General features: G+C 40.6%; 1 protein-coding gene across 1 annotated transcript; it reads left to right on the top strand.

Moving 5' to 3' along the window:
- The first annotated feature begins 36,532 nt into the window (after positions 1–36,532).
- Positions 36,533–98,645, top strand: zgc:171775 (STKc_p38 domain-containing protein). Its single transcript, XM_034172187.1, has 12 exons — positions 36,533–36,732; positions 47,447–47,576; positions 53,020–53,078; positions 53,376–53,487; positions 64,571–64,600; positions 64,685–64,732; positions 68,819–68,933; positions 69,060–69,131; positions 71,417–71,496; positions 91,791–91,869; positions 96,807–96,980; positions 97,755–98,645. The coding sequence occupies exons 1-12, from the start codon at positions 36,599–36,601 to the stop codon at positions 97,814–97,816; spliced, it is 1,095 nt and encodes a 364-aa protein (XP_034028078.1). The 5' UTR covers positions 36,533–36,598; the 3' UTR covers positions 97,817–98,645.
- The last annotated feature ends 33,560 nt before the right edge of the window (positions 98,646–132,205 follow it).

Here is a 132,205-nt window from a genome sequence, read left to right as displayed (position 1 = left end):
TTGATCCTTTGAAGAAAAATCTTTCATTTTAGTAAATATGGTAAATGTAGAGCTGTGTTTATATTAAGTCGAATAATCGCAGATTTTTCACACACACAAGGAAAACAGCTTCACACGCCTTACAGCGTTATGTAGTTTTATTTTGAAACTGAAATACAGTTTTGTTCTTAGTTGTAGCTGACTTGACACTTGTCTGTTGCTTTGTGCGGTGACTTGCGCCACATATTCTGTAATTTATTGCAGCGGGCAAATGTCAGGGTATAAACGGGCGCAACGAGCAAATTAACACTTTTGTCACACGTCAAAATGTATTATTCATTTTAAAATGTGTGTCTTAACATTCCTTTTGCATAACCGGCGCGTGCTATGTGCTATTTCGTCTTTGCACACTGAATTTCGTGTATATTTTACAGTTGTTGCAAAAGCTTCTGTCGTGGCTGCAATGATTTTGATTTTCAGTTGTGCACAAAAGCATGAGAACAAAATCTGTGATTCACTTGTTCAGAATGAACATGAACAAAGACGTCTCACTTTGTGTCGGACCTGACGCGTGACTGCCCTCTGCTGGCTGCATCACACAAGTGCAGGTTACTGCACAAACCCTGAACATTTATTTACTTTACTGTAATTGTAAAAACAAAACAATCACGTTCATCATTCACAATTTCCAAAACATCTGTACATGTCTTTTTATATGACAGATGAAAATGGTTCTGTGTGCACAGCTTTCAGTTATATTACTGCTTGATTGTATCCACAGTACTGCACATTCAGAGGAGCGTTTTTGATTTAACACCTGAAATAAATTTAAATAGATTTTAAAAAAAAAATGGTGTTTGATGTAGACGACAAAGAAATGTATATCTCTTTCTAGATGGAGTTACTGTGAAGCAATAAATCCAATAAAATGAAAACAATATTTTAAAGCATTTTGTGAAAACAAAAATCATATTTAAGAAGACTTGAGGTTGTAATTGCTGTCATATGCAGTGTTGTATAAAGTACCGGAAAATCACACTTAAGTAAAAGTACAGATACCCATTAAAAAAATGACTTTGGTAGAAGTTCAAGTCACCGACTGAAATGCTACTCAAGTAAAAGTCTTAAAGTATCTAGTATTTATTGTACTTAAGTATGACAAGTAACTTACAACTAAATGTACTCAAGTATTAAAGTAAAAGTACAAGTAAATGTTAATAATCAAAAACGGACTGATTTTTTATATTACAAAGTTTATCTAGGCTTGTAAATGACTGGTAGTATTAGTCAAAATACTGAAAATTGTGCACACACAAAAACACTTCAGAAACAAGGTTTCAAAACCTAAATAAACGAGAGTAGGCTACTCACTAGGTGTTCACAGGAAACAGTTTTTTATAGTTTTTCATTGTTACATGGTTTTATCTTTCTGTTGTGTTTGTTTCATTAGGTTGTTTTTGTCTTTCTCTAAAATTGTATTGTAACATTTATTAGTCTATTAGTATTTGACTATTATTGTCTATTATGTAGACTATTATTGTTTTTGCTATTATTAACATATGAATAAAATACATTTAAAAAATTACAATTTGACTCTTTTACGACAACGAACTCTGAGCCATTAATTATACAGAAAACAAATCAACACAAACGTGTGCTGCGAACATAGAAAACACCATAGACATGCTAACGCGTTAGCATCGGTCCCGTTTTTAAGTTATAAAATACATCTATCAACTGTTTCAGAAGACCATAACAGGTCAGTTTAACATAAAAATATTAAATATTACTCACAGACATATGCTCTTCAGGGTTTTAGCGGGGGAAAAACAATGACTCCACGAATCGCGAATCACTGCTTCGATTGGTTCAAGGTTCAAAGCAAAGCCGTGCTGCAGAAAAGTTGATTACAGACCCGCTGCAGGTCTGTAATCAATGTACAGAAATGATCATTTTCCTGACAAACACCCCCAAGTGTGCAACTGCAAAAAAAGCCTTCCGGACATGCCTCATGACAAATCGGCCTGACTTCGTTGCAGTCACTTGTAATCAGTGGTGTCTCTGGGTGAAAACATGACTTTTTTCGCATACATGTCAACCCCTTTGAGGGTCCACCTGTATAACAAGTGAGAAAATCCATAAAGTCAACACAAAATCCTTATAACCTCCAAATCGCACCAAAATCAGTTTTATTACAGTACACACAACCGCATAGCGGTATCACATAACTGGGTTTTTGTCCACATATTATGAGTTGCCACAATGACATTAAAGTCAGGATCAGTAGTATTTCCATTAGTATTTTTTACATAAACAAGAACTGTGTGTCACTAATGGAAATACATTAAAAAATATATATAATATAATGAGAAAAAAACCATAGCTCAGAACATCAAGTGTATCGAAAATTGCCTCGCCAGTGCTGATGTTGCAGACGGGCACGTCCATGATCCTCGACTTCGCCCCTGTGTTTATTAGGGATGAGTATCGATAAGATTTTATCGATAGATATCATTATTAATTCCGCTTATCGTTCCGATTCCTTATCAATTCCCATATCTATACCTCTTGTGATTTTTTTGTGTACTAAAAACAGGCTTTACAGGTTTTCTATGTCAGCAGGTTAAAGAGCTTTCTCTTATCGTGCACGCGCTCTGTGGAGCGGTCTTCCTACGACCGTGAGGCAGTTGGAGTCTGTGGACATTTTTAATTAAGTCAAGCCTTAAAGCCCATTTTTAATTCTCTTTCTTATGACTAGTTTTTATTTTTTATCTGTTTTAATATTTTACTTCTGTTTTTAATTATGTATTTGAATTTTTTTAATTTTTATTTGTTTATTTTAATTATTTTATGTTGAACTGTTCTATGTGAGGTGCCTTGAGACGGCTTTTTGTTGTGATTTGGCGCTTTATCAGCCCATTAAATTGAAATTGATTTGAACAACATTTTATTGAGTCTTAAAGTAAATAAATATGAAATTGGACACTGGATCCTTAAACTTTGGACATAATAAACTCTACATGGTGGATCCTTGATCTCTGGACATAAATAGGAATAAACAAAATCTGTAGTTTTTGTGAAAAGCATTTCCCTTCAGACATTTTGGCATGAATATCTTTCCATATATCTGAGCTGAGCTCTTATAGCTGCTGTGCTGCACGTCAGCATCATTTTAATTCATAAAGAACACAGACGTCTCATTTTGGGAAGAAAAAAACGTTTTAGTCTATTGTAATTTATTTTCTGTATTACAGCATTTGGAAAGAGGTGTCATTTTATTTAAAGCGGAAATTTGAAGTTATTAATTCTGATTGGACTCTGTCTCAGCAGAGAGCCACACAGCTGCGCGGCTCCAAACGCACGGAACGGAGGACGATTCTCATTTCTTGACTGCAACAAGATGAGTTCCAGTTAGTGACTTTAATCCACACAAAAGCGACTCACGATATTTTAATGGCTTTGAGAGGAGTTAAGAAGCAGACTTGCCGTTTCTGAGAAGCATTGCTTCAATGACTCACACATCAAAGTGGAGTCGCGCTGCAGAAACGGTTGATTACAAACCCGCTGCAGACCAAACCCTGAATATCCGTAAGACTTTATTTGTATGTCCGTATGACTCTGAAACTCGGAAAAATCCGTACAATTTACGGACAATCTGTATAGGTTGACATGTATGTTTTCATGTGTTTCTTTTTTTTTTGTAACGAGTAACAGCATGGCATATAGAAAATGTATCGGAGTAGAAGTATGCAATTAAGGTCGGAAATGTAGGGAAGTAAAAGTGAAAGTAAGCTGAACTGAAAAAGCTCAAGTAAAGTACAAAGTCTCCCAAAACGTACTTAAGTACAGTAGTGAAGTATTTTTACTTCGTTACTATACAACACTGGTCAAAGGTACATCAACAAAGTGTTGAGCAAATAGTGTGAATACTTATGTACATGTGATTTCTTAGAATTTTTATTTTTTAATACATTTGCAAAAAAATTGAAAAAAAAGCTTTTCATGTTGTCATTATGGGGTGTTGTGAGAGTAGAATTTTGAGGGGGAAAATTAATTTGCTCCATTTTGGAATAAGGCTGTAACATAACAAAATATGGAAAAGTGAGTGCTGTGTGTACTTTCTGGATGTACTGCATCATAACTTTGAATGAACATGATGATTTATGAGCGAGCAGATGATAAAGCTGATTTTGTTTTGCGGCTGGCTGAACTGTACCAATCCTTTCTCAATACCTTTGCCAAGGCCCAATAGTCATTTTTAGTTGTATGTCTACCTGTAGTGGTGTGTGGGTTTCAACAATGTAACTCAAAGAATTTTAATCCAATTTGGCCCAAACGGAATTACTGAGGTTCTACCAAGGACAAAGTGAACTGATTTTGAGTCAGACTGGTTGAAAGTGAAGGTCACAGTCCAAGTTTAAAATTGTGGCCCAGCAGTTATAAATAGAGAATATTTAAACCAGAATGGTAAATTCAAGAATTTGGTCAAAGATATACCAGTAACCACTGTTATATAAACATGGAATCAGATAACCCTTGTTTTGGCCACATGACTTTTAACCTTGAGTGACTTTGAACAGTCAAACTCAAGGTTAGAACTGTTTAATGCAAACTGTTTGGTGGTAATGTGGATTAAACATGGGAGAAAAATTGGCTGTTAGGGCCCTGTCCGACTGGGGAGAGGATTAATTGCGCATGAATTGAGTATACAAAGTAAGGCCGTTTGTTGTCGTCCGCAACAAAAATGGCCACAAATGACAAATGTCCCAGTATGAATTACGGATATATTAATAACATATAGCGAATATATGATGAACAATCACGGTTGTATAACGCATGTGTTGAGGAAACGGATCAGACGCATTGCGATTATCACGGCAGTATTATGGGTGTATTATGATGCATCGTGCACGAAGTTAAATCTGTTATAAACACAGGAATAAATAGTGTAACAGCTGCAGACAAGAAGGAAAAAACACGCAACTGTTTTATCAAGCCTTGACAATGTAAACAAGTCAAATAATTACCTTTTTAGATGGCTCAAAATGCTTTCTGCAGCTGAGCTCGAACGGCTTCCTCTGTGATGCAGGAGGTGATTAGAGCCATTTTCAACAGGCAATTTGCAGAATAAAATGATTAATCCGCCATGAAATAATTATTTTATATAGGCAGCATCCAGCACAGAGCGCGTGGCAGCCGGTAGAACAAAGAACAGCATCCAGCTGTGAACACAGCGCATCTGATTTGCATCCACCGCAAATCAGATGCAAAGCAGACATAATAAAAACGCTTTATTCGTTGCCAATCTGTATGCAGTCACTACAACTTATTTTAGTTTGTGATGTGGACATGATGGGCACGCAAAATATCCGTTTTACACACTGTCCCAGTCCACTGCCAAGCTGCAAATCCCTGTCAGTTGCGGATATCAGCAGATGATGGCGAATATACAGCGCACAGATTGACTGTATTGTGTATGTATTGAGTATGTAAGGTGGATGTCATCCGCAGCCAAAATTTTGTGCAGCTCAAAAATTGTGGTAAAGGAAAAACGTGCCTCCGCAGATAAGTGCGGACGTGTGCGGGTGTCGGCCGACTCATACAAGCATGTTTCACGCATATTGCGGATGTTAAGCAAATATGAGCCAATTTTTTTGCGTAATCCATACACAAATCCTTCTAAACGCCAGTGGGACAGGGCCCTTAGTCATGGATAAAGTGGTTCAATTTTGGACAGAACTGATGAAATGTCAAGGCTACACAGAACCAGATATGTTTGATGTTTATGAATCTACACTCAACAAAAATATAAACGCAACACTTTTGGTTTTGCTCCCATTTTGTATGAGATGAACTCAAAGATCTAAAACTTTTTCCACATACACAATATCACCATTTCCCTCAAATATTGTTCACAAACCAGTCTAAATCTGTGATAGTGAGCACTTCTCCTTTGCTGAGATAATCCATCCCACCTCACAGGTGTGCCATATCAAGATGCTGATTAGACACTATGATTAGTGCACAGGTGTGCCTTAGACTGCCCACAATAAAAGGCCACTCTGAAAGGTGCAGTTTTATCACACAGCATAATGCCACAGATGTCGCAAGATTTGAGGGAGCGTGCAATTGGCATGCTGACAGCAGGAATGTCAACCAGAGCTGTTGCTCGTGTATTGAATGTTCATTTCTCTACCATAAGCCGTCTCCAAAGGCGTTTCAGAGAATTTGGCAGTACATCCAACCAGCCTCACAACCGCAGACCACGTGTAACCACACCAGCCCAGGACCTCCACATCCAGCATGTTCACCTCCAAGATCGTCTGAGTCCAGCCACTCGGACAGCTGCTGGAACAATCGGTTTGCATAACCAAAGAATTTCTGCACAAACTGTCAGAAACTGTCTCAGGGAAGCTCATCTGCATGCTCGTCGTCCTCATCGGGGTCTCGACCTGACTCCAGTTCGTCGTCGTAACCGATTTGAGTGGGCAAATGCTCACATTCGCTGGTGTTTGGCACGTTGGAGAGGTGTTCTCTTCACGGATGAATCCCGGTTCACACTGTCCAGGGCAGATGGCAGACAGCGTGTGTGGCGTCGTGTGGGTGAGCGGTTTTCTGATGTCAATGTTGTGGATCGAGTGGCCCATGGTGGCGGTGGGGTTATGGTATGGGCAGGCGTCTGTTATGGACGAAGAACACAGGTGCATTTTATTGATGGCATTTTGAATGCACAGAGATACCGTGATGAGATCCTGAGGCCCATTGTTGTGCCATACATCCAAGAACATCACCTCATGTTGCAGCAGGATAATGCACGGCCCCATGTTGCAAGGATCTGTACACAATTCTTGGAAGCTGAAAATGTCCCAGTTCTTGTATGGCCGGCATACTCACCAGACATGTCACCCATTGAGCATGTTTGGGATGCTCTGGACCGGCGTATACGACAGCGTGTACCAGTTCCTGCCAATATCCAGCAACTTCGCACAGCCATTGAAGAGGAGTGGACCAACATTCCACAGGCCACAATTGACAACCTGATCAACTCTATGCGAAGGAGATGTGTTGCACTGCATGAGGCAAATGGTGGTCACACCAGATACTGACTGGTATCCCCCCCAATAAAACAAAACTGCACCCTTTCAGAGTGGCCTTTTATTGTGGGCAGTCTAAGGCACACCTGTGCACTAATCATGGTGTCTAATCAGCATCTTGATATGGCACACCTGTGAGGTGGGATGGATTATCTCAGAAAAGGAGAAGTGCTCACTATCACAGATTTAGACTGGTTTGTGAACAATATTTGAGGGAAATGGTGATATGTGTATGTGGAAAAAGTTTTAGATCTTTGAGTTCATCTCATACAAAATGGGAGCAAAACCAAAAGTGTTGCGTTTATATTTTTGTTGAGTGTATAAGAAGCTTTTGAATGACTGTGTGACAAACTTTTCACTTGCTAGTGTTACACTCTCTAAGTGATTCTAGTCTGTCTCAGAGGTAAAATACAGGTGTGTGTGCATGTCTGCATGTGTGTTTTAAATTTCAACCTAAGTTGGGTTTATTGAGTGAGTGCTTGATTTAAAAATCATATTTTCATCAACAGTCATCAAAAATGGCTTAATTCCAAAAACTATAAGAGATGCGGCAACTTTTTTAATTCATAATTTCTTATTATCTCATGTACACATTGGTATTAATGCCACATTAAAGAATATACTTAATGTCAAGCAGTCATTGGATAAATTTATCACCCCGCCCCACCCCACCCAAAATAAAGACATAAATTTCAATGAGCCCATAACTTCTTGGGCAAATACAAAATTTTGTGTATCATTATGCTGAAAATAAAAGTGCTGACCATCTTGTGACTGAACTATGATGATACATCCATTTTCTATACTCCCTTACTCCAATTTAGGGTCATGGGGGGCTGGAGCCTATCCCAGCAGCCATAGGGCATGAGGCGGCATGCACCCTAGACAAAATGCTAGTTTGTCGCAGGGCCACATATAGACAAATAAACACACATCTGCACGCACACCTACAGACAGTTTAAAATATCCAGTTTGCCTAACCTGCATGTGGGAGGAGCACCTGGAGGGAACCAACCCAAACACGGGGAAAACATGCACATTCCACACAAAAATGCCACAGTGGAGAAGCGAACCCACAACCTTCTTGCTGTGAGGCAACAGTGCTAACCACTAAGCCACTGTGCTGCCAACTATGATGATGTTAATGAAATTTAAAAAAAACTGTGGCAACCAACCCCAGTCTCCCCTACAGCAAATCAATCAAATGATGTGTTTTGTTGGAAAAATCTCATACAGTCAACAAATGTTGTCTTTCTGCACTAGATAGGAAAGAGGAAATCAAGTTACTGAGGAGAAGGAGGATTTCTACTTTAAATTTTAATTTCATGACAAAGATGTTCATGTTTCAGGTCAGTGTGTATTACAGGTGCGGCCACCAGGGGCAGCAGTGAGCAGGGGGCGTGTCCTCCTGTGTGCTCTACCTTTGCACACCTGACAGATCGAAGCAAACAGCACTTTTTTCTGACTGAACTCCGTGTTGGAACCTTAAAGAGACGAACCTGATGGCGTCAGGCGAGAGATTATCCCACCATAGGCGGTTTTCACACAGTGGACATTCAGAAAACAACGTGGGACGTCCCGCTGAGGTACACCGCGCTGCGGCCGGTGGGCTCCGGAGCTTACGGGACAGTGTGGTGAGTGTGGCCGGGGAGGGGCCCCGGGCTCCGGCACTGTGCTTTAACATGAACTGAAGGCGTCACCTGGAATCTAAAAAAGAAGAAAAACGTCTTCTACTCTTTTTGTTCCTTTTTAAAAGCAAACTACAACACCTCTTAAAAAAAATTAAAGGGGCCACTTTTAATTTTTTTTCTTAAACAAATGCCATATTTAAAAGTTTCTTATTGCAACATTAAATCAAAATTTCTGTGTGTCATCTGATCATAGGTAATAGTGCAGCGGATAATAGAATTAGGTCAGGCACAGTACATAATTCAAGAGGTAGCTTGTTCCACAGTCTGGGGCCAGCTACCGCAAAAGCATGATCACCCCAGCGTTTGTATCTTGACCTCGGAGCATCTAAGTAAAGATGTCCTTTAATGCCTTTAATGTCCTACTGTAAGTGCGCAAAGTTAAAATTTCAGACAAGTAGGGAGGTGCAAGGCCATAAATAGCTTTAAAAACAAACACTAAAATCTTAAAATCAATTCTAAAATGAACTGGAAGCCAGTGGAGTGAGTACAGGACGGGCGTAATATGCTCCCGTCTAAAAGTGTTTGTTAAAGACGAGCAGAAGCATTCTGCACCAATTGGAGACGTGCAAGAGAAGACTGATTAATACCAGAATAAAGTGCATTACAATAATCAAGTCTGGAGCTGATAAAAGCATGAACCCCCGTCTCAAGATCACGTCTACTGAGGAAGTGCTTTATTTTAGCCAAAAGATGAAGCTGGAAAAAACTTGCTTTGACAGCAGAGTTTATCTGTTGATCAAACCTCAAACAGCTGTCAAATATCACTCCCAAATCCTTGACAGCTGGTTTTACATAATTAGCCAGAGCACCAAAATTTGGTGTTACCACATTTGGTATGACAGAGCGCTCAAACACTGTGATCTCAGTTTTACCATCATTCAGGTAAAGGAAGTTTTGGGACAGCCACTGCTTTACATCATGAATACAATTAAAATGATGACAAAGCATCACTCCCATTGGTCCTCATAGGCAGATAGATTTGCAGATCATTTTTCAAGGATGTGATTGTCTTCTAAAAATGACTGTAACTGTATAAATACAAGCTTTTCTAAAACCTTAGACAGAAATGGCAGATGAGACACAGGTCTAAAATTAGATACAACTGACGAGTCCAGGTGAGGTTTTTTAAGAAGGGGTTGAACCACAGCATGTTTAAAAGCAGCTGGAACAGACCCTGATCTAAGACAAGCATTGATAAAAGTTAGGAGAACCGCCCCAACAGTATTAAAAACCTCCTTCTACACCTTAGCTGGAACAACATCTAAAGGACAACTTGTAGGTTTTATGTGTTTCACAACTTCACCAAGAGATGCAAAAGAAATGGGCTCAAACTACTCGAGCACAGTAGAATGTGCACAAGTAACAGACAACTCAACATTACAGTTCTGATCAGCGTTCTGTCTGACTGTGAACTTTGTCAATAAAAAACTGAAGAAATTCCTCACAGGTTGTGGTTGTAGCATCCATCAGAACAGAGGTGTGTGGATTTACAACTGAGTTTATAGTTTGAAATAACACATTGGGACAATGGCAATTACTAAAAATAATATGAGACAGATATTGTGCTTTTGCCTCCTTCACAGCCTTCTGATAGTCAGACTGTCCCTCAGAATACCCAGAGACACCTGTAGTTTGTCCTTTTTCCATTTTCTCTCCGCCCGTCTGCAGCGTTGCCTGAGGGCACAGGTCGTGGCATTTAACCAGGGGTCGGATTTTGATTTCCTGGATTTGCAGCGCATCGGTGCAACAGAGTCCAAAATTACTGTGCATGTGGAGTGGAAAGAAGAGAGGATGTTATCTGTGTTATGTGTCGACGCGGATTGAGGAGCGAACCTGCGTCAGACAGAACCCAGCGCTAAAAATAACCAGAAAGCGGTTCCAACAACAAAAACAATTTATTTTTCACCTGTGCCTAAATAAAATGTACAAAACCAAAACCAACGTCCTTCTGGAGGAGTGACTGCTGGCACGCTCTCCAGCGCCCGCAAGGAGAGAAGTCCGGCGCTCCTGGACCCACTACCACCAGACAAACACCCCCCAGGTGGACACGACAAACTGACTCTCTGTGAAGCAAAGAAGATGTGAGGTAAGTCAGCAGTTACAATATCTTTCAAAAGACACACGCTATCAGCAACACATTCAGGTCTGTACTTTTTATCTTTATGCAAATGAGCAGCTTCTCACAACAAGTGGAGGATCACTTATCCTGCACGCCACAGCAGTGAGAAGCAAACTGCACAACTCTCATCACAATTCCAGTATACTATGTAACAAAACACCAAGTTACTATCAACAATTAGTCAAATACTTAATTACCTTTAATGTGTGCTGACAGCATGTGTCCTCACCCTTCCTTGCTTCACGGGCTTGATGTGTCAAACCCAGGCACGGTCCTCAGCGTCTCACAAACGAACATCACAAGGTTGAGTTCCCGGCAGTTCTGCTTGAATCACACATGCTTTAAAAGCAGAACGCCATCCAATTATCTGCTTCAGCTGAAAGTCTTTAAGGTTGCATGTGAGCACCAGTCACAGGTGCTTCACATGATGTTGATGAGGGTGAGGATTCTTCAGCCAGCACCTTCTCCACAGACAAATCAGTTTCCATGCCACCTGAGGAGCAAAGAAAAGAAAAGAACACCAAAACATCCAGCCACACCCCCCCAACACACAACAATCTGGGAGTAATGGAGAAACCAGTCCATTCATGGCATAAAACTGAGAGTCCATGAAGGCAGCAGCAAAGTCCCCCGCCGTCGAGGAGGTGACCAAACGGCGACAAGAGACAGGAACAAGTGGCTTACTAGCAGATGGAGGAGCAATAAATTCAAAAATAACAGGAAAGTGATCTGAAATAGCAATGTCTGATATGTCCTGAAGGGAAACTGAGAGCCAATAAGAAATGACCACGTCCAAGGTATGTCCAAGATTATGTGTTGATCCATCCACAACTTGTGTTAGACCAAAAGAGTTCAGGAGGCTTTTATAATCATCAGCCAGCTGATTAGAAGGACAACAGATATGAATATTAAAATCACCACAGACTAAAAGTTTGTCATATTTTGGGATAAAATCTGCCAGAAACTCAGAAAACTCCTGAATAAAATCCTTATTAAATTTTGGTGGACTGTAAACAACAGCACAGAGCACAGGACAGTCAAACTCCATCACAAACAACTGAAGTTCAAAAGTGAAGTAGACATTAGCAGATAAAAATCGGCATTTAAAGCTGTCTTTAAAAACCATGGCCACACCACCACCTCAACCTGATGCTCGTGGGGAGCTGAAAAACGAGCAGTCGGGGGGGAGGAGCTGTGAAAAGGCGCTATTTTCACCTGGTTTCAGCCAGGTCTCCGTTAACAGGAGAAAATCCAGAGCACGACTGGAGAAAAAGTCATTCAAAATGAAAGTCTTACTTGTGAGTGACCTTGTGTTGACGAGCACCACACGGACTGAGCGCACCTCAGTCTGCTGGAAGACACGACTGAGCGGGCGCAGATTCTCCTGCATGCAGCCCCGTCTGCAGCTCCTCACAGGACAGTGACACAGTAGTGGAGACCCGGCACCCCGGACAAGCGGCCGGAGCCACCGATAGCTAAAAGTCAGGGAACGCTGCATGTCGTAGCCATCATATGGTGTGAAGAATCCAGCCATGAAATTCCCAGGAGCGTGTTTGCAGGAAGCAGCCAGGCACACTCTGAGCCAAACATGGACTCCTCCTCTCTTCCCGCGTCCCCTGTGGCACAGACGCCGAGGCAACACGACAAGCGGCCAGCGCAGAAAGTCCAGTACGGACGCTAAGACAGGGGGGGGGTAGCGGCGTCCCTGGCCGTCCGCCAGAGCTAAAAACAGCGAGATTCTCCAGCGAAGCCCGAACGCCAATAAGAGTCAGGCGATCATACACCAGGAGCAGTGACACAGTCCATACAACAAAATGCAAAAACAATAAAAAAAGGACAAAAAAAAACAACAAAAGAAGTGAGTGCAGACAGCAGGCCACACACAATGGCGCCATCTTGCATCCATAATCCCAATTCCCATTTTCCTCATACTTTCTGATGTGTTTCGTCACCTTGTGTTCCTTTGGTTCCTTTGGATTGCATGTGTCTCTGTTGTTCCTGTCCACCCTGTTTCATGCACCTGTTGTTCATTAGTTCTTTTTGCTTTTAAGCCATTCGTTAGTTTGCCAGTCAATTAACGTTGTCGTTCATTTGAAGTTATGATGTGTTCTCATGTGCTCTTTGTATGTACCTTGTGTCATTGTCGCATTTTGTTTTCAGCCGTCAGTAGTTTGTCTTCTCCTTTGCACCTCCAGTTTTACCTCTGTCCTGTATTTTGGTTTGGACTTTTTGGTATTCATACCTTGTTTTTTTGTTTGTTTGTTTTATTTTTATTAATTTTATTTTTTTGGATTATCTACACTTGGATTATTAAAACAGTGAGGATTTTTGTACTCACACCTCTGTGTCCTGCTACCTGCTTACTGGGGTTGTATTTGAGTCTGACTCTGCCCAAAACATAAAAATCATGTTTCTCTCTGTAGTTGCTCACTTGACTTGTGAGTTACTCATGTGACACACCTATGGGATATTACATAGGTAAAATTAAGTTGCTATTTCAATTGACGTGATAAATCAAAGATAACCACCATGCAGCGAGTTCACTACATGGTAGCTTTTGATTTGGTGAGGAACAAAAAGACACCAATTACTGTTTTTGAGTTACTGCTTGCACAAATCTGACTGGGATGGACTAATTCACGTTTCACATTCAACACAGAGTGTGTGAGTCATTAATGGAGCTAAGACTTGAGCATAGGGGAATTATTGACTTCTCACACAAGTACTTGAAGACTGATCACTAAACTTCCAGTTTCAGAACAATGTGCTTCACCACCTGCACTATTACCGCAAAAGAAAAATACTTTCTTCCCATAACAGTCTATACCCAAACTATTTTACATTCATTGTTTGAATCCATTATCTATACCATTTGACTCTGCCTCAATGAACTGAAAATAAAGAGAAGAACAGTGCATGCACTCCATGATTAACGGTCAGGCTCTTTCTGACATTATGACATTGTAAGTAAACAAGATATTTGAAATATACGTTAACAAAGCAATATCAGTGAAAAAAACAGGTTGATTATAGCCAGAACATCCTTGGTCCTAACTGCTTTCTTTACATTACATATACACTACACTATTATGCTCTTTTAAGTTCATTTTATACTTATATGTTTTGAGTTAACTGCTTTAAAAATAGCTGCAATCAAAAGGTATACATAACATTAACTACAAATTTGCAAGCTGTAATAACTTTTTATTATTTTTGAGTATATAAACAAAAAACAAAACCAAACAAACAAACCAAGTCAATCAATTACATCAGTTTTGTAGGGATGTCTTAATCCAATCCAATGCAAAGACGAGTATCAGGCCCAATCAAGGCATTTTTTTATTGAATGGAATCTATTAATTCTCACGCTAGTCTGCATTCCATCATCAGTACATTTCATAAGCAGCATGTCAACAGGGCAAATATAATAGTCACCAATGTACTCAACATTTGCTGCTAGTGATGGCAAAATGGGGCCTCATGAAGCATTTGCTGTTCATTTCTGAGCCCACCAGATGGCAGTCTCTTAAAAAAGGAAAGGATTCAAAACGTATTTGACTTCAATGTACACTGAACCCTGCTTTTACAGGTTTTTTTTACAACCGCTATGAACCATTTGTCAGACCTTAAACACTTTTTAAAACTGTTAACGTACATCACACCTAAACACAATTCCCCAAACGGGTTTTCATTCTCAAATTCACGCAGTGTAAATAAACACAAACACACACTTCCGAAATACAATACACTAACACAGTTCACCAAATCTACCAAAGCACTGACACACGTTGTCGTCCAACAGAAACATTTAGTCAGTCACAACACAGTGTCATAAAGAACACTGACAACTGACGAAATAACACGAACTGAATCACTTTGCATGTGTCAAATCTACTATTTTTTTCCTTTTTCTTTTACAATCAACAGATTATTGTATTGATCATGCATGTAAATTAATGTTTGTGATGATGTTCTTCATTTTTCATTTGTTGGGCATGAATTTTTGTTCCCTTTTTTGTACAACACAGCACAAAAAGTGAACTACCCATGTCAGAGCAGCTTTGCAGAAAGTTTATGAAGACAAAAGACAATACAGTTTCTTACAACCGCTATGACCCATTTGTCAGAACCTTAAACACTTTTTTAAAACTGTTAACGCACATCACACCTCAAACATACAATTTACCCAAACAGGTAATTTAATGTTCAAATTCACGCAGTGTAAATAAACACAGACACACACTTCCAAAATACAATAATACACTAACACAGTTCACCAAATCTACCAAAGCACTGACACACATTGTGTTCCAACAGAAACATTTAGTCAATCACAGCACAGTGTCATAAAAAAACATTGACAACTGATGGAATAACACAAACTGAATCACTTTGCATGTGTCAAATCTACTTTTTTCCTTTTTTGATCATACATGTAAATTAATGTTTGTAATGATTTTTTGAATTCTTCATTTTTCATTTGTTGGTCATGAATTTTGTTCCCTTTTTTTTTGTATAACACTCAGCACAAAAAGTGAACGACCCATGTCAGAAAAGCTTTGCAGAATGTTTATAAAGGAAGAAGACAGCAAATGACAGGATTTGCAGTAAACACTTTACTGTGTTGCAAATGAAAATGACTTACAGCACAGTAAAGAGGGAAAAAAAAAATCAGCATTTAACTGTCATTCATTACTGTATTGTCAAATCCACAAAAGAAAAAAGGAGTAGAAGAAATCAAGAGGAAGACAAAAAAAGGTAATCTGCTCGGTCGTCAGCACTGGGTCACATATTTTCATCGACATCACATGATGTCTTCTCTGACCAGGCTTCTTGGGAAGTATCTTTTTGCATGCCTAATCCAGCCCTGGCAGTTGTCAGCTGTGACGTCCTGGCATGCAGCAGCCATTGCATCCAGGAGGGACATTTGGTAATGTGGATGGTGATCAAATACCTTCCAGCTCCAGGCTGAAAAAAACACCTCCATTGGGTTGAGGAAAGGGGAGTAAGGGGCAAGGAAAAAGGACATCATCCTGGGATGGCATCAAACCAAGCTGTGACTGCATGTGCATGGTGGAATGCGACATTGTCCCAGGTGATCACATATGTTAGCAAGTTACCCCCCAACTCACCCTGTCCCCTTTCCCCCTCAGAGACCAGTCTATCATACAGCTCTTCTAAAAACTGGAGAAGGCGTTCTGTGTTGTAGGGGCCAATTTGACTTTTATGTAGGAGCACATCATTGTTAGATATTGCTGCACACATGGTGATGTTGGCTCCTCTCCGGCCTGGCACAGCAACCGTGACTCTTTTACCAATGATGTTTCCGCTCCGCCTACGTTTTTTGGCCAAATTGAAGCCAGCCTCATCAATGTATATTATGTTATGTGGGACTTGATTGGTCTCCAACTCCATGACTCTCTGTAAGCAATCAAACAAGATGGATGTAAATGATTTAGAGTACTTTAGGTTACTGCAAAACACACAATTAGCACATTGTATTTTGGATTTACAGTAATACCCTACCCGGACATATTGGTGACGGTGTTCTTTGATGCGAACACTGGTTCTTTCAAAAGAAACTTTATAAAGTTGCTTCATCACGACTCTGTGTTCAGCCAAAGTCTGAGAAACAGATGTACGGCTGATTGCTCTGATGTTTTCAAAGACAAGATTGTCTTGTAAAATATTGGCCCAAACTTCTTTCAGTTTTATTTTATTGTTAGCAATCACCATGATGACAATGGCAAGCTCCTGTTCTTCATTTAGAAGCCTGCCCCTGCCCCCTGAAGGACATAAACTTTGAACCCTTAGAAGAACAAAGTTATATATTACTGCCGGGGCCAGAAGAATACAGTTACTGTAATTCATGTTACACTGTTCAGTAGGAAAGGCCCTTAAACAATACAGTGAAAACTGTAATCTGAGATTTGGCTGCACACGTTCTCCAGCCTCTCTATGTGACATCCCATGGTTGATGACACGGTCAATGATGGTAGCTTGTATTTCATCTGTCACCCTATCTCTGGCCCTTCTTTGAGCTCCACCACACATTCTAACTCCCCCACTACCTCTACCTCTAGGCATTTTTCTCCCTTGTTTTTTGCAAGTCCTCCACCTTGTCCCTTGTCTTGTCTGTTGTTCTTTTCCCTCACAAGATCCACCTATAAATATAGGTGATGTGATTGGTGATGTGATTGAAAAAAGCCCAGCACCTGAGCTGGGTGAGACGGGAAAAACTGTGATCAATGTAGTCTTCAATCCATTCGTTTTGAACATGAGGTTTTCTGTTTTGACAAACTGCATGAAAGTAATTGAAAATTCACCAGTTAACACTTACTGTTTTGGTCATGCTTGAGCTTGTGTGTAAAAGGAGTTCAAACTAATGTTAAATGTGTAAAATGTGTGTATTTTGTGTCAAAAGAAGAAGAATTGTGTACACTGTATAGCCCACACAGGCTGATGTTGTGGTAACTGTGTGAATAGTTTTGAAAAAGCGTTAAATTTCATAGCGGTTGTAAAAAAAATTGTAAAGGTCAAACAGGCTACCAGCGGACGTAGGAAAAAAAATCAAATGCTTTGTGATACCTTATTTTGTCATCACTATTCACTGCTACTGCACAAGGAGAACCATGGCACATTTCAGAAGCATCTCAGAAACACATGCAAGATCTCATTCACGTAAAATGTGCATCATCTTTTCTGACAGATGACGTACGTAGAACACTTGTGACCACCCGGTGAAGGAATGCGTTCCACATTAATACATGATTTTTTTATCGCCATCCTGTCTTATGTTTTCCTTTGTTAACAAGCAATGTATAGGCCCATAGCCGAGGGAGGGAGAGGATCGGGGGACAGGACCCCCCATGCACACACACACACACGTACACGCACACACACACACACATTTTTCTGAGTGCAGACACATTTTAAAACATTCTAATACATAATAGTACTGACTATAATTGTTGTGTGGGCCGCTGAAGAGGAGGTACTGCTGGCCCACCACCACCAGAGGGCGCCCTGTCTGGAGTGCGGGCTCCAGGCACCAGAGGGCGCTGCCGCCTTACAGGAGCAGCCGGGGTGACAGCTGTCACTTATCACCTACAACAGCTGTCACCAATCATCTGATCTGCAGTGGTATATCAGCAGGACGACATCTCCACCTCTTTGCCGAGATATCGCTCTACCTAGAAGGTAACGTACTCAGCTGACTGTGTTTTTGACAGTAACCCTTTATTACTTTTGTGTGTTGAATAGCAGACATTCTTCCAACGAGAGGTGGAGGTGGTTTTCTCTCCATACGGATTGCTGGGTGCGAACGCACCCACATTTAACTGTTTTTGTTCCTCGCCAGCAGTACCAGATCTGACACGCGGAGGCAGTGGCCACCTGGGAGTTCGGGACTTGGCGGCTCCAGTATTCCCGGGGTTCGGTGGCGGAGGAAATCGTGTGGTTCCGGTTCTGCTTTGGACAGACGTCTCTTATCTTCAAGCCTGCCCACGTGACACATTCTTGTGAATTGATCTCTTTGTCTATTGTTGTGATCCGTTGTGTTTGTTGTGCCTATTCACAACAGTAAAGTGTTGTTATTTGACTTCCTCCATTGTCTGTTCATTTGCGCCCCCTGTTGTGGGTCCGTGTTCCTACACTTTCACAACAATAATAAACAATGAGGTTTTTAACAACAATCATCACTCTTCAACCATCCAAGTATGTAAATCAACATGAGGTTCCACTTTAACTACTGTAATGCTGCACAAAGTAGAATTAATAAGAACCAAATAAAAAATTCATTAACTAACTTATTAAAATAAAAATAAAAACATTAAAGCCTAATTTATGCTTCTCTGTCTCTGCAGCTCCCTCGTGACGCAAACCCTCTGAAAAATGTAGTCAACAGGGTCGCAAGAAATGTGCTGAGAAAAAAAAAAAAAGGCAAATTAACTGCCAAAGATTTGAGAAGAATCAAACATGAAGCTACCCTGGAACCCATGATCCTCAGGTGCATAGGGAGAAGGACACTAAGGATGAAGCATGGAGCTAGCAGGTAGGAGGTGAAGAGGGAGGCCAAAGAGGAGGTTTATGGATGTGCTGAAGGAGGGTAACAGAAGCAGCCAAAAGAAGAAGTGGAAGCTTTCATATTCCAGATCTACAACCTACCTGGAGTGTCCAGAAGTACAAAGTGTTCAGTGCTCAGAGACATGGCCAAGGTAAGGAAGCCTGAAACAAGACCACCACTAAACAAGACACATACATTGATTGAAATGTCGATTAGGCCAAGAAATATCTGAAGACAGATTTTTCAAAGGTTCTGTTGACTGATGAGATGAGAGTGACTCTTGATGGACCAGATGGATGGATCCATAATTGGATCAGTAACAGAGCACAGAGATCCACTTCAACTCAGAAGCGAGCAAGGTGGCGGCGGGGTAGTGGTACGGGCAGGTATTACTAAAGATGAGCTAGTTGGACCTTTTCAGGTCGATCATGGACGCAAAATCAACTCCCAAACTTACTGCCAGTTTTTTATAAAACACTTTCTTCAAGCAATGCTACAGGAAAAAGTCTTCTTTCAAGAAGGCCATGATTTAGGACAATGCACTGAAGTACTCCACTGTGTGGGTAGTCAGTAAAGGACTTGAAGATGACAGAATAATGACATGGCCCCCCTTCCTCACATGACCTAATCTCTATTGAGAACTTGTGGGTGTTGTGTGGGCCGCTGAAGAGGAGGTACTGCTGGCCCACCACCAGAAGGCGCCCTGCCTGAAGTGCGGGCTTCAAGCACGAGAGGGCGCTGCCGCCTCAGGAACAAGCCGTGGTGACAGCTGTCACCCATCATCCGTGACAGCTGTCACTAATCATCACATCTGGTATAAAAGCAGGAAGACACCTCCACCAAACTGCCGAGATATCATCTTCATCTGGAGGTAATACTCTCAGCCTTTTTGTGAGATTTATAAATCTGTTATTGTGAGTGTTTGCAGGAGAACCGGTCGTTTTTGTGGAGGCTGTGCAAGACGGCGCTCCTTTTCATCTGAGACCGCTGCAACGTGTTGAGTGAGAGGTTGAGGTGGCATTCCCACCATTGTTACTGGGTGTTCACACACCCACCCTTTGACTGTCTTTTGCTTTCTGCCAGCAGTACCAGATCCGACACGCCGGGAAGGTGGCCACCTGGGGACTCCGGGACTTGGCGGCTCCAGTATTCCTCGGGTTCAGGTGGCGGTGGAAATCGTGTGGTTCCGGTTCGTTTCCAGACGGGCGTCTCCTATCGTCGAGCCTGCCCACACGACACCTTTATTAATTGACTGTTGCACATTCTGAATCTGCTGTGTTTGGTTGTGACATTCACAACAGTAAAGTGTTATAATTTGTCTCCTTCCATTGTCCGTTCATTTACGCCCCCTGTTGTGGGTCCGTGTCACTACACTTTCCCAACAGTGGGCCCTTCTTAAACGGGAGATTTACAGTGAAGGACAACAGTCCGCCTCTCTGAACAGTGTCCTGGGAGGCTGTGGTTGCTGCTGCACAAAAAGTTGATCGCCGGCCACATCAAGAAACTGACAGACTCCATGAATGGAAGGTTTATGACTGTTACTGAAAAGAACAGTATATTGGACCACTGATTTTTTTTTATGTCAAAAATGTTTATTTTTCACACTTTAACAGATGAAAATAAACAAGTGAGATGGAAAAAGTTAAATTTTCATTTAGTTGCATAATAATTCTGCAAAGTAATAATTGCCCAAAAAATTGTGCACAAATAGATATTCTCCTCAAAAAGCCAAAACCTCACTTTTACTTTCTGAAATATTCAGGTTTAAAAGTTTATTAAGATTTTGGACTGACTGAGAGAACTGTAGTTGTTCAATAATAAAATTAATCCTCAAAAATACAACTTGCCTAACTGTGTGCACAATGATTATGCAAAACTGGGAAAGAACATGTCCCTGTTTGTATGTCTGAGTGATGCCAATGGTGGCTTTGAAGAACCTTTATACACAGAGGGATATTTTAAAGCTTTTCTTTAATGTTTTTGAGTTCACAGTGTGGTATCTGGTATTTATCAGATGAGTGTTGATCACTTTCCCTAGATCATTTAAAAATAATTTGAAAACTTGATTTTGTACAACAGTCTCTCTGCTCCTTGTCTGAAGAAATAATGTAAACTAGCGTGTTGCCTGTGGGGATCCACGGGCTCTAGATTGGGTTGTGTTTATAAAATAGGTAGCTGACATTTTTCAAGGGTGGAATAAATTAAGCAGTGAGTTGGAATGTCGTGTCAGTCCAGAATGTTTTTAGAACCTTAGACCTCAGCAAATTTTAGAAGGGGAGCTCAACCCTTTTATTTCCTGTTAATTATGTAATTTTTAATGTTAATTTACTGTCTTAATGTATTTATGGATTGTTTAGGTTGTTGTTATCATATACACACTATTATTATTATCACTATTATTGTTATTATTTTATTTTATTATTACTTCTATTTTGACATCTGATTTTTAATGGCCCACAATGGAAATATGTGTTTTCACTTTCTTGTGTCAACCATGTATTTTTTAACATATTGACAATTATATGCACTCACACTCACGCTTTTAATATAAAAATCACTTACTGCCCCCCTGTTGGAAAGGCATGTGAGTCCACAATGTAATTAGCAACATGAGGTAATATTCGTAAATTCTCCAAAATTATTGGTTAACTGATGTCAATCAAGATCTTGTACAGTTGGAAGGTTATCAATTGTTTCAGGTAAAGCGCAGAAGAGAAGAGGCGGGGGTGTGGCATTATATGTAAGGTCTGATTACAACTGTAAATTAGTTCACAATATGTCATTCACAGTTGATAATATCATGGAAATGTGTTACGGTTAAAATTACATCCATAAATTCAAAAAATACGGTTGTTAGTTGTTTATACAGAGCTCCCAGAGCAAATATTGATACTTTTGAAGAAGTAATTATGGGAATGTACAACAAAATAAATAAGAATTCACATTTATTTATCTGTGGTGATTTTAATATCGATTTTCTAAATCCTCACAATCATCCACAAACCACTTCATTTATAAATTCTTTATATTGTTTGGGAGTATTTCCGACCATCATTCATCCAAGTAGAATAACTGTGAATTCAACAATCCTTATTGACAATATTTTAACTAATGTCATATCTGGTAATGTCAGTGCGGGATTGCTGGTAAATGATATTAGTGATCACCTGCCAGTATTTACTGTTTTTGCATCACATGATCGAGTGTTTCAAAAGGATTGTAATAGATTGAGTAGAAATGTCACACCAATAACTGTTGATAATTTAAGGGTGGATTTATATGCCAGAATTGGAATGATGTTTAGTGTGATGATGTTGATGATCTTATGATGGTTTTATTTCTATCATTTCTAAGTTATACGATAAACACTGTCCTCTTGTTAACAGATATATACTAACCGATATAGCAATAAACCATGGATACCAAGGGTCTTCAGAGGGCATGTAAAAAGAAGAACTTACTGTATAAACAATTTATAAAATCGAGATCAAAGGAAGCTGAAAGTAAATATAAAATATATAAGAATAAATTAATTCATATTATGAGATTTAGTAAGAAAAGATATTATAGTGACTTACTTGTTAAAAATAATATAAAAAATACATGGAATATTTTAAATGAAGTAATAAAAAAGAACAAAAATGGTAGAGATTATCCTTCTTTTTTCTTTCCAATAATACTGTGATAGAAGATAATGAGACCATTGCTGACCATTTTAATGAATATTTTGTCAATGTAGGTAAAATCTTGCCAGTAATATTGATTCATTGAGCGTTAAATCTTTTGAAAATAAGATAACATTTAATAAATCTGTGTCAATGTTTGTTGGTGGAACAAATGAAAAAGAAATAATTGATCTGGTGCAGAATTCTAAAAGTAAGAAATCAAAGGACTTCAATAATTTGGATATGGCTTTGTTGAAAAAAATCATTGATTGTATAGTAAAACCTTTCACTTATATTTGTAATATATCATTAAGTTTTGGTAAATTTCCTTCACAGATGAAGATAGCCAAAGTAATACCTTGTTTAAACTGGTGACAAACACACTTTTTCAAATTACAGACCTATCTCACTTTTACCCCCCAATTTTCTAAAATACTAGAAAAAAATTTTGGTAAAAAGACTGGATAATTACTTACTAAAGCAAGAGATACTCTGTGAAGAACAATATGGATTTAGAAAATCTAGGACTACTTCACATCCATTGATGGATTTCGTGGAAAATATAGCGACTGCAGTCGATAACAAGCAATATACAGTAGGTATTTTTTTTGATTTACAGAAAGCGTTTGACACTGTCAATCATGAAATATTGCTAACTAAATTACAGAAATATGGAATCAGAGGATTAGCATATGACTGGATAAATAGTTATTTACATGGTCGGTATCAGTATGTTCAATACAATAACATTGATTCCGAACTTCGGGAAATTACGTGTGGGGTGCCCCAGGGTTCAGTGTTAGGTCCTTTGTTATTTATTTTATATATAAATGATATATGTTATGTGTCACGGGTACTGAGGTGTGTTCTTTTTGCAGATGACACAACTGTATTTTGCAGTGGTGATAATCTTGAACAGCTTCTGGACACGGTGGTAAACGAACTGGATAAATTCAAAGCTTGGTTTGATGCTAATAAATTGTCACTTCATCTTGGGAAAACCAAATGTATGATTTTTGGAAATAAACTTGTGCCTAAATGTAAAAGTGTAACCATTAACAATATGGAAATACAGATAGTAACTGAGAACAAATTTCTAGGTGTTATAATTGACAATAAACTCAGCTGGAAACCTCATATAAATTATATAAAATTTAAAATGTCAAAATCTATCGCTATCATGTACAGGGTCAAGGACATATTGTCCCAGGATGGGCTACTCAGATTATATCATTCTTTAATTGTACCATATATGACATATTGTATCGAACTCTGGGGTAACACTTACAAATCAAATACCAATCATGTATTTCTTTTACAAAAACATGCCATCAGAATCATCTGTAATAAACCTTATCTTGAGCCAACACATTCTCTGTTTATGACTTTAAATTTACTGAAATTTAGAGATTTAGTGGATTATATCACCATACAAACTTTGTACAAAGCTAATAACCAGGCCTTGCCACTTTATGTCCAGAGCCTGTTCAAGATCAGGAAATCTGAATACAGTTTACGAGGATGTATGGTTTTTAAGAAGCCTCCCGTACGTACTAATGTCAAGGGTTTTTGTGTTTCAGTTAAAGGGGTGAAGATTTGGAACAAATGTCCTGTGGAAATTAGATTATGTAGTTCTTTAGTCTGTTTTAAGAAACATTATAAGAAATTAATAATTTCTGGATATAAAGAAAATCATAATTAAAAAAAAAAAAAAAAAAAAGATGTATACATTTGTGGATGTATGTATTTAATTTGCTTATTTGTATATATAGGAGTGTGAGCATAAGTGTAATTATATGTTGGACTTGGACTTTTGGGATGGGGTATGAGGGGTGGGTAATTTATAAGCTTTGCTTGTTCCCACCCCCTTTTCATGCACACGGTGTTAAATTTGATCTTGTTTTTTTTTATTTGTTTGATATGTTGTCTTTATGCTGCTGTGTTGTTGCTGAAATAAATAACCTGTTTAGTCCTATCAGTGTTCAGTTGTGGTGCTGTTCATCCTTGACCCAAAATACATAAGCATGCAAAACAGCAAATGTCAGCTGTGCTGTTTGTCCCTGAGCAAAACTGCAAGCATGCATAGCTGCTGTAAGCAGGTGGTTTTAATTTGACAAACAAAGACAGTGACTAAAGGCATTAAAACCACTAAACATTTCACTCATAGTAAGTGCAACATGAGACTTATTTAAAGTGACAAAGCCAATTGAGCTACAAAAACCCAATAAATCAATCATGCTAACAACACTGTAAAACTAACATAAATGGCAATAACAACATTTAAAACCTCAAAACCCTGAACTCCCATGGTGCATTGCAGCACAGTATCCATTGTTGATTGGTTAGCTAAAATTAGCCAAGTTCTCCAAAAATATATGTCTTATTAATTTTCCATTTTCGCAACATTCATCTTTGACCCAAAATACATACCCTAAGCATGCCAAATGGAAAATGTCAGCTCTCCCTGGTTTTTGCATGATTGAAGCCATACACGCGCGCACACACACACACACACACACACACACACACACACACACACACACACACACACACACACACACACACACCCACACATAGAAGCCATTTGGCTATTATAATATAGATAGTAAGAACTGTTTTAAAAGTGCAGGTCCACTTCATGCATAATGGCAGGTCAGGTGGGAGCAACCATGGGTCCACACTGGTGACCCTCTAGGTCCAACCTCATCTCCAGGAAGTCACCGTCAATCTGTCACAGGTGGACCTGATCCAATCCACGGACCCCGGCGGTAAAGGTTTCTCAGGACAGAGGACCAAAGTTGGCTGTGGTTTTTATTACGTGCAAAGTAATTGTGAAAAGCTGTTGAAGCATAGTGAAAGGGAGCATCCTTTGAACTTCCATGATGATGATGATCATGATGTCCAACGGAAAAGTTCAGCGAACGCCGTCAGAGAGAACTGCTGTAGAATGAACGCGGTGACAAAGAGGCAGCTGTGTCTGCACAGCAGAGTGCCAGCAGGTGAACAAGGCATTTGACATTTGTCTCACACACATTCCTGTGCCAGCTGACAAAAGTGTGTGCATATGGGTGTATGTGTGCACACAATGGACCAAAGCTCCTGCTCCCATTCTGGGGAGCAAATGTCTGTGATTCATCATATATACTGCTGGATATGAGGTTATAGTTCATTCTTTCAACAATCATTTTGAATTTCAGCATATTTTCAGACTCATTCATGCTTAATAAATGAATGAATGTGACATAAATGTGTAAGAAGACACAACATGTGTGATGGCTGTTTATCAGAAGACCACAAAGTTTCCACTTCAAACTGATGACATTAGAATAAAAAAAAAATTTAAAAAAAACAGAAAAACAACTTGAACTCACCAGTTTAGTCAGCAAAGTGAGTCAATGCGCGGTCCCGATCCATTCTGCAAAGTCGAGCTTCAGGTCCAGAAGCACACAAAGAAGCAGAACCGTCCCGAACACACAGTCTGAGCCAAAGCTGCGCACTTTTGGGGAAAAGTTACACACACAGTCCGTGTAAGTAAAGGGTGCACGGGTTGGCGTATGTGAGTATGTGTTTGTGTGGGCGTGGGTGTGACTCCCCAAAAGAACAAACGCAGCCTGTCTGTGTGTGTGTGTGTGTGTGTGTTGTGTGTGTGTGTGTGTGTGTGTGTGGGTGTGTGTGTGTGTGTGTGTGTGTGTGTGTGTGTGTGTGTCGGTGGACAGCGCACAGGACAAGCGTTCCCTTCTGAAGGGTTTGAACAGGACAGCGGCGTCAAGTCAGACACAAAAAACAGGACGCCTGATGGTGCTTCCTTCAAAATAAAATTCAAGCATTATGAAGTAAGAACGAGTTTGACTATCAATATGTAAACCTGGATTAGGTTCGAGTGCCTGTTGTCTCCTTGGGCAAGACACTGGCAATCATGTCAAGAAAGAAGGGAGCTGTCTCCATTAATTATGGGGTGCAAAATCTGAAATAGATATGTTGCAGTGAAAAGGCCCCCGCAGTACCTCATCTCAGTAACTCCACCAAATTGACACATACACATATATGGGTACTTGATCAAACATTCTGCCACTGAATCTTACAGGTAGCCAACAACCGGCCTGGCTATGAATTGGGCCAGATACTGGCCTCTGTCTCCTAGCCTGTGATTGGATGGCAGCTGAGATGCTGATTTTTTATCACGTTGATGTGGCACGGGCACTGCTCTCCTATTGGTCGTTTAGGAGTGGGAATTCCCACTCCAAAATGGAGGCCAGTATCTGGCCCAATTCAGGGCCGGTTGTCAGGCTATCTTACAGGCAGCCATTCTTCATCAGAACAAGTTGAGAGCACAAAAGTTCACCATTGCATGTAGTGGATTTTTTTTTAAATTTTTATTCTGCACCAGCACAAGAAGAGGAGAAGACTTCATTTGCATTGTCTCAATTCGCCCAGCTGCAAAGCGGCATAAACCTTTGCTGGAGAAGCAAACTGTGATGAACTGGGGTCCCATCTAGGAGGAGTCATACACTCTCACCCACTTCACACTAAAAAATCCAGACAAAATCAGTACCATAGGGCCTTAGGCCTATCTAGAACTACTACTTCTCTTCACTCCAGTTTCCCAAAATCCCAAATGCAAGCATCACAGTCCACCAACCCCAAAAAACTGCTACAGCTAATAATAATACGTACATAGTGGAGTGGAGGTTTGGAAAGTTTGCTGCTGCAGTGAGTGAGTCAAAGCAAATTAATTAATTATTTAATTAAGTTTTTTCAGCAATTTTTCTGTCAACCCCTTTGGCTTCTCCCTTGTTTCACTCAGGGTCGCCACAGCAGATCTGATTTGGCACAGGTTTTACGCCGGATACCCTTCCTGATGCAACTTCATATTACATGCAGAATGGGCAGGGGTGGTGTTGAAAAGGGAACCTTCCACACTGGAAACAAGTGTACTAACCAATTGGAAAACACCCCTTTCATAGCAATTTTTCCATCAGTATTTGTGAAAAATGTCGGCAAAAACAAACAAAAAAGTCTTATATGGCTTCAAACAGTGCTGAAGAGTTGGTGTATTTTTTCCAATATTTTGTATGTTTGTTACTGAACAAGAACTACCATATCCAATTGTCAAATATTAATAATTACAATGATTACCTGTTCAAAGTAACAAATCTAAGAGAGTCAAAATATGGGCCTTTTTTTTTACATTATATTGTATAATGACATGAGAAAATTACATCATTGAAATATTGCATTACGTGTGAGATTTATAAACTCAAAAAATACTGTACTACATAAAAAACACATTAGTTTTTTTGTTGTTTTTCATTCATGAGTAGTAGTGCACACATTCATATTTGCTGCTTCTCACATTTGTAATCACAGTCCAGCTTTGATCCTTTGAAGAAAAATCTTTCATTTTAGTAAATATGGTAAATGTAGAGCTGTGTTTATATTAAGTCGAATAATCGCAGATTTTTCACACACACAAGGAAAAACAGCTTCACACGCCTTACAGCGTTATGTAGTTTTATTTTGAAACTGAAATACAGATGTTTTGTTCTTAGTTGTAGCTGACTTGACACTTGTCTGTTGCTTTGTGCGGTGACTTGCGCCACATATTCTGTAATTTATTGCAGCGGGCAAATGTCAGGGTATAAACGGGCGCAACGAGCAAATTAACACTTTTGTCACACGTCAAAATGTATTATTCATTTTAAAATGTGTGTCTTAACATTCCTTTTGCATAACCGGCGCGTGCTATGTGCTATTTCGTCTTTGCACACTGAATTTTCGTGTATATTTTACAGTTGTTGCAAAAGCTTCTGTCGTGGCTGCAATGATTTTGATTTTCAGTTGTGCACAAAAGCATGAGAACAAAATCTGTGATTCACTTGTTCAGAATGAACATGAACAAAGACGTCTCACTTTGTGTCGGACCTGACGCGTGACTGCCCTCTGCTGGCTGCATCACACAAGTGCAGGTTACTGCACAAACCCTGAACATTTATTTACTTTACTGTAATTGTAAAAACAAAACAATCACGTTCATCATTCACAATTTCCAAAACATCTGTACATGTCTTTTTATATGACAGATGAAAATGGTTCTGTGTGCACAGCTTTCAGTTATATTACTGCTTGATTGTATCCACAGTACTGCACATTCAGAGGAGCGTTTTTGATTTAACACCTGAAATAAATTTAAATAGATTTTAAAAAAAAAATGGTGTTTGATGTAGACGACAAAGAAATGTATATCTCTTTCTAGATGGAGTTACTGTGAAGCAATAAATCCAATAAAATGAAAACAATATTTTAAAGCATTTTGTGAAAACAAAAATCATATTTAAGAAGACTTGAGGTTGTAATTGCTGTCATATGCAGTGTTGTATAAAGTACCGGAAAATCACACTTAAGTAAAAGTACAGATACCCATTAAAAAAATGACTTTGGTAGAAGTTCAAGTCACCGACTGAAATGCTACTCAAGTAAAAGTCTTAAAGTATCTAGTATTTATTGTACTTAAGTATGACAAGTAACTTACAACTAAATGTACTCAAGTATTAAAGTAAAAGTACAAGTAAATGTTAATAATCAAAAACGGACTGATTTTTTATATTACAAAGTTTATCTAGGCTTGTAAATGACTGGTAGTATTAGTCAAAATACTGAAAATTGTGCACAACACACAAAAACACTTCAGAAACAAGGTTTCAAAACCTAAATAAACGAGAGTAGGCTACTCACTAGGTGTTCACAGGAAACAGTTTTTTATAGTTATTTTCATTGTTACATGGTTTTATCTTTTCTGTTGTGTTTTGTTTCATTAGGTTGTTTTTGTCTTTCTCTAAAATTGTATTGTAACATTATTAGTCTATTATTATTGACTATTATTGTCTATTATGTAGACTATTATTGTTTTTGCTATTATTATTAACATATGAATAAAATACATTTAAAAAATTACAATTTGACTCTTTTACGACAACGAACTCTGAGCCATTAATTATACAGAAAACAAATCAACACAAACGTGCTGATGCGAACATAGAAAACACCATAGACATGCTAACGCGTTAGCATCGGTCCCGTTTTTAAGTTATAAAATACATCTATCAACTGTTTCAGAAGACCATAACAGGTCAGTTTAACATAAAAAATATTAAATATTACTCACAGACATATGCTCTTCAGGGTTTTAGCGGGGAAAAACAATGACTCCACGAATCGCGAATCACTGCTTCGATTGGTTCAAGGTTCAAAGCAAAGCCGTGCTGCAGAAAAGTTGATTACAGACCCGCTGCAGGTCTGTAATCAATGTACAGAAATGATCATTTTCCTGACAAACACCCCCCAAGTGTGCAACTGCAAAAAAAGCCTTCCGGACATGCCTCATGACAAATCGGCCTGACTTCGTTGCAGTCACTTGTAATCAGTGGTGTCTCTGGGTGAAAACATGACTTTTTTCGCATACATGTCAACCCCTTTGAGGGTCCACCTGTATAACAAGTGAGAAAATCCATAAAGTCAACACAAAATCCTTATAACCTCCAAATCGCACCAAAATCAGTTTTATTACAGTACACACAACCGCATAGCGGTATCACATAACTGGGTTTTTGTCCACATATTATGAGTTGCCACAATGACATTAAAGTCAGGATCAGTAGTATTTCCATTAGTATTTTTTACATAAACAAGAACTGTGTGTCACTAATGGAAATACATTAATAAATATATATATAAATATAATGAAGAAAATAAACCATAGCTCAGAACTTCATCAAGTGTATCGAAAATTGCCTCGCCAGTGCTGATGTTGCAGACGGGCACGTCCATGATCCTCGACTTCGCCCCTGTGTTTATTAGGGATGAGTATCGATAAGATTTTATCGATAGATATCATTATTAATTCCGCTTATCGTTCCGATTCCTTATCAATTCCCATATCTATACCTCTTGTGATTTTTTTGTGTACTAAAAACAGGCTTTACAGGTTTTCTATGTCAGCAGGTTAAAGAGCTTTCTCTTATCGTGCACGCGCTCTGTGGAGCGGTCTTCCTACGACCGTGAGGCAGTTGGAGTCTGTGGACATTTTTAATTAAGTCAAGCCTTAAAGCCCATTTTTAATTCTCTTTCTTATGACTAGTTTTTATTTTTTATCTGTTTTAATATTTTACTTCTGTTTTTAATTATGTATTTGAATTTTTTTAATTTTTATTTGTTTATTTTAATTATTTTATGTTGAACTGTTCTATGTGAGGTGCCTTGAGACGGCTTTTGTTGTGATTTGGCGCTTTATCAGCCCATTAAATTGAAATTGATTTGAACAACATTTTATTGAGTCTTAAAGTAAATAAATATGAAATTGGACACTGGATCCTTAAACTTTGGACATAATAAACTCTACATGGTGGATCCTTGATCTCTGGACATAAATAGGAATAAACAAAATCTGTAGTTTTTGTGAAAAGCATTTCCCTTCAGACATTTTGGCATGAATATCTTTCCATATATCTGAGCTGAGCTCTTATAGCTGCTGTGCTGCACGTCAGCATCATTTTAATTCATAAAGAACACAAGACGTCTCATTTTGGGAAGAAAAAAAACGTTTTAGTCTATTGTAATTTATTTTCTGTATTACAGCATTTGGAAAGAGGTGTCATTTTATTTAAAGCGGAAATTTGAAGTTATTAATTCTGATTGGACTCTGTCTCAGCAGAGAGCCACACAGCTGCGCGGCTCCAAACGCACGGAACGGAGGACGATTCTCATTTCTTGACTGCAACAAGATGAGTTCCAGTTAGTGACTTTAATCCACACAAAAGCGACTCACGATATTTTAATGGCTTTGAGAGGAGTTAAGAAGCAGACTTGCCGTTTCTGAGAAGCATTGCTTCAATGACTCACACATCAAAGTGGAGTCGCGCTGCAGAAACGGTTGATTACAAACCCGCTGCAGACCAAACCCTGAATATCCGTAAGACTTTATTTGTATGTCCGTATGACTCTGAAACTCGGAAAAATCCGTACAATTTACGGACAATCTGTATAGGTTGACATGTATGTTTTCATGTGTTTCTTTTTTTTTTGTAACGAGTAACAGCATGGCATATAGAAAATGTATCGGAGTAGAAGTATGCAATTAAGGTCGGAAATGTAGGGAAGTAAAAGTGAAAGTAAGCTGAACTGAAAAAGCTCAAGTAAAGTACAAAGTCTCCCAAAACGTACTTAAGTACAGTAGTGAAGTATTTTTACTTCGTTACTATACAACACTGGTCAAAGGTACATCAACAAAGTGTTGAGCAAATAGTGTGAATACTTATGTACATGTGATTTCTTAGAATTTTTATTTTTTAATACATTTGCAAAAAAATTGAAAAAAAAGCTTTTCATGTTGTCATTATGGGGTGTTGTGAGAGTAGAATTTTGAGGGGGAAAATTAATTTGCTCCATTTTGGAATAAGGCTGTAACATAACAAAATATGGAAAAAGTGAGTGCTGTGTGTACTTTCTGGATGTACTGCATCATAACTTTGAATGAACATGATGATTTATGAGCGAGCAGATGATAAAGCTGATTTTGTTTTGCGGCTGGCTGAACTGTACCAATCCTTTCTCAATACCTTTGCCAAGGCCCAATAGTCATTTTTAGTTGTATGTCTACCTGTAGTGTGTGTGTGGGTTTCAACAATGTAACTCAAAGAATTTTAATCCAATTTGGCCCAAACGGAATTACTGAGGTTCTACCAAGGACAAAGTGAACTGATTTTGAGTCAGACTGGTTGAAAGTGAAGGTCACAGTCCAAGTTTAAAATTGTGGCCCAGCAGTTATAAATAGAGAATATTTAAACCAGAATGGTAAATTCAAGAATTTGGTCAAAGATATACCAGTAACCACTGTTATATACTAACATGGAATCAGATAACCCTTGTTTTGGCCACATGACTTTTAACCTTGAGTGACTTTGAACAGTCAAACTCAAGGTTAGAACTGTTTAATGCAAACTGTTTGGTGGTAATGTGGATTAAACATGGGAGAAAAATTGGCTGTTAGGGCCCTGTCCGACTGGGGAGAGGATTAATTGCGCATGAATTGAGTATACAAAGTAAGGCCGTTTGTTGTCGTCCGCAACAAAAATGGCCACAAATGACAAATGTCCCAGTATGAATTACGGATATATTAATAACATATAGCGAATATATGATGAACAATCACGGTTGTATAACGCATGTGTTGAGGAAACGGATCAGACGCATTGCGATTATCACGGCAGTATTATGGGTGTATTATGATGCATCGTGCACGAAGTTAAATCTGTTATAAACACAGGAATAAATAGTGTAACAGCTGCAGACAAGAAGGAAAAAACACGCAACTGTTTTATCAAGCCTTGACAATGTAAACAAGTCAAATAATTACCTTTTTAGATGGCTCAAAATGCTTTCTGCAGCTGAGCTCGAACGGCTTCCTCTGTGATGCAGGAGGTGATTAGAGCCATTTTCAACAGGCAATTTGCAGAATAAAATGATTAATCCGCCATGAAATAATTATTTTATATAGGCAGCATCCAGCACAGAGCGCGTGGCAGCCGGTAGAACAAAGAACAGCATCCAGCTGTGAACACAGCGCATCTGATTTGCATCCACCGCAAATCAGATGCAAAGCAGACATAATAAAAACGCTTTATTCGTTGCCAATCTGTATGCAGTCACTACAACTTATTTTAGTTTGTGATGTGGACATGATGGGCACGCAAAATATCCGTTTTACACACTGTCCCAGTCCACTGCCAAGCTGCAAATCCCTGTCAGTTGCGGATATCAGCAGATGATGGCGAATATACAGCGCACAGATTGACTGTATTGTGTATGTATTGAGTATGTAAGGTGGATGTCATCCGCAGCCAAAATTTTGTGCAGCTCAAAAATTGTGGTAAAGGAAAAACGTGCCTCCGCAGATAAGTGCGGACGTGTGCGGGTGTCGGCCGACTCATACAAGCATGTTTCACGCATATTGCGGATGTTAAGCAAATATGAGCCAATTTTTTTGCGTAATCCATACACAAATCCTTCTAAACGCCAGTGGGACAGGGCCCTTAGTCATGGATAAAGTGGTTCAATTTTGGACAGAACTGATGAAATGTCAAGGCTACACAGAACCAGATATGTTTGATGTTTATGAATCTACACTCAACAAAAATATAAACGCAACACTTTTGGTTTTGCTCCCATTTTGTATGAGATGAACTCAAAGATCTAAAACTTTTTCCACATACACAATATCACCATTTCCCTCAAATATTGTTCACAAACCAGTCTAAATCTGTGATAGTGAGCACTTCTCCTTTGCTGAGATAATCCATCCCACCTCACAGGTGTGCCATATCAAGATGCTGATTAGACACTATGATTAGTGCACAGGTGTGCCTTAGACTGCCCACAATAAAAGGCCACTCTGAAAGGTGCAGTTTTATCACACAGCATAATGCCACAGATGTCGCAAGATTTGAGGGAGCGTGCAATTGGCATGCTGACAGCAGGAATGTCAACCAGAGCTGTTGCTCGTGTATTGAATGTTCATTTCTCTACCATAAGCCGTCTCCAAAGGCGTTTCAGAGAATTTGGCAGTACATCCAACCAGCCTCACAACCGCAGACCACGTGTAACCACACCAGCCCAGGACCTCCACATCCAGCATGTTCACCTCCAAGATCGTCTGAGTCCAGCCACTCGGACAGCTGCTGGAACAATCGGTTTGCATAACCAAAGAATTTCTGCACAAACTGTCAGAAACTGTCTCAGGGAAGCTCATCTGCATGCTCGTCGTCCTCATCGGGGTCTCGACCTGACTCCAGTTCGTCGTCGTAACCGATTTGAGTGGGCAAATGCTCACATTCGCTGGTGTTTGGCACGTTGGAGAGGTGTTCTCTTCACGGATGAATCCCGGTTCACACTGTCCAGGGCAGATGGCAGACAGCGTGTGTGGCGTCGTGTGGGTGAGCGGTTTTCTGATGTCAATGTTGTGGATCGAGTGGCCCATGGTGGCGGTGGGGTTATGGTATGGGCAGGCGTCTGTTATGGACGAAGAACACAGGTGCATTTTATTGATGGCATTTTGAATGCACAGAGATACCGTGATGAGATCCTGAGGCCCATTGTTGTGCCATACATCCAAGAACATCACCTCATGTTGCAGCAGGATAATGCACGGCCCCATGTTGCAAGGATCTGTACACAATTCTTGGAAGCTGAAAATGTCCCAGTTCTTGTATGGCCGGCATACTCACCAGACATGTCACCCATTGAGCATGTTTGGGATGCTCTGGACCGGCGTATACGACAGCGTGTACCAGTTCCTGCCAATATCCAGCAACTTCGCACAGCCATTGAAGAGGAGTGGACCAACATTCCACAGGCCACAATTGACAACCTGATCAACTCTATGCGAAGGAGATGTGTTGCACTGCATGAGGCAAATGGTGGTCACACCAGATACTGACTGGTATCCCCCCCAATAAAACAAAACTGCACCCTTTCAGAGTGGCCTTTTATTGTGGGCAGTCTAAGGCACACCTGTGCACTAATCATGGTGTCTAATCAGCATCTTGATATGGCACACCTGTGAGGTGGGATGGATTATCTCAGAAAAGGAGAAGTGCTCACTATCACAGATTTAGACTGGTTTGTGAACAATATTTGAGGGAAATGGTGATATTGTGTATGTGGAAAAAGTTTTAGATCTTTGAGTTCATCTCATACAAAATGGGAGCAAAACCAAAAGTGTTGCGTTTATATTTTTGTTGAGTGTATAAGAAGCTTTTGAATGACTGTGTGACAAACTTTTCACTTGCTAGTGTTACACTCTCTAAGTGATTCTAGTCTGTCTCAGAGGTAAAATACAGGTGTGTGTGCATGTCTGCATGTGTGTTTTAAATTTCAACCTAAGTTGGGTTTTATTGAGTGAGTGCTTGATTTAAAAATCATATTTTCATCAACAGTCATCAAAAATGGCTTAATTCCAAAAACTATAAGAGATGCGGCAACTTTTTTTAATTCATAATTTCTTATTATCTCATGTACACATTGGTATTAATGCCACATTAAAGAATATACTTAATGTCAAGCAGTCATTGGATAAATTTATCACCCCCGCCCCACCCCACCCAAAATAAAGACATAAATTTCAATGAGCCCATAACTTCTTGGGCAAATACAAAATTTTGTGTATCATTATGCTGAAAATAAAAGTGCTGACCATCTTGTGACTGAACTATGATGATACATCCATTTTCTATACTCCCTTACTCCAATTTAGGGTCATGGGGGGCTGGAGCCTATCCCAGCAGCCATAGGGCATGAGGCGGCATGCACCCTAGACAAAATGCTAGTTTGTCGCAGGGCCACATATAGACAAATAAACACACACATGTCTGCACGCACACCTACAGACAGTTTAAAATATCCAGTTTGCCTAACCTGCATGTGGGAGGAGCACCTGGAGGGAACCAACCCAAACACGGGGAAAACATGCACATTCCACACAAAAATGCCACAGTGGAGAAGCGAACCCACAACCTTCTTGCTGTGAGGCAACAGTGCTAACCACTAAGCCACTGTGCTGCCAACTATGATGATGTTAATGAAATTTAAAAAAAACTGTGGCAACCAACCCCAGTCTCCCCTACAGCAAATCAATCAAATGATGTGTTTTGTTGGAAAAATCTCATACAGTCAACAAATGTTGTCTTTCTGCACTAGATAGGAAAGAGGAAATCAAGTTACTGAGGAGAAGGAGGATTTCTACTTTAAATTTTAATTTCATGACAAAGATGTTCATGTTTCAGGTCAGTGTGTATTACAGGTGCGGCCACCAGGGGCAGCAGTGAGCAGGGGGCGTGTCCTCCTGTGTGCTCTACCTTTGCACACCTGACAGATCGAAGCAAACAGCACTTTTTTCTGACTGAACTCCGTGTTGGAACCTTAAAGAGACGAACCTGATGGCGTTACAGGCGAGAGATTATCCCACCATAGGCGGTTTTCACACAGTGGACATTCAGAAAACAACGTGGGACGTCCCGCTGAGGTACACCGCGCTGCGGCCGGTGGGCTCCGGAGCTTACGGGACAGTGTGGTGAGTGTGGCCGGGGAGGGGCCCCGGGCTCCGGCACTGTGCTTTAACATGAACTGAAGGCGTCACCTGGAATCTAAAAAAAGAAGAAAAACGTCTTCTACTCTTTTTGTTCCTTTTTAAAAGCAAACTACAACACCTCTTAAAAAAAATTAAAGGGGCCACTTTTAATTTTTTTTCTTAAACAAATGCCATATTTAAAAGTTTCTTATTGCAACATTAAATCAAAATTTTCTATGTGTGTCATCTGATCATAGGTAATAGTGCAGCGGATAATAGAATATTTAGAGCGGAATCCTGCAAATGGTGATAAAAGCATCAAATTCAGCAGAAATACTCCTCGGACACACCTCTTTTGAAAAAAAAAAAAAACGATTGGCCACTTGACTGTTCAATCGTTGGTCAGGTAGGGGTCAATTGAAGAATTAGAGGTCAAAATTAAAAGATGCTGTAATCATATTGAAAAATATTCCACTTTATTTGCCTGAGTTGAGCTCAACTATTAGTTGGTTGAGCTAATAGGATTAATAAATGGAATAGTGTTGACAGTGTTGAATGCTTGGTCTGCAAAGTAAAGGTCAAACAAGGTCTATGTCTGTTGGATTTTATGACATGTGACATATGTTACCCCTTAACGTGATAAGTAAGGATGATACATGGTCCAAACTATTCCTTTTTAAATCTGTGCTAACTCAACTAGTAATTTGCATCACTTTTTACCAAAACTGGAGCAACTTTAATTTTTGACCCCTGTACAAAACGACACTGACCTTTGTCACCATTCTTGCTGTTTTTATCCCGTACTTCCATAGAATTCAGTCACAGATGGTCCAAACTATACCTTTTTGGAATCTTTATGATGTCTAAGGAGTATTTCTGCCAAATTTGATGCTTTTATCACCATTTGCATGATTGTTTCACTTATCTGCTGCACTATGAAAATAAAAGGCTTTTTAGGGTGTTGTTTATGAACAGTGATGTGAACAAACCGTGTCTAAAATATTACACCAAATTTTTTAGGATAATTTTGTAAAAATTTTTATTCAGTCAATGAGTGTTAACTTATTCTAAATCTGTTTTGAATTTTTTTTTTTTCTTTAATAAAGATTGTCCCTTTATCTCATTTTTAGGCCATTTGCTCAGCTGATTTTAAGACATTCAAAGGTTGTTCTGTATTCAGAGCTGGAAGGTTTGACAAATGATTTTCCACAGGTTACTTATTCAGGAGTGCAGTCTGCATTCCACTGTCAGACTGCACCACAAGCAGTATAGGTCTACATTACAGGGACATGTGTGAACACAATTGCTCAAGTCTGCCTGAGGTATGTCAGCAAGTCCATGCAGGTCCACTGATGTAACACCAGTTTCCTCCATCAACATGGATCAACTTAGCAGCCTACAGGAATCCAGCTCAGACACTGTAACGCCTACACATGTTTTCCACCAATCCATGCAAAACCATGCTTTGCGATTTAGTCATGCCACAATATATGGTTCTATGTGGCCTTGACGTTTGATCAGGGAGGCAAAAGTACCCATGGGCATGAAGATAAGTAAGAATCAGAACAACCTGAGTGCTCCCATGCAAAAGCTTTATTTGGACACCAATCGTAGTAGTGACGTTTCGGGTGCTGCCCTTCTTCAGACATACAGTGAGGAAAATAAGTATTTGAACACCCTGCGGTTTTGCAAGTTCTCCCACTTAGAAATCATGGAGGGGTCTAAAATTTTCATCTTAGGTGCATGTCGACTGTGAGAGATAATCTAAAAAAAAAATCCGGACATCACAATGTATGATTTTTTTTAAATAATTTATTTGTATGTTACTGCTGCAAATAAGTATTTGAACACCTACCAACCAGCAAGAATTCTGGCTCACACAGACCTGTTAAATTTTCTTTAAGAAGCCCTCTTATTCTGCACTCTTTACCTGTATTAATTGCACCTGTTTGAACTTGTTACCTGTATAAAAGACACCTGTTCACACACACTCAATCAATCACACTCCAACATGTCCACCATAGCTAAGACCAAAGAGCTGTCTAAGGACACCAGGGACAAAACTGTAGACCTGCACAAGGCTGGGATGGACTACAGGACAACAGGCAAGCAACTTGGTAGAAGACAACAACTGTTATGATTATTTATTAGAAAGTGGAAGAAACACAAGATGACTGTAAATCTCCCTCAGTCTGGGATTCCATGCAAGATCTCACTTTGTGGGGTAAGGATGATTCTGAGAAAGCTCAGAACTCCACAGGAGGACCTGGTCAATGACCTGAAGAGAGCTGGGACCACAGTCACAAAGATTACATTAGTAACACATGATGCTGTTATGGTTTAAAATCCTGCAGGGCAGCAAGGTCCCCCTGCTCAAGCCAGCACATGTCCAGGCCTGTTTGAAGTTCACCAGTGACCATCTGGATGATCCGGAGGAGGCATGGGAGGAGGTCATGTGGTCAGATGAGACCAGAATAGAGCTTTTTGGAATCAACTCCACTTACCATGTTTAGAGCATGAGAACAACCCCACGAAAACCATCCCAACCGTGAGTCATCCTGTCCCCTTCTGCAAAGGGGACAGGATGACTGCACCGTATTGAAGGGAGGATGGATGGGGTCATGTATTGCGAGATTTTGGCTAACGACCTCCTTCCCTCAGTAAGAGCACTGAAGATGGGTCATGGTTGGGTCTTCCAGCATGACAATGACCCCAGACACACAGCCAGGGCAACTAAGGAGGGGCTCTGTAAGAAGCATTACAAGGTCCTGAAGTGGCCTGGCCAGTCTCCAGACCTGAACTCAATAGAAAATCTTTGGAGGGAGCTGAAACTCCAAACCTGAAAGATTTGGAGAAGATCTGTATGGAGGAGTGGACCAAAATCCCTGCTGCAGTGTGTGCAAACCTGGTGAAAAACTACAGGAAACATTTCAATCAATCAATCAACTTTTTTCTTGTATAGCGCCAAATCACAACAAACAGTTGCCCCAAGGCGCTCCACATTGCAAGGCAAGGCCATACAATAATTATGAAACACAGTCTACGTCTAAAGCAACATAACCAAGGGATGGTCCAGGGTCACCCGATCCAGCCTTAGCGAAAAGGAAAGTTTTAAGCCTAATCTTAAAAGTAGAGAGGGTATCTGTCTCCCTGATCTGAATTGGGAGCTGGTTCCACAGGAGAGGAGCCTGAAAGCTGAAGGCTCTGCCTCCCATTCTACTCTTACAAACCCTAGGAACTACAAGTAAGCCCGCAGTCTGAGAGCGAAGCGCTCTAATGGGGTAATATGGTACTACGAGGTCCCTAAGATAAGATGGGACCTGATTATTCAAAACCTTATAAGTAAGAAGAAGAATTTTAAATTCTATTCTAGCATTAACAGGAAGCCAATGAAGGGAGGCCAACACGGGTGAGATATGCTCTCTCCTGCTAGTCCCCGTCAGTACTCTAGCTGCAGCATTCTGAACCAACTGAAGGCATTTGACCTCTGTAACTGCAAACAAAGGCTACTGTACCAAATATTAACATTGATTTTCACAGGTGTTGAAATACTTATTTGCAGCAGTAACATACAAATAAATTATTTAAAAAATCATACATTGTGATTTACGGATTTTTATTTTTTTATTTTTTTAGAGTATGTCTGTCATAGTGGACATGCACCTAAGATGAAAATTTTAGACCCCTCCATGACATCTAAGTGGAAGAACTTGCAAAATCACAGGGTGTTCAAATACTTGTTTTCCTCACTGTAGGTCTGAAGAAGGGAATTCTTGCTTTGATATTTGTCTCATTTTTGATCCAGCACACCGTTTTACACATCTTGGATGTCCGTGTCTTTTCTGATTTACATAAAGGCAATACGGCACTCTGACATTTGAGCCCAGTGACTTTGATCTTCTTCCACATGCCTGAGTGTGACACATTTTGTCCAAATCACGGTGAAAATCAAATTCCTTGTCCTTTGCTCAAATTAATTTTAGGCAATTTTAGGGTCAACCTGGATTGTCATACTATGCTTGGCAGAAATCAGCAAGAGGACCTGGAAAAATTAGGCTGACAAAGAGGCAGATATGACCTTGACGTCAGTGAGTGACCTTTAGCAATGTTGATGTTGTTGAGCAATTCAGGACCTGAACTCCATATGTGTGCCAAACTGGCCGCCAAAATGACACATCAAAAACCAACTTTTACGTAGAACTGCTCCAATTTAATGGATTTATTCCATTTAGTAATATTATATCTGCTATTTATGGTATTTATTATGTTATATTTTATGTGCCAAAATAGGGTGAAGTTTCTTACATTTAGTATTAATGGTTTTCACCCAGCATATGTTTTGAAAGTGTTCACCTCTTGAAAGTACAGCATGTAGGCCTATTAAAAGGTGTTAAGTATTTACTATATTGTGTTGTAATTTTTAATATCTGCAGGCAACATGAACAAGTGGAAATTTATGCCACTAATAATGTCATATTGTTGGTGGAATATGAAAAATTAAATCCGGCATGCCTGAAAACCTACAATTTGACAGCAAAATCACACAAATTAAATATGTAAAGACGTTTGATTTTGGGTCAATTTGGCAGCCATTGTGAAATTACGTGCCATCTTGGATTTCACTGATGCTGTAAAACAGATTAATTGTGTAGGAGCATTTCTATTGGGATTTAGGCCAAATCTGAGTCTAAGAGAACCCCAAGTAAGCAGGCAGCCAGGACACAAAAATGAGACTGCAAAAACCAAAGTGCTTTAATGGTCCAAGTGAGAACAAAAAGACTAAAAGGCAGGTGCCTGTATGTGCATACAACAAAAATGTCCAACACAAAAACACAGGGCAGAAAAGTAACTGGGAAGTGCAATGGGAAGGATTAAACTAAGACAGTAGAGTAGACAAAGGTGTGCTTACACACGTAGCAAATATAAGACAGATCACAAGATGAAACAACAGGACACATGAGCAGACAAATGGTGACAGGTGCAAAATCACAGCAGACCGGAAAATAACAAGGACATGCGAAAACTCAAACAGCAAAGAATGTAAAAACACATGGAACAGAAAAACAGCATGATAAATAATAAACCCTCAAACACAATGACCAGAAAACAAAACAAAAGACAAATGCAAGTGACAACAGAAAAAACTGAGGAAGGTGACCAACCACAGAAGATACAACAATAGACACTAAAGAACCAAAACCACAAAGACCAGGAGTCCAGAGGACAGGGGAACACAGAGACCTGACCGGAGTACCAAACACAAAGACATGATGGAGCGGGAACCGAGGACTGACAAGGACACATAGACAGCAGACACATCCTGAAGGAGACTTACAGTGGGAGACACGCCCACATACACACACCAAAACGGGACACACACAAATGACAGACACAGGAGCAATCATACACACACCAGACCCACACGAGACACACATACGGGACCCACACGACAGAGACAAGCATGAAACTCCAGACACAAACCAGGAAACAGACATCCACTCAGATATACGCCAGTCCGGTACAGCCCAGGGGTGCGCATGCACACACACACACACACACACACACACACACACACACACACACACACACACACACACACACACACACACACGGGACTCACACCAGACTCAGACACATGACAGACACAGCTCAGGGATGCATACACAACACAAAAACAACAGGTGAATCACAGAAAACCTCCAGGCAAAACACATATTCGGGGTTTTCACGTATCCCATAATCCCTTGCGTGCCAGAGAGTCGCTGCAGTCAAAACAACAGAGAATCCACACAATGACCATTGTAAATGAATATTATACTACAAAAATGTCTTTTTTTTATGCTTTTCATCACGTTAATAAGAGACTGCTGTATGATACCCTGAAAACTTGCTAAAACAATTATAACAAAAAATCTGTGTCTGCTACGTTTAATCTGCGTGGAATTTAATAAGTGCAAACCGAATTACAGACATATTATATTAGTCTGGAACAAAGAGGACAAACAGTGTTGTAAAGAACAATAATCAAGACGTTAAAAAGCAAACTTCACTTTCCCCCAGAACGACATGATCAGGAAGCGAGCGTAGCTCACAGCAGCTCCCATTGAAAATAACGGAGAGACAGCCTGTGATTCTCACGTTTACATAAAACAAACGCAATAACGTCTATAAACCCAGAGAATATATTGATGAGAGTTTTAGGCACAATATAAAAATAGTTTTATGTTGCAATGTTAATTGTGTTGTCTGTGTGCAGCGGTTAAAGTGAAGCGTGATCACAGCATATCAATGCAGTTCTCAATGTTACTGAGATCTCGCAGCGCAGCGACCTCTCCGAGGTATTGCGGGATTTGAAACCTGAAAAGCCTCAATGGACAAGGACACATCCAAAACACAAAAGACACTAACAGGGGCAGCGGAGCACACACACAACAATTTCAGTGCAAAAAGTAATTTTTCAATAGGTAATTTTAGTGGCCATCTTGGAAAATAGCAGCCATCTTGGATTTCCAAGTGGCCAATCTGTTGGAGTTGTTAAGTGCTATCTTGGGAATCATCATGTCAGATGTTATTGCCTGTACCAATATTTGCACGATTTTGCTGTAAAACTGATATTATCTGCTCCACTAAAAAGGCTGTGATAGACTGCCATCCTATCCAGGGTGTACCCCACCTCTCACCCAATGGCCGCAGGCGTAGCCTCTAGATCCCTCCACCCCCACCCCCGTAACCTTGAATGGAGATGGCAGGTGTACAAAATGTGAATGATTGAAATACATATATAAAAAAAGGCATTTTAAATAAAAGTGATTTTATGATTTTGAAACTTTCTTTTCCATTTAGAATGTTAATTTTTGAAATGTAATGCATTTGCGTAATGCATATAAAGCATCATGTTTGCTGGCTGCTGCATACTGACTGTTGGAACAGCTGGATTGTAGAAGGGTGCTAACTGAGTGGTGGTGCTGGCTGCATGTTCAACTCTCCACCTTGTGTTCTGGGAAGAATTTAAATCAACTGTTCGAAGATATCATGACTGAAATTAATAAATTAAAAATATGGTTTGATAGAAAACAAATAACTGTTACATTTGAGCAAAACAAAATTCATGTTATTTGAAAGGGGTCCACATGAATAAATTTCTTTGTGTAACGATGATGGAATTGTAGAAATCACACATTAAATGTGTACATAATGAACTGTTAAGAAGCATTTCAGTACTGAATAGAGCAATACATATTCTGGATCAGAAATCACCTTCTCTAATGTTCAGTAGTTTTTGCCATATTTAAGCTACTGTTCAGAGATCTCGGCAACAACTAGAAATTTCATTACATTCAGCTATTCTCCATGAAAGAGCAATACAGATTATTTGTAATGTATTTATGCAGTGTATGTATGTTTACAGTCCATATTATAGGATTTGACAGATATTGTGAAATTTCAAACAGGAGAAACAATGTTTAAAGCAAAAAATATCCAATTCAAATCCAATTACATTTTTTCCGCAAATCTGATTGGTTAATCGTGTGAGATTTCAGACCATAAAATATCATGTGGATGGTGGTAAAATATTAAAACTGTTTCACATTTGATGTGCTACTCTGCCGCCTGACCGCGTTGCTGCGTAGGTGTCACTAATAGTGCTGTCAGCTGAGAGCGACAGAAACTAGTGCAGGGACGGCGATGCAGAAATCCTTGGATTTAACGGATTTAACTGGATTGATTGATGGATTTACCGTGGATTTAACTCAGTGCAGCTGACAAGCTGGAGAAATCTGTGGGTCTGCTCACAGAATTTCCAGTTTGGCATGAACGCACTGTTGCTACGGGTAGCTTTGATGAGCTGACCACACCCATTCACAATGATTTGCCGACCAAATTACTTAGAGAAAAATAAACCATGCAAATGATGGAATTGGATTAGAGTGGGAATATGATGTCTGATGATTTGCGGTCGTCCATGCTGGATTACGGTCGCAAATAGCTGTTTTACCGGTTCCACTAATGTGTCGCCGGGAAAACTCACTCTGCAAGCGTAATCCAGCATGAACGTGTGCAAATCATCAGACACCACAGGATTATTCTCTAACTACCAGGAAATATTCAAAATGTGTTCAGTGATCAAGAGGGAGGATATAAGATAAGGGGAAATTCAGTTTCAAAATTCAGAAGGTTCATATGACTAGGAGAAGTTTTGCAGAGTGAAGCTATGGAACAGTCTGTGGAATGAAAGCAAAGTATAAACAATATCCAGGTTAAACTGAAGTACAAGGACTCTCACAAAATACAGGGATGGTGTAGTGGTTTGATAATTATCTGGTGTTTACAGGGGCTATTACTAAATATTTACTCGAAATAGTTATTCTCCTCTTTTTTAAAATAATGTGTAACATATGCATATACAAATTCTCTTGTAGATAATATTACATGTGAGTTAAATTATTTACATTTGAAAGTTCAATAAATCAATCAATTTTTGCCCTGAGACCCTCTATTCAGATGAATCTATAGCCAAGGGAATAATCGGGACACCTCTATTTTGGGGTGGGGGTGGTGGTGGGAGAAGGCAGAAAGCTTATAAGCACCCTCCTCCCCATATATATATATATATATATATATATATATATATATACACACACACACATATGGTCATAATAACTGTGTAAGCAAATAGAAAAAAAGGTGCATAAACAATTTAATTTAATCATAAAAATTTCAAAACACAACCACACAAGTAAGAGTGAACAGTGACAAAAATGGTAAACCTAATCCTTCAACCTATAATGGGTAAATATATTCCTTTTGTAAAGCCTTTTAAAACCAACCAGTGTACCAAGTATTTTAATATTATCAGGACAATTATTCCAAATATTAACACCCCTGACGGAAACACAATGACTTTTAACAGTAGTACGGATCTTTAATTTCTCAAATAATAATGTTCTTCTCAAACTGTAGCTGGAGTCTCTCATTTTAAACAGATTCTGGACATGTAGAGGCAAAAGCTTATTTTTGGCTTTATACATAATCTGTATTGTACTATAATCAACCAAGTCCCAGAATTTTAAAATTTGCAGAAAAGCAAATAACGAATTTGTTGGTTCTCGATATGGTTTATTACTGATAATTCTTATAGATTTCTTTTGCAACAGAAAAACTGGTTTAGTCTGCATGTATTTCCCCAAACGTTGACACAGTATGTCATATATGGAACAAGTAATGCATGATATAAAGTGGTTAATGCATGTTGGGTGAGGAAGTCCTGGGCTTTATGCAGAATTGCAATGACTTTTGACATTTTAGTTTTAACATAGTTACTATGTGGTTTCCAGCTTAATCTATCGTCAATATGAACACCAAGAAATTTTGTACCTGTTATAATTTCAATATCATGTAGTAATAGTTTTTTGCTTAAATTCCTGGACTTATTCCCAAATATGATAGACTTAGTTTTACCAAAATGGAGCGATAATTTATTTAAATCAAACCATTTTTTTTTAATTCATGTAATTCGTTCTCCATCTTGTCCAGGAGCTGTCCCAAATGATCCCCACTACAAAACACAGTCGTATCATCCGCAAATAAAATACAACTTACATACTCAGAAACCAAACATATATCATTAAAATCATTTAACCTAATTTCAAATACCTTTTCCAGAATTTTGGAAAATTGTGGTAAGAGGGAGATTGGCCTATAATTGCAAAAAGCATGCTTGTCACCAAATTTGAACAATGGGATCACTTTAGCTATTTTCATTTTGAAAGGAAATTTCCCAGTCATTATTGACAAATTACAGATATATGTTAAAGGCTTAACAATGCAATCAATAATAATTTTAATGAAAAACATATCAAAACGGCCACTGTCAGTTGATTTTTCCCCTTAAGTTTATGAACTATATCAATAATTTCTTTTTCATCCGTTCCTCTAATGAACATTGAATCACAAACTGTTTCTATTGTTTTGCTGTGATTCAAGGAGCATGTTTTGGAAGGAACAATTGAATTTGCTAAGTTTTTTTTGCCTTGAGACCCTCTGTTCAGATGAATCTATAGCCAAGGAAATAATCGGGACACCTTTATTTTTGGGTGGGGGGTGGTGGGGGGGCCATTGATAATAAACTGTGCATGCCATGTAGTAAAGGTAAATGGGTTTTTAATTCAATTCCACATCACATTTGAAGTTCAGAACTCATTGATTGATTGGGGACTCCATCAAATGACAAAGGGACTCCCAATTCTTTACCACACAAAGTCCCATGTACTCCAAATTTCTAAACTCTAACTTAAACCCTGTAACCACAGGTATATTTATGACTGCTATATACTGTATATATTAGCATTGGCCAAAACTTTGAGCTTTGGCCTTTGATCTTGATTTTAGACTGATTCTTATCTAAACTGAATCACTTTGTCCTTGGCTGATCTCTTCCACCAACTTTGGTCCAAATCAGAACCAGAACACTTTGAGTTAAACAATTCAAACACATTTGATTGAGACATACCTACCTGGCAATATCAACCACCGCAAGATGGTAATCATACATTTTTGTGTAGGCCAGCCATATGATACTGTTACTGGATAGTTAGCATTGTTTTGTCAACAAAATTATCTGCAGGTCCTTGGACTATTGCATGAAACTTGGCTGAAATAAATGACACATGGTTTTACAACACATTTTGTCTCTGATATTGTCTTTCTTTTTGCTCAGCTCTGCCATTGATCAGAAGACTAAAGAGAAGGTGGCTATCAAGAAGCTGTATCGTCCTTTCCAGTCCCTCATCCATGCCAAACGTGCATATAGGGAGCTCAGACTGCTCCGCCACATACAGCATGAAAATGTAAGAACTTTAATGAATGTTAGACTGCATTTTACGTGTCAACGAGTAGTATTTTTTATAGACACTGTAGCACAAACCGCTTATGTGCATTCCAGTACCACTTGATAGACAGGTTGGTTAAAGACGTTTGGACACAAATGCGAGGCTCACACAAACGGCTCTGGTTGGCAAAAGACTTTAGTGATGAGGAAAGCAGTGGTTGGTGCACAAATGGGAAGGAGGTCGAAAAACACACTGAGGCAGGCAGGACTTGAGAACAAGAGCTGTAGAGAAGGCACAAGGCACATCAGGATGCTTCAGGAGAGCATTAGCATGGCTAAAACCTTTCAGCTTCTTGGGGGGGGATCCACCTTTTTAAACATTTTCCTTTTTTGCCTTTCTGCCCCCCCCACACACACACACCTTTTTAAGCAGTTTTCTTTTTTGACTTTCAGCTTCTAGGGGGCTCCACAACACAGACCCCACTAATTACAGCCTTCTTAACCCCCTGCCATTTTAAGCATTGTTTAATGTAGATGCAAATTAATATACAAGGTTTTCAGCTAGTTGACAGTAGGGCTGTACAATATGGCCACATTATCGTATCTCAGTATTGTCATATCAGTGTGATATAAGATATGACTATGATTTCACACAAAGTGCAGTAACAGTGAAAATTATACATGCTTAACCAAAACAGTAATAATTCCACACTCAAACTCAAACTGAAAGAAAACCTCTAAAACTTGATAATACCTGTAAATAGTAATCAGTTTTCTTCACACAAGTCAGGGGATCAAATGCAACACTAAGATCTAACAGTACCCGAACCGTAGTGGTGTCTGAATTCATTGCAAGCAGAAGATCATTCACCACTTTAGTAAGAGCTGTCTCTGTGGAATGGTGGCAGACTGCAGGTGCTTAAAGAGATTATTCTCAGTAAGTTGGTCCATGAGCTGCTGTGAAATAACTTTCTCAAGAATTTTAGTGCAAAATGATAGGGCTGGTATTGGCCTATAGCTTTTCAATAGACCAGGATCAAGGTTACATGTTTATGACATTTAGGAACAGAGGTTGGTGACAGATTAATAATTTCCAGTACAGTTGGCCCAAGTCTAGGCCACAGACCCTTAAACATTTTTGTTGGTATAAGGTCGAAAAGACAGGTTGTGCATTTAGGGAAGTCACATGTTTCGACAGCACACCCAGCGAAATAGTATCAAATTTAGTAAATCTTGACGACATATCAATGATGTCACTCATATCAGTAACAGGATGCAGAGGTGGGACTAAGGCATGCTGGGATAAATTAGACCTAATGTCACCTATTTCTTTTCCAAATAATCTAAGAAATCTTGAGCTGCAAATGGAGAACAACTTACAGGTGGTTGAATTTGAGTGTTGCCACCATGTAGAACAGGAACTTTGAATTATGCTTGTGTTAAAAACTGTTCAACATAATGTTTTGAGTCATTTTCACTTACGTTATTATGTGTCTAAAGGCGTTCTCCTATTTCCAATTTTCAGCCCCAATTTCCATCCCAATAACAAAATTAAGGAAATTGTGCCTATTTTTTTTTTAAACAGTAGGCAAAATCCATATTACTTACTATGTTATATTCACTTACATACGAGTGCAAACAATTACTGCCGAAAACACCCGAGTACATACAGTACAAAATTCATATTACTTACTATGTTATATTCACTTACATACGAGTGCAAACAATTACTGCTGACTACACCCGAGAACATACAGTATAATTCCAATTGCACAATTGTTTTTGCGCATGTATGAAACATGTCTGACTTTTTACCAGTTGTCCAAGAACCTAAAACTGTCTTCTGTCGAAGAGTGCAACATGCTTGTCATGTGTTGAGGATTAGAAGAACACTTCTGTTCAGAGAATAGTATGTTCCAATTACTGCATATAATACCAGAATTTCAACTTTCATTAGCCTTTATGCAAGGTTACCCCAGGTCAATTCAATCCAGTTATTCGTGTCTTGTGGATCATGACTTCTCATATTTTCCCACCAAAAACATAGACAAAAGTGTAAAAAAAAATCAAAAATGGGAGTACATCCTTTTTGTACGTTGTCATAAAACAACAAATTTAAGTTATCATCCACACTGATTTAATTGCTGTAATCATATCCATGAAGGTTCTATTGAGTGTTGAGTGTGTGTGTGTGTGTGTGTATGTATGTATGTATGTATGTATGTATGTATATATATATATATATATATATATATATATATATATATATATATATATATATATAATAAATTACAGCACTCTGAGTGCATGCCCCTGCCAAGGAAAAACAGGGTGTAGAAAAAAATTAAGCACACCATTTGAATCAGAGGATCAGTGTTGTGAATTTAAGGTATAAATATGTGCAGTGTGTGAAGACTGTTCAACATCCAAAGTGAATGGCTGTGCAAGGGTGAAGCTGTTTCAGCTGGCATTTAAAATATGGCTGCAAATTCTTGAATGAATAAAGTGTGGAGATTTATTGCCTGCAGTAATTTTTACGATAAGGTACAAACTGTTCAGTCTTCTTTAACTGGAAATTTACAGTCATGCACTTTATCGTGTGTGCTGTCATGCACTTTGGTTCAAACTGAATGACCTCCACCCATCCATCCATCCATTTTCTTCCGCTTCATCTGAGGTTGGGTCGTGGGGGCAGCAGCTCAAGCAAAGCCGCCCAGACCTCCCAATCCACACACACCTCCCCCAGCTCCTCCGGGGGAACCCCAAGGTGTTCCCAAGCCAGCTGCAAGACGTAGTCCCTCCAATGTGTCCTGGGTCTTCCCCGGGGCCTCCTTCCGATGGGACATGCCCAAAACACCTCTCCAGCGAGGCGTCCAGCGACCTATCTCTAAGGGAGCGCCCAGCCACCCTGCGGAGGAAACTTATCTCGGCCGCTTGTACTCGCGATCTTGTTCTTTCGGGCATGAGCCAAATCTCATGACCATAGGTGAGGGTCGGAACAGAGATCGATCGTAAATCGAGAGCTTTGCCCCCCTGCTCAGCTCTCTCTTCACCACGACGGCCCGATACAGCGACTGCATCACTGCAGACGCTGCACTGATCCATCTGTCGATCTCACGCTCCAACCGTCCCTCTCCCGTGACATTCGGGATGTGGATTGTCACTGAATGACATTTATTTTTTATTTAACATTAAAGTGTGTGATTAGTGTTTATAATATGGTTTAGTTTCAAACCACAGATTCTTATACATACAGTAATGCTCAAAATAATAGTAGTGTTATGTGACCAAAAAGATTAATCCAGGTTTTGAGTATATTTCTTATTGTTACATGGGAAACAAGGTACCAGTAGATTCAGTAGATTCTCACAAATCCAACAAGACCAAGCATTCATGATATGCACACTCTTAAGGCTATGAAATTGGGCTATTAATAAAAAAAAAAAAAAGTAGAAAAGGGGGTGTTCACAAAAATAGTAGTGTGGCATTCAGTCAGTGAGTTCGGCAATTTTGTGGAACAAACAGGTGTGAATCAGGTGTCCCCTATTTAAGGATGAAGCCAGCACCTGTTGAACATGCTTTTCTCTTTGAAAGCCTGAGGAAAATGGGACGTTCAAGACATTATTCAGAAGAACAGCGTAGTTTGATTAAAAAGTTGATTGGAGATGGGAAAACTTATATGCAGGTGCAAAAAATTATAGGCTGTTCATCTACAATGAACTCCAATGCTTTAAAATGGACCAAAAAAAAAAAAAAAAAAAACATACACGTGGAAGAAAATGGAAAACAACCATCAAAATGGATAGAAGAATAACCAGAATGGCAAAGGCTCACCCATTGATCAGCTCCAGGATGATCAAAGACAGTCTGGAGTTACCTGTAAGTGCTGTGACAGTTAGAAGATGCCTGTGTGAAGCTAATTTATTTGCAAGAATCCCCCGCAAAGCCCCTCTGTTAAATAAAAGACATGTGCAGAAGAGGTTACAATTTGCCAGAGAACACATCAACTGGCCTAAAGAGAAATGGAGGAATATTTTGTTGACTGATGAGAGTAAAATTGTTCTTTTTGGGTCCAAGGGCTGCAGACAGTTTGTGAGACGACCCCCAATAAGAAATATACTCAAAACTGGATTAATCTTTTTAGTCACCAGTGTTGCCACAGTTACTTTGAAAAAGTAATCCAATTACTGATTACTGATTACTCCTTGAAAAGGTAACTTAGTTACTTTACTGATTACTCAATTGTAAAAGTAACTAAGTTAGATTACTATTTACTTTTTTAGTTACTTTCCCAGCTGTTGACAACAACCCACGTCAACATGACAATGATACCTGTTTTGCCAAAACTCACTTTATAGTCACCCTTTCTTGACTTCAATGAAAATAAATACTTGTTTTATAAAAAGTAAAATAAAGACCTCTTTCTTGACCTCATATTTAACTGTTGACAACACTGTAACAGTAAAACTTGCAATTTCAAACCTACATTGTTTATAAATGTAACTATTAAATTCTAACATTTTTCTAACATTTAAATTCTCTCTAAACATTTTACTTGTCGAAATTATTATTATTTTAAGCAATATTAGTAGTTGTAGTAAAAAACGGCTTCAAAACTGGATCTTTAATCTAGGGCTGTTGTGGGGGGCACATCCTTGCCCCACGCCCCCATTCCATCTGGATTCGCCCCTGCTTTGGCGTTTGAGCACAAAGAATGGATAACATTTATTTATGCAGAAAACAGGACCAGATTTACAGGTAAGAAAGTTTTATTGCGTTTTCACATCATGTGGTCCTCAGAAAGAGAGTTTAGGTGCATTTGAGTGGAAAATAGTGTTAGTTGTTGACGCGTCGCGGAGGATCAGCTGTTTTTAACGAGACGATACGGAGCAGCTCAGCTCAGAATTCTAAATAAAGGAGGAAAAAAGTATAAAAATGTCTTCGTAAAGCTCAGTGCAGGTGTGCTGATCACCGCCCTTTAAGAGGTGAGGACGAGTCGAGCAGCTGCAAAAAACCGCGGATGAAAAGCTCACAGCTCACTGAAAGTGGGACGTTCAGTCGAACCCCGACCTCCTGCCCACAGACCAAGTTGACCCACAATGAAAAATAATAGTAACGCACAGTGACATGGAGAAGTAACTTTAATCTGATTACTGACTTGGAAAGATTAACGCGTTAGATTACTCGTTACTAAAAGAAGTGGTCAGATTAGAGTGGCATCACTGTTAGTCACATAGCACTACTATTATTCTGAACACTACTGTATATATTTGAACACAGATTCCATCATGTTAGTTATGTTGGCTTTTAGTATTCACAATTCTTACAGACCACACAGGGATGAATCTTTTTTTTTTTTTTTTTTTTAGGAGCATTTGTCCCACCCTAGAACCACCAATGTTGGCAGTGTGTTTAATTTGAGTATGATGTGTTGTTCCTCCACCCTCATGTTTTTCCTAAAGGTGATCTGCCTCCTTGATGTCTTCACACCTGATTTTTCCCTGGAAAACTTCCAAACCTTGTGAGTTGGCAGTTCAGAACATGAGTGTGTATGTGCACATATTATACATGTCGGTTGCATTTAAGTTTACACTCATATACATATACCAGTTGAGTTGGTGCACGTGTGTCTATAAGTTTATTCATGTATCCTTTGAATATCTGTGCAATTAAATTTACTCTTCATTAAATCTGTTAAGATTTGCATATTCTAACTTTACCTATAAGCTTACGTTGTACCTCATTTTCATTTAAAGGTAATTTTACATTTGTCTGCATTTTTGTCTGCTCCTCACACTGCTTTTCTCATTCTTTCTAGTTACATGGTTATGCCCTTTGTAGCCCAGGACCTAGGATGCATAATGAAGAGTCGCAGATTATCTCAGCGCATCATTATTTACCTGTTCTATCAGCTTCTGAGAGGACTCAAGGTGAATGTGTCATTTCTTTTAGAAATTGGTTCTTGTTTATTATATTGCAAGTTGAAGCCTGTAGTTAAAAACAAATTTTAAAGGTGCATCTATATTATAATAGCCAAATGGCCTCTGTGAACATGCATATGGCCTTCGACTACGCAGAAACCGGGGAGAGCTGACATTTGCTGTTTGGTATGTTTATGCATTTTGGGTCAAGGATAAATGCTGCAAAAACAGAAAGTTGATAGGACAAATATTTTTGAAGAAATGAGCAATTAGCTAACCAGTAAACAATGGACATTGTGCTGCAATGCACCATGGGAGTTCCGGGTTTTGGGGTTTTAAATGTTGTTATTGTGGTTCATATTAGTTTAATAGTGTTGTTGGTGTTATGATTCATTGTGTTTTTGTAGTTCAGTTGGTTTAGTCAGTTTTGCTAAGTCTCATGTTGCCGTTACCATGACTGAAACGTGTATTGCGTTTGATGTCTTCCACCACTGTCTCTGTTTCTGCTTGTCTAAAAATAGAAACACTTGCTTGCATCAGAATGTGGAAAAGAGAAAAAGCTCTGCGTGTTGGTGTAAATCGATCATGTAGAAACCAGGGAGAACTGACATTTGCCGTTTGTTATGCTTATGTATTTTGGGTCAAGGATGAACGCCACTGAAATGGAACATTGATAAGACTAATTTTTTTGGAGAAGCTACGGATATTAGCTACTAACAACACTGCAAAATGGATGTTGCCAGCTACATTCTGGACTGACACGTCATTCCAACAGGGATGGGTAAATCCTCTATATTGTAAGTGTGAGTGATTTTATTTAGTAAGTACATAATATAATGGTAAATCTGTTCAAAATATATGGATGACACAAGAAAGTGAAAACATTTATTTCCATTGTGGTCCATTTAAAAATCAAATGACAAAATAGAACTAATAATAAAATACAATAATAATAATAATAGTAATAGTGTGTGTATGATAACAAGAACATAAACGGTGTATAAATACAGCATGTACGTATGTTTTAAAACAAGTTGGATTTTTTCATTCATTCATTTTCTGTGCCTACCTACTCCAATCAAGGGTCACGGGGAGGCTGGAGCCTATCCCAGCAGTCATAGGGCATGAGGCAGGTTACACCCTGGACAGGACACCAGTTTTTTGCAGGGCTATGTTGGATTTTTGCCAGTGAGAATGGAAGATTGTGCAGCTTGTTTCCGACGGATTGTTTGTTGTTGTGACGCTATTCTGAACTTCACACAGTTGTATACGTTTCTTTTCTTTCTGTTTAGCACTCTTCTGGTTATTAATTGTATTTACTCTGTACGTTATTTAACTATAGTCCTGTTGTAATTTGCTAGCAGTTAGCATTTGCTAGCGTTTAGCTTTTGCTAGCTAGGTCGACTCCTCCCTTCCCACCCGTCCTTATTTTTATAGTTGGTTCTTTTTACCTGGTTAATACTTCTGTTAGTTTTTCAGTCAAACTGCTGTGAATTTTAAGTAATTATTTTACTCCTGTGTAAATCTTAGGAGCGGCTAGCATCTTCGCTAGCTGTTAGCTTGCGTTAGCGACTTCAGACCCTCATTTTCATTTTTTCATTTCCTTTTTTTAAAATATACATCTGTTAGTTAACTGTTAGTGTAACTGTTGTGAACTTTAGCTTAGTACTTTACTCTTGTGTTAAACTTAGGAGTGGCATATATATATATATATATATATATATATATATATATATATATATATATATATATATATATATATATATATTACTGTTCCTACATTTCTAATACTTCTGCTACTCTTTCAATCTAACTGCTGTGAACCTTAATTCATTTATTTGCATCTGTGTGAGCCTTAGGAGTGGTTAGCTTATCCATTATTGGTTAGCTTGTGCTTGCTTGGCTATACTCTTGAATTTCCTAGTATGCAAAGTACACTACTTTACCTACTTTACACCCTCCATAAATCCTACGTGATGTTGGAAGATAGGGTGGCTCTCTTAGAGAGCCGTGTTCGTAAGTTAGAGCAGCTTCTTAGGGCAGTGGAGTTAGATGTTACGGGCACTCCCGATGAGGTTAGTGTTGGGCCGGCGAGCGAGCCCATTAGCATCAGCCTAAAAACGCCGGCTGTGGAGGACGGTTTTCGGGCTGTGGCAAGGCGGAGGAAGCCCCGTAGGGCTTGGTGCCCGGTTGTGGCACCCTGATCACACTCGCCACTGCGAACTGTGAATTGGTTCTCCCCCTTGGATGTACCTGATGTGATTTCTCTGAGCCCACAAGTGACTTCCACTCTTATCTCCAAGCCGAAACACCGGACTTTAGTGATAGGGGACTCTATCACCCGCAAAATCAGGTTACAGACGCCGGCTGACGTTAAATGTATTCCTGGGGCCAGAGCTCGTGACATTGCATCCCATCTTAGGGTGCTGACGCTGCAGAAGGGAAGACAGACAAAGGAACATGACATGAGATATAGTCACATACACTCAACAAAAATATAAATGCAACACTTTTGGTTTTGCTTCCATTTTGTATGAGATGAACTCAAAGATCTAAAACTTTTTCCACATACAGAATATCACCATTTCCCTCAAATATTGTTCACAAACCAGTCGAAATCTGTGATAGTGAGCACTTCTCCTTTGCTGAGATAATCCATCCCACCTCACAGGTGTGCCATATCAAGATGCTGATTAGACACCATGATTAGTGCACAGGTGTGCCTTAGACTGCCCACAATAAAAGGCCACTCTGAAAGGTGCAGTTTTATCACACAGCACAATGCCACAGATGTCGCAAGATTTGAGGGAGCGTGCAATTGGCATGCTGACAGCAGGAATGTCAACCAGAGCTGTTGCTCGTGTATTGAATGTTCATTTCTCTACCATAAGCCGTCTCCAAAGGCGTTTCAGAGAATTTGGCAGTACATCCAACCAGCCTCACAACCGCAGACCACGTGTAACCACACCAGCCCAGGACCTCCACATCCAGCATGTTCACCTCCAAGATCGTCTGAGACCAGCCACTCGGACAGCTGCTGAAACAATCGGTTTGCATAACCAAAGAATGTCTGCACAAACTGTCAGAAACCGTCTCAGGGAAGCTCATCTGCATGCTCGTCATCCTCATTGGGGTCTCGACCTGACTCCAGTTCGTCGTCGTAACCGACTTGAGTGGGCAAATGCTCACATTCGCTGGCGTTTGGCACATTGGAGAGGTGTTCTCTTCACTGATGATGCAAAGGAGATGTGTTGCACTGCATGAGGCAAATGGTGGTCACACCAGATACTGACTGGTATCCCCCCCAATAAAACAAAACTGCACCTTTCAGAGTGGCCTTTTATTGTGGGCAGTCTAAGGCACACCTGTGCACTAATCATGGTGTCTAATCAGCATCTTGATATGGCACACCTGTGAGGTGGGATGGATTATCTCAGCGAAGGAGAAGTGCTCACTATCACAGATTTCGCCTGGTTTGTGAACAATATTTGAGGGAAATGGTGATATTGTGTATGTGGAAAAAGTTTTAGATCTTTGAGTTTGTCTCATACAAAATGGGAGCAAAACCAAAAGTGTTGCGTTTATATTTTTGTTGAGTATAGTTATTCAAGTCAGCACCAATGATATCAGGATGAAGCACTCAGAGGTCACAAAAATGGACATAGAGAGGACTTGTGACATTGCCAGAAAAATGTGTCAGCATCGATTAATAGTCTGTGGTCCCCTCCCCTCCTGGGGTACTGATGAGGCATTTAGCAGGCTGACATCATTAAATAGGTGGCTGGCGCAGTTTTGTCAACAGCAAGGCTTTAGCTTTATTGATAACTGGCCTTTGTTCTGGGGCTGCCATGGCCTGCTGATGCCGGACGGCCTCCACCCTACTGGGGAAGGTGCCGCCATCTTGTCTGCGAACATAGATAGAGCTCTACAGGGAGGGTAATATTAGGAATCTACGGAGCAGGTGATTAGAGACCCTGCAAGGCTTATGACAAATGTGGCTGTGGAATCCATTAGCTTAGCGGGGAAATTAGTGCAGAAAATCCACTATGGTGATAGTGCAGTTTATCTGCCAGGGAGGGAAATTCAACAAGCTGAGACTGTGGCCTGCTCCCATAGACGTGTCCATAAAAATCATAGAGGGATATGCTTTGCAAACTTAATACCCATTACTATATTGGATCATGTTGAAATTGAGGATAGCTCAATGGTTGTTCCAGTAATAGCAAAGATTTTGTGTTTGCTACCTACAACGCGCGTGGAATGTCTCAAACCTAAACCTACTTCTAGGCATCTTATATATGCTACTCTGGAACCACCCCTAAACCAAAACAGTTCAACCGTCAACACCACTGAGGTCCTTAGACTGGGTCTCATTAACATAAGATCACTGTCCTCAAAATCATTGTTGATTAATGATTTAATTATTGATCATCACTTAGATATGATTGGGTTATGTGAAACCTGGCTTAAACCTACAGCTGTCCTCCCCTTAAATGAAGCCTGCCCACCAGCATATACATTTAGTCACGTCCCTCGTGATGTGAAGCAAGGCGGGGGTGTTGCTCTTATTTATAAATCTAGGTTTAGCTTATTAACTGTTGGGGGTCACAAATATAACTCGTTTGAGCATCTGATTCTCCGCTCCGCTCAGGATATTACGCATTGCCAAGGTCAGAGGAATAAAAATCAGCCGTATTACTTTGTCACTGTATATAGGCCTCCTGGCCCATATTCTGAATTCTTAGATGAATTTGGTGCGTTCATTTCTAACTTGTCAACGAGAGCAGATAACATTCTGATCATTGGTGACTTTAACGTTCATATAAATAAGCCTTCTGATCCCCTCTGCAAATCATTTATGGGAATTGTGGATGCATTAGGATTTCGGCAATGCATTCAGGATTCGACGCACATTAGTGGAAATACCCTGGATCTGGTTCTCGCACGTGGTATTGCTGTCACGAATATTGACATCATGCCTTTTACATCAGTGGTCTCTGATCACTCACTTATTAAGTTTACAGTTTCGCTGCCGTGATTAGTGGAACAACAACCTTATTTATCACTGCAGCGATGCATCAACTCCTCAACTAAGACTGAACTAGAAGCTAGACTGCCTGATGTCTTAGCCTCACTTTTGACAAATACCCAGTAGACAGACTTGTGGATAGTTTAAACTCAGTGCTCAAAACGACACTCGACATGATTGCACCACCTGTGTTGAAACCGCGTTCCCCCAAATCGCAGTCACCTTGGTTCAATGATTACCTGCGTGACCTCAAGCATAAAGCAAGAGGTCTAGAACGGAAATGGCGTCATTCAAAATTAGAAGTATTCCACCTTGCGTGGCGTGATGCTATCTTAGACTTTAAGCATGCATTACTGGCTACAAAGCGGACCTATTACTCTGATTTGATCAACAAAAACAAGCATAACTCAAAGTTCTTGTTCGACACGGTGGCAACACTTATTCATGGACAACCACCTGTAGCTCGCTGTCCTTTTACAGCACAAGATTTCCTAGATTACTTTGAGAAGAAAATAGATGACATTAGGTTGAACATATCCCAGCATGCCTTAACCCAGCCACTACACCCTGCTATTGAGGTGGGCGCCACTACTGAGGTATTACCTCAGCATGTCTCTCTAGACATGCTGACGAAACTCGTAACGTCAACAAAAAGCACAACCTGTTTATTTGATCCTATACCAACAAAACTGTTTAAGGACCTGTGGCCCACTCTTGGGCCGATTGTGCTGGAAATTATTAATCTTTCCCTTTACAGGGCACCCATTGAAATACTTTGAAATTCAAAAATTAAACACCACACTGTTATTGAAGGCCATAACCAAACTTTATTTCTGTTATTACATTTGAAAAAAAAATTACAATTCTTTAGAAATTTGAGGTCAATGAAGTTACCGTATTTGGTTCCTTGCCCATAAGTGGTAAATAAAAATCCAATAACCGTATATATAAAAAAACAAGAAAAACACGTAGGGGTAATAGAACATGTAGGTTTGAACATTAGAACATCACTTTTAGGCTACAACATTCCTGCTGCAATAGAAACAGCTTGTGCTTAGACACCACTATGCTAGTTTGTCATGGTATCGAATAAAGCAGTTACGCTCACTGTTCATGCAAAGGTGAACCTTGCAGACCCTGCAGACCACATTTGACCTGATAATGTTGCCTTTGCTGCTGCAGTACTTGCATGTTTGACGTTTTGCATGTACAGGGGCATGGAAGAGGGACAGATCAAAGCGCACAGCCTCGTTTGGCGTGTGGCTGTGGTGTCCCCGGACAGGTCTAGGGACATCAACAGTGGTGGTCAGGCTGTCAACAGATGAAGATGAACTTCTTCTGGAGCTGGCACCCCTGAACACCTGGATTCTGAAATCTTTCAGAGACTGACCTCCCACTCCAAGGGCCTTACAGTCTCGCCTGTATACAACCCATGTATTTGTGAGACTGATATCAAGGACGTACGCAAACAGACGCCTCTTGGACTTCATGGGGGTGCGGTAGAGGTGTACAAGCATGTCACTTTTATCAATGCCCCCCATGTTAGCATTATAACTCTTGATGACAGCTGGACAGCTCACAGGCTCCTTCATCTTGGTCTCACTGCAGTACCTGATGACTGAGGACATTTGCTCCACCCCCATGTCTGTTGACAGCAGAGTGACCGTTTCGTTGTCCTTCCACCTGACGGCCAGTATTCCATCATCACTGGTAACGTAGTCACAAGTACCACGAGGGACAGCCTTTTTATCCATCTCTTTGATGGACTTGAGTGGAGGCTTTCTGATTCTATTGTCCCTGGCTGTCCCTGTGTACCTGCAATTGTGGACTCGGAGGTACCACACTAGCTCCAGGCTGGTGAAAAAGTTGTCAGCAAAAATGGCTGTGGTGGTGGGGAACGACATGGTACTGGCCAGGACAGCGACAATCTGGCTGGTGGCACCCAAGACTTTTTGTTCATTCGTCAGGAGTACATCATGGGCATCCAAGGTGGTCTTGCCCTGGTATAGCACAATGTCATGGATGAAGCCATCCACAGAGGCCCTAGCGAACAACTTAAATCCCTATTTGTCTGGCTTATTTTTAATATATTGCCTCAGGTTGCCAGCTGTCTTCCCTTTGTAGGCAACCATCACCTCATCTACAGACTGTTTGGGGGTCTGTGGCTCGCGTCGCGTTTCTAAAAATTGGCCAAAATTAACTCTGAATCACTGTATAGTGTTTTCAAAACTTTAACTTAAAACCTAACTCAATTTCCTTAGATTTATTGCTTTCTTGTCAAGAAAATTGTCTAATTATAAATTCTACAGCGTATCAGGCATATGTTTAAAAATAGACAAAGGTAATTAACACTAATTTTTAAGAGAACCGGGCATATGATCAGTGATGCCGGTAACGCGTTACTCTAAGTAACGCGTTACTTAGTAACGCGTTACTCTAATCTGACCACTTTTTTTAGTAACGAGTAATCTAACGCGTTAATCTTTCCAAATCAGTAATCAGATTAAAGTTACTTCTCCATGTCACTGTGCGTTACTATTATTTTTCATTGTGGGTCGATAGCAGCATTAAACTTGGTCCGTGGGCAGGAGGTCGGGGTTCGACTGAACTGCCCACTTTAAGCGAGCTGTGAGCTTTTCATCCGCGTTTTTTTGCAGCTGCTCGACTCGTCCTCACCTCTTAAAGCGCGGTGATCAGCACACCTGCACTGAGCTTTACAAAGACATTTTTATACTTTTTTTCCTCCTTTATTTAGAATTCTGAGCTGAGCCGCTCTGTATCTGGTCATTAAAAACAGCTGATCCTCCGCGACGTGTCAACAACTAACACTATTTTCCACTCAAATGCACCTAAACTCTCTTTCTGAGGACCACATGATGTGAAAACGCAATAAAACTTTCTTACCTGTAAATCTGGTCATGTTTTCTGCATAAATAAATGTAATCCATTCTTTGTGCTCAAACACCAAAGCAGGGGCGAATCCAGATGGAATGGGGGCGTGGGGCAAGGATGTCCCCCCCTCACAACACCCCTAGATTAAAGGTCCAGTTTTGAAGCCGTTTTTTACTACAACTACTAATATTGCTTAAAATAATAATAATTTCGACAAGTAAAATGTTTAGAGAGAATTTAAATGTTAGAAAAATGTTAGAATTTAATAGTTACATTTATAAAAAATGTAGGTTCGAAATTGCAAGTTTTACTGTTACAGTGCTGTCAACAGTTAAATATGAGGTCAAGAAAGAGGTCTTTATTTTACTTTTTATAAAACAAGTATTTATTTTCATTGAAGTCAAGAAAGGGTGACTATAAAGTGAATTTTGGCAAAACAGGTATCATTGTCATGTTGGGGTGGCAGAGGGTTGTTGTCGACAGCTGGGAAAAGTAACTAAAAAAGTAACTAGTAATCTAACTTAGTTACTTTTACAATTGAGTAATCAGTAAAGTAACTAAGTTACTTTTTCAAGGAGTAATCAGTAATCAGTAATTGGATTACTTTTTCAAAGTAACTGTGGCAACACTGCATATGATCAAAAATGGTGTCCACATTTTTCATGCTGTAATTTCACTAATTTCACCCAGTACGCCACAAACAACACACGTCATAACTTAGCACAACTTGTTAACAATAAAATATGTGAGTTTCATCAACTTACCATAATTAGTTCTGTTGGTCTGTACAGAAATGTACAGTTAGGCGAGCCACATGGGTGCCTTTTTTGGCCTTCAGAAAAAAGAGAAAGTTGGAGACACCCCAGGTCTCACCTGATTGGTCAAATTTCACAGTGGAGGGACTTTTGACATTGGCTGATCCCTTCTGATTGGCTGAATGAGGACCATTAGTTTCTCAGCCTTACTCAGGTACGGGGGGCAAATGCAAAGTGTGCAGAAATTACCAAAAATAGTCACTTGCCCTATAAAGGGTTAACTTCTGGATCTGTTCCTAAACGTTTAAAATCTGCAGTGATTAAACAATTACTTAAGAAACATAATATTGACCCTAGTGTATTGAAAAACTATCGGCTGATATCAAATCTATCATTTTGCTCTAAAATTCTGGAAAAAGTGGTGTCACGACAGCTCGTAGACTATCTTACCGAGAATAATCTCTTTGAGCCACTGTAGTCTGCTTTTAGAAAATATCATTCCACTGAGACGGCTCTCACTAAAGTGGTGAATGATCTTCTGCTTACAATGGGCTCGGACACCACTACAGTTCTGCTGCTGTTAGATCTCAGTGCTGCATTTGATACAGTGGATCATCATATTCTACTTGATAGGCTGGAGAATCATTTTGGGATTACTGGGAGTGTGCTTGCATGGCTGACGTCATACCTGACCAGTCATTCTCACTGTGTTTTGTACAGTAACACTACCTCTAACCTTAGTGACATGAAATTTGGGGTTTCTCAGGGGTCTGTCTTAGGCCCCCTGCTTTTCTCCCTTTATATAGCACCCCTTGGGCACATATTGCGGCGTTTTGGGATTACCTTTCACTATTACCTTTCGCTATACAGATGATACTCAGTTATATATGCTGATAACTGCTGGTAATCTCGTTCACATAAAATCCTTAGAAGTTTGCCTTGCAGCAGTGAGAAGTTGGATGTCTAGAAACTTCCTACTTTTAAACTCTGAAAAGACTGAAATGATGGTTCTTGGTCCAGTGAGACATCGGCATCAATTTGACCAGTTAACACTCAGCCTAGGCTGTGTCATACATCACTCTGACAAAGTGAGGAACCTTGGGGTACGTTTTGATCCTTCGTTGTCCTTTGGCCTCCATATTAGAAATATTACTAGGACTGCTTTCTTCCACCTGCGAAATATAGCGAAGATTTGTCCCATCCTGTCTATGGCTGATGCTGAGACCCTGATCCATGCGTTCATCTCTTCTAGATTGGACTACTGCAATGTTCTATTTTCTGATTTACCGCAGTCTAGCATTAGGGGTCTCCAATTGGTTCAAAATGCTGCAGCCCAACTTTTGACACGAAGCAGAAAGTTTGACCACATTACACCCATTTTGGCATCCCTTCACTGGCTTTCTGTCCCAGTGAGATCAGATTTTAAGGTTCTGCTACTAACCTATAAAATTATTCATGGACTGGCACCTCCCTACCTAGCTGAGCTAATTAAACCTTACGTACCGGCCTGGGCTTTACGTTCTCAGGGTGCAGGACTACTTTGTGTCCCTGGGGTGAATAAGAAGTCTGCGGGTCACAGAGCTTTCTCTTATCGTGCCCCTGTTCTGTGGAATGATCTCCCTGCGTCAATAAAAGAGTCAGATTCTGTGGAGACTTTCAAGTCCAGACTTAAGACACACTTATTTTCCCTTTCATATGGGTAGCATACTGATACAGTTTTGTTTTACGCTTTTTACTCTTTTAATTCATGTTATTAGTAATTGGAGCGGGCCGCGGCCTCAACTTTACCTAAATTCTGGGTCTTTTAGTGAAGCTTAGGGCTAGCGGCCGGCGATCACCTTAGTATTTCTTTTGTTTTTCTTGTTGATTAATGCTGGCAAATTATACAGTATTTTTTTTGTCTTTCTGATGCCTGATTCTGTTTTATTCTCTGTTTAAGGTGCAGCTCCATCCAGAGATGGGAGTTGTATTTGTGTTGGCGATCCTCCTGTCCTGTGCACCAACAGCATTTCTTGTATATTCGTCCGTGAATTGTTCTGTGAATTGTTCTGTAATTTATGTTTGTAGCATGGCCCAAGCAGAGGGTCACCCCTTTGAGTCTGGTCTGCTTGAGGTTTCTTCCCCAGAGGGAGTTTTTCCTTACCACTGTTGCTCTGGGGGTTGGTGAGATTAGACCTTACCTGTGTGAAACACCTTGAGGCAACTCTGTTGTGATTTGGTGCTATATAAAGGAAATAAAGGAAAAATAAAAAAAATAAATTGAGAAAGATTGTCTTCCTCATTGTGTAGATACAATCTACACAATCTCTGAGTCACTTCACAAAGATGTACCTGAAAAAAAATACTCCATGTGTTCATGTTTCCTGGTGTTTTACAGTGTGCACTTTAATCTACTGTTCATGTCTTTTCTTTACAGTTTATTCATTCTGCAGGAATCATTCATCGGGTTGGTGTTTGAACATTTTATCACACTACTACAGCCTTCTACGTGTAGTCCATGTGTTTGTAAAGAATTGTGTTTTGATTTTAGGATCTGAAGCCTGGAAACCTTGCTGTGAATGAAAATTGTGAATTAAAGGTAAGATAAAAAAAATTATCAATACCAGAAAAAAATGCTGTTATACAGGGCAAAATAATGATCACATTTTAGGTTAAAACTTACATCTTCATGTTTAGGTTTAATATATGCAGAGAATCTGCAAATGAGCAAAATAAAAAATAAATACAGAAAGTAAATAAGTAAAAAATAGAATGGCACACCTGAGATTGTATCGCCAACAAACACTCCCATCTCACAAAAACAAGAAATAAAATGTATTTTAAAAATTCATAGCTCTGTTCACATATACAAGGTCTGTTAGAAAAGTATCCAACCTTTTTACTTTTTGCAAAAACTATATGGATTTGAATCATGTGCGCTTGCATCAGCCAAACTTGAACCTTCGTGCGCATGTGTGAGTTTTTTCACGCATGCGTTTTTCGTCAGATTCCACTGTTACAGGAGATTTTGTAATGAAAGACGTGCGGAGGCATTCGAGCGTCGGGATAAAGCCGCAATGGCGGAGAACAAAACCAAGTCCGTGTTGGAAGTCTCACGGGACATGTTGTGACATGCCCAGGTCTTCCACCATTTAGAAGATTCAGACGGCTTTCGGTGGCTTTTTAGTCGAGTGAGTATCCGAGAAATTGTGGAGAGCTGGGCATGTGACAACATGTCCCGTGAGACTTCCAACACGGACTTGGTTTTGTTCTCCGCCATTGCGGCTTCATCCCGACGCGCGAATGTCTCCGCACGTCTTTCATTACAAAATCTCCTGTAACAGTGGAATCTGACGAAAAATGGCTGATGTCCACCTTTTCTGCCATTTCTCTGGTAGTCACACGACGTCCCGGATCAACACAGCCTTCACTTTGGAAATGATCTGGTCATTTCAGCCTGTCGATGGCCGCTCGAAGCGCGGCGCGCCCTCAGCCGCTGTGGGCCGTCTTTAATCCGATTGTAATGCTCCTTAATCTGTGTGATGTCCATAGGATTTTCACCGAAAGCCATCTGAATTTTCCGAATGGTTTCCACCTGGCTGTCTCACACAGTTTCTTGAAAAATTTGATGCAGCGCTGCTCCAGCCGTTCAGACATTTTCCTGACAATGAAAATCTGATGAGAGGGGTGGACCAGTGCTCACTCAAAGCCTGCCCACAGGCGAATGATGCAACCGACAGGCGTGAAAAAACTCACGCATCCGCACGAAGGTTCAAGCTTGGCTGATGCAAGCGAACATGATTCAAATCCATATAGTTTTTGCAAAAAATAAAAAGGTCGGATACTTTTCTAACAGACCTCGTAAAGATCCCAACTAATCTCTTCCAGGTTTGACCAAAGTTTTCAAATTTTTGTTAATAAAAAAGGAAGAATAAATAATTAAATGATAAATACAAAAGCTCAGCCTGTCTCCAAAGAAATAATTAGCATGTGGAGCTCACACGCTTCCCTCAGGATGCAAGCATATTGAGTTTCAGATTGAATCTGTGTGTCATTACAACAGCGAATACAGATTTTGGGCAAGACAGTTTGTATCTTGGGAGGAAAGCAATGCGCATTGTGGAGGCACACCACATTGTAGTTTGACTGCACAGTGCACTGACCTTTGTACGCACATTGAGTGAGGAATAGGGTGTGACTGCACTCACTATTGCTAATCACACAGGCATCAAAAAATCCAAAATTGTGCAACAACAAACTAATTTGTTGTTGCACAATTTTGGATTTAGTTGTTGCAAATTAGTTTGTTGTCCCCCGTGCTCCTCCCCACCAAAAAATACTGTTCAGGCAATGGTCAAGGCATGAATAAAGAAAAAAAAATAAAAATGGATCATACAGTGATGTATGTTACTTTTATAATATACTTTTGATCATAACATGGATAATATGTGTTGAGAATGCAGTTTTTTTTACTAGAGCCTGACATATATTGGTTGGCCAATAATTTCAGCTGGTATGAGTCTTTCACAAACATATTGTGTTAGCATTATTTTTGCAGATATGAACACTTTTATTTTACCAAATAAACAACGCAGGCTGTTGGAAATGTGTCATTACACAGTTTGCCCAGCAGAGGGTGCTCCTAGCATTGTTCACAATACTGTCAAGCATGGCTTGGGCATTGCACATTGTGCAATGGTCACATGAGTTGCAAGAGATGTAAAGTGACCAGCTGTCATTTGTTTTTAATCAGAGTGGGCATTTTGCAGCGACAAGAGAGAAGTGGTAGCGATGCTGCCAGCTCAGCTGGGCCAAAATTGCCAACAAGTTTGTTTTTAAGCAATTGCTGAGCAATGTGATTCAGTGACTGGCAATCACAGTGAAGGTAACGTGATGGCAGCTTGATGTACTTTGGTTAGTTGGTTGGTTGGTTATCTTTACACTAAAGTTCATGTTGAAACTGTAAAGCGTCAAACCTGAATTTGATTTCTTTGTAATAAGGTCTTGACAATGAAATGTTAGGAATCATTGCCCATTTTATGTGTATATCGGTATCGTAAATGTTTTCCTCCCTAATATCGGTATCATATCGACCTCCCAAAAATCCATATCATTCAGGCTCGACTTTGAACCTTCAAAGGCAAAGTCTGGGTGAAAAAAAATAATGGGCGTTTTGGCCTGAAACACACCAGCTCCATTACAGGTATTTCTGAGGCCAAATTAAGTCCAAGACACTACAACATTGTTCTGGAGTTACATAAGCAGATTGTTTTTGGTGATGTCCCCACAAAAAGGGCAAATATGATCACCCAAGCAGTGATATTATTTAGTTCTATTTTTTTCTAGCACTGGAAATGGGTCATATTTGGACAGAATTCTAAGCATCCAGTTCATATTCATCACTCACAGTTGTTAATGTACCATAACACTGGACTCAGTTCAAAAGTTCAAAATTGGAAAGAAAAGTTTACATGTTTTTTTTTTTTTTTAATCAAAGCATAGGTTCCCCTAAGTTGCCTTGTGCAACCCACGAGTAAGATTTCAATCTTACCCATCCCTCAAGCAAGCACATTGGCAACAAAACTCCCTCCAGTGTTTATTTTTTATTATTATTACAGGAAGAAACCTCAACCAGACCAGACTCAGTGGGGGCTCAGATACACAGTTGATTAAAAGGATGTTTTATAGTAAGCCTCCTAATTGATAATTTTTCTGTAGCAAAGAACTGATGACTACAGGAGCACTGACCAAACATCAGTGATATGACTGTTCAATTTATTATTATTATTACTACTTTGATAATACAGTATTCATTTCATTCAGCAATACTTGCGTCAACTTACTGATGAATGTGAATCATGGTGAGCAAACAAAAGACACAAAATTTATCCTCTTCTGCCTCCATGAAAACCTTATCATGGGTGCAGTGTGATTGATAGATACATACCTTATTGTGTAATTTATTCAGGCAGGACAGACTTTGCATGACTTTATTTGGGATGGCGGGTGAAATCCTCAGTATTTTGCGCTACATAGACTGCATGCATCAAGTCATGTAGTTTACCTTCTCTAAAACAATCCAGAGTAATTACCTCAGGTCAATATTTTGTGAACACATGTCTGTGTAAAAGCAGTTTTCCACTGTTTATGTGGTGGCCAAGTGCTTAAATGCACGTTTCCACTCCCAGTTCAAGGGCACTCCTGCCCATTCGCCATGTAATGTGAAGTTACATAAGGAAGGGCATCCGTTGTAAAACAAATGTGCTAAATTAGCATGCAGAACCAAGATGGATACACTTCTAACATACACTTCTTGAGACCAGTCACAGATTCTTTGACCATGTTGAGGAACTCTGCAACTGATTTTCAGCCCCCAACATATCACTGACACTCATGTTTCACGTTAAAGTTGAGCAGATATGGCACGAACACCTGTGAATTTTTGTCTTAGACCTGTGTCAGAGTGACCATCATATACATATTGAGTCTGTTTATCACAACAACCAATGGCTCAAAAGACAACCACAATTTAAAGAGAAGAGTCCTGGTAAAATGGGCTACAATTGGCGAGTTTTTGTGGACAGCATCATTGACTGAATGTGTGAAACAGCAACAAGAGTGAGTGCCAGTGGTGTTAAAACAGGATTTATTTATTCCAGTCTCAAACAGTGTCATGTCTTCTCAGATATTGGACTTTGGCTTGGCGAGACACACAGAGAGCGAAATGACAGGATACGTGGTGACTCGCTGGTACAGAGCACCAGAGGTCATATTTAACTGGATGCACTACAGCCAGACAGGTAATATGATTATACTATCACATTGGACTGCCTGCAACACAAAAAGGAATTTTCTATTTATTAAACACATCAGAGTATTATAGCCATTTTTTAAAAAATGAATAAAATTCTCTCATGCCCTCACAGTTGATGTTTGGTCTGCCGCTTGTATTTTGGTGGAGATGATTACCGGCAATGTTCTTTTTCCAGGACATGACAGTATCCTTCTTTTGGAGCTCATACAGTAATTCAATGCAAATTATTTGTATTGCAACAAATCACAAGGTTCAACTTGCGCAACTATAGGCAACAAAGGCAATTTTATTGTGATCAGGTGCTATCAGGCTTCACAATCCAAGACGGCTGCTTCGACCATCAACCGTAGTAAAAGCTGGAGGTATTAGTTTCGTTATGGAGTTTTATTTGTGTGCCTAATTTAAAAAAAAAAACATACACATAGTACTGACCTACTGCCATCAACAGCTGTGTTGGTGCAGTATTTTTGTGTGTGAAATACCACATAATATGTTGTTTATCAATTGCCGCTTATATTGGCTAACCCAGTTGATGTTGCCAACAACGACTGGCTACACCATGCGACAAACCAAGCACTAAATTAACAAAATAATGTACCATCTGCACTATCTGTCCTCTTTCATGAGGTCTCTTTGGTGAGCCCCATATTTTTGGAGTACTCTATATACTCCAAAATCTTAGAGGCAGCATTTACTGTACCTCTGGTGTGACATCATTCCCAGTCACGACTTCCGACCTCCGAGGTAAAAGGAACGTGGCATAACATGTGCACACAGAACTACTTCCAGGTGCCATAGCAGAGCTTAACAGTTGCTGCTTCAACTCTGTAATGTAAATGCATTTGCTGTTTGCCATGCACCAGTTTTGTGCATTTCTTGAGAAAATTCATGCAAAAACAAACAAACAAACAAACAAAAAATGCAGACCCAACAGGCTTAACATTACAGAGAATCATTTAGTTTTTGTTTGATTTTGTGATTAAGCGGCCGACTGGGAAACCAGAACCTGGCAACTCACCCTTAGGTAACGTCCTGTTTGTAACAAATCCAACAGATGTGTAATGCACTCTGTCCATTGAGTGTTGATGCTAAGGTACATGTATGAGGACAAACCTCTTTTTAGCAGTGAGAGAAAATACAGCAGGTAAAATAAGTATTGAGCACGTCACCATTTTTCTCAGTAAAAATATGCTATTGATATGAAATTTTCACCAGATGTCAGAAAAATGGTTATATGTTCAGTACTTGTTTTACCTGTGAAGTCTTCAGATATTCATACGAGGAGTTGCATTCATTTTTTAATTGTCTTTTTCGTGATTTTTTGAGATACACCTGTAGAAATCATGCACAGACTCAGCAGACACAGGACCATTCTCTGTGTGCGCTCTTCTTTGCCTCGGGATGGGTTGTGGCATTTTCCAGTCAAGAATGTACTAATGAGCTAACTGCAGTGAGAGAGCTCAACAGTCAGGTCCATAAGTATTTGGACAGTTGTACAATCCTTGTAATTTTGCTTCTCAATGCTTCCACAATGGACTTTAAATAATCAAGATGTGTAGTGTGGACTTTTAGCTTTAATTGAAGATGCTTAACGAAAATATGTACTGTGCACGACCTACAAAAATAACAGGATTTTCCACTCTAAGAAATGAAACACAGGGGTTTTAAGTGTAATTAATACTATTATTTTCAATATACTTGAAATTGTTCATTTTAGGGATTTAAATAATACTGTTTCATTTGATTTAATTAATTTCAACTACAATATTGTTTTGCACTTAATTGACAATGTTATGTGGAAAAAGTTACCTTAAGTTTATCAATTAAATTCAATGTTTTATTTCTTAGAGTGTACAAGAAAATGCATGAAATGTGGGTTTGAGACTCACGTGTGCCTTGTGGTGAGCTACCACTGGAATTCCACATTTTGTTTTAAAGAAAATCCTTTGCTCTACTCCTTCATGAAGCTGTGACTGGTAAGGAAACAGACAAAAGTTGCACTGTGTTCAATCCTTGTATTTAGTTTGTCCCATTTCTTATGGCCTCTGTCAGTGGAATGAATGTTGATTAAAAAATGGCTGTAAAGCCTTTATAGTTTATCTGTTTTTGTTGAACCCCTTGAATTAAAGCTGAAATTCTACACTACAGGCACATTTTGATGGATCTTAACATCGCTGTGGTGGAATACAAAGGCAAAATTACAAATCTTGTGCTACTGTCCAAATACTTATGGATCTATCTGCAACTACCAATGCAATGCCATATAGGTACATTCTGCCTCAGTTAATAACAACATCACAACTAGTGTCAAAGGTCAAATTAAAATGATATCACAAGGGATCATCAAATATTTGCTAATTTTAACTAGTATGTTCTGCACAAATCTGGGTTTATTCATATAAATGTGAATAATTAGTAAAGCTGTCCTAAGTGTTTGTATGTTAAGGCTCTTTTAACCAGCCTGTTCAGGTATTGATCAACTGAAGAAGATCCTCCAGCTCACAGGGACACCAGACTCTTCTCTGATTCAGAAGATGCAGAGCAAAGATGTAAGTTGTGCATAGCAGTCCTTTCATATTTTCATTTCAGTTCAATGACAATGAATTTTATACAGTTAAAAATGGCTGATTAAAAACATTTTCTGCCTTATTTGTTTCTTTTAAAGGGATCTTATTGTGTAGAAAATTAGTATCAATGGTTTACTGTTCATTGTTTGGGAATTCATTTGAAGCATCATCAAAGTCCAACCATTTTAGTTGTGTGCATGTAGATTCTTCCTGGTTTGAGCTAAATTCAGCCCTGAAATGGCTTGTTTTTGAATTCCATGACTTGCATATCAAAAAAAGTCCTTATCTCAACTTGTTTGCTCTGAGACACACAACCACTCTACTGGTCTGCTCTCTATGTGACATGGCCCCATGGTCTGTGACACACACACACACACACACACACACACACACACACACACACACACACACACACACACACACACACACACACACACACACACACACACACACACACACAGTAAAGTAACAAGAACAGAGGCAGGCTGTTTACTCGAGAAGTAAACTAGATTTTTAAAGAATTCAATGCCAGTGGAGCATTTTTTTTAAACTACAAACTTTAATATGTATCTGTTCTGTGGCACCTGTTCATCTTCACTGTATGTATAGTTTGGCCACTTGAAGTTCAGTCTGGACTGTAATATACTGTATTATCATATACCTATAAATGATACGCCAATATGATTGGATAAAACACTAAAGAATAAATAGCAATACAGCCTTTTCGCGGACGGGTAATATTTTTCATACCACCCGAGTAATCAGCCAATCAGGTGTCACGTACAATTCTTTCCGCCTCGGTTAGAAAACAGTGCTTGGAACTTGAGGTGGATGGATGATGAAAGAAGCAAAACACCTTCGCAATTTATGTCAATATTTTGATGATTTCTTCATTTACAGCAGCTTCATTAAACAAATGTACTCGAATGATTATCAGCACGACGGCGAGCTTACAGGCTAACCTCAGCTAACACTAGAGGACAGTTGCCAGTTATGGCTTCTGAAACAAGGGAGAAAAAAAAAAGAAACAGCACCGTTCAGCTGAAGCATTAGTGGACGTAAAATATTCTGTCTGTTAAGAGCTTCACCTCTTGTTCCACGTGTGTATTTCCCACCGGTGTCACGTACGTCCACTTATGCTTCAGCTGAACTGTGCTGTTTTGTTTTTTTTTCTCCCTTGTTTCAGAAGCCATAACTGGCAACTGTCCTCTAGTGTTAGCGGAGGTTAGCCTGTAAGCTCGCCGTCGTGCTGGTAATCATTCGAGTACATTTGTTTAATGAAGCTGCTGTAAATGAAGAAATCATCAAAAATTCATCAAAATATCAACGTAAATTGTGAAGGTATTTTGCTTCTTTCATCATCCATCCACCTCAAGTTCCAAGCACTGTTTTCTAAGCGAGGCGGAAAGAATTGTACGTGACACCGGTCGGCATCACCGCGATTGCTCTCACTGCCTCCGATGCGCTTACTGAGTCTGCGGGCTCAGTAGCGCCACAGCGCCCCCCCCCCCCCCCCCACCCCGGTCTGCTGTGCCGAGCTGCATGCAGCAACAGGTCCAGAGACTACGCTCGCTGGTTTGATGCGCAGCGCCCGCTGCATGGACTCGGTAACCGCAGCCGCAGACCTCCGTGGCCATGACTTGGATTCTTTGCGGGTCCCGCATCCGTACCCCCGGAGGCAGTGAGCGAAGGGAGAGCACGCGCGTTGTGTTCTGCGTGCATTTATCATTTATAGGTCTCAGGGTGTATGGTTTTCTTCAAGGTGTATAAAGCCATATTCATTAATGAACAACTTGATAACTGATATTATTATGTGGCTGTGATGCTACACGCGCTCTGATTGGATGATTAACAGTCTGATATTTTCCCATATCATACCGTTACCATGACAATAGGTCTGAATGCGTATTCTCTTTTGGCCCGAAGGCGTATTTTCTTTACAAACCAGGAAGCTAAAAACGCATTTAGAAAAAAACAATACGGACATGAATGTACTCCATAAATATCTAAACAACATCTGAAAAAACACACAGATTGAAAGCTTACCAGCTCGACCATGACCATCTGTTAGCGAGTTCCTGCTCTGCTCCGGTGTTCTGTCAGGACACCGGCCATCAGCTCGGAGGTGAGCTAAGGTGAGCCGTTGCTCAGGCCAGCTTCAGAGCTCTGAACTGAGCAGATGAAATTAAGCCATTCTTTTTTGTTTGTTTTGTTTTGGGTTTTTTTTGGAGGTGAACTTTCCTGCTCACCTCAGAGCTGATGGCTCGGAGGTGAAGCGAACGGCTTCACTTCCACTCTGACTATCAGCTTTGTCTACGAGCTGTCAGCAGCTTTCATATTCAGGTGTTTGCGTGTTGAATTGAATTAAATTTATTAGACATACATGCAACAAAATTTCACTCATATACAACAACAAATCTCATAAACAAAGTAGTCAAAGAAAAAAGACAGTAAGAAAAAAATAAACAATGGACACGGTGCCTAAAAGTGTAGGCAGAACCAAAGCTTATCAACGCCTACACTCCTCCATGAAATCAAATCAAACGGTATATGTGCCTGTTCATAAACGTTGATTTTTAAACAAAATCTGAACAACAGCAGCTCATAATTACAATAAAAAACCCAAATATTTCCCAAACAGCTCCCAGTACAAGCTGGTTACCATCTACATATATCAGTAGAAAAGGTTCAAGTATAAAACTTTCATACAACGCAACTCAACCACTATCTTCTAATACTTATCTGGAGAGTACCATTTCTTTGTATAAATATTTGAACCGGTTGAAATCTGGACATTGCTTGAGTTTCCCAGGTAGATTATTCCATTCTTTAGGACCACAAATGGAAACACAGAAGCATTTCCTGGTTGTCCTAGCACCAGCAATTTTAAAATGATACAAACCCCTTAAATTATACATTCCTTCTCTTTGCATAAAATATTCTTGAATTCTAACTGGTAATTGCTTATTTTTCGCTTTATACATCAATTGAACAGTCTTGAATGAAATCGTATCATAAAGTTTTAATATCTTCGATTGAATGAACAATGGATTGGTATGCTGCCGATACCCTGCATTGTGAATTATTCTTAATGCTCTTTTTTGAAGGATGAATAGTGGTTGCACTGTAGTCTTATAGTTATTGCCCCAGAGTTCAGCACAGTACGTCAAGTAGGGTGTAATCAATGCACAATACAGAGTGTGTAGTGATTTGCCATCAAGAATCTGCTTTGCCTTATTTAATACTGCAATACTTTTTGATGTTTTCATTTGAATATGGTGAATATGAGCTTTCTAGTTAATTCTATCTTCAATAATCACATCTAACAACTTATTCTCTTTGACACATGCTGTATTTACCCCAAGTATCTTTAACTGTATATGTACATCCTTTTTCTAATTTCAAAATAACATAATTTTAGTTTTAGACCAATTTAGTGACAGTTTGTTAATATCAATGTTTGAATAGTATGAGTGGTATGAAACTTTTACCACTTTCATACCATTTGGGACAATTCCAGTTTGAAATGATTGAATAAATATATAAGTTAATGGTTTAGCAATTTCTGTAATTATTTGCTTTACTAAGGCCATATGTACATCATTGTAATTAGTTGACTTCTTGTTTTTACATGTGCTGACTACCATAATAATTTCCCTATCATCAACTGGGCCAAGAAACATTGTGTATGGATTTCTATTAATTAATTGCTGGCTTGCCCAAGTAGTGTGTGGAATGTCAGCTGCCAAATCTGGTCCACAACATTCGCAAAAAAATGTATTAAAACTGTTCACCACTTGGTTCATGTCATATTCATCTTTGTTATTATAAATAAAGTATGTTGGATAGTTCTTTGCTTTGGATTTATTTGTTAAAATACTATTCAATATTTTCCATGTTTCCTTTATGTTATTTTTATTATTGTTTAGTATTTTTCTAAAGTATGATTTTTTTACATTTCCGCATAATGGTTGTTAATTTATTTTTATAGTGCTTATATTTAATCTTTGCCTCTCTTGATTTACTTCTGATAAACTCTCTATATAACATATTTTTCATCTTACACATCTTTTGCAGCCCTTTTGTTATCCATGGATGAGCCTTATATTATTATTTGCACTGCAATGTATAATTGGAAAATTTTTGTTGTATATATCGAGAAATATGTTTTCAAATTTGGCATATGCTAAATTAGCATCATTCTCCATATGAAAGGAATTCCAATCCAGCAAACGTAAGTCATTTTTTAAGGCAATAATAGCTTCTTCAGATTGCAGACATTTTCGATATTGTATTTTCTCCATACATTTTTTTTATTTAAATTTAAATCAGTTATCATAAAAATTTGTAAGTGGTCACTAATATCTTTGATTAATAAACCACTTATTGTTTTGTTATCAGTATCATTTGTAAGTATATTATCAATGAGAGTAGCTGACTGAGAAGTTATTGTTCAAGGCCTAGTAATTTTTGGAAATAAATTTAAGCTGTACAAGGTCCCTTTATACTGATATGGATTTAAAACATCAACATTTATATCTCCACAGACAAATACTCTTTTATTACCCATCTGTGAAAAATATTTCTCAATCCAATTTTGAAATTCTTCAATATTTGATCCCGGAGCTCTAACAATACAGCTAACAATCATATTTTTACCTTTCCCCATACATATTTCAATTGTAATACATTCCAGAAGATTTTCTATGGCCATTGTCACTTGATCTTTAATTTTTAAGCCTTTTATCAAAATTCAATGCTACTCCGCCTCCTCTACTATGTCTATTCAGATAATTAAGTTCATAACCCTCCAATTCATAATTTAAATCGTCAGTATCAGCAAGCCAAGTTTCTGTTATAGCAATTATACTAAAAGGTTGCCAGAATTGTTTTAAATAATCTTTAATAATCCCAAAATTCTTGTTGAAACTCCTACTGTTAAAATGGATTATTGAGAACTTCCCATCACTTAGTACACCTATTGTATTGTTCCTCAGTATAATACTGACAATTACTATTTACAGAAGAAAAAAATGATTATTCGGGTATATCTTCTTCTTCTTCTTCTTTGGCTTTCGGCTGTTCCCGTTAGGGGTCGCCACAGTAGATCAATCGTTTCCATCTTGCCCTGTCCTCTGTATCTTCCTCTGTCACACCAACCACCTGCATGTCCTCCCTCAGCACATCCATAAACCTCCTCATTGGCCTCCCTCTTCTCCTCCTGCCTGGTGGCTCCATCCTCAGCATCCTTCTCCCTCTATACCCTGGGTCCCTCCTCTGCACATGTCCAAACCATCTCAATCTCGCCTCTCTGACTTTGTCTCCAAACCGTCCCACCTGAGCTGTCCCTCTGATATGTTCATTCCTAATCTTGTCCATTCTCGTCACTCCCAAAGAGAATCTCAACATCTTCAGCTCTGCCACCTCCAGCTCTGCCTCCCGTCTTTTTGTTAGTGCCACCGTACAACATAGATGGTCTCACTACTGTCTTGTAGACTTTCCCCTTCACTCTTGCTGATATTCTTCGGTCACAAATCACTCCTGCCACCTTTCTCCTCCCACTCCACCCTGCCTGCACTCTCTTCTTCACCTCTTTACCACACTCTCCATTACTTTAAACAGTTGACTCCAAATATTTAAACTCATCTACTTTCACCACTTCTGCTCCTTGTAACTGCACTATTCCACTGGTCTCCCTCCCATTCACACACATGTACTCAGTCTTGCTTCTACTGACTTTCATTCCCCTTCTCTCCAAAGCATATCTCCACCTCTCCAGGCTAGACTCAACTTGCTCTCTACTCTCACTACAGATCACAATGTCATCTGCAAACATCATAGTCCATGGGGACTCCTGTCTGATCTCATCCGTCAACCTGTCCATCACCACTGCAAACAAGAAAGGACTCAGAGCTGATCCTTGGTGTAATCCCACCTCCACCTTGAATGAGTCTGTCATTCCGACTGCGCATCTCACCGCTGTCACACTATTCTTGTGCATGTCCTGCACTACCCTAACATACTTCTCTGCCACTACAGACTTCCTCATACAATACCGCAGCTCTTCTCTTGGCACCCTATCATAAGCTTTTTCTAAGTCCACAAACACACAATGTAACTCTTTCTGTCCTTCTCTGTACTTCTCCAGCAGTATTCTCAGAGCAAACATTGCATCTGTAGTGCTCTTTCTTGGCATGAAACCATATTGCTGCTCACAGATCTTCACCTGTTTTCTAAGCCTAGCTTCTACTACTCTTTCCCATAACTTCATGCTGTGGCTGATCAGCTTTATGCCTCTGTAGTTACTGCAGCTCTGCACATCACCCTTGTTCTTGAAAATAGGAACAAGCACACTTCATCTCCACTCCTCAGGCATACTCTCACTTTCCAAGATTTTATTAAACAATCTGGTTAGAAACTCTACTGCCATCTCTCCTAGACATTTCCATGGCTCCACTGGAATGTCATCTAGACCAACTGCCTTTCCACTCTTCATCCTCTTCATAGCAGCCCTCACTTCTTCCTTACTAATCTCTTGTACTTCCTGATTTAGTCTCACCACATCATCCAGCCTTTTCTCTCGCTCATTTTCTTTATTCATCAGCTCTTCAAATATTCCCTCCACCTTCTCAGCACACACTCCTCACTTGTCAGCACATTACCATGTGCATCTTTTACCACTCTAACCTGCTGCACATCCTTTCCAGCTTTGTCCCTTTGTCTGGCCAATAGGTACAAGTCCTTTACTCCTTCCTTACTATTCAACTTCTTGTACAGCTCGCAATATGCCTTTTCCTTCGCTTTTGCTACTTCTCTTTTTGCCTTACGCCACATCTCCTGTACTCCTGTCTACTTTCTTCATCTCTCCGACTATCTCAAAACTTTTTCACCAACCTCTTTCTCCTCATGCTTTCCTGGACCTCTTCAGTCCACCACCAAGTCTCCTTGTCTTCCTTCCACTGTCCAGATGTCATACCCAGTACTGTCCTAGCTGTCTCCCTCACCACATCTGCAGTACTTTTCCAGTTGTCCAAAATTGCTTCCCCTCCAAACAGTGTTTCTCTCACCTGCTCGCTAAATTCTTCCTCCTTCAGCTTCCACTATCTGATCTTTTGTTGAGCTCTCACTCTCTTCTTCTTTACCTCTAAAGTCATCCTACAAACAACCATCCTATGCTGTCTAATGACACTCTCTCCTGCCACCATCATACAGTCTCTGATTTCTTTTAGCTTGCATCTCCTATAAAGAATGTAGTCCACCTGTGTGCACCTTCCTCCACTCTTATATGTTACCCTGTGCTCCTCCCTTTTCTTAAAGTAGGTATATACCACAGCCATTTCCATTCTTTTTGCAAAAGCAACTACCATCTGTCCTTCCCCATTCCTATCCTTGATACCATATCTACCCATTACTTCCTCATCACCTCTATTCCCTTCACCAACATGCCCATTGATGTCCGCTCCTATCACCACTCTTTCATGCTTGGGCACACACTCCAGAAATCTTCTTTCTCCTTCATCTCACAACCTACCTGTGGGGCATATGCACTGATGATATTCATCATCACCCCTTCAATTTCCAACTTCACACTCATCACCCTGTCAGACACTCGCTTAACCTCCAACACACTTTTAACATACTCTTCCTTTAAAATGACCCCAACACCATTTCTCTTCCTGTCCTCACCATGGTACAACAACTTGTACCCACCGCCGATGCTCCTGCTCTTACTTCCCTTCCACTTGGTCTCTTGCACGCATAATATGTCTACATTTCTCCTCTCCATCATATCAGCCAGCTCTCTCCCTTTACCAGTCATACTACCAACATTCAAAGTCCCCGCTCTCATTTCCACCCTTCTAGTTTTCTTCTTCTCCTGCTGTTTGTGGCAATGTTCTCCTCCTCTTCTCATATTCCAAATCTTGTACATGATGTTCAGTGTACTGAAAAGGTTGTAATTCCTGCATAGAAGTCAATTCAAAAGAATAATTTGTCATCATAACATAGAAAGGAAAATTTCACAACCAAAGAAAACATTTAATTTCAGACTCACTACCTGCTGTAAACACATACATACTATGGAAATCATTGCCCCTAATTGATTACACCCGCGTTCTTTTAACAACACAGATATAACCATTACTAAACCCAGACAAATACGCATCACTTAAATCTTTCCAATTCTGAAAGCGTTCTTATCACTAGAACTTTAGCTTCTTCCGGCGATCCATTTAGCTTAATCATCACTTTACAATTTGTCGTCCAAGTCGCCTGAATTTTCTGTTTCTTCCAGAGGATTCTCACTTCTCTTATGTCAGCATTTTTCTTTGTCAGGGGTTCATTAACGTACACATCGGTTCCTCTCAACTTTTTGGCCTGCTGCAACAAATCGTTCTTAATTTTTCTGTTTGCAGACATAATAATAATGGTTGGTTTGGCCTTGTTGTCCTTCCTTGGATATGCATGACAATCTGCAATGTCACTGTTATTAATATAAATGTCCTTTGAAGAAAAAAAATTGATATGCTGCTCCATGGACTGTATTTTTTCCTGCATTTCATCCATATTGCTTCATCTGTTAGCTACTACCATGGCGTATGATTGATGTCTAGTATTCAGTCCCGTTACAATAACATCATCCATTCTGGTGTATTGCTCCAACTTGTCCACTGTTTTTTCCAAAAATCTAATTTTATTGTCCTTTTCTTGCATCAGTTTTCTCAATTCACAAACCTCCTTGAACAGGAACAGTAACAGTTTCCATGGAAATGTTACCCCAGGGGCAATTTTCCTTGTTAAGATGAACAGTTATTGCCTACCTAGAACTACTACCTGTAGAGATCATGCATCAATGCTTCAATGATTTTGTATTGTTCAAGAGGATGTTTATCTGACAGTTGGGAAGATTACTATTAATTCTATAAATGTTAATGCTAGTCTGTTAACAGTGCATTTATTTCACTACTCATACTTCATAAATGCTTTATGCAGAAGGCATTTGAATGGCTGGATAGCCTTAACAAGAGACGTAAAAGCTGGGATGTATTTGGAATATAAGCTAACATTTAATGAGTGAAGGTTGGGTTAAGCTAGTCAGTTACATGATATGTTGCATCAGTTACGCTATGTTTTATGAATTAATAAAAATTTTGCAATGACCAGGTCTTTGATTTCATTACGATAACAGGCTGTCTTAATATTTCTATAAATATGAAAATGCTAGGTATTTTACTTTCAGAGATATATGACTTGTAAAACATGTGAAGTTTCACGTCCATTTTGCGTTGTCAGTTACAACAATACAATTGCATACTTAATTTACATTTACACAAATTCTCTGAAGTCCTAGTTGTTGTAGCATCTGTACTCTATAATCATACAGATATTTTAAAAATCCATCAAATAAATTCTGAAGGATACAATAAATCATATAGCTAAAATTCTCTGAATGTTGCATCAGTTACGGGTGGAATTGCCCTGTATGAACAGATGCGTTGGTAATATCCTGTGGAAAAGGAGTTTTCCACTCAGTTACGGAGGCAAATGATGCATTTGAGAGACAATCCTCCCAACAGCAGCAGATTTTTTGACATTTACACTTGAGTTTTATTGATGTCGAATTTTCATATAAATTTCTTCACACTTATTACAACTAAGGTCTGTGGAATTGTATGATCATGTTCATGTTAACTTCTCAGCTCTGGGTGACTCCCTCACTGTGCATCTTCAAAATACCTGCTTTGGCATATGCACAGTGTGGACCAGAGGCGATTGCTCTAAGACTGCAAGGGAAGCTCAGCTTCCCCTAAAATGTCAAAAAATAAGTGATCAAATATATACTGTTGTGTGTACATGTCATTGACTAAATATGCGCTACAACGCGCTCAACTTTTGTTCAGAATCAGCTTCTTATCACTGGTAATGACGCGGCTTTCCTCTCACTCAAACCCGCAGCTTCACAGTGCTTTAAACAGTGTGGACGCTGAGCGTCCACAGAGTTCAATAGCGAAGCAAAGAGTGCAGCGAAACGAGCCGAGTCATTGGATAAATGCTGGGCTTTGTCCCGCCCATCGGACACTCAGCGTCTCTGGGGGTCTATGGGGCAGTGGGCTGGCCCGGACGCTCAGCTTCTGCACGATGATTGGATGATCTGTCTGAGGCTGAATCCCTTTTTGATTGACAGCGAAATGAGCGAATCAGCGATCTTTTGGTGTAAACATCCGTGGGAGCATTGAACCGGAGACTTTCCTTAAGGTGCGTTTACACATAACCAAGACGCATTACGAATGTCATTTTTCTGTCATTCATGACACATTCCTGACATTCTTAATGTGACTTAACGCATCTGAATAGGTTTCTTAATAGTGCCTGTTGGTGCGTGATATTCTTGATATTCGTGGAGCATGTTTTTGCCTGTCAAAAAATCTTCCACGAATGTTACACACCACCCTCATTTCGTCTCACGTCGTGGAGGCCGCAACTGAGCGTATTGATCCGTCTTGATGAGTAGTGATCCTTAATAGAACGTGACAACATTCGTAATGGTTCCTGTGATGGTTCTTGGAGCCCAAACTGTCACGCGTTATTACGAAGTGACACGGAAACTGTCAAGTTTTGACACGACTTGTAACGTGGCGTCACATTTAACTGCGCGCCACGACAAATCAGTTTTCTGTCACGTGCGCACAATTAAACTCGGCTCCAAGTGTCGTTCCACAGTTCCTGCTGAAGTGCCTCAGGACGCCCCTGCAGGTGTTCCACCTGCTGTTGTAACCGATGAGCGGGAGAACGAGTCTGAGCCAGAGGAACCAGAGGAGCGATAGCGATTTTTGTAGCTGCTTGTTTTTGGAGACTGACTTCTATCACTCTTTCTGACTTCTATCGTACTTTCTATCCCTACCGAGCAGCGGGTGCTGCTGAGCTCCTCCACCGTCACAAAGCACTCACAGGCGGACAAACTTCACCCTAGCCTCGCGCCAGTCCCAGCTAGCGAGGTAGCTAGGTAGCAAGCTGCACACAATGGCAGACAATTTGAATGTTGTGGACCGGATTTTGGCGAAGCCATTTGATAGTCTTCCTTACGAAGAAAAACTTAGAGTTAAACAGCAGGGTAGATCAACTCCTCAGATTAATTTGGTGCAAAAGGTTGGGAAAAGTAACAGGTCTTTTCAGCTGTCCTGGTATGACAAAGTGAGCTGGCTGACTGGAAGTGCTGTAACAAATAAAATGTACTGTTGGCCATGCCTCTTAATGAAACCATCTCAGGGATGTGTTGTCTGGTCAAAAGTGGGTTTTGGGGATTTGTCCAGCTTTGACAGGGCATACAAAAGGCATGAAAAAAAAATCAATGAACATGTGAGTGCATGTGCAAGGTTAAGTTGCCTGGGCAGAGTCAGGGTTGAGCATGCAATCAATGAAGGCGCTCGCATTTAAGTGGCAAAACATAATGAAGCAGTTAAACAAAACAGAGCTTTCCTAAACCGCCTTATTGATGTGACTTCCTTGCTTGGCTGTCAGGAGCTGTCATTTAGGGGGCATGATGAGAGTGTTGAATCATCCAACAAGGGGAATTACAGGGAGTTTAATGAAACATTAGCTAAATATGACTCTGTCCTGGCCACACAATGATCCAGTCATCAGCTGTGTTTTCTGGTATGTCCCATGCAATCCAAAATGACTTGATCTCTGCTCTTTCAGCCACTGTTTCTGATGAGATCAAGGATGAAATCCAGGCTGCTCCCTTTTTTGCATGACAGGTGGATAAAACAACTGATATAGCTTGCCATGCTCAACTGTCTGTCATTGTTCGCTATGTGGATAGGGCAGGTAAAATTCAGGAGCACTTTATTGGATTTTTTTATGTTTCTGGGGGAAGAGATGCTCAGTCTGTTTTTGAAGTCTTGAATGAGAACATGCAGGGCTACAATTTCAGGGAGAAACTTGTGGCGCAAACCTATGATGGTGCTGCTGTCATGGCTTCAGCTCTCAATGGTTTGCCGGCCAAAGGTAAAGCAATAGCCCGCGGTGCAATGTTTGTGCATTGCTATGCACACAGACTGAATCTGGTTCTGTCTCAGGGGGCTAAATGTTTATCTGAGTGCAGAATATTTTTTGCATCACTCTCTGGGTTTGCCACATTTTTCTCAAAATCTACAAAGAGGATGTCTTTTCCTGAGTCTGCAGGCTGCTCAAGGTTGCCCAGAAATGCTCCTACTCGATGGAATTTCACATCACGGATAGTGAGCACTGTGGCAAACAATTATAATGCCCTCCTGCAAACTTTTGAGATGATCATTGCAGATAAGTCCATGGATGATGACACATTAGACTGTGCCAAAGGCCTTCTGATGAAACTGGAGGATTTTGAGTTTGTGTTCATGTTGTACACATATGAACAAATCTTCTCTGAGACTGATGTGGTGTTTGACATTGTCCAGCAGAGCGCTATGGATGTTCTGTACTGCAAGAAAAGAATTGAGTTTCTTCTTGTTTCTGGCAAAGAGAAGAGGTCAGAGGGGGCTTTCCAAGCTGTTTATGCCAAAGCATCAGATCAGATCTCACATCAGACCCACAAACTGAGCCCATGAGAAAACACCATCTGTCACAACTACAGGATCCCAAGGAGCGCTACAGAAATCTGTACATGGCCATCCTAGACAATCTCACAGAGCAGCTACCTCGGCGTTTTGCAAATTTGGAAAGTCTGCGCTTCTTGGAATTGGTCAATCCAGGGAAATTTGATGAGATGAGACAAGTGTTTCCAGAGGAGACATTTCAGAGTCTCCTGAAAAGTTTTGGCCAGTTCTTTGATTCAGGGAGACTGAGGTCTGAACTTCAAGTCCTATATTCAAACCAGGACTTGCAGGGCAACAGGGGAAAGCTATGTGATTTCTTGCTGTTTCTGAAACACATGGAGTTGGACAGTGCAATGCCTCAGGTGTACAAACTATTGTCATTAGTGGCAATGATTGGAGCTCCATCTGCAGGTGCAGAGAGGAGCTTCTCCTGTTTAAAGCGGCTCAAGTCTTACACCCGCAACACCATGGGCCAAGGCCGTTTAAGCAGCCTAGCTCTGCTGGCCACTGAGAGGACACTAGTCAAGTCCCTGGAAAAGACGCCTTGTTGGTACGACAGGGTCACAGATCATTTTCTTGAAAAGGAACGGAGGGTCGAATTTACGTATAAATAAACCGACACATTTTATGATGTAGGTCGAAATTGAGCTTCCCCTCCTTGAAAGACCAGCATCCGCCACTGGTGTGGACTGTGAAGAGCACAGCTCTGCATGCAGATAAAAAAATAAATTACACAATCAATATAAAATCAATGGAATGGGACACATTTTCTTTGGGCCATATGAAGTGTGATCGGAGCCGCATGACAGTAAAAGATTGGAGAGAAATTCATTCATTTGCAGAGCTGAGAACAAGAAACAAATTGCAGTCGACTGGCCAGTTTGAGTCAGAATCCTTCTGTCTTCAGGAGACGATGGTGTGGCATATGTGCATATGCACCTTAACAGTCCCACTCACGAATGAGTCTCTTGCATTTCCTGCAGACAGAGTAACTTGCTTGCTGAGGCTACACAGTAAATTTTGCAGAGTAAAATTTACTCTGCTGGGATAACATTTGGTCACAGTCCAAATAGAGTTAAATATACTCTATCACAGTACTAAATCAACTCTATCGCAGTGTAAAATCAACTCTTATTGGAGTAGAAACACTTGATTTGACAAGACGGTAGAGCTGATTTCACTCTATAATAATACAATAACATACTTTTGGAGGGCGGTATGCATTTTTTGAGTGATAATAATAGTGTATTTTACTCTATTTAGACTGGGACCAAATGTTATCCCGGCAGAGTATATTTTACTCTGCAAAATTTACTGTGTGCTGTTGTTTTGCCTTCCTCCTGCCTGTCTTTTCCCATGTGTCGTTGTTGATGGAGCTCAGTTTCAATGCTTTCTTGTAGACAACCTTGTAGTGCAGGCATGAATGTCCAATCACTCTGCCAGCTCACCATACACAACGTCTTTAGAGATACAGCCTGAGTTCCTTCTCCTGACATTGCCGAGACAACTAAGGCATCTCTCATTGAGAATGAGTATGAGAATGACCATATTGGCTAATTCTAAGACCACTGTTTTCAGGGACTTTACCATAGACATTATATACGTAGACACCTCATGGACTGCCGGTGCCTATTGGAGCTGCCGTATCAGCCAGCCCCCATCTTGGCTGGGTTCCTATTGCGCCCCCAGTGCATTTATTTGTACTGAGGAAGGTGTATCCCCAACTACAATAACTCCCGTAACTCCCTGAACTTTTACCCGATTTTCCCACGGTTTGTTTTGTTAGAAACAGCAGAGATTCAGTTACAATACAAGATGCTGTCACACATTAAAAATACGTACTTTCCTGCTGAAAGACTTAGTCTTATGCACTTTAACACAGACATATGGTATGACATACAGACAAATGTATAAATTAATTTCACAATTTAGTAAAGAAACAAGATTGGATTGTTCATTTGACTTTATTTCTCTCTCTCTCTCTCTCTCTCTCTCTCTCCCGCACACACACACAGGACATCACTTTAATTTCCTCTGCTCTGCTCATCTGGTTTTGTTACAGAGATCAATCAAAAAGACACACACATCCAATATGTGTAAAATGACATGCTGGATCAAGGTGAGACAAATATTAAAGCAAAATTCCAAAAAGCCTAAGGGCTCCCATACAAAAAAACAAACAAAAAAACAAAAAACAACAAACAACAACAAAATCTTTTCTTAGACACCCCTAATAAAATAAAGAATAGTAATAGTTTTGTTTTTTGTTTCGTTTTTTTTTTTGCATGGGAGCGCCGACGAAGAAGAGGAGGAAAACATTGCCACGAACAGCGGGAGAAGAAGAAAACTAGAAGGGTGGAAATGAGAGTGGGGACTTTGAATGTTGGTAGTATGACTGGTAAAGGGAGAGAGCTGGCTGATATGATGGAGAGGAGAAAGGTAGACATATTGTGTGTGCAAGAGACCAAGTGGAAAGGAAGTAAGAGCAGGAGCATCCGCGGTGGGTACAAGTTGTTGTACCATAGTGAGGACAGGAAGAGAAATGGTGTTGGGGTCATTTTAAAGGAAGAGTATGTACTTGGTGGTGGAATGAAGAGGTCCAGGAAAGCATAAGGAGAAAGAGGTTGGCGAAAAAGTTTTGGGATAGTCGGAGAGATGAAGAAAGTAGACAGGAGTACAAGGAGATGCGACGTAAGGCGAAAAGAGAAGTGGCAAAAGCAAAGGAAAAGGCATATTGCGAGCTGTACAAGAAGTTGAATAGTAAGGAAGGAGAAAAGGACTTGTACAGATTAGCCAGACAAAGGGACAGAGCTGGAAAGGATGTGCAGCAGGTTAGGGTGGTAAAAGATGCACATGGTAATGTGCTGACAAGTGAGGAGTGTGTGCTGAGAAGGTGGAGGGAATATTTTGAAGAGCTGATGAATAAAGAAAATGAGCGAGAGAAAAGGCTGGATGATGTGGTGAGAGTAAATCAGGAAGTACAAGAGATTAGCAAGGAAGAAGTGAGGGCTGCTATGAAGAGGATGAAGAGTGGAAAGGCAGTTGGTCCAGATGACATTCCAAAAGTAGTAGAAGCTAGGCTTAGAAGAGTAGTAGAAGCTAGGCTTAGAAAACAGGTGAAGATCTGTGAGCAGCAATATGGTTTCATGCCGAGAAAGAGCACTACAGATGCAATGTTTGCTCTGAGAATACTGTTGGAGAAGTACAGAGAAGGACAGAAAGAGTTACATTGTGTGTTTGTGGACTTAGAAAAAGCTTATGATAGGGTGCCAAGAGAAGAGTTGTGGTATTGTATGAGGAAGTCTGGAGTGGCAGAGAAGTATGTTAGGGTAGTGCAGGACATGTACAAGAATAGTGTGACAGCAGTGAGATGTGCATTCGGAATGAGAGACTCTTTCAAGGTGGAGGTGGGATTACACCAAGGATCAGCTCTGAGTCCTTTCTTGTTTGCAGTGGTGATGGACAGGTTGACGGATGAGATCAGACAGGAGTCCCCATGGACTATGATGTTTGCAGATGACATTGTGATCTGTAGTGAGAGTAGAGAGCAAGTTGAGTCTAGTCTGGAGAAGTGGAGATATGCTTTGGAGAGAAGGGGAATGAAAGTCAGTAGAAGCAAGACTGAGTACATGTGTGTGAATGGGAGGGAGCCCAGTGGAATAGTGCAGTTACAAGGAGTAGAAGTGGTGAAAGTAGATGAGTTTAAATATTTGGGGTCAACTGTTCAAAGTAATGGAGAGTGTGGTAGAGAGGTGAAGAAGAGAGTGCAGGCAGGGTGGAGTGGGTGGAGAAAGGTGGCAGGAGTGATTTGTGACCGAAGATTATCAGCAAGAGTGAAGGGGAAAGTTTACAAAACAGTAGTGAGACCAGCTATGTTGTATGGTTTAGAGACGGTGGCACCAACAAAAAGACAGGAGGCAGAGCTGGAGGTGGCAGAGCTGAAGATGTTGAGATTCTCTTTGGGAGTGACAAGAATGGACAAGATTAGGAATGAACATATCAGAGGAACAGCTCAGGTGGGACGGTTTGGAGACAAAGTCAGAGAGGCGAGATTGAGATGGTTTGGACATGTGCAGAGGAGGGACCCAGGGTATATAGGGAGAAGGATGCTGAGGATGGATCCACCAGGCAGGAGAAGAAGAGGGAGACCAAAGAGGAGGTTCATGGATGTGCTGAGAGAGGACATGCAGGTGGTTGGTGTGACAGAGGAAGATACAGAGGACAGGGTGAGATGGAAATGATTGATCTGCTGTGGCGACCCCTAACGGGAACAGCCGAAAGACAAAGAAGAAACATGGGAGCGCTTTGGCTGTGTGGATTTTTGCTTTAATATTTGTTACAAAGATGAACATTTTTTTCAAGGCCAGGAAAAGAAAGTTACGGGTCATTCCAGGGTCTTAAACTACCTTGTTAGGCTTTTGACTGGGGCTGAGCTAAAAGCCTTGAAAAAGAACTGTGTTGCACAGCTTCTTGGGTGTGCCGGCTCTTTGTAACTCCAGTGGAAGTAATTTTGCAATGTGGTGCAGCCTTGCTTTGTGAAATACAGACACCACTCAATTCCAAAGAATTGTGAAACTAAAGTGCATAACAAGTGGATGGAAATGCACACAGATGCACTCTTCCTTTTGCCGCATTAATGAAAATTTGCTTGAGTTGCGATACTAGTTGGATGGAAACACAGCTAATGAGAGAGAGTACCAGTTCCTGCTGTAATAACTTACATGTAAGTACCATTTATTATTATTTATGACATAATATTCAAAATAGTAAAATAACCAAAATTATTGTTCAGTCGTAATTGTGAAAGGTAATCCCACGTGATCTGGTGTCTATACTGCGCCAGTTATTGCAACCGTAAGTAGCACAAAATACCAGCAAATTTGCTCACTCTCCATTGACTCTGGTTGACTCTGGTGCGAGCCTAATGTGAAGAGACCCATCCAATATGGCGGCGACACCGGATTATGTTGCAGCAAGTTATGAGGCATCTATGTATATAATGTCTATGGACTTTACTCTGTCACTGGGGACACAGGATGCACCACGGTCATCTCACGTGGATGTTGTTGAATTTCTTCTCCTGACTCACAGACGTGGTCCATATCTCGCTGTAGACGAGGATGCTGAGCATGCATGCCTTGTAGATGTACAGTTTTGTCTTCTCAGTGATACGAGAGTTATTCCAGACTCTCTGTTTCAGTCTGGCCATAGCTGCTGTGGCCTTGGCGATCCTACCTCAGTATCACTGAATAGCAAGCTGGAGATAGTGGATTCAAGATAGATAGTTATCCACAATCTCTAGGTTGTGCCCATCTGTGGCAGCTTTTGGAAGAGGGTCTGTGCCATGATGTTTGTCTTATTCAGATTGACGATCAGTCAAACCTCTGTGCATGTATGAGAGAGGCGGCAAATAAGCTGCTGCAGGCTGTCTTCCATGTGTGATACCAAGGCTGCATCACCAGGGAAAAGCATCTCTTTGAGATGGCCAGTATTAAACAGTTTGCAATCAGCCCTGGTGTGAATATAGTCGGCACCCTCTCTGCAGTCACTGAAGGCATACTAGAGGAACACAGAGAAGAAAACATCAGAGTGCAGTGAAAGTCTGCTGCCTTGCTTTACCCCACTGCTGTGACTGGGAAGGCCTCAGATGTTGCACCACTGAAGCCAACTGGGTCATTCCATCTCAAGTCACTCAGAGGGAAAAGTTGGCAGTTTTGGTGTATCTAGTGTGATCTGCCTTCCACAAAGGCCTCAAAACGGTAGAAAACCCAAAATTTTACATCTGTGATTAGTTCAAAATCAAAGAAATATACTAGCTATGGCTATAGAACTTTTTGTATGATGATTTGTAATATAATGGACCATATTTACACATTTAAATAATACACCAAGTTGTTTTAACAAAATTTCTAGTTGTTAAAAACTGGTAATTTTGAAAAAGTGTCAAAATTTGCAATTTTCATCACTCCAGATGCCAGTGTGGACAGTTGACTATCATATGCATATATTTACCATATATTCTGCCACAAGTTCCCAATCTCTACACCAAAAGGTAGCCAGGCATGAGCAGTTTCAAAGCTGTGAGGCATATAGGGAGCTCATTATTAATGTGCAAAGTTGGTAGAAAACACCATTTTCATGATATATGGAAAAATTCACAAAAATTTACAAAGGCTGTAACTTCAAAAGTTTTCAAGATACAGACCTAATATTTGTAATTTCATCTTAATTTTGGAATGTGATTAACATAGAAATTTGACAGAATAAAGCTGAGGGGTGGCCTGGGAATTTTTTTCAACACTGGGTGATTTTAAATGGAATGACCCAACTGTACTTGGCATATTATCATGGAGTGAGTGACATGATGACCACAAGAAGCTGAGGAGGACAGTCAGTCTTCTATAGAACCTGGAAGGGTTCTCTCCAGCTGACCATGTCAAATGCATTTGTTAGATCTATAAAGGCAATGTAGGTGGACATCTGCTGCTCCTGACACATTTCCTGCAGCTGGTATAGTGAGAAGACCATATATACTGTTGACGAGCCAGCTCAGAAGCTACACTGGGCTCCTGGGTAGATGCAGGAGAATAGGGTTGGCAGGTGCACCAAAGCAACATGGGCAAATGCCTTGTTAATGACAGTCAAAATGGAGATACCCCAATTATTATTTCACTCTCTGCACTCTCCTTTGTTTCTATATAATGTGATGATGTGTCACATGTCCTGGGTGATATAATGCTAGTCCCAACAGAGGCACAAGAGATCTATTCAGGACAGTGTCAGTGACTACTTTGGGTTGCATGCCACTCAAAGTAATGCTTAACCCAATGCTGCAGCTGCTTTCCCTGATCTATGATGATTTCACCTGTCTTGGAGCTGAGAGGGGCAGTTTTAGAGGTAGAGGTGCCAATTGCCTTCTTGATGCCTTCATAAATCCCTCTTGCACATCCTGTGTCTTCAGCCATCTGTATGCTACTGCAAAGGTTCAACCAGTAGGTCTTTGTGGAGCAGTGGGCAGTCTGACAGGTGAGTTTCCTGGCAGTCCCGAGGGTTACCATTGTACTGGGGCTTGGCACAGCCTTGTAAGCCAGGGGGGCTTTCCTCTTTGCCTTGGTCATGAGTTACAATTCCTTTGAGTGGGCCTCATATCAGTCAGCATGTTTGATGTTCTTTGCATATTGTGATGATGGCTGATTTGTACACAGAGTTTTGGAGTTGGGACCATTTGGAGTTAGTGCTGGAAAACACATTAGGAACACTAGTGGGGGAACTGGTTCAGATGCCGACCACCCAACCATGTGGCAAGTTGTACTGGTTTAGAGTGTTAACAGTAGCAGTAAAAATACTAACCCTGACCTGGCTATAGTTTTGAGTACTCACTTCCATTTCTGTTATTTATATTGAGTTTCACATCTCCTGCTATTGAGTCATAATAAATATTACATTACTTCTCCTGCCCATATGAAACTAATTTCATCTAATAAGGACTATAAACTCATTATATCTTTTAATGATTAATTCCATTGTTGTGGTGAGTCGGGAAAGTGCTCTTTGTCAAAACAAGTCATGTTGACGTGTTGATGTACATGCGCTCGGGCCCAGAACTTGTAGTGCAGTGTGAGCATGGTCCATGGCAACAGGGCCTAGCATGAGTACACCCTCAATGTCATGTTTGGTTTTGTTGTCTCTCATTTGTTTCAGGCACAAACGTACGTTCAAGGTCTTCCTGTGCAGAAAAAGAAAAACTTCAAGGATGTCTTTCATTCCATGGATGCAGATGGTTTGTCATATTGCCTTGTCTTCCACCCATTCATCCATTTTCTGAATCTGCTTATTGCTGTTGCATTCGGTGAGAGGTGGGGTACACCCTGGGCACGCAGCCAGTCTGACGCAGAGATGACAGACAGCCAAGGTTTAAACCTGCAAATATTTATGTCTTGACTGTAACTTCCACCCAGCCTGAAGGAGCACATAGTGTTAAACAAGCATTGTTCCTAATTTCCACTCGACAAAGTTGTGGTTTTCCCATGCACTTGTCTATGCACCCATGTGTGTGTCTAAATAAAAATTGTGCGGATATTTGCCATGTAAATTGAATGTGATTGTTAGGATTCAGAAAGCATTTGAACCATAGACCAGCAATCCTCTCTTCTAGTCTTGCACAGTCTATTGTGCTGAAATGTGCAGTTGTCAGAATGTCTCATAAGATGGGTCCACAATACACATACACACTGCACACAGTGTGGCTTGGATACAGACTGTATACTGGACAACCAGTGACATCAGCCATAAGTTTTCTGAAGAGTGGATTTCAAGTTCAAATTGTGTAACTCGTTGTCACCATCTTGGCAGTGTTACTGTTGCTTAAGTCCTGGCCAACACATAAATGGGTAAAGATGTGGCGTGTGGGCAGAATCATGCACAATTTAGGCAGGGTGAATGAAGCCCAAACCCACCTCATCTCAGAGTTACCGAACAAGCTAAAGCTAGCATGCTACCCTTGCTTTGAGTGTTTTATGAACATATTTCTGTGAACTGGGTGGTGATTTTCATAATGGGTGGCTTAGGAGCAAGTATTATTAGTGTCATTATTATATATTATATTGTTGGACAGCACCGTGGCTTAGAGGTTAGCACTGTTGCCTTGCAGCAAGAAGGTCATGGGATCAATTCCCACCTGTGGCCTTTCTGTGCGGAGTTTGCATGTTCTCCCCATGTTTGTGTGGGTTCTCTCCAGGTGCTCCGGCTTCCTTCCACATCCAAAGACATGCAGGTTTGGTGGATTGGAAACTTTAAAAATTGTCTGTAGGTGTGCGTGTGGGTGTGACTGTGTTTGTTTGTCTATATGTGGCCCTGTGACAGATTCACATCCTGTGTCCAGGGTGTACCCAGCCTCACACCCTATGACCCTTAATTGGAGTAAGCAGTTGAAGATGAGTGAGTGTATATTATGTTATTTATATTACATTATGTTATTAGTACAGTGGTCCCTCGTTTATCGCGGGAGTCACGTTCTGAAAATAACCCGCAATAGGCAAAATCCGCGAAGTAGTCAGCGTTAGTTTTTTACAATTATAGATGTTTTAAGGCTATAAAGCCCCTCACTACACACTTTATACACTTTTCTCAAGCAGGTATTAACATTTTCTTACTTTTCTCTCCTGTGTAAACACTCTCTTTTTTCTTCTGGGCGAGAAGATTATAAACAGACACACGCAGAACAAAATGCGCGTGCTCTCCCGTCGCTCACTGCCTCCAGGGTTTGGATGTGGGACCTGCAAAGACTCCAAGTCGCGGCCACACACCAGACAGGGGGGTGGCGTGAGTGGCCCGCTGCGGCGTTTACCGAGCCCACAGACTCACTAAGCGCATCAGAGGCAGTGAGAGCAATCGCGGTGATGCCGACCGGTGCCGCGACCGTCCGGCCTGATAAGGACACAGAACACAATGTGCTGTTTAAAAAAAAAAAAAGAATATGCAAAATTGCACTGAAAAAAATCCGCGAAACTGCGAGGCCACGAAAGGTGAACCGCATTTTCCTTTCCCCTGATGGCTGGGGCACCTAGATAAATAAGAGGATTCAGCTATATAAACTTTTCACATGGTTTGAAACAAAATTGTAGACTGTTGTCTAAGAATCTAAAATTGTAGATTCTTATACATACAGTAGTGTTCAGAATAATAGTGCTATGTGACTAAAAATATTAATTCAGGTTTTGAGTATGTTTCTTATTGTTACATGGTAAACAAGGTACCAGTAGCTTCATTAGATTCTCACAAATCCAACAAGACCAAGCATTCATGATATGCACACTCTTAAGGCTATGAAATTGGGCTATTAGTAAAAAAAGTAGAAAAGGGGGTGTTCACAATAATAGTAGCATCTGCTGTTGACACTATAAACTCAAAACTATTATGTTCAAAGTGCTTTTTTAGCAATCTGTGAATCACTAAACTAGTATTTAGTTGTATAACCACAGTTTTTCATGATTTCTTCACATCTGTGAGGCATTAATTTTGTTGGTTTGGAACCAAGATTTTGCTCATTTACTAGTGTGCTTGGGGTCATTGTCTTGCTGAAACACCCATTTCAAGGGCATATCACCCCAATAGAGCGCTTCGCTCTCAGACTGCAGGCTTACTTGTAGTTCCTAGGGTTTGTAAGAGTAGAATGGGAGGCAGAGCCTTCAGCTTTCAGGCTCCTCTCCTGTGAAACCAGCTCCCAATTCAGATCAGGGAGACAGACACCCTCTCTACTTTTAAGATTAGGCTTAAAACTTTCCTTTTTGCTAAAGCTTATAGTTAGGGCTGGATCAGGTGACCCTGAACCATCCCTTAGTTATGCTGCTATAGACGTAGACTGCTGGGGGGTTCCCATGATGCACTGTTTCTTTCTCTTTTTGCTCTGTATGCACCACTCTGCATTTAATCATTAGTGATCGATCTCTGCTCCCCTCCACAGCATGTCTTTTTCCTGGTTCTCTCCCTCAGCCCCAACCAGTCCCAGCAGAGGTCTGCCCCTCCCTGAGCCTGGTTCTGCTGGAGGTTTCTTCCTGTTAAAAGGGAGTTTTTCCTTCCCACTGTAGCCAAGTGCTTGCTCACAGGGGGTCGTTTTGACCGTTGGGGTTTTACATCATTATTGTATGGCCTTGCCTTACAATATAAAGCGCCTTGGGGCAACTGTTTGTTGTGATTTGGCGCTATATAAAAAAAAAAAAATTGAATTGATTGATTGATGTCCTCTTCAGCATAAGGCAACATGACCTCTTCAAGTATTTTGACATATCCAAACTGATCTCTTTAGGCCAGTTGATGTGTTCTTTGGCAAATTGTAACCTCTTTTGCACATGTCTTTTATTTAGCAGAGGGACTTTGCGGGGGATTCTTGCAAATGAATTAGCTTCACACAGGCATCTTCTAACTGTCACAGCACTTACAGGTAACTCCAGACTGTCTTTGATCATCCTGGAGCTGATCAATGGGTGAGCCTTTGCCATTCTGGTTATTCTTCTATCCATTTTGATGGTTGTTTTCCATTTTCTTTCACGCGTCTCTGGTTTTTTTTGTCCATTTTAAAGCATTGGAGATCATTGTAGATGAACAGCCTATAATGTTTTGCACCTGCGTATAAGTTTTCCCCTCTACAATCAACTTTTTAATCAAACTACGCTGTTCTTCTGAACAATGTCTTGAACATCCCATTTTCCTCAGGCTTTCAAAAAGAAAAGCATGTTCAACAGGTGCTGGCTTCATCCTTAAACAGGGGACACCTGATTCACACCTGTTTGTTCCACAGAATTGACGAACTCACTGATTGAATGCCACACTACTATTATTGTGAACACCTGCTTTTCTACTTTTTTTTTTTTTTTTTATTAATAGCCCAATTTCATAGCCTTAAGAGTGTGCATATCATGAATGCTTGGTCTTGTTGGATTTGTGAGAATCTACTGAATCTACTGGTACCTTGTTTCCCATGTAACAATAAGAAATATACTCAAAACCTGGATTAATCTTTTTAGTCACATAGCACTACTATTATTTTGAGCATTACTGTATGTATAAGAATCTGTGGTTTGAAACTAAACCATATTATAAACACTAATCATGCACTTTAATGTTAAATAAAAAATAAATGTCATTCAGTAACAGTCCACGTCCCAAATGTCACAGGAGAGGGACGGTTGGAGCGTGAGATCAACAGATGGATCAGTGCAGCGTCTGCAGTGATGCAGTCGCTGTATTGGGCTGTCGTGGTGAAGAGAGAGCTCAGCAGGGGGGCAAAGCTCTCGATTTACGATCGATCTCTGTTCCGACCCTCACCTATGGTCATGAGATTTGGCTCATGCCCGAAGAGATAGAGATAGGGTGAGGAGCTCGGAGTCGAGCCGCTGCTCCTCCATGTTGAAAGGAGCCAGCTGAGGTGCCTTGGGCATCTTTATCGGATGCCTCCTGGACGCCTCGCTGGACGCTTCGCTGGAGAGGTGTTTTGGGCATGTCCCATTGGAAGGAGGCCCCAGGGAAGACCCAGGACACGCTGGAGGGACTACGTCTGGCTTGGGAACACCTTGGGGTTCCCCCGGAGGAGCTGTGGGAGGTGTGTATGGATCGGGAGGTCTGGGCAGCTTTGCTTGAGCTGCTGCCCCCAACCTCAGATGAAGCGGAAGAAAATGGATGGATGGATGGATGGATGTCATTCAGTCTGAACCAAAGTGCAAGACAGCACACATGATAAAGTGCATGACTGTAAATTTCCAGTTTAAAAAGACTGAACAGTTTGTACCTTATCGTGAAAATTACTGCAGGCAATAAATCTCCACACTTTATTCATTCAAGAATTTGCAGCCATATTTTAAATGCCAGCTGAAACAGCTTCACCCTTGCACAGCCATTCACTTTGGATGTTGAACAGTCTTCACACACTGCACATATTTATACCTTAAATTCACAACACTGATCCTCTGATTCAAATGGTGTGCTTAATTTTTTTCTACACCCTGTTGCTCCAGAGTTATATTTTTTCCTTGGCAGGGGCATGCACTCTGAGAGTGCTGTAATTTATTTAGAACCTAAAACCATTACATTGATGTGCAGATTCCAACTGCATGCTTAATTTTTTTCTTTACCCAGTGATTCCCAACATAAGTGTTGCAAACAGCCAGTAAGCACACCTTTTATTTACAATATAAAAAGATGTTTTCACTTTGATGTGTTCAGCTGTTGACCTTCTGGAGGGAATGTTGGTGCTGGACCCAGAGACGAGGCTGACCGCAGCGCAGGGGCTGTTACACCCCTTCCTGTCTGAGTATCATGACTTAGAGAGCGAACCAGACTCGAAGCCTTACGACGATTCCTTTGAGAGCCTGGAGCTCGCTGTGGAAGAATGGAAAAGTAAGTGAGGCTAAAGGTGCACTGCCACTTGTATGACTTTCATGCACTTGCACGACCTGTGTCATGCAGGGGAGTAACCTCCTCTTTAATGGGTGTAGACTAAACGTGAGAGGGGCGCCGGTGCGTGCAATTGCGCAAAGAGAATTTTGAGATGTACGAAAAATCCTTCACGCATAAATGTTGTGCTACGTGGTGCAATCTGCTCACCAACACAACATGCAGCTCGTCAAGTGGAGTAAAGAAGTGAACAGAGTGATTGTGTCAGTGGATTGCATCAGAGCGCAGCTCATCTGAAGGATTAAAACAAGCCATGACAATGTAAACATGACAAATAATTACGTTTTAAGATGGCTCCAAATGCTTTTTCCAGCTCATTCAGTGCTCCGAACAGCATTGCTGCAGCGGTCCTCTGTGATTCAGGAAGCGATTAGAGCTGTTTTCAACAGACAATTTACAGAGAAAATTATTAATCCGCTACGAAATAATTATTTTACAACTACGCAGTGTCCAGTGCAGCGCGCGTGGCAGGCAGTGGAACAAAGCATGGCATCCAGCTGGGAACACAGCGGGTGGGATCATCACGATGACGTGCGTGCAAGTGCGGGCATCAAAGTCATGCAAGTTTCAGCACAGTTTAAGTAGAAGACAGTGGAGGTAACTGGTAAAACAAGATTTGAAGCATTGGAAACTGTATATAAAACACAGAGAATTGATTTGCCTGAGGAAAAAACAGTAATTCTTTCTTTCTTTCTTTCTTTCTTTCTTTCTAATTAGGTCTTATTCACATGGAAATTATGACGTTTGACCCCAACAACCCCAATAAGACTGCCATGTAGGACACTGAGATTCACTGGCGTCCTCGAGTGTAGTGTAACGTGTATAATCATACACAAAAGCATGCATATGAACATGGTTCACTATGCATTTGCAGTTGTTCAAGTGACATGACATTTAAAACATTAATACAGCAGAAACTACTTTGTATGTAAAGACGTGAAAGGTCATTTATACTCCGCTTAGTATGTAAATCTGTCCATCCATTTCACACAGTTTAACCATCATGGCCCATGCATTTCTACAAGTTCCTTTGTTTTGGCATAGACACTGCAGACCTCCTTGAACTTTTTGTGACAACTTCAGTCGTGATGAAGGTGGAGGAAAGTATCATAATGTTTTGATTGGATTGTTCATGGTCTTCTTTGCTTTGGGGCAATTTCTCACTTGAAACTTCCTTGCACTTTCCCCACCATTATGAATACACAGACTGTGGACAGAATGTTCCGTCTATCTCTGTATTTAATGTTGAGCATAAATGAGCCCTTTTTGCTTCTTGTACAGAGAATTAAGCAACACTTCCTCTGTGTGTGTTGTAATCTGAGCTTTTCTGTTCCTTGCTGGTTTGTGTGTGAATGTTTACTGTTTGTGAGTCTCTCCCTGTGAAACAATGCTGATATGCACAGTGGGGACATGGGACTCCCAGTGTTTTGACTGATGGGTACCCTATTGTTTCCAAAGTGAGAGTGAATATGCATTGATCGTACTGCACATCACACACACCTCAAGACAGCCCGTAGTATTTGGACACATGGTTGAAGTCTCCAAAAAGTTTCAAAATGACAGGATACTGTGCATATGGATGCAAAAAAAAAAAAAAAAAAAAAAAAAGGATTTTAAAATAGATGTAAAATATACAAGTTTCCTATAGATAAAGACAGGAGAAAAATATGATGGAAAGCAGCTCATGTCACTGTCAGGAAAATTCATGTTCATTCTTATACAGGGCGTGTAGACCCTACTCTTCAAGATTTTAGATTAGATTAGATTAGATGATAGAATTTTATTAATTTCCTGGGAAGACTCCCTCTGGCAGGACTCCCTCGGGACTCCCTCCAGCAGCATTGTATCGCAGCACACAGGTTAAGAAGCACACAGAGTATCAAAAGTGAAAGTTAAAAAAAAAATTGCATATATATGTATATGTGTATATGTACATATGTATATGTGTATATGTACATATGTATATGTGTATATGTACATATGTATATGTGTATATGTACATATGTATATGTGTATATGTACATATGTATATGTGTATATGTACATGTGTATATGTGTATATGTACATATGTACATATATATGTATATGTGTATATGTATGTATAGTGTTGGCTCTCACTGTGGTATTGTATCACTTCCTGTTCCGGAGCACAGCGGTGTTTTTCTGTATCTGTTAGCTGTTTAATCTGCGCAGTTAGATTGATCTAGTTATCTAGATTACGATTTGTTTCCCAGTGTAATCTTTACGTGCCTTAACTAAAGCACTCCTTCTGCTGAATCACCTCTAAATTATTTACACATTATTCACTTTGCGTGTTTTTAGGAATCCGCTAGCTTAGCGTAGCTACTAGCTCTTAGCCGATTTAGCATGGCGGCTTCTCCTGTCTCTCCCGCACTTTTCTGCTCTGGGTGTGAAATGTTTAGTTATTCCTCGGCCTCCTTTAGCAGTAACGGTACTTGTAATAACTGTAGCTTATTCGTAGCTTTGGAGGCCAGGCTGGGCGAATTGGAGACTCGGCTCCGCACCGTGGAAAATTCTACAGCTAGCCAGGCCCCTGTAGTCGGTGCGGACCAAGGTAGCTTAGCCGCCGTTAGTTACCCGCTGGCAGATCCCGAGCAGCCGGGAAAGCAGGCTGACTGGGTGACTGTGAGGAGGAAGCGTAGCCCTAAACAGAAGCCCCGTGTACACCGCCAACCCGTTCACATCTCTAACCGTTTTTCCCCACTCGACGACACACCCGCCGAGGATCAAACTCTGGTTATTGGCGACTCTGTTTTGAGAAATGTGAAGTTAGCGACACCAGCAACCATAGTCAATTGTCTTCCGGGGGCCAGAGCAGGCGACATTGAAGGAAATTTGAAACTGCTGGCTAAGGCTAAGCGTAAATTTGGTAAGATTGTAATTCACGTCGGCAGTAATGACACCCGGTTACACCAATCGGAGGTCACTAAAATTAACATTGAATCAGTGTGTAACTTTGCAAAAACAATGTCGGACTCTGTAGTTTTCTCTGGGCCCCTCCCCAATCAGACCGGGAGTGACATGTTTAGCCGCATGCTCTCCTTGAATTGCTGGCTGTCTGAGTGGTGTCCAAAAAATGAGGTGGGCTTCATAGATAATTGGCAAAGCTTCTGGGGAAAACCTGGTCTTGTTAGGAGAGACGGCATCCATCCCACTTTGGATGGAGCAGCTCTCATTTCTAGAAATCTGGCCAATTTTCTTAAATCCTCCAAACCGTGACTATCCGGACTTGGGACCAGGAAGCAGAGTTGTAGTCTTACACACCTCTCTGCAGCTTCTCTCCCCCTGCCATCCCCTCATTACCCCATCCCCGTAGAGACGGTGCCTGCTCCCAGACTACCAATAACCAGCAAAAATCTATTTAAGCATAAAAATTCAAAAAGAAAAAATAATATAGCACCTTCAACTGCACCACAGACTAAAACAGTTAAATGTGGTCTATTAAACATTAGGTCTCTCTCTTCTAAGTCCCTGTTGGTAAATGATATAATAATTGATCAGCATATTGATTTATTCTGCCTTACAGAAACCTGGTTACAGCAGGATGAATATGTTAGTTTAAATGAGTCAACACCCCCGAGTCACACTAACTGTCAGAATGCTCGTAGCACGGGCCGGGGCGGAGGATTAGCAGCAATCTTCCATTCCAGCTTATTAATTAATCAAAAACCCAGACAGAGCTTTAATTCATTTGAAAGCTTGACTCTTAGTCTTGTCCATCCAAATTGGAAGTCCCAAAAACCAGTTTTATTTGTTATTATCTATCGTCCACCTGGTCGTTACTGTGAGTTTCTCTGTGAATTTTCAGACCTTTTGTCTGACTTAGTGCTTAGCTCAGATAAGATAATTATAGTGGGCGATTTTAACATCCACACAGATGCTGAGAATGACAGCCTCAACACTGCATTTAATCTATTATTAGACTCTATTGGCTTTGCTCAAAATGTAAATGAGTCCACCCACCACTTTAATCATATCTTAGATCTTGTTCTGACTTATGGTATGGAAATAGAAGACTTAACAGTATTCCCTGAAAACTCCCTTCTGTCTGATCATTTCTTAATAACATTTACATTTACTCTGATGGACTACCCAGCAGTGGGGAATAAGTTTCATTACACTAGAAGTCTTTCAGAAAGCGCTGTAACTAGGTTTAAGGATATGATTCCTTCTTTATGTTCTCTAATGCTATATACCAACACAGTGCAGAGTAGCTACCTAAACTCTGTAAGTGAGATAGAGTATCTCGTCAATAGTTTTACATCCTCATTGAAGACAACTTTGGATGCTGTAGCTCCTCTAAAAAAGAGAGCTTTAAATCAGAAGTGCCTGACTCCGTGGTATAACTCACAAACTCGTAGCTTAAAGCAGATAACCCGTAAGTTGGAGAGGAAATGGCGTCTCACTAATTTAGAAGATCTTCACTTAGCCTGGAAAAAGAGTCTGTTGCTCTATAAAAAAGCCCTCCGTAAAGCTAGGACATCTTTCTACTCATCACTAATTGAAGAAAATAAGAACAACCCCAGGTTTCTTTTCAGCACTGTAGCCAGGCTGACAAAGAGTCAGAGCTCTATTGAGCTGAGTATTCCATTAACTTTAACTAGTAATGACTTCATGACTTTCTTTGCTAACAAAATTTTAACTATTAGAGAAAAAATTACTCATAACCATCCCAAAGACGTATTGTTATCTTTGGCTGCTTTCAGTGATGCCGGTATTTGGTTAGACTCTTTCTCTCCGATTGTTCTGTCTGAGTTATTTTCATTAGTTACTTCATCCAAACCATCAACATGTTTATTAGACCCCATTCCTACCAGGCTGCTCAAGGAAGCCCTACCATTATTTAATGCTTCGATCTTAAATATGATCAATCTATCTTTGTTAGTTGGCTATGTACCACAGGCTTTTAAGGTGGCAGTAATTAAACCATTACTTAAAAAGCCATCACTTGACCCAGCTATCTTAGCTAATTATAGGCCAATCTCCAACCTTCCTTTTCTCTCAAAAATACTTGAAAGGGTAGTTGTAAAACAGCTAACTGATCATCTGCAGAGGAATGGTCTATTTGAAGAGTTTCAGTCAGGTTTTAGAATTCATCATAGTACAGAAACAGCATTAGTGAAGGTTACAAATGATCTTCTTATGGCCTCGGACAGTGGACTCATCTCTGTGCTTGTTCTGTTAGACCTCAGTGCTGCTTTTGATACTGTTGACCATAAAATTTTATTACAGAGATTAGAGCATGCCATAGGTATTAAAGGCACTGCGCTGCGGTGGTTTGAATCATATTTGTCTAATAGATTACAATTTGTTCATGTAAATGGGGAATCTTCTTCACAGACTAAAGTTAATTATGGAGTTCCACAAGGTTCTGTGCTAGGACCAATTTTATTCACTTTATACATGCTTCCCTTAGGCAGTATTATTAGACGGTATTGCTTAAATTTTCATTGTTACGCAGATGATACCCAGCTTTATCTATCCATGAAGCCAGAGGACACACACCAATTAGCTAAACTGCAGGATTGTCTTACAGACATAAAGACATGGATGACCTCTAATTTCCTGCTTTTAAACTCAGATAAAACTGAAGTTATTGTACTTGGCCCCACAAATCTTAGAAACATGGTGTCTAACCAGATCCTTACTCTGGATGGCATTACCCTGACCTCTAGTAATACTGTGAGAAATCTTGGAGTCATTTTTGATCAGGATATGTCATTCAAAGCGCATATTAAACAAATATGTAGGACTGCTTTTTTGCATTTACGCAATATCTCTAAAATCAGAAAGGTCTTGTCTCAGAGTGATGCTGAAAAACTAATTCATGCATTTATTTCCTCTAGGCTGGACTATTGTAATTCATTATTATCAGGTTGTCCTAAAAGTTCCCTAAAAAGCCTTCAGTTAATTCAAAATGCTGCAGCTAGAGTACTGACGGGGACTAGAAGGAGAGAGCATATCTCACCCATATTGGCCTCTCTTCATTGGCTTCCTGTTAATTCTAGAACAGAATTTAAAATTCTTCTTCTTACTTATAAGGTTTTGAATAATCAGGTCCCATCTTATCTTAGGGACCTCGTAGTACCATATCACCCCAATAGAGCGCTTCGCTCTCAGACTGCAGGCTTACTTGTAGTTCCTAGGGTTTGTAAGAGTAGAATGGGAGGCAGAGCGTTCAGCTTTCAGGCTCCTCTCCTGTGGAACCAGCTCCCAATTCAGATCAGGGAGACAGACACCCTCTCTACTTTTAAGATTAGGCTTAAAACTTTCCTTTTTGCTAAAGCTTATAGTTAAGGCTGGATCAGGTGACCCTGAACCATCCCTTAGTTATGCTGCTATAGACGTAGACTGCTGGGGGGTTCCCATGATGCACTGTTTCTTTCTCTTTTTGCTCTGTATGCACCACTCTGCATTTAATCATTAGTGATCGATCTCTGCTCCCCTCCACAGCATGTCTTTTTCCTGGTTCTCTCCCTCAGCCCCAACCAGTCCCAGCAGAAGACTGCCCCTCCCTGAGCCTGGTTCTGCTGGAGGTTTCTTCCTGTTAAAAGGGAGTTTTTCCTTCCCACTGTAGCCAAGTGCTTGCTCACAGGGGGTCGTTTTGACCGTTGGGGTTTTACATAATTATTGTATGGCCTTGCCTTACAATATAACGCGCCTTGGGGCAACTGTTTGTTGTGATTTGGCGCTATATAAAAAAAATTGATTGATTGATTGATAAAATGTGAGCTTTGGCTTCATATAACATGCAAATTACTCGTACAGTTAGCGGAGTAATTTAACAAAACATTGCTAAAGTCACAGTGTATGCCCACCTTTAAACAATCGTTAATGAAACACAGCCACAGGCATCTAAAATGTGTGAATCCCTTTGGCTGCTCCCTTGTTTGCACTCGGGGTCGCCATAGCTAATCCAAGATGGATCTGCATGTTGAATTGGCACAGGTTTTACGCCGGATGCCCTTCCTGACGCAACTCCACATTACATGGAGAAATGTGGCAGGGGTGGGATTTGAACCTGGAACCTTCTGAATTGAAACCAAGCGCATTAACCACTTGGACACCACCCCTGCCAAGTATGTAAAAATGTTGGATTCATGTTGTTTTTCATCTAGGTTTTAATGTTCATTATATAAGAACAGGTGATATATATGTAGATATGCATGATTATTATTCATGTGCATAAATACCAAATTAAAACAAACCAGCAAATGCACTGTTTTTGCAACCTAAAATATAGGCCATGCATAAACAGTCATGCAGCATGCAGTGGATCCAGATAAGAAAATATATGGCGCCAAATCGCTAGATGTTGCCATTCTTGGTATGAAGGTGCTCTAGAAATAGTATATATAAACATACATCATCATTGGAGGACATCTTTCCTTAAGTGTTTTTTTTTTTTCAGACAAACGTGAGAATTTATACTGAAAATGAGTTGTTTAGCATTTAGTAGTTAGATGCATTTAAATAGGCAATGCTGTTGTCCACTGCATAAAGTTCAGCCTATATCGCTTTCAGACTGCTGGCAACAGAAATTGGGAAACTATTGGTAGAAAAATTATAAGTCACTGTAAAATTGCGATACACAAACTCATTGATTTGCGACTTTGGTGTCAGGTGTTCACATAATGTACTGTATATTACTGTAAATATGTTTTTTTAACCACTGCTGTCTTTGAACTACTTGTTACACCATGATGTAATATGCAGCTATCTGCTTTTTGAAAATGGAAGAGATGTCATTTATTTTCATTTATGTAGTGCCAAATCACAACAAAGTTGCCTCAATGCGCTTCACACAAGTAAAGTCTAACCTTATCAACCCCCAGAGTAAGCACCCAGGCAACAGTGGTAAGGAAAAACTCCCTCTGATTTGAGGAAGAAACCTCAAGCAGACCAGACTTAAAGGAGTGACCCACTGCTTGGGCAAAAAATGGCTATCAAGTATTACGAAGACATTGCGTCCGTTTGTCCATCTGTCTGTGCTCAGCATGTTTTTAGGTGATGTCTAACTCCACTTTGATATTACAAAGAGGTTCATCACAGAGTTCAAAATAAGGCACAGGGTGCAAACAGGCTTTATTTAGTTTCTTAATTAATTATGGCTGTGTTTTGGATGTAACATGAATGATGCAAAGTAGATTGACTTCTGTCACTTCATTTAAGAAGTGTGTGCACGTGCTCATCCATTGCACTAGTTGTCGGACTGAGGAGGTGACAAAAGGGGAGGATCTTTGGTGTGGGAACAGATCTGTGTACACAGCATCTATCCTTGCTGCTTGTTGCTCAAATACCACCACTGCATTCTATTTCTTTAAACACAGACAGACTCTAAAACCATCTCCACCGATCTCTGCTCATGGACCATCCTGTGACCAACCCCATCTTGGTGCTCCCTGACTGGGAACCCATGCAGGAAGAAATTTAGCTTAAACATTTTGCACAAAGCATTGTAATAACATTTGGTATTTTTTACTTGTTTTTTGTGCTTTTGTGATTATGTCAATTTGATGCTTGTTTCATTTACCAGCTGCAGAATGATACAACCATTGTGTGTCAGGGTTTTTTCTTAATTTCTTCAAATATTGTTGTGGTGACCCAGGGTAAAGTTCATGTCCATTAGATGTTTTATTATGCTTTTATTTTTGTACTTCCTTTTAACCCGGATGTATATCTAAGAAGTTGGTACCAGAAGGTAACTTGACACAAGGTTAAAAAAAAAAGTGAACAAAATGCAAGGAGAAACGTGATGAGATTAAATGTGGAGAGAAAGTTTAGCTTCAGTTGAAAGTGGCTACAAGGTACGGTAAATTTATCCACGAGTATGTTGTAAATTTGTATGTTAACTTTTCAGTACAGAATAGAATGTAAAGTTAAAACCCCTAAGTAATCTGTGTTCTAATGTATTGTTTTATTTTCTTTTGCCCTTTTTACATAGCTCTTACATTGGTTTTAGAACCGCAAAGAACTAATGAAGTCCTTAAACCATCAGCCCGGGCTAACTAATTTCGATTGGATGCTACAGTTGTACCACTTGCTTGTCATAAATACAGAACCCACAAATTACTGGAATCAACCTTGAGGTAAAGTTACAGATACATTAGCGATGTCATGTCCAATGGATGTTAAGCTTTACATGATGTGAAATAGTGCACAAATCTTCATTTATTTCTGCATGTCATATACTTACATTTTTTTTCTGTGTGCTTTGATTGTTTTGTATAAAAAAATAATCCATCAGCTGTCAGTCTGATGTTCTGCCACTCATTCACTTTCCAACACACCAGTTAGTGCAAATAATGTCCACAGAGGTGCTGTGCTGAGGGGTTGGAGTCTCTGAGTTGTGGTGTTCATCAGGGATGTGTTCTGAATCCTAATCTGTTCCGTGCTTGCATGGACATGGTGTTGCGTGGGGTTATGGAGACTGGTGGCTTTGGTGAGTTTGTCACTAAGGAAAGGTGTACTGATCTTTATGGACGATGCTGTGATCTTTGTGAAATCAGTGGGCCCTCCTGATTGTATCCCTTTAGAAACTGAGTGAGAAATTGGACTGTGTGGGTTTGTGACTGTCCTGGATCAAGACTAAGATGTGATCCAGGCTTTCAGTAACATCCTGGAACTGGACATTGGAAGTGCATCTGTATGCAGTGAAAGGTGTCAAATTTGTAGAGAAACTCCATTATCACACCAGTGACATGCATATCTTGTGAGACACCTTGGAAGAGCTTATGGACGCAGAAGGTCTCTTGACAGATTTTTGGCAATGCTGATACCTTTGCAGCAGAATGAAGATCCATGTCTTCAGCTTCCTGGTGTTTCCTGTCACTAATGGATGCCATTGGTGCTGGGTCTCTTCAGAAGACCCTTGTGTACTGCTGGAATGACACAAATGGTTCCTTAAAGTGCATATGTCTGGTAAAGGAAATGTCAAATGAGCTGACTATTCTAAATAAATAAAGAATTATGAAAATATTGATATATTGTGCTTTAATTTTGGTGTCATATGCCCTGACAAATTAAGTAATAAACATGAGGAAATTAGCTTGATTTCATCTGCCGGTGATAAAGCTCAGAAATGTTTGCCTGCTGGAAAGTTGACTTCAGTGACATCATGTTAGGGACCACCCCCTCAAACCCATGAAATAAATGGGAAAACCAGAATTTTTTGCATTTCAAAATCTGTGTATTTTGTGGACTTTGACAGTGAATCCATTACGATGGTCAACAGGTGTGTGTGGAAGGGTCCATCATAACCACTTGTGTTTATCAAGGGCGCAATTTAGAACTAGAAATTGGGGAGACAAAGTGCGAGGCCCGCAGGGCCGAAGCCCATAGGCCCGGGGTCTGGTGGCCACTTTAGGCCCCCAGAAGCCAATGGTTTCTAGATAAGCTCAGATGCATTCTGAGCATCCAAAACAGTAATTTTAATGTTTTGAGAAGACCATAAAGTGGACACCATTTGACTTATGCAATTTGAAACTGTGGATATAAGTACTTTATTCTGAGAATAGCCAGCATTGATTTTATTAACATCCTGGTGTAAATAAGGTATTGCCACATGTGTAGAACTCAAAAAGAATGATAGGTTGAGTTCTCATTAAAAAAAACAACTGCAATGTGGTAAAATGTCTTCATAAATATGAATGAACAGGCTCTTAATAATTATTAATTATCGCATACTGTATTTTTTTCTCAAAAATTTTTTTTGCATAAGTTTGAAAAAACAACAGATCATAAGTTTAAGATAAATTACTTATCATGAATTTAATTTTCAAAGTGGCACTAATGACAACACTCATACTGAACATAATTTCGCTTGCATAGACTGATTTTGGACATCAAGCAATAATTGCAGATGGGCTTTCTGAGGTCCCAGATAGCTTTTCTGTTTTCCTTTTCTTACTTTCAGAATTTATTAAATTAGCATATGGTCCATTGATACTATGTGTAGACACTAGTCCCTAGAGGCAACTATTTTTGGTTTCAAATCTGGGCAAATGCAGTCCCAGAAAATTCCGAATGTGACAAACAAGAAACAGGTGTAAACAAGTCAATGCTGCTAAAAATACAAACTTGCAGAAACAAAGATACTATTCTGACATGGTTTTGCACATAAGACTGGCATAGCATGTTTCAAGTACACACATATATGTCAGAAGGTGGTGGGGACATACCATATTCTGTCCCCCCTGGTTGAAAAGGTGGGGGGGGCATGTCCCCCCTATCCCCCACCAAATTGCACCCATGGTGTTTATTAGTTGTACAGTTTTCCCACAGATAAGATTTTTAAGGGAGAAATGAGTGTTTTGTACACAGCTTCAAGAAAAAGTGAAAAATTGCACCTAAGCACAGTGTGAGAAATCCCTCAACTTCTCTGTCCTCCCAAGGGATTAATTAAATTCTATCTAATCTAATCTAAAATGTGCTTCAAAAACTACTTGGAGCCAGAGTCATGGAGAAAGAAGAATTTTATCAGTGTGGTTTTAAGTGTGAACAGGAAGACTCTGCAATAAATTACCTGCATACTGGATTAATGTCTGTGAAGGGACAAATGGCAGATGAAAGTAACGAGAACTTTACTGACCATTATGGGTTCATATAATCTAGATTGTATGAAAGGAGATAACAAATTTGGAACCGGAGCAGGAGTGATTCTAGTTGGCTGTTCTGTGGAAACACAGGATAGGATCCTGAATCCTATTCCCTGCACCTGAATCCTGAATTTCCTCTGTATCACCGCTGGAACCAATTAGGTCACTGTCACAAGGTGATCACCACACTCTTGTTTTAAGGATACAATGTCTGTCTTTTCCAAATGGACTTCCTCAAAGATGAGGGCTTGATGCTCTGTGGTACGTTAACTGCAGAATCAGTGAAGCAAACTGGAGAGGAGGCGGCTCACTCCTCCGTGACGTCATCAGGTGCTGGAACAGGATTCCCCTCGATGATGTCAATAGTGGGTGTTCCCCACTTACTTATAAGCTGCTGGGCTCGCTGACAGAGCTATAAAATAAAGAGACGGCTCAGCAGGAGAACTGGGCTTCTCCTGGGTCTGCCCCGCAGCCGGCACAGAAGGAAGAGGCACAGGCTCTGGAACCTGCTGTTGAACCTCCTTATCCAATGTGGACCAGTATTTGCCTTTCCTCTTCCGGGCTCTGCTCATGCCACAGGCGGTACCCAGCAAGTGTGGCGATCAGGAGTACTCGCTTTATCCACTGGCTGTGAAGAATCATCTAAACTCCCAGAGCGGGTCCAGGAGCAGGAGTGCTGTGCTGAAGACTGTCTAGAGGAAGGGCAATGACCGTGTGCAGACTGCTGAGAGAGTGCGTGAGAGCTGAGAGAACAATTTGTCTGGAGACCCGATTTTCAAGAACGGCTGGCAACTGCAAATTAGTTCACAGTTTAATGATTGTGGGTGTGAGGGAACACAGATCGGTGTTAGACTGACCCCCGGTCTGCCGTAGACTGATCTTGGATGTGAGAGGTAGTTGTGTGTGTGTGTGTGTGTGTGTGTGTGTGTGTGCCGGGGGGGGGGGGTAAACATCTGAGTGTTTGAGCCATGTGAGTCTAATTCCTGATCTGATAAATATTCCTCTGGGCTCCTCACCCAATCAAGAAGTCTCCCCCTCTCAAACAAAAAAATCCAGAAATAAGTCCACAGTCCACCACCAAATCTAATGCTTCATACACAAAATCTGATTGCTTGCTCTGGGTGTTGCAGCAGTGATAAAGATGAAATTTAGTTCAGAAGAAAACAGCCTTCAGTTTGGGTTCTGCCTGCAGGGTTCTGGTTTGGCGGATCTATTCTGTCAGGATTCAGTGCCAGGAACTAATAAAAGGTAGAACCCGAATATGCAGAACAGCCGAGAGTAGAGAAGCTTGAATCTTCGACTGGACTGGGTTGCTTGACGCGAGGACGTTTCACTTCAAATTGTAGAAGCTTCCTCAGCTAAAATTCTTGCTCTGGAAGTCTGACTTCTGTCTGACTCTTGTAGAGAAGAATAAAACAGAAGCCAACAAAAACTGGAGTTTTAAACCTAACCAGACCCCTCCTACTGAGAGGCAGACTGCTATAGGCTAGTGACTAAACAATACATCTAATTAGCAACTATTGTGCTCTAGTTAGCACACCTAATGACAGCACAGCTGTCCCTCTAATGATGGGATGGATGCCTTTCTGATGGCTCCCTTGATGACGTGAATGACTCATTACCATGAACAAAAGACTGAAACTCCTTTGACCTGAGTACCCCATTGTAAACAGGGGATAAAGCGTGTCTCAGACCCCCTCCCCGGTTAAGGCTGGGTTTCAAACGTTTCACAAAGAATGCCTCCTTGACCCCTCTCTCAAACCATTTCTTCTCTCTGGCTAATATTTTAACTTCCTTGTCCTCAAACGTGTGGTTAGTGTCTTTAAGATGGAGGTGAACCGCAGACTGAGGTCCACTGGCGCCCTCTCTGCGGTGCTGGTATAGCCTTTTGTGTAAAGGTTGCTTCGTTTCACCTATGTAGTGTTCGTTACAGTTTTCCTGACATCTGATAGAATACACTACTTTGCTCTGTTTGTAACTAGGGATCATGTCCTTAGGGTGAACTAATTTCTGTCTCAAGGTGTTAACCGGTTTAAAGTAAACTGGGATTTTGTGCTGTCTGAAGATCCTCTGTAGTTTTTCCCCTACTCCTGCTAAATAAGGGAGAGACACTCCTCTTCTTCTTGTCTCCGTCTCCTGTCCATCTGGTCTCTTTGTTCTCTGGGACTTCTGCACTTTGTTCAGGGACCATTGTGGGTACCCACATACTGTGAGGGCTTTCCGGACACGTTGTTGTTCTTTAGCCCTTCCCTCTGCAGTTGTGGGCACCTGTAGGGCTCTGTGTTGAAGCGTCCTGATCACCCCGAACTTGTGTTCAAGGGGGTGGTTTGAGCCAAAGAGCAGATATTGGTCAGTGTGAGTTGGTTTTCTGTAAACCCCTGTCTGGAGCTGCCTGTTCTCTCCACAGAATAAAATGAAACGATTAAAACACAATAAAATTTTTTTTTAAAACAAATAAGTAAAAGAAGTAAAATAATAAAAAGAATAAAAAAGACACAATCATATAAAATACTAATGATAAAACAGGAAGAACAAGTGTGTCTTCAGTCTGGCTTTAAAAGTCTCCACAGAGTCCGACTGTCATATCTGCGTGAATGCCCATGACCTTCGATCTCTCAGGCAGCACTGCATTAAAAGCCAACATCATCGTGTAGGGTCTTACTGCGTGGGCTCAGGAACTCTTCAGAAAATCATTGTCAGTTAACAGTTCGTTGCTACATCTACAAGTGCAAGTTAAAATTCTGTCATGCAAAGCGAAAGCCATACATCAACAACATCCAGAAACGCCACTGCCTTCCCGAGCTCATTTGAAATGGACAGATGCAAGGTGGAAAAGTGTGCTGTGGTCTGATGAGTCTACATTTCAAATTGTTTTTGGAAATCATGGACGTTGTGTCCTCCGGACAAAAGAGGAAAAAGACCATCCAGATTGTTACCAGCGCAAAGTTCAAAACACATGCTGCCATCCAAGCAACGTCTTTTTCAGGGATGTCCCTGCTTATTTCAGCAAGACAATGCCAAGCCACATTCTGCATGTGTTACAACAGCGTGGCTTCATAGTAAAAGAGTGCGGGTACTAGACTGGCCTGCCTACAGTTCATACCTGTCACCCACTGAAAATATGTGGCGCATTATGAAGCGCAAAATACAACAACGGAGACCCTGGACTGTTGAACAACTGAAGTCGTACATCAAGCAAGAATGGGAAAGAATTCCACCTACAAAGCATCAACATTTAGTGTCCTCAGTTCCTTTGGGAACTGAGGATTCCCGCAAATATTTGTACAAAAACAATAAAATTTATCAGTTTGAACATTAAATATCTTGTCTTTGTGGTGTATTCAATTGAAAATAGGTAGAAGAGGATTTGCATATCATTGTGTTCTGTTTTTATTTACATTTTACACAGTGTCCCAACTTCATTGGAATTGGGGTTGTACAAAATCCCTTTTCATATGGTGTTTATTACATGGAAAACCATACAAAAACATTGGAACTTATGCGTTTGTCCAGTGAGTGTGCCTATTCTGTTTAAATAATGATGGTTTAAGCCATTTTTATACCCTAATCGTAACACTTTATTTTACAGTACCCTTTTTTCCTCATTGAATTGCAGATATATGTATGAATAAATTCACCATACTTAAAAATGTGCACATTACTTTTCATGCTTTTTTATTAGTCTAAAAAGAGATGTGCAACGTACATTAATATGTTACAATCATTGTCTCTTCTGAAACAACAACAGAAAAGTTATTGTGTTAATTTACACAGGAACATAAAAGTTTTCTAATGTAAGAAAAGTGGAAAGTAAACTAAGCAGGAGGAAGTAAACCGCAGAACTTCTCATTGAAAATGTTTTTTTTTTTTTTTTTTTGGAGTGATGCCTGCCACTTTGCACATCTGGTGTGAAATGCCCTTAACAGTAAGCACACAAATAGGAAGAATTATATTGCAAAAAGTATAAAATATACTTTTTATATTCGGAAAAGTGGTACAGTTTGATTAAAGGAAGCTGTCCATGGAAAAAGTAAGCTCAGTAGCTCTTAATTTGCCCAACTGAGATAATGTCCACCTCTACAGCCTCTGAAATTTGCACAGGCAACATGTTGGTTATGCAGAATTTTCAGTTAATGGTTATAATAGGTAATTACTAAAAAATTAAACCACAAAAACACAAACTCACCAAAAATTAATATGGAATGCAACATTTATTTCCAACGTTTTTGGTGGCACCTTATCATTTACAATAAATGTGGTTTGTCACAGTCAACCTTGTACCATTTTTGCAGAAGTGTCATAACTGTATAATACAGGCACCTCTACTTGCCAGTAGTTTACTGTAAATTAACAGAGAAATTATTTTACAGAGTATCTTTATCTTTTGCTTGTATCACCTCTTCTTCTATTCTATTCCTAAACTGATGACTTTGTCAATTTCTTGTCTATCTGTGTTTATTTGGCGCTCAAGTATCAACAGTCAACCAAGAGTCAAGACAAAAGACCTTCACCTGACCAGGGTGCAGATTTGTTTTGTATTATGTAAAACAATTTTACACAACCCAGAAAAATAATTTTATAGGCTTGTATTTGCAACATAATGAATACAATATGCTTTATTTGGAGGAAATTCCAGATGTGATTCATTGGCTTTACAAATGCCATTAAAGACTTGCTTCTCCCCTGCTCCAAAGTGTTTCACATCAAATTAAAACAAAGAATAAAACCAAAGCATCAGTACGAGTAAAATGTACATAAGACTAAAACAATAAAATGAAAAGCCAAACACCCATTCGAAAAGATTTGTAAATGTAAATGGACTGCATTTATATAGTGCTTTTCCTGCATCAGATGCTCAAAGCGCTTTACAAATAATGCCTCACATTCACCTTGATGTGAGGGTGCTGCCATACAAGGCGCTCACTACACACCGGGATCAACTAGGGGATTAAAGACCTTGCCCAAGGGCCCTTAGTGATTTTCCGGTCAGGCTGGGATTTGAACCAAGGATCTTCTGGTCTCAAGCCCAATGCCTTAACCACTAGACCATCACCTCCCCTTTGTGAACTTTTAAAAAGTTCAGAGATCATAAAAGGGACCTAAGGTCCAGAGATGAATCAATCCCCCGTCCCCTCTCCATTCTTCCACAACATCCAGCCTAGGTGACAGCTTCTCCTCCCTAGTGTCTCCCTGTCCTCTCTGCCCATTGCATTTGCCTCCATCCTTACACTAGGAGAACGCAAACGCTTCCATGGATGTCTCCCTGAGCATGTGCACAGAGGGTGCACCTACTCCCTACACCGTAACATGAAGTATAATTGAACAACAGAAAAAAAAAAATCCTTTTTTTTGGGGGGGGGGTAACCATATCACCAATATTAAGCTCAGCCTATTCCCCCCCCCCAGAAAGTAAAACAAACAGAAAAGCAAACACACACAAAATCTGGCATTGTATCTAACTGCTTAGATGGTGTTAATACACACAAAAAAGGTGCCTTGACACTTGCACACATTTAACCCTCGCACTGCCACGCAATTCATTGTGCTAATGTGACCTGTTGCGTTCCCTGCTGGATGCTATGCTTTGTGCCACTGGACGCTGTGTTATATAAAATAATTATTCCGTAGCAGATTCATCATTTGCTCTCAGAGTTTGGCTGATTAAACCACATCTAATCGCTTCTGGAATCACAGAGGAATTTTCTACAGCAGCAGCTTTTTCTCTCTCTCTCTCGTGCACTTCATGAGATGGAGAACCAGACAGCCAGCAGAAGGCAGAAAAGTGCTTCAAAAAAATTTATTTTCGGCATTTTTTGTTACAAGCAGGCATCTATGCTAGATCAAGTCCTTATATAGTAAGGTTTCACATCAGGGGCGATGCCAAAAATAAAAATAATTTTTTGGCCATTTTTGGGCCAAAACCCCCCATTTTTGGGTCAAAATTAAAAAATGGTCCAATCCTTTTGATATGCATATCAAATTACTCATCTTGACGAGTAGAGTTCAAAAATATATAGTTTGACCTATTTTTGACCTTGTGTTACGTCACAATGACCGAAAATGTGGAAAGGTCAACGCACTTTTCTTGAATGGTTAAATTCATAAAATCTGTTATGATGGTCCGATTACGACAATTTTGGTGTCTAATTATATGTTTTCTTGCACAATAGGACAACTTACATAGACCATTATGCCAGTCTTAGCTATGAAAATACAATTATGTCAGATAAGATGGGTCTATTGATTAACTTTATCCAACTTGAAAATGGTTATGACATCAAAATTGATCATAATTGGCCTCTTTTACATCAATCACATTAATTAAATATAAAAATTGCATAAGTATGTTTTTTATGAATATAAAGAAAATCAGAATACAAAAGCAAAGAAGACAGACATTTTAGAGTACACTATGGCTAATTTATTAAAATAATTTTTTTATGATTCATTGTTTCCATTACACAACATACACTTGATACCTCAAGTATCAGAACCATTCAAAATAAGTTCAGTACACCCACTGACATTATTTTTTTTGTTATTAGTACCAAATTGACAAATTTTAGTTACCTTAAAGGGGCATTCCATAAAAAATTAAACTGATTACCACCCATGTTATGGAAAAACATATATTAATATGATTTTGGTAAAACTATGATTTGATGTGATTTGATCATTTGAAGTATGTCTTCATGCTCTGTGATTGGCCAGTTCATAAAAAACTTGTTTGGTAAATAGTTCTCTTACTTTTGTAATCAAAATTATTGATTTGAATCTCAGTTTTGAAGCTGTTCTGTAAATAGTTCCTTTACTATTGTGATCCAAAACATTGAATCGCAATTCTGAGGCTGTTCTGTAAATATTCATGTACTGAGTTCATAAAAAAAACTTGTTCTGGAAATAGTTCTCTTACTTTGTGATCAAAATCATTGATTTGAATCTCAATTTTGAGGCTGTTCTGAAAATAGTTTTCAAATAAACAATAAATATAGCAACCTCTTATCAATCCATATCATTTTCAGGCTTAAAATAATGTACCAATTTAAACCCCACCCATTTCCAGTGAAACCACGCCCACTTCTGGTTTAGGCCCCACCCACTCCTAGTACAGATATAGATAATTTAGATGGTTGAACAGATACAGATAGTGGTGTACTCGCTCATCCCTACTAAGAGGTAATTATTTGTAATTATATTGTAATAGATTAGTAAAACAGTTGCATTTTCATTCCTTCTTATGAGCATCTGTAAAGTTATGTTTATGATCGATTTAACATAGCGTTATAATCGTTCCGATGAGCTGTGCTGTGGTGCGTTGCGCTGATGCACTGACTTGCAGTCACACTCATTGTTTTTGAATTGTTTGTGCAATGTTCACATAAAATTTACATAATTAATGCATGCCAGAGATTTTGAACATTTAAAAATTTTCTTTGCGTACTTGCACCAATCTGCGCACAGTTTTCAACTGTTTACAGCAAGTTTAGAGTGATTTTCCTCTCTGGCATGGCAGATTGCGTAGCAGTGCACGGATCAAATTCATGCAAGTGTCAAGGCATCTTAAGAGCAGATATGAGTCAACAGAGCAGAGATTCCAGGAAAGAGATGTTTAATATGTGACACTGGATTCAAAGTGAGCCACAACATCTGGAGCTCCTTCAGTGCTACAAACTGCTGGAATCACTTTGTGTGCCTCCGTTGCCTTGTAAAGACTGTCGTGATACTACAAGCATTTGTTTGTCTATTTGACAGCATATCAGGCACCCAAGAGACAGCCAGGCTGACTGATTCAAGAACGAGTGAACTGACTCTCAGCGCTTCTGATTCTAATTAATTCTCTTCAGGCAGGTAGATGAGCTATTCAGTGAAATTACTTTCTTCAGGTGAATGGGTAGAAGCACTGCATGGTACGACTTTTACTCACTGAAGCTGGGAGTACCAACGGTGATGTAATCTCTGACTCTCTGAAGGTACTGGGTGTTAAAAAACAAGGCAGTAGCACGGGAAGTGGTGATGTTGCTTTGTTTTTGGAATGGAGGAGGTGATGTAGCTTTAAGAAGAACAATGGAAAATGAAGTATGAAGAGAAAGACATGATGTTTTTAGAAGTGTGTTGAGGATGACATGGAGAATGAGCTGCTGCTGCTGCTTCCACTTCTATAACCTGAGCTCATCATATTGGCACCACCGATTCTTCCGCTGCAGTCCATACCACTGTCAGGCTCATACCACCATCAGTAACTGTGATGAGAAAATAATGTTAATCACGTGAAACTGCAGAAATGGCTTTTGGGTGATGTCCTCATTTTCTGGCTTACATTTTGATGAATATGAGAAAGCCACAGATATTGATACTAACCAACGGTTCTTCTGCATTCGTGCACATGAATGGCTGAAGCCGGCTGAGTTTCCATCGTGGTTTGTACCGCAACCTTTTTCAACCTTTTTGGGGTTCCACAGGGGTCTGTCTTAGGCCCCCTGCTTTTCTTCCTTTATATAGCACCCCTTGGGCACATACTGTGGCATTTTGGGATTACCATTCACTGCTATGCAGATGATATTCAGTTATACATGCCAATAACTGCTGGTAATCTCGTTCACATAAAATCCTTAGACGATTGCCTTGCAGCAGTGAGAAGTTGGATGTCTAGAAACTTCCTACTTTTAAACTCTGATAAGACTGAAATTATGGTTCTTGGTCCAGTGAGACATCGGCATCAATTTGACCAGTTAACGCTCAGCCTCAGCTCGTGTGTCATACATCACACTGACAAAGTGAGGAACCTTGAGGTAATTTTTGATCCTTCATTGTCCTTTGGCCTCCACATTAGAAATATTACTAGGACTGCTTTCTTCCACCTGCGAAATATATATAAGATTCGTCCCATCCTGTCTATGGCTGATGCTGAGACCCTGATCCATGCATTTATCTCTTCTAGATTGGACTACTGCAATGTTCTATTTTCTGGTTTACCGCAGTCTAGCATTAGGGGTCTCCAATTGGTTCATAATGCTGCAGTCAGACTTTTGACACGAAGCAGAAAGTTTGAACACATTACACCCATTTTGGCATCCCTTCACTGGCTTCCTGTCCCAGTGAGATCAGATTTTAAGGTTCTGCTACTAACCTATAAAATTATTCATGGACTGGCACCTCCCTAACTAGCTGACCTAATTAAACCTTATGTACCGGCGTGGGCTTTACGTTCTCAGGGTGCAGGATTACTTTGTGTCCCTAAGGTGAATAAGAAGTCTGCGGGTCACAGAGCTTTCTCTTATTGTGCCTCTGTTCTGTGGAATGATCTCCCTGCTTCAATAAAACAGTCAGATTCTGTGGAGACTTTCAAGTCCAGACTTAAGACGCACTTATTTTCCCTTTCATATGGCTAGCATACTGGTACAGTTTTGTTTTACACTTTTTACTCTTTTAATTCATTTATTAGTAATTGGAGCGGGCTGCGGCCTCAACTTTACCTAAATTCTGGGTCTTTTAGTGAAGTTTAGGGCTAGTGGCCGGCGATCACCTTAGTATTTCTCTGTTTTTCTTGTTGTTTAATGCTGGCAAATTATACATTATTTTTGTCTTTCTGATGCCTGATTCTGTTTTTTTTCTCTCTGTTTAAGGTGCAGCTCCATACAGAGATGGGAGTTGTGTTCGTGTTGGCGATCCTCCTGTCCTGTGTGCCAGTAGCATTTCTTGTATATTCGTCTGTGAATTGTTCTGTAACTTAAGTTTGTAGCATGGCTCAAGCAGAGAGTCACCCCTTTGAGTCTGGTCTGCTTGAGGTTTCTTCCTCAGAGAGAATTTTTCCTTACCACTGTTGCTCTGGGGGTTGGTAAGGTTAGACCTTACCTGTGTGAAACGCTTTGAGGCAACTCTGTTGTGATTTGGCAGTATATAAATGAAAATAAATTGAAAATTGAAATTGAAATTACGTGCAACCATCACGGAATTAATTAGAATGAATTCATGCTTGCGTGACGAAAGAGGCGCTTTTCGTCACAATATCACGAACCAATAGATTAATGTATATTTCATGCTGCTGAATCATGACTTGCCGTGAGACCAGGTTGTAATTTTCATTTATATGGCGCCAAATCACAATCAAAGTTGCCTCAAGGCGCTTCACACAAGTATGGTCTAACCTTACCAACACCTCACACTTTGTTCCCAGTGTAACGGTTTCATGCACGACACTGTCACATACACTAAACCATCGCAGCGGGATAATTCACGCCTGCTCGTTGGCTCAATGTTTTCGTGGTTCGCTCATAGCAGCTGTTCCGCCGTGATTTGTACTATGTGTGAATTGGCCCTAACAAAATAGCTAAATATGTAATTTATTATTTCTACTCTTAACATCACCTTACCTATTCCAAGCCAGGGAAAAGAGTGACCGCACTATCTTATCTACTGACCACATCTTCGCGTCAGGTAGCACATAAGATCCCCAAATGGAGTCATGTGGGGGTAAACTCTTTTTTGAACGTGTGCCACTGGAGAGATGGACTGTGAATATGTATGCGTGTTGGGCAGTAGTAATTGGAGCACATTGCCCAGTCCATCCTACAGGGAGAGCCAAATAAGTGTTATGGCCACACAACCAGTACATATTCACTTGTGCCACTGTTCCCGTAGGGTCAGGTGCCGATACATAATGAACACAGCTTCGTCCTTTTGCGGCGTGAGTGTTATTCTACCTGCCATTCACATACTGAGTACAGTATATGAATTATAGGATGGACCTACAATGAGAGTGAGAGATATTTCCTAATGGAGTACTCATTCCCATAAAGGGGTGTCTGTTCTCATAAGACTCAAGTTCCATTCCTGCTGAAAGAGAAGGTTCGTATGAATAGGTGTTACAAATGACAAATTGGTGGGCAGGAATTTTTTTGAACATCATAAGACTGCCAGAACCCAGATTGGAGCCCCAGTGACTCGTTGGATGGAGGCATTAAGTGGAGCTGGATTGGTGGCTGACACCAACACATGAGGGAACAGTCGGGATGTTTTTTGCACAGCTACAAGAGTTATCCTCGGGTGAGCGGCAGCTGTAGGCTTGACAGAACAGACATAACAATTTGTGAGATTAGTTTCCTTTGCCAAAAACCTTGCATACAAATACCACATGTTGGTCTGGTAAGGGTTCCGTGGAGGTTCAAACATCCATTGCGTCAGAGGAAGAAGCTCTTCTCTCTTCCTTACACTCTCCCCCTGGAGACTCATTTTTGAACCACAATATGAATACCAGCATAACAATCAATAACAAAAGTATGTTTACCACCACTTCTTTCCATTTTAACCCTAATCTGGAATCAGGCCGTTGGTTTCTTCACTGACGTTCAGACGGTTCAGGATCTTATGCGTTTGTAGAGCCACACCTCCTATACAGGTGTCCCCCTTTGTAGTCAGACTTAGCCCTCCTCACAGCAGTCTTTTATGGAAAGATGTGTTGTTTTTGTACAATGTGACAAATGTATCTTTTAGAACACAAAAGGTTATTATCATTCAACAGAACATTTGATGCATAGCAAGGAAGAATGTTAACCCTCTGGGGCCGACGGCGTCAAATACGATGGCTGTGTACAAGTTTTACTAAATTATAAATAGCGTTTTAATGATATGAGATAGAAACTTCCTCTTTTTTTGCTGAAAAGTTAACTCCGCGGACTTTCGAGCTAGCCATCCGCCATCTTTGTACTTCTCATAGAAGCTGTGTGATGATGTGTGCAATACGAGTGACCAATCGGAATTGGTTCACTGTCACATGGTTTTCCAATAGCCAATCGTAGGGCAGAGCAGTCTGACATGGCAGACCAAAGATCATTTGTAGAAGCAATGTGTTACTCTTTGGCATGCAAATGCTGTCTGAATAGCCCTCTGGCTGCTGGCTCCATGCATAAAAGCGCAGCGTTGCGCATATGAATGAAGGAGATCAGCGTAAGAGGGCCTCATACAACCTCAGACCAAATAGTGTCACTGAGAGAAATGATTCATTACTTGGCCAGGGAATATTGTTGAATAAGCCTCTCTCGCTCTCACTCGTAAAGTGTCGATTACGCATTTGAATGAAAGGAGCGGGGAGGGGTGTTAACAGGGCCTCAAACTGTGCAGAGAGGTTGTCTACAGTGCAGGAACATGTTCCAAGAGGGAGTCAAACTCCATGGGAATAAAAAGTTTGTGTTGTAAGCCTTTGTGTAATAGACAGGAATTGCTTTGAAATGTGGCATAAAGACAAACAAAATGCACAGACGATTTTGTATATATTGTTCAAAATGTGTATTTGTGTTTATTTTAGAACCTTTATTTTTGTACAAGACCCCAAACTACCTTTATAAAGTGTCAAAATAGTTGTTTATTATAGTTTGCTGTGTGTTTTGAATAAATGTGTGTGAAAATGATTTCCCGCTTTATTTTTTCTTTTCTTATTTCTGATTGTAAACCTTTATTACACTTATAAAACACCACTATAGTATATATACTGAAACTACAGGTTGTCCTGAAAAAGAGAGACATACCACTTGATTGTGGGATGCAGGGTGCGCTTTTAACAGCAATAATAAAACATTTATGCAAGGTGAGTGACCTGTCAAAAAAATGCCCCCAGATCCCAGGGGGTTAAAGTATCATCGCAATGGAATTTTTTGTTATGTTAGGGGTCTGGACGGGACCGTTACAGATGATGGACTTAAATGCTGGGAGCAAGGAACAGAACTGGTTGTGAACGAAAAGAGATTTACTTACAATAAACACATGAACAATGCTGTGCTGGTTAGAGGGCCTGCTGAGCTAAGACAGGGCCCGCTTGTAGTGGTGGAAATCTAGGAGCTGCAGTGCACACATGAGCAGGCTTGGGAGTCTGAGAATGAGCAGGAATCCTGGAGTATTTGGGAACTGGATTCAGAGCCAGGTGGGAGCCTCAAGGAGAACAGAGGTGAGTGATTGCACTCGTAACACTGGGAAGCCTTCAGCAACAAACAGTTCACAGTAGGGTTAAAACAGGAATGTTCACAGGTCAGGAAATAAAGTTAATAATCTAGGAAATAAGGTTCATTGTTCAGAAATCATTCAGTTCATGAATTATTGTCAGAGGTCAGGTGCTGCACATCTTGTGACGCAGTTCCAATTTAGCAGGATTTGACTTTACAAATGGCTTGGAAAGTTCTTAGTGGTTATGCATCAGAGTTCATACAGTTCTTGGAAAAAGTTACTGGTACTAGTTCTTGGAAACAGTTCTTAGTCATGCACAGTCACAAAAAAGAGCAACGTGAGAACGGGATGTCACAGACACGCAGAAACTTAACTGAAGCGTGGCAGAGCTATGCGCTTTGAAGCTGAGAGCCGAAGAGATCCTAAGTGATGTAGTACTTGGAAGTGGCATGGGAGCCATGCAGAAAGGCATCTGGAAACACCAAAGTGATCAACGAGCTCTAATACGGAAATTAGAGTTGGACAGGTTACCTTGAGATGAGCTGTGGATAGCGCAGCCATCAGAGCACATGGAAGCGTCAGTGCAGACAAGGTCATGGATTTCTCAGGGAGAGTCAACGTGTAGAATCTGGCAGTGACTGAGCTCAAAGCTGGGCTTTAAGTAACCCACTCCTGATGACCCACAGATGAGCCTCAGCTGTGAGTAGATGATGAGCAGCAGGTGTTCCTCGGCTCTGCAGTGCACCACCTGGAGGGAAAACAGACAAACTACACACACGAGTTAAACTAGGGCAAGGACCAAGACAGACCACAACAAATTTTAATATCATTAACATTAAAAAAAAAATGTAATTAACAGGAAATAAAAGGGTTGAGTTCTTCTTCTAAAACCCATTGAGGTCTAAGGTCTAAGTTTCTAAAGCCGTTCTGGACTCACACAACATTCCAAATCATTATAGAAACTTTGCAAAATGTATTACCACCCTTGAAAATTGTCAGCTACCTATTTTATAAACATGTCCCAATCTTCAACCTGTGGATCCCCATAGGCAACACGCTAGGAAACATTAAATGGAGTTTTCAATGTTAAATTTAAATGGCCACAAAATCTGTAATCCGGATCAGATCGTTGTGTACCTTTGTCAGTCCACAGAAGATATCATCATTCATAATGCTCTCAAATTAGAAAGAAATTTGATCTTTTTTTACAGTTCTGAATTTTTTAAAATTCACTGAATGTTAAGACCTCCATCACACTTAGTACAAATGAGAATGAGCCAAGCTGAATAAGGCAGAATAAAAAAAAAAAATAGGATTCATGCCACATTCGTTCCACACTCAGGATTTGTGAATAAGAATTGCAGATGGCAGCCGTCCAAATACACAGAAGCTCTGGCCCACTCCAGCTGATTCGTGCTCATACCGTGCGCATGAGCCTTCAAACATTGTACAAATGTACATGGAACACATTAGGATTACCCAGACAGCTGTCAAAATGCAGCGACATTAGGACGAATGCACTTAACACTGCCGCTCGAGTGAAGTCCAATACCAGATGGATGAAATATAATCCAGCAGCACTTGAGGTGCGCTCGTGGTGCATTCAGGCACATTTGGGATATTCTGCTGTGGTGGAACATCCCCAACCATGATCAGAATGTCATGAATGCTGTTTTCATGCTGTTTGATTGTTTAAAATGCAGTCACAGTGTGGTCAGACGTTTGACAGTTTTTCCACTTCGACTGCACCACAATTGTTTTGAACGTGCAAAACAGTCGAGGTGGTCGCACGACTGTGCCTTATTATTTTGACTGCACTTGAAATTCTGGTTGACAGCCTCAAATGCACATCGACACCTCCTGACTGTGGGTTGAAATTTCATTTGGATGGGATTCATTTCAATTCAATTCAATTCAGATCAGTTCATTTATTCCCAAGGGGCAATTTTAAAAAGAATGACAGTAGCTTGAAGGACTTAAAAAAAAAAAAACATACACACAGTACACAACCACCAACAATACACAGGCCATGCAACCACATTCAACAGCTAAAAAAGTTATGTGTTGGATTATAAAGTGCTTTTAAATTGTGCTGCAAGCATCAGGATTGGGGCTCATTTGGCTTCTAGTATGATGGTGGTACGTATTAAGGATAGAGATTTTTTCCAATTTTCCAATATTTTTCCTGACTTTGACCTTGAAAATTTAATAAATTGTTGCCTATCAGGATATGAATCCTCTGTAAAAAAAAAAAAAAAAAAAAGATGTTTTAGATGTTGTTCACAAACAGACAAACAATCAAACAGGGTTGAAAACAACCTATGTCCAATGTCGTTGGCAGAGGTAAAAAGGGAGAGAGTGGGCATCCATGCCATGTGCCCCTTGTTGACATCAGCTCATTGGTATGGACCAGGGCCACACATGATGAATATAAGAGTTTGATCCAATGTAACAGTGACTCTCAAAACCAAATTTCTGTGGTGGTAAGTAAAAAATTGCAAATAACTCTTTCAATTGCTTTTTTTTTTTTTGCATTCACTCAGAGCCACAGCACAGAGCGCAAATGTCATATGAATCACACAAACTGGAAAAGAAAACAAAATTTGAGCTGCATTCATGTGGGACCTATATTTGTACAATTTGGAGTGCAGCAGCTCCCAAATCCAGTTTGACTACCCAGAGTGTAGGTCGAATACACACATAAATCTTCCCACATGAAAAAATAAAAACTGAATAAAATTTTAAAAAGACAATGAATAAAAACAACACATCACAAATGCTCACAATGTCAGCAGAATGCAGCAGGAATATGCAGAATGCCCCTCCAATGCCGTACGTGCTACCCAATGTCTCGTTGGAAAACAAGCGGGGGGAGTCATGGGGTGAGCGCTGTGGTCTGCTCTTTTGCAGACCTGCTGTGTCACACTGCTGGGTGTCGAATAACATCCAACCCATGGACCAACCAACTAGGGTCCCCTGACCTTTGCATCTTTGGAGTGCATGTGTGATAGGATAATTACAGACATCTGATCACAGACGTGTACACCCACAGGCGTTATTACCAGCAGGGGTGAAAGTAAGATTAGATTCTTGCAGGAACTGTGTTACACAAAAAAGTTTTTTGCTCGCGCATTTTGTGTGCCCGCACAATATTAGAGATTAAAGACTGCTCTTAATCCACCTGTGGCATTGAACAGAGACGCTTGACAGGGGAAGACAATTATTCTTAGTTTTAGGGCACAAGCAGGATTACTTCCACAACACCTTTCAGCCGAGCTGCAATCATGAGCCAGGCAGATGTGTCAAACTGTTCCACATTCAGAGGGTTGTCCAAGAAGCAGTGAAGAAAGGTAACACCAAGGAGCTGCATTCGTTGGTGCAGAACATGACAAATTGCAAACGTCAACTCCTTCGGTCCAAAAGGACAGAGGGCACTCCACCAGTCCATGATTGATGGGAACCTGGAAGTGGTTAAACTGCTGGTGTAAGCTGGTGAAGATATCCGACTGGCCAACAGGAAAGAACAGTCAGTTATAGCTACACAGCTGTGCCAGATTTAAGTAAAATAAAAAATAACACAACTTTGCAAGCATCACCACCACCAACCACTGCAAAGCAGCCAAATGTGGTGCTGCTTTTATGCAGTGCTTCTCAGTGAAAATTTCAAATGAAGCAAATAAAACAAAACAGAAACACCAGCCATTTTTGTCAGTACTGAAGTTTAACACATCCCTTAAGTGTATGTTAACTCTGATCGTGCACACCATTCCAGTGGGAGCAGATCCATGTGTATCTGTGTGTGCGTCAGCGTGTGTGCATTTGAAGTCCAGAGCGCAGATGTCCCCCTTTTCATCCTCCATAGTCTCCTCTTCCTCAGTAGGGCTGCAGATTCAACCTGTCATTTTTAATTTTATTTTGTATTTTACACTTGTCTTATGTCACAGTCAAACACGGCACTTGATGCTCAGCATCACAGTGACAGCCCATTCAGCCATGTGCAGTGCAGTGCAGCTCTGAGATGCACTGACTCACTGTGCAGCTCACCTGACTGGGCTGTTACAGATACATGGTCATTCCCTCTAAAGGGTTACATCACATATGTGTATTATGATCATCATCTTAGCTGTAACATCAGCTGCGCTCTGCCCCACGGCTCTGTGTGTGCATCACTTACGCCCATAATGTGCATGATATTACAGATCCATTGTCAGTCCACCTCATGTGTCAGAGGATGTATCTGTGATATCATGTTAACATTACTGTTAGACCCTGTCCAGATGGGTTCAGTGTGTGTCAGCATGTTATGGAGATGCACTGACATGCAGCAGCAGTGAAAGCAGTGTAACGTCCAGAATGAGCACAATATTACAGATCCATTGTCAGTCCACCTCATGTGTTAGAGGATGTGTCTGTATTATCATGTCACGCAGGTTTTGCTAAGTGCCACACGAATGCTGTACGAAGAATTTAAATGCAGCTCGATATGCACGAATGTCATTCGAACCGTCATTCGTATGGCATTCGTGGTCTTTTGTGACGGGAAGGACGGTTGAGACATTCGGACAGGATTTGATGTGCTTGAACAATTCATACAGCCCAAATTTGGATGACTGTCATGCAAATTTGTGCAAAGTCCCAATGTAGTCCAAAGTGTCATTCATGCTCTAGTGTGATGGTATGAGAATATACTTGCCTTTATTTGTTGAGCATATGAGTAATGCATGACATTCAACAATCTGCTTGAGTTATTTGAGTCTCTCTTTTATAAAACCGGTTGATCAGGGTGGATAGTAATTGGGTTGACCTTTTCCATTTTGGAATCAAGAGCCATACTCATAATTTTTATGACAGTGTTGATAAAAAAGGGCAATAACTGGATGGTGTTGTGGGGTCCTTGTTTATTTTCAATAAGAGTGTAATTGTTGCTGAATTCATACTGTCTGGAATACTGTGCTATTTTTAAAAATGTTGGGATAATCATATGCCATAAATGCTTAAAACTCAGTAGGGAAACTGACTGGTCCTGGTGTTTTGTTGTTTGGCATGTTCTTCAGGGTAGTCCATTGTTCAGCTTATTTTATGAGTAATCAAAAAGAATTAACTTCTGAGTTGTGGCAAATTGATAGTATTAAGAAAAGAGTTTATGTTGTCTTCATGTGGGTCTCTTTCCATTGAATACAGTTTGGCATAGATGATTTAAAAGACTTCAATCAATCAATCAATCAGTTTTATTTATATAGCGCCAAATCACAACAAACAGTTGCCCCAAGGCGCTTTATATTGTAAGGCAAGGCCATACAATAATTACGTAAAAACCCCAATGGTCAAAACGACCCCCTGTGAGCAAGCACTTGGCGACAGTGGGAAGGAAAAACTCCCTTTTAACAGGACATGCTGTGGAAGGGAGCAGAGATCAATCACTAAGGATTAAATGCAGAGGGGTGCATACAGAGCAAAAAGAAACACTCAGTTTGCGAGAGGTTGGTTTAAGCAGAATTCCAGTTGAGGACACAGTATAAACAAACCTTGTGAAGTATGGACAACAAGCTAACATCGGGGCATGGCAGAAGTTCATCAAAGGTGCTTATGAATTTTAGAAGATTTTACCTGACTTTTACTATGATTTTGAAAATGAAATCCATTCTTGCCTATCAAAATATGTAAGATGATATACGAAAAATTGGGTTCCAGGCTGTTCACAAACAAAGAAATTAGCAAAGAGAGGCAAAAAACAAAACCTTGAATCATTGCTTTATTGCAGTTCACCTGATTTGCGTCGTAGATATTTTCCAGTTTTCGTGCAAAACTAAAAATTGTCATGTTAAAGTCTGTTACAGTCCATCCAGAAAGTATTCACTTTATCCACATTTTATTTTACTGCTTTATTCCAAAATCGATAAAATTATTTTCCTCAAAATTCTGCATGCAATAATGTAAAAAAGTTTTTTTTTTCAGATTTTAAGAAATGTATTAAATAAAGAAGAAAAGAAATCATATGTACATGTACAAATGGAGTAATGTACACAATGGAGTAAATTTGTTGTTACTTCTACTCACAACACCATATAATGACAACATGAACAAAGTTTTTGTTTAAATTTTTTGCAAATTTATTAAAAAAAAAACCTGGAAAAAAAAAATCCCATGTACATAAGTATTCACACGCTTTGCTCAGTATTATTTTGATGCACCAAGGGCAGCAAATAATTTTGTTTCTCATTGTCTGAGAGTCCTTCAAGTGCTTTTTGGCAAACTCAAGATGGGCTGTCATGCGCCTTTTATGAAGGAAGGACAGGCTTCCTTTTGGCCACTCTACTAGGCCTGAGGAATATTGGTGCTCTGATAGAGTGACCATCGGATTCTTGGTCACCTCCGTGACTAAGGCCCTTCTCTCCCAATTGCTCAGTTTAGACAGGTGGCCAACATTAGGAAGAGTCCTAATAGATCTGAAGTTCTTCCAACTTCATCCCAATTTTGAATTTCATGGCAAAAGCTGTGAATTCTTATCTACATGTGATTTCTTAGTGTTTTTTTTATTTTAATAATTTGCAAAGATATAAAAAAAACACTCATTGTCATTATGGGGTATTGTGTGTAGAATTTTGAGGAAAGAAATTAATTTGATCCATTTTGGAAGAAGGGTGTAACAGAAAAAAATATGGAAAAAGTGAAGTGCAGTGAATACTTTCCAGATGCACCAAGTCAAATAAAGCCAGTGATGTTAATCTGTGTGCCCTAAATCCATACTGACTGTGTGTAAGAAGCTTGTGTTTCTCAATGAATACGTTTTTAAATTTTGGAGAATTGTGGAAGTAAAGAGACAGGTCTATAGTTTGTGAAGTGGTGCTTTTTCTCAGATTTGTACAGAGGTATGACTTGAGCTGTTTTCTGTTGTGTGGGCCGCTGAAGAGGAGGTACTGCTGGCCCACCACCACCAGAGGGCGCCCTGCCTGGAGTGCGGGCTCCAGGCACCAGAGGGCGCTGCCGCCTTATGGGAGCAGCCTGGGTGACAGCTGTCACCCATCACTGGACACAGCTGTTCCACTCAGCACAGAGGTATATCAGGAGGACGGCGTCTCCACCTCAGTGCCGAGATATCGCCTTTAGACTGAGGTAACGTACTCTGCATTTATATTCTGATTAAAAGACTTGTTAAACCTTTTCAGGACTGCTGATTACTGAAAGCTAAATTGCTTGGATAAGTACTCACCTGCCTGCCATATTGTGACTAGAGGTGGAGGCGGCTTCTCCCCTCTCCGTTACTGGGTGCTGTCGCATCCACGCCTGTGTTGTTGCTCTCTCCCGCCAGCAGTACCGGATCCGACGAGCGGAGGCAGTGGCCACCTGGGACTTCGGGACTTGGCGGTTCCAGTATTTCCAGGGTTCGGTGGCAGAGGAGATCTGGGTGGTTTCGGTTCGACTGAGACGGACGTCTCCTACCTTCGAGCCTGCCCACACGACACCAGCGGATTCGACCCCAAATTGTGATTGTTGTATTCATTGTGCTCGTTTCACAATAGTAAACCTTGTTATTCACCTTCCTCCATTGTCCGTTCATTGCGCCCCCTGTTGTGGGTCCGTGTACCTACACTTTCACAACAGGATATCTCGGCCAGCGTCATGGACCCCGAGGGGCGTCAACCGGCTGTTGAACGGCCAATGGAAGACCAAGGCGCGTCGGCGGCTTCGGGAGGGGTAATCGGTGAGTTGCAGCGGATCCTCACCGCTTTCACCTCTCGGATCGATTTAATGACCGAGCAGCACGTTCTCCTAAACCGCAGGGTGGAGGCTCTCGCCGCACAAGTGGAGGCGCGCCCTCCGGGCGCCGCTGCGGCTCTCCCTCCCGAGGACCCTGCGCGTGAAAGTGACGTTCCACTGGTCGTTCAACGGTCCCTTCCTCCGTCCCCAGAAGCATACATAAGCCCTCCAGAACCGTACGGAGGCTGTGTGGAGACGTGCGCGGATTTTCTGATGCAGTGTTCGCTCGTCTTCGCACAGCGTCCCGTGATGTACGCGACTGATGCTAGCAAAGTAGCTTATGTAATAAATCTGCTTCGCGGGGAGGCACGCGCTTGGGCTACAGCGCTCTGGGAGCAGAACTCACGGCTCCTTCATACATACGTTGGGTTTGTACGGGAGCTCAGAACGGTGTTCGACCATCCCAACAGAGGAGAGTCCGCTTCAACCGCGCTACTGTCAATGAGACAGGGGCGTCGGAGCGCAGCTGCCTATGCAGTCGCCTTCCGCATCGCGGCGGCGAGATCCGGCTGGAATAGCACTGCCCTCCGCGCCGCCTTTGTAAACGGACTGTCATTGGTCCTAAAAGAGCACCTGGTGGCGAAGGACGAACCGCGGGACTTAGACGGGCTCATCGATCTGGTCATACGACTTGACAACCGGTTAGAAGAACGCCGTCGGGAATGAGGCGAAGGGCGTGGCCAGGCACGCGTCGTCCCTCTCCCTTCCGGTTCCGATCGAGCTCCGCCTTCCCCACGCTCCACAGCCCCTGCGCTCCGTGGGGTCACAGCTCCCCCTACTGACGAAGCTAGGGACACGAGTAGGGCAACATTTAGGGCACCAGATGCACAGAGGAGATGGACCCACGGAGCGTGTCTTGTTTGTGGTTCAATAGAGCACCATGTGAGAGACTGCCCCGAGCGGTCAAACGCCAAACGCCCGCCCCTAGAGACTGGGCCAGGGGTGGGCCAAAACATTCACGTGGGACACACCCACATTGCTACACGACTCCCAGTCACGATCCTGTTTGAGGATTCAACCCTGAAGGCCCCAGCACTGGTGGACACGGGCTCTGAGGGGAATCTGCTTGACAGTAGATGGGCCAGGGAGATAGGGCTCCCTCTGGTGGCTCTTACCTCGCCTGTGCAGGTTCGGGCGCTAGATGGCTCCCTACTCCCACCAATCACGCATAAGACACCTCCAGTAACTCTGGTGGTGTCAGGTAACCACCGGGAGGTGATCGAGTTCTTTGTGACTCAGGCCACCTCCCGTGTGGTTTTGGGTTTTCCCTGGATGCTAAAGCACAATCCCCGGATCGATTGGCCGTCCGGGGTAGTGGTTCAGTGGAGCGAAACCTGCCATCGGGAGTGTCTAGGTTCCTCGGTTCCTCCCGGCTCCCAAGCTAAGGAGGAGGTCCGAGTCCCGCCCAATCTGAAGGCGGTGCCGGCGGAGTACCATGACCTCGCTGACGTGTTCAGCAAGGATCTGGCTCTCACGCTTCCTCCCCACCGCCCGTATGATTGTGCCATTGATTTGGTTCCAGGCAGTGAGTTCCCGTCCAGTAGGCTGTACAACCTCTCACGGCCGGAGCGTGAATCAATGGAGACCTACATCCGGGACTCATTAGCTGCCGGGTTGATCCGGAATTCCACCTCTCCGATGGGTGCAGGTTTCTTTTTTGTGGGTAAAAAAGATGGCGGGCTTCGTCCATGCATTGATTACAGGGGGTTGAACGAAATCACGGTTCGCAACCGATACCCGTTGCCCTTGTTGGATTCAGTGTTCACCCCCTTGCATGGAGCCAAAATCTTCACCAAGCTGGATCTTAGGAATGCGTATCATTTGGTTCGGATCCGGAAGGGAGACGAATGGAAGACGGCATTTAACACCCCCTTAGGTCATTTTGAGTACCTGGTCATGCCGTTCGGTCTCACTAATGCTCCCGCGACTTTCCAAGCGTTGGTAAACGATGTCTTGCGGGACTTCCTGCACCGGTTCGTCTTCGTGTATCTAGACGATATACTCATCTTTTCCCCGGATCCTGAGACTCATGTCCGGCATGTCCGTCAGGTCCTGCAGCGGTTGTTGGAGAACCGCCTGTTTGTGAAGGGCGAGAAGTGTGAATTCCAGGGCACTTCTTTGTCCTTCCTGGGGTTTATCATCTCCTCTAACTCCGTCGCCCCTGATCCGGCCAAGGTTGCGGCGGTGAGAGATTGGCCCCAACCCACAAGCTGTAGGAAGCTGCAACAGTTCCTCGGCTTTGCTAATTTCTACAGGAGGTTCATTAAGGGCTACAGTCAGGTAGTTAGCCCCCTGACAGCCCTGACCTCACCAAAAGTCCCCTTCACCTGGTCGGATCGGTGCGAAGCCGCGTTCAAGGAGTTGAAACGGCGCTTTTCGTCTGCACCAGTTCTGGTGCAGCCCGATCCTAGCCGCCAGTTAGTGGTTGAAGTGGATGCCTCGGACTCAGGGATAGGAGCGGTGCTCTCCCAGAGCGGGAAGACCGATAAGGTCCTTCACCCGTGTGCCTATTTTTCCCGCAGGTTGACCCCCGCTGAACGGAACTATGACGTCGGCAATCGGGAACTCCTTGCTGTGAAAGAGGCCCTCGAAGAGTGGAGACATCTGTTGGAGGGAACAGCCGTGCCATTCACGGTTTTCACTGACCATCGGAACCTGGAGTACATCAGGACCGCCAAGCGGCTGAACCCCAGGCAAGCCCGCTGGTCACTGTTCTTTGGCCGTTTTGACTTCCGGATTACCTACCGTCCCGGGACCAAGAATCAAAGATCGGATGCATTGTCCCGGGTGCATGAAGACGAAGTCAAAACGGAACCGTCGGATCCCCCGGATCCCATCATCCCGGAGTCCGCTATCGT

This window comes from Thalassophryne amazonica, chromosome 6 (assembly GCF_902500255.1).
Source record: "Thalassophryne amazonica chromosome 6, fThaAma1.1, whole genome shotgun sequence".
Taxonomy (NCBI): Eukaryota; Metazoa; Chordata; class Actinopteri; order Batrachoidiformes; family Batrachoididae; genus Thalassophryne; species Thalassophryne amazonica.
The sequence above is the reverse complement of the archived record's forward strand: the minus strand, read 5'-3'. Positions and strand labels throughout refer to the sequence as shown.

Bases quoted from the DNA above. Each gene is read 5' to 3' on its own strand.
- zgc:171775 (XM_034172187.1), top strand. From the start codon at position 36,599: ATGGCGTTACAGGCGAGAGATTATCCCACCATAGGCGGTTTTCACACA. The intron at 71,497-91,790 runs GTAAGTTGTGCA...CATTTGTTTCAG, and splicing joins AGAAGATGCAGAGCAAAGAT to GCACAAACGTACGTTCAAGG. The intron at 91,870-96,806 runs GTTTGTCATATT...TGATGTGTTCAG, and splicing joins TCATTCCATGGATGCAGATG to CTGTTGACCTTCTGGAGGGA.